This window comes from Haliotis rufescens, unplaced genomic scaffold, assembly GCF_023055435.1.
Source record: "Haliotis rufescens isolate VD_foot unplaced genomic scaffold, xgHalRufe1.0.p SCAF_15, whole genome shotgun sequence".
In the NCBI taxonomy this organism is placed as follows: Eukaryota; Metazoa; Mollusca; class Gastropoda; order Lepetellida; family Haliotidae; genus Haliotis; species Haliotis rufescens.
The window spans coordinates 20,814,605-20,933,831 of record NW_025963835.1 but is presented as its reverse complement, the minus strand read 5'-3'; the positions used below and the strand labels follow the sequence as shown (position 1 = coordinate 20,933,831).

The 119,227-nt window shown below is 42.1% G+C and overlaps 5 protein-coding genes and 1 long non-coding RNA gene across 9 annotated transcripts in view; 2 read left to right on the top strand and 4 right to left on the bottom strand.

The window, feature by feature from the left end:
• The window catches only part of LOC124135263 (procathepsin L-like), a 4,409-nt gene extending 1,541 nt beyond the window's left edge, over positions 1-2,868 (bottom strand). The window contains exons 1-3 of the mRNA XM_046500531.2: positions 2,570-2,868; positions 2,024-2,216; positions 1,008-1,204 (exon numbers count right to left, since the gene is read on the bottom strand). Of these exons, the coding sequence (XP_046356487.1) occupies positions 1,008-1,204; positions 2,024-2,216; positions 2,570-2,806 (627 nt within the window). The 5' untranslated portion in view covers positions 2,807-2,868. The remainder of the gene's footprint in view (positions 1-1,007; positions 1,205-2,023; positions 2,217-2,569) is intronic.
• Positions 2,869-4,424: 1,556 nt separating this feature from the next.
• LOC124135182 (procathepsin L-like) lies at positions 4,425-11,519 on the bottom strand. Its single transcript, XM_046500417.2, has 5 exons — positions 11,156-11,519; positions 9,286-9,454; positions 8,410-8,606; positions 7,051-7,282; positions 4,425-4,711 (listed from the first exon to the last, which is right to left on the bottom strand). Exons 1-5 carry the CDS (start codon positions 11,393-11,395, stop codon positions 4,623-4,625), a joined length of 927 nt encoding a protein of 308 aa, XP_046356373.2. The 5' UTR covers positions 11,396-11,519; the 3' UTR covers positions 4,425-4,622.
• A 7,169-nt stretch (positions 11,520-18,688) lies between these two features.
• On the bottom strand, positions 18,689-23,648 carry LOC125379984 (procathepsin L-like). Its single transcript, XM_048395919.1, has 5 exons — positions 23,341-23,648; positions 22,918-23,101; positions 20,458-20,654; positions 19,643-19,874; positions 18,689-18,812 (listed from the first exon to the last, which is right to left on the bottom strand). Exons 1-5 carry the CDS (start codon positions 23,581-23,583, stop codon positions 18,724-18,726), a joined length of 945 nt encoding a protein of 314 aa, XP_048251876.1. The 5' UTR covers positions 23,584-23,648; the 3' UTR covers positions 18,689-18,723.
• Positions 23,649-46,008: 22,360 nt separating this feature from the next.
• Positions 46,009-46,319, top strand: LOC124135262. The gene is made up of 2 exons (XR_006861211.1): positions 46,009-46,106; positions 46,288-46,319. It is a non-coding gene; the product is annotated as an uncharacterized LOC124135262 (long non-coding RNA).
• A 537-nt stretch (positions 46,320-46,856) lies between these two features.
• LOC124135181 (A-kinase anchor protein 10, mitochondrial-like) lies at positions 46,857-67,747 on the bottom strand. 2 transcript variants are annotated; one of them, XM_048396288.1, is made up of 14 exons: positions 67,583-67,747; positions 63,968-64,102; positions 62,264-62,359; positions 59,828-60,526; positions 58,858-58,956; positions 57,766-57,850; positions 54,553-54,676; positions 53,724-53,860; positions 52,631-52,775; positions 50,396-50,510; positions 49,658-49,841; positions 49,133-49,227; positions 48,659-48,696; positions 46,857-47,924 (listed from the first exon to the last, which is right to left on the bottom strand). In XM_048396288.1, exons 1-14 carry the CDS (start codon positions 67,605-67,607, stop codon positions 47,757-47,759), a joined length of 2,145 nt encoding a protein of 714 aa, XP_048252245.1. In that variant the 5' UTR covers positions 67,608-67,747; the 3' UTR covers positions 46,857-47,756. The 2 variants fall into 2 exon arrangements, with proteins under 2 accessions (XP_048252245.1, XP_048252246.1); XM_048396289.1 differs by having other exon boundaries at positions 49,133-49,215.
• Positions 67,748-74,707: 6,960 nt separating this feature from the next.
• LOC124135261 (sulfotransferase 1B1-like) lies at positions 74,708-116,904 on the top strand. 3 transcript variants are annotated; one of them, XM_048396286.1, is made up of 7 exons: positions 95,343-95,372; positions 102,526-102,718; positions 107,944-108,120; positions 112,016-112,336; positions 112,657-112,760; positions 114,244-114,406; positions 116,475-116,904. In XM_048396286.1, the coding sequence occupies exons 3-7, from the start codon at positions 107,958-107,960 to the stop codon at positions 116,588-116,590; spliced, it is 867 nt and encodes a 288-aa protein (XP_048252243.1). In that variant the 5' UTR covers positions 95,343-95,372; positions 102,526-102,718; positions 107,944-107,957; the 3' UTR covers positions 116,591-116,904. The 3 variants fall into 3 exon arrangements, with proteins under 3 accessions (XP_046356485.2, XP_048252243.1, XP_048252244.1); XM_046500529.2 differs by lacking the exons at positions 95,343-95,372; positions 102,526-102,718 and adding an exon at positions 74,708-74,873; XM_048396287.1 differs by lacking the exon at positions 102,526-102,718.
• The last annotated feature ends 2,323 nt before the right edge of the window (positions 116,905-119,227 follow it).

Sequence of the window (119,227 nt, the reverse complement as noted above, 5' to 3'; positions counted from 1 at the left end):
GGTTTTGACTCTATCCATGGTATGACCCAGAATATGTAGAGGGCGTCATGGAAAATGATATAAATATATTATAATTATAATTCTTTGGAATAGGCCCTCAAGGGCCCTGAGCTGATTATGAGCTAGGATCACCCAAACCCGCTTTGCTGCATTTATTTCTTCTTCTTAAAAATAAAAAATAAAAAATAAATAAATAATAATAATAATAATAATAATAATAATAATAATAATAATAATAATAATATCAGGACCCAGAAGCATACTAAAGACACATGGCATATTTTGTCCTCGAAAATAGGCCTATGTGAATTAATATTGCATAGTGCATTAAATATCATCTAATCCTAACGTATATTAAGTCAGTACTGAGTCAGTGAAAAAAGAGACCATAATTGTTTCAAAATATGTTGGTCGTAGCAGGAGTCCGGATAAAACTTATCAAACCACATCAAACTAACCAAGAAGCATCATACTACTTCGTTAAACTACCCGTGAAGATCCTGGGTAGAACTGATCTTCAGCAACCTAAGCTTGTCGTGCGAGGCCTCTAACGGGATCGGGAATCGTTGACCTGGTTGACGCATGTCATCGTATCCCAATTGCGTAGACCGATGCTCATGATATCAATCACTGGATTCTCTGGTCCAGACTTGATTATTTACAGACCGCCATCATATGGCTGGGGTATTGAGCGGCGTTAAACAACAAACAAACAAACAAACTTTGCTAAACCGTACCTTTGGGCTTTCTTGTAAGGAGCACCACATGCTACCACGTAGTTAATGACCTTCAAAAGTGTTTTAATTAGATACGGATTAGTCGAACTTGAATTGAAGAAGCTTATGACTATGTCCATTAGGTTTGTCACCTGGTTTGTCGTGGCTGATCTAGCACCAGGGATATAATCGTCTCACATTCCTAGTGGAAGTCGAATAGGAATGTTTGATGTCGAGAATCGGACAAAAAGTAATGGCGGTAAGATTTGTCGTATTTGACCTTGACCTTACCATCCCTACCGCTTGACATGTGTTGTTTCTGCACTGCCCTGTATAAAGTGGGTAATCATTCGCACTGCACAGGCCACCGAGGTTGTGTATGCAGTCAAAGAAGTCATCTTCCGCTAACGGACAACAGTCCACAATCTCCCACGTGCTCAACCCGACCAGATTACCAGTCTTTATGGCCTGGAAGCTCTCGACACACCCTGCTCGGATAGAAACATTTTTATTAAGCTGCCAGTAACACAAGACAGTTATATAAACGGTGCTTATAGATAATCCAATTGTTTCTCTGTCAGTAATGGACGCCCTGATATAATTGGAATACTGAGGTCGCTTATTAGAGCGGGGCGCTTATTACGTCGAATACGGCTCATGTATGGGTCAGTCCAAAGTGCTGTCTTGGATTTTGAGTCCAAATTTAGAAAAAACAAATTTATATGAACTGTGAACTTACATATATTTTAATGTTTTTCTCTTTGAAATTCATCTGTTCTTTTTTCACTTCAACCTTCGAATGGGGGTTGTCTTACAGCGTCATGTGTTGTTACAGATAGTGCTTTCAGCTTTTATATAAAAAAAATTTTACGAATGTATTCTTGCCCAATAGCGTTAGATGTTTTCGAATGTGTTTAAAAAAAACAATTTTTTGTCTTGTCTTACGAATATATCTACAGCAATATATTAAAAGATGTCCCAGAGTTGGACGCAGTTAAAAACTTATGGTCGGGGGTTTGAAACCCGTTTCGCCCTGATTATGTTTCTAGGTTTGTCAGCACCATACCCGTGTCCATGGGTTTCACTGAAGTGGTAAACGTCTGAGACCTGCATCACTTCAGGCTTTCCTCCCACATTAAGCTGACACGCCGTGATATAACTGGAATACTGTTCAAAGCTGCGTTGAACCCAACTCACTTACCACTACTTAACGGTACAGGCTTTACCTGATTCCTGTTTAAATGTTGTCTATCATTTCAGTGTACGTAATTCAAGTCTTTAAATGGTCAAATACCAAATACAGGTACCTCTATCAACGACGGCGAAATTATTGCCAAATTGATCTTCGTTGTTGATAGGGGAGATAACTCCCTTGCTTCTCCAGTCAAACGACTTTGGACGAGTTGGTGATACGTCGTTGTCTGGTGACATGTTGTTGTGGATGATGTCTACTGTGGGGGAATGAGCACTAGGGTGGAGGAGCTGACGTCCAGGCTGCGTCTGACAAGAGTGAGTGAGTAAGTGAGTGAGTGAGTGAATGAGTGAGTGCCGTGCGTGAGGGAAGGAGCGAGCAATATCAGGGCGAAATATGCTTCACACATTGTACCCATGTTGGGAATCGAACCCGGGTCCTCCGCTTGAAGCGGACGCTTTAACCACTGGACTACCCTGCCGCCCCTGAAACTTTGACGACGGCAGGGCAACATCAATTAACATATGCATGTACTGACATCACATGAACTTATTCGTTGAAAAATGGATGGAAATAAATATGATTCAAAAATGTGTTCGGATCCTTTTCAGGATTGGACGTCTAGAATAGTGCTGAAACATGTTAACATGGAAATCCCTACCCCGTCAGCGAACTGGTTCATCTCCATTGACAAGTCGGCGTCTCCCCTGTTCTTGTGACCCTTCACCCAGTCTTGATTGACCTGCCACGCCCTCCTTCGCCCCTCCTCCTCCCCCTGACTGCTGTACCTCCTCCCGTGCTTCACTTGCCACTCCCCCCATCTCTGCTGCAAGTCTTGAGGCGCTCCGATGGAGGACGACGTAAGGGCAAGTATAAAAACGGCGCATGCTGCTTTCATGTTTGTTTGTTTGTTTGTTGAAGTGGTTGTGTTCTTGTGGTTAGTGTAACTCTGTTTATAGGCTGCGATCTGTACACAGGCCTATTTACAGGCAGATAAAGGGGTTATATCACATGACAGAGCGCGTGTCACGTGGCTAGTGTAACGGTATTCAGTCAATACAGAATCAGGTGTCACGTGGTGTGGTTTAGAACTGCACGTTCACAAGATGATAACACCATCGGTAGGTAATTTGTGTTTGTTTGTCTGTCGGATCTCCCACGAATCGGATTGTTTACTATCACACTGGACACCGATAACTTTGAATGCCCATGTAAATGAGGATTTCACACCTTTTCTTTCTGATATGATTTAAACTACTGCTAAACAAATTAACATCACGCTTAGGACAGACCTGGGAATGAATATAAACGTCAACGCCAAGAGGTAATCAGTCTGGATTATCCGATGAAACAGATTCGATTGGGGGTAAAAGGCCAACTAGAGGTGAAAATTACAGGAATGAGTGTGTGAGTGAGTTGGGATTAACGCCGTTTTTAACATTATTCCAGTTATATCACGGCGTGTCAGCTTAATGTGGGAGGAAAGCCCGAAGTGATGCAGGTCTCAGACGTTTACCACTTCGGTGCAACCCACGAGCACGGGTATGGTGCTGACAAACCTAGCAACATAATCAGGGCGAACCGGGATTCGAACCCGCAATCATAGGTTTCTGGCGTGCCCGAGGGACGCAACTCTGCACAGCGAATCGCGGCGCCTCAGACGACTGGGCCACCCGTGCCCCCATTTCATGAATGAATCACTGCAACAAAGTGATGACCCCAGGTGTTTGCGAATCAATTAATTAGTAAAAAAGTGCCCAAATTATACCATGTCTCATTGATATCACACAATATCACTTCATTGTCTTTCGCTCATGCTTGTCGTAAGAGGCGACTAACAGGATCGGGTGGTCAGGCTCGCTGACTTGGTTGATGCATGTCATCGTATCCCAATTTGCTTAGATCGATGCTCATGATGGCAATCACTGGATTGTCTGGTCTAGACTCGATTATTTACAGACCGCCGTCATATAACTGGAATATTTCTGAGTTCGGCGTTAAACAACAAACAAACAAAATTTCATTGTCTCAGCACACACAACAATAAAAAAAAACATTACCATCTGAAAACAACAACACACGAATATCATCCCATGTTGTACGTTCCTATATGTTCGAAATAAATTAACATATTATAATCTTTTGGCTGAACCTGATTACGCATCCTTATTAATTTTGTACAGATCCCTATGCGGTTAGTTTCATTCGTAAAAAATTCTGCATCGTAAAAACAGTGTGACACACACACGTGTGCAATAATTTCTTTATTACCTATTATTTTTTAATCATTTTAAGGATAATGTTAATAATATTCAGCTATGACGTCATTTCTAGTGTGACGTCATTCCGATGTTACATCACAATAAGACCAGTGACGTCAGCAATGCTGTCAGGATGACGTGAACAATAAACTGGTGCACGTGAAGTGACATGTCCACTTGTGCACATACGATTTTGAGTTACTGTCACTCGGTAATTTCTAACCAAATGGGTAAAAAAACCAATCAAACAAATCATCAGGGTTAACTTTTATATACAAATATATACATTTTCGTAATGAATGAATGGTATATAACGACAGGGACATCAAGAATTGGATATATTTGGAGAAGAAATAGACACAGTGATTTGTTGATCCTTAACCCCTTGAAGGTTAGCGGTAAATCAATGTAAATATTTCAGTCCACGTAATACTAGGATTAAAACAACACACGTTAGTAGGGGTAACTAGCATGGGATTCAATGCCGCAAGTGTCTGATCCCTTCTTGATACGAATGTAGCCATCCTCTCCCCACGACGCTCCTGCAACATTACATTATTCTATATACAGTAGGGTTGGGCATTGGATGTTTAGTGTGTATCACAATATTTTACAATGCACAAGGCCGTATTGCGTTACGCATCATAATATATTGTATAATTCAATATTTTTAATTCAGAAGCAATAAAAAAACATCAATGCATGAATTTAAGTTCATAAATGAAACAAAACAAGATGCTGGAACAGAATAATGTTTACTCATTCAAGAAATACGCAAGAATGCACGCTTAGGGACTGTGATGACTTGGTGTTACACCACTGCCACAGAAGAACATTTCGAAGGTATTTGGCAAGTGTAACACATGATAAAAATCGCTATTTAAAACCACCCGATATATCGAGTATTAAAACATGATACTGTTATACGTGACATGGAAAGAACGAACCTGAATTGACCAATATACCGGTAACACCGCGCATCATGAATATACAGTGGTGGATTAGGAACATCGTCTCATAATAATTCCAACTAAATTTCCCCACAAACGTCATTTTATCTCCAGCCGCGTTACCTCAACATACCTAACGGAAACTCAATAAAGCTTATGTCGTGAAACGTTTTCCGTCGGTGATAATTACACTTTTCTCCTCTGAAAGCACAAGACCTATGAAGCTTTGCGTGGATGACCCCAGGTATAGTGCATCTAAAATTTGCTAGAAGTCCGATCCTATTTTAAACATGGCCTCCACGTTAGCCATATTGAAGTGTCATTTTTGCTCATCATAAGCTAAACCGCCTCCGTGGTCTAATGGTAGAGCGTCCGCACGGAGAGCGGGAGGTCCGGGGTTCGATCCCCGGCCGCGTCATACCGAAAGACGTTAAAAGATTGTACTTGTTGTTACCCTGTCTGGCGCTCGGCATTAAGGGGCTAAAACAAGGACTGATCGGCTCGGAGTCAGTATACTGTGTCTGAGTGGGGTATTCATGTTAAACTGCGGCATGGTATCTCAGTGTGCTAGCACTATAATTTGGCATCACTCCAGACTAGTACAAGCAGCGACACAAACACACACACGTACATGCACGTCGCTATATAAGTGCAATAATCTTGGACGCGACGTTAAACCCCATTTCACCTCACCTCATTATAAGCTATGTGTGAATGTATCGTTATGAATTTGACCCCCCGTATTTTTTTTAGTTTTACTGCATTTTTGTCAACTGCTCGGATTTATGAAGCTGAAAGTAATCCAAGCAATGGTGTCTCTGAATCTAAATCTGTCCACGGAATTTCGATCTGATTTAAAACATGGCCGCCATAGCAGCCATTTTGGAAACGTCAGTTTTGCCCTTTGCGTTTATTAATCTGAATTAACATAGGCAGTACTTTATTTATCATCCCCTCTAACACATTGTATATTTTGTTTTGTATTGACATACCTATCACAGCTTCGGCTTTTAACCTTTATGTAACGCTTTGTCTGCCAATAATCACGATTAATATATGCAAGTTTAGCTAGTTATGCATGCATGTATATATATATATATATGGACTTCTTTTGCCTTGTGGGGCGGTCGGGTAGCCTAGTGGTTAAAGCGTTCGCTCGTCACGCCGAGGACCCGGGTTCGATTCCCGACATGGGTACAATGTGTGAAGCCCATTTCTGGTGTCCCCCGCCGTGATATTGCTGGAATATTGCTAAAAGCGGCGTAAAACCATACTCACTCACTCACTCACTCTTTTGCTTTGTATGACCTTGTTTGATCTTGGTCTAATACAATATTCCAGGAAATTTCAGGTGAGCTACATATCTCTGTGGTCTTAAATTGGGCCTGTAAATGATTGAATGCAAGGCCCTGTAATGGTAACATTTCAGTTGTGGTCTAGCTTCAAATATGGAGGTGTCCCTTCCGTTTTAACCATCAGTCCAACTTACATATAGTTTTAAGTGATATGAAATAGATCCGTGGGCTTTGTAGCTCACCTGGTTCTTAATGCTAGAATGCATCTGCATAGGGAACGACCATTTCATTTCCCCCAAAGTAAGGAAAAGAGGGAAGCAACGTCTTAGTGTACACTAAATGTTTGCGTTAATCAGAATACGTGAAACATGAACTGATGGCCCAAAACAGATTTATCATCTCTGTCATGGTGAGGACGTCAGACATTGTGAGAGGAACATCAGTGGGATCATTGTTAATACAAGAGTTCAACTTAGTTATAGGTGTTTCATTGTTGCTTCACGGGTGATGCTGTAAAGCCGTAAAGGTAAATCACCATGGTGATCCCGATGCAACGAATGTGCCTGGGTATTCGTCAAAAGCCAAACACGATCGCGGTAGGAAGTGTCACATTTACACAAAATACTCTGAACGTACCCCAGCTGTTCTTGCAAATCCAAAACTCCTGTCCACCTTCCTCCCCGTATCCCACCACTTGCACGCCGTGGTCTACCACAGTCTTGCTGCAGTCGGCGTCGCTGTAGATGCCAGATGTGTACATCTCGAATGAGGCTTTGCTGGCATCGATAAATGCCGCCAGGGGGCGCTCGAGCAGGGCGTCCACCATTTGGTCCACTTGGCCTGCTGGCACGGCTTTCCCTCCCTGGATCTGTAGAAAGAATCATCGGTTACCATGACGTCAAAATAAAATGACATCAGTAATCTCCTTCCAGTGAAACTGTTGTTTTTTTCCCTTTTACACACAGGACACTTATTACTTTTTAAAAACTGGATACGTTGGAAGTATGAATGATAAATAGAATCTCACCCAAGAGAACTTCTATCGACATATGTTGATATCTTTCATATCAAAAGACACGAGAAAATCTCTATATTCCCCCCAGAACCTATATCATATTCATATTCAAAATGGTCTATTATCAGAATCAAGAATGAGGTTATAGGCGAGTGGCATATTATGTTAGGAGAAAAAAGGCGTACAAACTAACTTCAAATCCTACCGGGTACCCAATCAGTGCTGAGTCAGCAAGGGTTAGTGAGCTGGGTTTAACGCCGCTTTTAACAATATTTCAGTTATATCACGGCCTGAGTCAGCATAAAGAGATAAATGCATTTAGGTCAGAAACCCGGGAAGTCTCCAGCAGTCAAACTTATCAGAGCATCCACCTACTCTCCTTTCGCTAAACTGTACCTTTTTTGTAACCTGTGCTGTGGGGAGGACACTATACAACCACACGTCCTATGTTATTCCGATATGACCAACTAGGATTTAGCAATTATATTCATTTGTGAATAGTGTTTGTTTATTTGTTTGTTTAACGCCGCACTCAGCAAAATTCCAGCTATATGACGGCGGTCTGTGAAAAATCGGGTCTGGACCAGACAATCCATTGAATAACATCATGAACATCGATCTACGATGACATGCATCAACCAAGTCAGCGAGCCTGACGACCCGATCCCGTTAGTCGCCTCTTACGACAAGAATTGTCGCCATTTACGGCAAGCATGGGTGGCTGAAGACCTATTCTACCCCGGATGTTCACGGGTCCATTTATGAATATTTCCCTGTAACCTTGTACAAAGATAGTCTTTATGGAAAGAGAAATATAATCTCCTAATTACCTTTAGTAAATCGAAAAGGGGAATTCCCCAGGTGATAATTAGGAAATTGATTTGGAACAGACGATTTCTGAACACTGAAAAAAGTACTGTTAGTATTGCTTGTAGTGCATCTGACCTTGACATTACATGCGCTTCCGACTGCGACCTTACCTGTACTTCCGGTTGACATGAGTTGTTTCTGCAATGCCCTGTAAGTACAGGGTAGGTAGACTCACTGCAGAGGCCCCCGAAGTTATGTATGCAGTCAAAGACCTCGCCTACAGGCATCGGACAACAGTCCTGAATCTCTGGCGAGCTCAACTTGGGCACCTCACCTTTCTTAATGGCCTGGAAGCTCGCGACACATTCTGTTCAGATAGAAACATTTGCTATATGCTACCTGTTAAAAAAAAGAAAGTTATGTAAACGGAGCGAAAACTTCTAATCCAATAGCCCGAATTGCTGTCCGCGAGATGCCTGGCGACACAGAACACGCTGCCGGGCAAGAGACATTGCAGCCCGTCTGGGCACTGCTTGACTCCATTCTCTGTCAGCAATTAGTTCGTATTCGGGGAGATGTAGACTCATATATTTATCGAAATGTCACTTGGATAAAGGATTTGGTACACACACGCATCTACGTCACCCGAGTATGTGTCTGGCAGCAATCATTTTGTCCTTTGTCATCGAACTGAGCGGAAAGTCCAGTATTTCAGTAAAGACGATCAGAGAATCTTCAGAAGTAAAGTAAATGATTCCTTTGGTAATCATCAAACCTCCAGACAACCGACTAATCTGATTGTGTTTTTGTGTAATTCATATCTTTAGAACCATGGAGTTATCTATTCTTCAATGAGAACACTGGGGAAATATATGCACGCGCCTTTCGGAAATATTAATAAACAGGGACAATGGTCCTAACAGCAGGGATAACGGTAGAGATAGCTCTCTTACTTAACATTTTGCTCTACGGGCTGTAGTCTATTTAAGTCTGTCTGTCATTTTAGTGCATGGAACTCAAGTCTATCAATAGTCAAATACAGGTACCTTCCGCAACAATGGCGACAGGGTCGCCCAATTCCCCTTGGTTGCTGACAGGGGAGATAACTCCCTTGGTTCTCCAGTCAAACGACGCGGGGGGAGCTGATGGTAGGTCGTTGTCATGGGAAATGTCCACTACGGGGGAATGTTTGAGGTGCTGACGTCCCGAAAGCATCTGAAAAATGGAATATTTAGAAATGTTTTACGATGTCTGATGGACAGGGTATACATAATGCAGGGGGTGTGTGAGTGCAGGGTTTGCGGTTCTTTTGGCAATATTCCAGCTACATCAGGACTGCGGACATAAGAATGAGCTTAACACATTGTACCCATTTGAGGAATAGAACCCGGGTTTCCGGCGAAATGACCAGACCCTTTATCCACTAACCCTTCGCTCGTTATATTTCTCATATAGGACGTAAACATCGTGTTTTTTCGCATTTAATCTTTCAACTGTTAATATTCCAATGCAGTCATGTGTCCAAACTGGTTCGAGACAAAATTCATGTCATTCTTGAGAACTATGACGTCATGTTGCAGTAGATGATGATATAGTTTTTTTTCCAGAACTATTAAAACAATTAACGAAAGCCAAGATATCCTGAAACCCGTCACATAGTAAGACACCCGACTTTAAATCCTTAACAACGTAATTCAATCAGATTGCACCACGCAGCCATTTGAATTAGAATGATTCATATTATGGCCCTTGGATTATTAATGATCCCACATGCATTTGTTTTTAATTTATTTTCTCTTGTCATGAGTATGCTTTATTGTTTAAAAATTGTTCAAAACTTTTGGAAGCTTAGGAAGAAAACCACTAAGAGTTACTTTACGTATAATATAACCTGCTGGATAAAGAAAGAATGACCTTGAAAATTGGATTTGACCAAACGATTTCAAACGTTATCACAACGTTATAAGGCTGAAAACAGTCGCCGAAACACTGCAAAACTCAAGGTCTAAAACACAACCCGTTGTGAGATGAGCATTGCCATAATGCATTAATATCGCCTATGGTACCTTATTTAATACATCACCAACAAACGTGGGTGCATAGTTTCTTTTGCCCATCAGTATATAGACGTTTTATCTCGATCCGACATGGTCAGTATGACTTGTCGTGTAGTGTTGGATATCCACGGTGCGATGTACCGACTGACCTTGACTGTAAGCTGATAGCATTCTTATCAATAGTATAGACCTTGAACCAAATATCAGGTGTATGTGATGGAAGTCAACATCTTAGATATTTGCATAAGGGATCATACGAAAATTCTTAGTGATATTTACATTGTATTTCAATGCATGGAATTTACCATGACTTTCTCGTGACTGTGTGAACGTTCAGTCGTCAAGAAAAGACACATATTTTGATCAAAATATGAATACACCGATATGTAAAAGGAGAAAAATCAAATTTATTAATATATCATATACTGAACATTTGACAAAATGATGTGAAGTATTAATTTGATTAATATATGCAAGTACTCATAATTTGACAAAATGATGTGAAGTATTAATTTGATTAATATATGCAAGTACTCATAATTTGACAAAATGATGTGAAGTATTAATTTGATTAATATATGCAAATACTCATAATTTGACACAATGATGTGAAGTATCAATTTGATTAATACATGCAAGTACTCATAATTTGACACAATGATGTGAAGTATCAATTTGATTAATATATGCAAGTACTCATAATTTGACACAATGATGTGAAGTATCAATTTGATTAATATAGGCATGTACTCATAATTTGACACAATGATGTGAAGTATCAATTTGATTAATATAGGCATGTACTTATAATTTGACAAAATAAACTGTAAAGGGGTGGTCTTGTATAACTGATACCTACCCCGTCAGCGAACTGGTTCATCTCCAGAGAGAAGCCAACATCCACCCTGTTGTTGTGAGCCTTCACCAGATCCTGGTTGACCTGCCACGCCCTCCTCCGCCCCTCCTCCTCCCCCTGACTGATGTACCTCCTCCCGTGCTTCATTTGCCACTCCTCCCATCTCTGCTGCAGGTTGCCCCGAGGCGCTCCGAGGGAGGAGGAAGTAAGGGCCAGCAGAAGAACAGCGCACGCTACCTTCATGTTTGTTGGTTAAAGTGGTTGTGTTCCTGTGGTCAGCTCTGTTATATATTCTGCGATCAATCCTATCCATTGACTGTAAGAGGCAGGTAATGAATTCTATCACAAGACCGAACGCGTGTCACGTGGTCATGTGACTACCGTAAAGGAAGTCATTCAATACTCGAGAGAGCGTCACGTGTTGTGCAATAGACCGTCACGTACGCAAGATAACACTCCACCCGGTCGATAATTTGTGATCATCTGTCTATCAGAGTATATGTATACTGACGGGGAAAAGAAAGTATACACGTATGTATGATGGTGGCTAAAAACAAACAAATAAACAAGAAATAGTTATTCGATTGTGGCGTATTTCATTCGGGTATGTAGATTTTTTTGTTTTGTTTGTTGTTTAACGCCGTACTCAGCAATATTCCAGCTATATGACGGTGGTCTGTAAATAATCGAGTCTGGACCAGATACTCCAGTGATTGACATCATGAGCATCGATCCACGTAATTGGGATCGATGACATGCATCAACCAAGTCAGCTTACGGCACAGTCGTCTCTTACGGCAAGGATGGGTTGCTGAAGACCTATTCTACCCCGGATCCCCACGGGTCGGGTATGTATATGCATAGGCGATATTACATTATCGTATCAATGAGTATCACTCTTCAGGTAAGCCTGGCAACGTTTTGATAACGTTTGTATTTTTTTTTCAATCCAAGTTTCAAGCAAATACATTCTTTTGCCTGGCGGTTAATGTAAAAGGAGCCATGTTTCGAAACTTTTGTTTTCTCATGTGATTTAGAGACCTTTTTATATAATATTTCTTTTAATAATGACTTTTTATAGCGATTTTGTATGCAAGAAAACGGTTGGGTATTTGGTGGTTATTTTAATAATATTTTATGAAGCTATCAATATAATGACCGCCTCCGTGGTCTAGTGGAAGAAAGGTTGCCCGGAGAGCGGAAGGTCGGGATTCGATCCCCGACCGCTTCATACCAAAATTCCAAAAGACGTCCCAGACGTCCCATTTTGATAGGAAACCACCGTCAAGGATGGTACTTGTTGTTACCCTGCCTGGGGTCTAGGCATTAAGGGGCTAAAACAAGGACTGGTCGGCTCGGAGTCAGTATACTGTGTCTGAGTGGGGTATTTATGTTAAACTGCGGCATGGTATCTCTGTGGGCTAGCACTATAAAATCGGTGTTTATGGCAACATTAGCAACAGACGAATGCAGTCAGAGACCATCCTCGGAGTGGCAGGCCACGCGTAACCAATAATCGACAAGACAACTGGATTCGAACAACACACCTACGATATCGATTCCAGCGAGCAACAGTGACTGCAAGAAGCATCCCTGGCCTTCGACGAATATCTTCACAAACCGTACGTCGCCGACTCAGATGTGCAGGGATTGTCACCAGAAGACCCGCCAGACTTCCCATTTTGACAGGAAACCACCGTCAAGGATGGTACTTGTTGTTACCCTGTGAGCGGAAGGTCCGGAGTTCGATCCCCGGCCGCGTCATACCAAAATACGTTAAAAGATGGTACTTGTTGTTACCCTGTCTGGCGCTTGGCATTAAGGGGCTAAAACAAGGACTGGTCGGCTCGGAGTCAGTATACTGTTTCGACGAATATTTTCACAAACCGTACGTCGCCGACTCAGATGTGCAGGGATTGTCACCAGAAGACCCACCAGACAGCCCATTTTGACAGGAAACCACCGTCAAGCACGTCTACAGTGGTGCAGACAGCGCCTACGCTGGACGGCCATGCAGTGGGGACAAGTTCTATTCACTGACGAGTCTCGTTTTCACCTCAGCCACAGCGATGGACGGATTCGAGTGTACCGACGTCGAGGTGAACGTTACGTCAGTAATTATGTCATGGAAGAAGATCGGTTCGGGCGCGGCAGCGTTATGGTATGGGGTGGGATTACAGCAAGACAGAGGACCCGTTTGATAGTGGTAGAGGGAAATTTCAATGGACAGCGCTACCGCGACGAGATCATCGACCCTGTTGTTCTACAGTTTTTGCGACGTCATGGCCCAGGCATTACCTTTCAACATGAGAACGCCCGGCCTCATATTGCTCGACTTGTTCAGGATTCTCTTCAACAAAACAACGTGAAAGTCTTCCCCTGGCCGGCTCGCTCCCTTGATCTCTCACCAATCGGGCACATGTGGGGTGAGATGGATCGGCGCCGTCGACGTCAACCACGTGTTCCACAGACACTCCAGGAACTTCGAAACATGCTCCAGCAGATATGGACAGATATCCCACAGGACTTTGTGCGACGACTGGTCAATTCCATGAGACGACGATGTGTTGCTTGCATCGCAACCAGAGGTGGACACACACGCTATTGATTTGTAAATTGACATTTTGGCATGTTCACGTTTTTAATGAAATCAGGCATTTTCTGAAGTCAGTATGGCAAATTAAACCATGTAAACATTTACAGGAGTCTTTTATGTGTTGCAAACTGAAATTGTTCCAGATTTGGTAAAAAACATAACTTTGTATTAAATCTTATTCAATGTCACAGGAACTTTTGTTGTTCAGTATAGATATGGATAATTTTAGAAAAGTAAATTACCGGTTTCTCTTCACCAGTGTGACATTATAGATAGGGCCCTGACAAATCTGATCATGTCTAGTTGTATTTGCTTATGTACAATTTTATACAATACATACATGTAGGCTACGCCTCAGTTGGTTATCGGTATCTTATTTTTTTGTAAACGATAACTATTATCCCAGTAATGTGTCCATCGAAAAGAAATTGTACCCGAAAAGTCTTGAAAACACAATTGATGCTTCAGGCTGTTGAATATGATAATAAATTGCTTGCCACAAAAAAAAATGTCATTGTTGCAAGGAGTTTTCCTTTTTTTTAAATCAGGCTCACAATTTTGAATAAATACATATCTGGTTTTGTAACGGTATCTGAAAAAGTATCCCGATACAAAATCCCATCCTGCTCCCCCAGAATATCACATGGTGGGCCCCTAAACACCGATAGTCGTACCTGACCTTGTTATTTGCATATTTGTCCGTAAATGACCCCAAATGGATACACGTGTTTATCTGTTCGTGTTATCATGCCGAGAAACCAACCTTGTATACATGCATGATATAATATCATACCTCACAGGGTTATCACGCCCACGAGATAATAGATATATCCGCATGCAAACAGCATGTGACTTTTCCCAGTTACTGACCGAGACAAAACTTTGTGCTTTGGTCTACTTTCCTGTCCGTTTCATTTATTTCATGGTCTCTGTTTTCATACTAAAGGAAGCCACTTGTATTCATGATAATGGAACCTCACGTTTTTTTCATGATAAAGGCATCCATGTGTTTCATAGTAAACGAACTTCACATGTTTTCATGATAAAGGTATGTCCATGTTTTCTTGACGAAAGTATTCCACGTTTTCACAATAATCCACATGTTACAAGGATAAGTAATAATCACGTTTTCATGATAAAGGAATCCCACGTGGTTTCTTGATAAAGGAAGGCGACGTGGTTTCATGATAAAAGAATCCCACGTGGTGTCATGATAAAGGAACCCGTCGTGGTTTCATGACAAAGGAATCCCACGTTGTTTCATGATTAAGGAATCCCACGTGGTTTCATGATAAAGGAATCCCACGTTGTTTCATGATAAAGGAACACGACGTGGTTTCGTGACAAAGGAATGCGACGTGGTCTCATGATAAAGGAATGCGACGTGGTTTCATGATAAAGGAATGCGACGTGGTTTCATGACAAAGGAATCCGACGTAGTTTCATGATTAAGGAATCCCACGTAGTTTCATGATTAAGGAACACGACGTGGTTTCATCATTAAGGAATCCCACATGTTTTATGACACAGGAGTTCAACATATATGTTATCATGATAAAGGAGCTCCGTGTGTTTTCGGGAAAAAGGAACCCCGCGTATTAAATAGTAAAGGAGTTCCATATGTTTTCATAATAAAGGATCTCAAAACTCAATTTTTCATGATAACGGGGCTGAGCGTGTTTTGATATTAGAAAATCCACTTCAATCTGGTTTCATGATTTCATGATAAAGGATCCTCACGTGTTTTCATAAAAAGGAAGCCAGTTTTTTTTTCAGGAATCTCACCACGTGTTTACATTATCAAGGAAGCCTCCGGAACTGGAATCGTCGCATGTTTTCATAAGTAAGGAAACCCACGACAGGCTAGCTGTTTGAAAAACAATCTTCAGAAAACCTTTACCCTGACATTTATAATTTATATGATGACATGCAGCCTTTAAGAGAATCGAGGTTCGACTAATTCATAGTCAACCAGCTGACGGACACGTGACGATCCTGGTTAGAATTGATCTACAGCAACCCATGCTTGCCGTAAAAGGCGACTAACGGGAGCGGGTGGTCAGGCTCGCTGACTTGGTTGATGCATGTCATCGTATCCCAATTGCGTTGATCGATGCTCATGGTGTCAATCACTGGATAGTCTGGTCCAGACTCGATTATTTACAGAACGCTGTCATATAGCTGGAATATTGCTGAGTGCGGCGTTAAACAACAAACAAAGAAACAAACCAGCTAACGACCATTAAATAATCGAGTCTGGACCAGACAACCCCATGATCGATATTATGAGTTACTATTCACGTCGGAATACGATGACAAGTAATCAATCTAGTCCACCCAATTCATTAAGTTATATCTTAATATCAGCATTGGTTGCTCAGGATCAATTCTAACCCTAAATTGGGGGCACGGGTGGTCCAGGCATCTAAGGCGCCGCAATTCGCTGTGCAGAGTTTCGTCCCTTGGGCACGCCAGAAATCTATGATTGTGGGTTCGAATCCATGTTCGCCCCGATTATGATTCTAGGTTTGTCAGCACCATACCCGTGCTCGTGGGTTTCACCGAAGTGGTAAACGTCTGAGACCTGCATCACTTCAGGCTTCCCTCCCACATTAAGCTGACACGCCGCGATATAACTGGAATACTGTTATAAGCAAAGCTAATCCCAACTCACTCATTCACCCACTGAATGAGCGCGTTTGTTTTCAAACAAGAGAAACATCCTGTCAATTCCATATAAATGGAATACTGTTAAAAGCGGCGTTAAGCTCGCTCACTCACTCTAACCCTGAATTCTCACGGGGTTGGTAGCGGCCATTTAAAACATTTGCCTTCTTCGACTTCTTGTCAGGAACCTCTGGATAAGCTAATGTGTATCACGAACATGTAGGTGGTACAGAGTTATTCATGCGTCTAACTTGAAACATTTGTCTTTATTTGTGAATTGAATTATTATTTCAAAATGTTTTTCATCTTCCTTTACGGTGTCAGACGGACAACAAAGCTGAAACGTTGTTTGCATGATAATAGCTACACTTACCAATCCGAATCCATATAAAATAACGCCCTAAGAAACCTGAGTGAGTGAGTGAGTTTGGTTTTACGCCGCTTTAGCAATTTTCCAGCAATATCACGGCGGGGGACACCAGAAATGGGCTTCACACATTGTACCCATGTCGGGAATCGAACCCGGATCTTCGGCGTGATGAGCGAACGCTTTAACCACTAGGCTACCCGACCGCCCCCTAAGAAACCTGAGAAAATTGCTATCTATCAGTATGTCTACATGCTCATGATATCCTGTGTTAGATAAGATATACTACTGATAATTATATATGAATACGAGGGCTGGTAAAAAAATTCTAAGCTTAACAAACAAACAAATTGTGAAAGTGTTTATAATTTAATTTTTCAACTTAATCTCCCTGCTTTTCAATGCACTTCTCTTATCGATGGTGAAGCTTCTCAATTCCAGCCAGTAAGAGGTTTTCTGAAGCCACCCTAAAAAAACCATTCACGGCAGCTTTCAGGTCATCGTTGTCGTCATGGCGCTTTCCACGAAGGTGTTCTTCGGAAGGAAGCAGGTGGTAATCGCTTGGTGCCAGGTCTAGCGCGTATGGTGGGTGAGGAAGCTCTTCGAACCCGCCTATGCAAGTCGTGAGGTGGGAGAAGAGGCATTATCATGAAGTAGTAGAACTCCAGCAGTCAGCATTCCTCGCTGCTTTGTTTTGGATAGAATCTCTAAGGCCATGAAGCAACTCATCATACTAGGCACCGGTAATAGTCTTTTGAATTTCTAAGTAATCAACAAGGATCACACCCTTTGCATCACAGTGACCATAACTTTCTTCACTGATCTTGAAGACTTGAATTTCTTTGATGCCGGAGAAGTGCAATGGTGCCATTCCATGGACTGGCGTTTTGACTCGGGATAATAGTGGTAGACCCATGTTTCACCAACCGTTACGAATCTCTTAATGAATTTGACGAAATCCTCCTCAGTTAGCTCTTTTATCTGGTAATGTAAGTTCATTTTCCCTTAATATCAGAATTTAGAAACGTTGGTACCCAACGAGCAGATGCCTTAGTCATCTGTAAATGTTCTTGAATAATAGATTCAATGAATCCATGGCTTAGATTTGTGTCTTCCTCAAGTTCAGCAGTGGTTTTACGTCTATCTGACAGTGTAAGTTTTCCTATCCCCTTGATTGAATCTTCATTGATGGAAGTTGAGGGATGTCTGGACCTTGGGTCATCATCCCGCCTTGTTCTCCCAGCCTTAAACATTGCTATCAAACGTTTAACCCTGGAATAGCTAGGGCATATATGATATACAAACGGCCTCACCAGACCAAATACACTTGCAATGAACCACTCAAACAATGTACTACATTGACTAGTTCACTTTGTTATGGCTCATAGTTGAAAGTCAGTCAGGTTTAGAACGTTTTTACCAGCCCTCGTAAACTTTTGATGGATTGATTGATGTTGGGGACTCCCTTAACATATTGAAGTTTATTTATTTAATATATTGATGTCAAAAAACTTCACAGACTGCTTATTTAATCGTTAACACAAGAAACGATTAAAGTGGCATCGTTCAGCGCGGGTGAACGGATGAGAGAAGATGGTACAAACCGCTGTAGACATTCATTTGCATCATGCTGTAGATTCTCTCACCCCAACGCCATCAATCCTCTGTATATAATTGACGAGTCCTTATAAGTTAACTTTGGTAGGCATTAAGAAGTTGGAGTACTAAGTCAGGATAAGCATTTATGGTTGAAGAGCGACGTTTCGGTGTAGGTTCTAACAGAACTTGGTTGATAACGGTGTTAGAACCTACACCGAAACGTCGCTCTTAATTGTAATAAAGAAGTTGTTCATCCATATATTCTTGTCCTGACTTATATGTTTAGTTGGAACACAGCAATGTGACGCAAGTGTCTCGAGTGTTTATTTACAGTGGTACAGGTCAGTAGGGATAGGAAACATACGACTCTATGGCACATTCGTCAGATCCTCTCCGTATCCAGATATAGCCGTCCATTCCCCATCTAGAACCTGCAACATGTAGAATACAAGGTTGTCACAGGGTTGTGTTTGTGTCTGTGTTAATGTGTGTGTTTATGTGTGTGTGTGTGTGTGTGTGTGTGTGTGTGTGTGTGTCTCTGTGCGTATGTGTACTTGTGTGTGTCTCCGTCTATGTGTGTCTGTGTGTCTCTCTGTGCGTATGTGTGTCTGTGTGTTTTCGTCTGTGTGTGTCTGTGTGCGTGTCTGTGTGTAGGTGGATGTGTGTATGTCTCTCATTTTGCGTGTGTGTGTGTGTCGACACTTTCATGTCATTACCAGACAAGTGTCCCCGAGAAGATTCCGGGGTGGAATGGTCTTCAGCAACCTATGTTTGTCGTACGTACGGATTCGGGAAGTCAGGCTCGCTGACTTAGCTGATGCATGTCATCGTATCCCAATTGCGTTGATCGATACTCATGATTTCAGTGCCTGGATTGTCTGGTCCAGACTCGAGTATTTACAGACCGCCGTCATATAGCTGGAATAATGCTGAGTGCGGCGTCAAACAACAAACAAACCAGACAAGTACAACCTTTCTGATTGTGTAAGTTTAACGGCGCTTCCAACACTATTTACTCAACATAGCAGGTTTATTTTGGAGGAAACCCCGAAGTGATGCAGGTCTGTACGATTACCATTTAAGTGAAACCGACGAGCACGGGAATTGTGATTGAACATACCCAGGGAGAACCTGGGACACGCACCCACTACCATACGTTTCTCGAACGTCCAAGGGAAGCAACTCTGCACCGCTAAGTGAGGCGCCTTGGACAACTGGACCAATCGCGCGCCTATAAATGAGAAAGCGTGGCAATACTCACTCCAGCTGTTTTTACAGATCCAGTACTTCTGTCCCTCCTTCTGTCCGTACCCCACGAGCTGCAAGGCGTGGTCCACTCTCTCCGTACTGCAGTTGGGGTCACTGTAGACACCGCCTTCGTACAGCTGGAAGGTCACGTGACTCGCGTCTACGTACACCAGTAGGGGGCGCTGAAGTAGGGCTGTGATCATTAGATCCGGGCGTCTTGGCGGAAGTTTTATACCGCCCTGTATCTGAAGATAAAATAGCAAATTTACATGCAAAATATTTTGGATGTTGTATTGAAGATCATTCTAAGTAATCCTTTACAATGTAAGTCCCTTTTCCATACTGTTTCGTTGAACCGTTTAAAATACAGCAGTTACTAATAATATTTTCGAATATTCATGAGTGAGTTGGGTTTTAAGCCGCTTTTAGCAATATTCCAGCAATACCACGGCGGGGAGACACAAGAAATGGGCTTCACACATTGTACCCGTATGGGGAATCGAACCCGGGTCTTCGGCGTGAAGAGCGAACACTTTAATCACAAGGCTACCCCACCGCCCCTTCATGACTGAGAAAACAACATAGCACTCACTCTTGGTACAAATGGGTTCTATGATCGCGTTGCCAGGCAACATGCTTGTCTGACTAAAACGCGGATCCGATGGATACAATGAAGCGTGTGTTGCGTAAAATAAACCATTGATTTGTCTGATGTGAGACCACGGCAAAAGTATATTATTTTTGACTGCCAGGTCACTAATAATTGATAAGCTTTCAGCATGGATGGATGAACAAAAAGCGACCATTATACTTTGACCTTGATCTTACCTGTAGGTCAGGGTGACACGTATTATTCTGACACTGCCCCGTAGTAACCGGATAGTCTCCCTCGCCACAGACGCCGCCAATATTGTGTATGCAGTCAAAAACGGTGTCGTTTTGGGCTCGACAACAATCGGCGATCTCCTGGTAGCTGATGTTCACCATTTTCCCGGTATTTATCGTGTTCCAACTTTCCATGCATTCTGGAACCAAAATAAGAAATTGCCTCTGCTCTGACTAAGAACATAGAGTGTGTGAGGTGATGAATCACTTGACTGGCGACCGCCTCCGTGGTCTAGTGGTAGAGCGTCCGCCCGGAGAGCGGAAGGTCCGGGGTTCGATCCCGGGCCGCGTCATACCAAAAGACGTTAAAAGATGGTACTTGTTGTTACCCTGTCTGGCGCTCGGCATTAAGGGATTAAAACAAGGACTGGTCGGCTCGGAGTCAGTATACTGTGTCTGAGTGGGGTATTCATGTTAAACTGCTGCATGGTATCTCAGTGAGCTAGCACTATAAATCATCATCAGTCCGGACTAGTACAAGCAGCCACACACACACATACACATACATGCACGTCGCTATATGAGTGCAATAATCTTGGACGCGACGTTAAACCCCATTTCACCTCACCTCATTTGACTGGCATCAAAACCTACAGTTGAGACGCTATTTATGGCTTAGATATAGCGTTATTCAAACATCGTGTTTCGGAACGCACATTGCTGCAAACATTACACACATGAAGGGTTATTCGTTCAGTCAAAACCTTCTTTACTCCACGGGAAGCAGAGCATCATCATCAATCTTTTTATCAACAGCGTCAGCAATGATCATCAACAACCACTCGCTCATAAATTCAACTGCTCCTCTCATACATATTCAGATTGGACTCTTCCTCTCATACATATTCAGATTGGTCTGTTCCTCTCATACATATTCAGATTGGGCTGTTCCGCTCATACATATTCAGATTGGATTGTTGCCCTCATACATATTCAGATTGGACTGCTCCTCTCATACATATTCAGATTGGACTCTTCCTCTCATACATATCCAGATTGGACTGTTCCGCTCATACATATTCAGATTGGACTGTTCCGCTCATACATATTCAGATTGGACTGCTCCTCTCATACATATTCAGATTGGACTCTTCCTCTCATACATATCCAGATTGGACTGTTCCGCTCATACATATTCAGATTGGACTGTTCCGCTCATACATATTCAGATTGGACTGCTCCTCTCATACATATTCAGATTGGACTCTTCCTCTCATACATATCCAGATTGGACTGTTCCGCTCATACATATTCAGATTGGACTGTTTCGCTCATACATATTCAGATTGGACTGCTCCTCTCATACATATTCAGATTGGACTCTTCCTCTCATACATATTCAGATTGGATTGTTGCCCTCATACATATTCAGATTGGACTGCTCCTCTCATACATATTCAGATTGGACTCTTCCTCTCATACATATCCAGATTGGACTGTTCCGCTCACACATATTCAGATTGGACTGTTCCGCTCATACATATTCAGATTGGACTGCTCCTCTCATACATATTCAGATTGGACTCTTCCTCTCATACATATCCAGATTGGACTGTTCCGCTCATACATATTCAGATTGGACTGTTCCGCTCATACATATTCAGATTGGTCTGTTCCTCTCATACATATTCAGATTGGACTGCTCCTCTCATACATATTCAGATTGGACTCTTCCTCTCATACATATTCAGATTGGATTGTTGCCCTCATACATATTCAGATTGGACTGCTCCTCTCATACATATTCAGAATGGGCTGTTCCTCTCATACATATCCAGATTGGACTCTTCCTCTCATAGATATCCAGATTGGACTGTTCCGCTCATACATATTCAGATTGGATTGTTCCTCTCATACATATTCAGATTTAAATGTTTCTCTCATACATATTCAGATTGGACTGTTCCTCTCATATATATTCAGATTGGACTCTTCCTCTCATGCAGATTGGATTGTTCCTCTCATACATATTGGGGCACGGGTGGCCCAGTCGTCTAAGAAGCGGCAATTCGCTGTGCAGAGTTGCGTCCCTTTGGCACGCCAGAAACCTATGATTGTGGGTTCGAATCCCGGTTCGCCCCAATTATGTTTCTAGGTTTGTCAGCACCATACCCGTGCTCGTGGGTTTCACCGAAGTGGTAAACGTCTGAGACCTGCATCACTTCGGGCTTTCCTCCCACATTAAGCTGACACGCCGTGATATAACTGGAATAATGTTAAAAGCAGCATTAGACCCACTCACTCACTCACTCACTCTCATACATATTCAGAATGGACTGTTCCGCTCATACATATTCAGAGGAGTATTCTCGTCTGTGTCTTCCAGTAGGTTATGTTTGGAATGGTAGGTATATCCCTATCAAAAGTTGAGTAAAATAGCATCACATGTGGGATGAAGCCAACCTTCTGATGCGACGGCGTCTGCACTGCCGATAGTTCCTTGGTTTTTGACTGCGGAGATGACCCCTTTACTTCGCCAATCAAAAGAAGGGGGTGGGGTTAATGATACCTTGACGTCGTCTACTCTGGCAACTGTCCAGGAATGAGGCTGAACCGCGGGAAGAACAGGATGTCGTTCTTGAAGGATCTGAGCCAAAACAAAATGGTCGAACTGATAGAGCTGTGCAACGGTGGGGTTTACAGACTCTCTCTCTCTCTCTTTCTCTCTCTATCTCTCGCCTTATCTTAAACTACAGCTAACTTATCAGTTGTATTCTCATCTAAGGTATGTTTCATTTATATATATTAATACTTATTTCCCTGTATTTCCTCTTAAGCTTGGCTAAGAAATAAAATGGATGCCCTTGTTCTATAACTGACACGTACCCCGTCAGCGAACTGGTTCATCTCCAGAGAGAAGCCCACATCCATCCTCTTGTTGTGGGCCTCCACCAGATCCTGGTTGACCTGCCACGCCCTCCTCCGCCCCTCCTCCTCCCCCTGGCTGCTGTACCTCCTCCCGTGCGTCACTTGCCACTCCTCCCATCTCTGCTGCAAGTAGTCCTGAGGCGCTCCGAGGGAGGAGGAAGTAATGGCCAGTAGAAGAAGTGTTTGCCATAAGGCCGTCATTTCTGTTGGTTGTAGGAATATGCTGAATGTTCAATGAAGGTCATTACATACGTACTACTTGAACTGATAACCCATGTCACATGATACGTGTAAACATGACCTTATGCCTTTATCTATCAACAGATAGGTCAACTGTACAACACACGGGGAGCAGTTCAGAAGTTGTCGGATGTCGATGTGTGTGTTTGTGGTTTGTGGTGTGTGTGTGTGTACGTGTGCTTGTGTGTGGTATGTGTGTGTGTGTGTGTGTGTGTGTGTGTGTGTGTGTGTGTGTGTGTGTGTGTGTGTGTGTGTGTGTGTGTGTGTGTGTGTGTGTGTGTGTGTGTGTGTGTGTGTGTGTGTGTGTGTGTGATTTTATGTGACATGCCTCCAGACCCCATTAATCATGAAAATTGTTAACGTCATGAAAGAGTGAGTGAGTGAGTTCGGTTTTACAGTATTCCAGTTACATCACGGCATGTCAGCTTAATGTGGGAGGAAAGCCCGAACTGATGAAGGCCTCAGACGTTTACCACTTCGGTGAAACCCACGAGCACGGGTATGGTGCTGACAAACATAAAAACATGATTGGGACAAACCGGGATTCGAACCTCCGATCATAGGTTTCTGGCGTGCCCAAGGAACACAACTCTGCACAGCGCATCGCGGCGCCTTAGACGATTAGGCCACCTTGCCCCCGATTCTTAAATCAGAGCCTAATGCAACCTTTTCATGGCTCTTTACATATTGTTTTATAAAATAGATATGATACTACCTCTGCAACAGTGAGTACTAAAACATATTTCTTGCTTGTCATGTCCAGCCTAAGATTGTCTCACCGCTGATATTTGTTTATTCAAGTCAAATTTCGTATTTCGACTTGCAAAAGCCATGTTATTCGTTGCGCCAATAGTAAAACGGTAATTATAGAATCAAAGTCAAGAGATACTACAAATTCAGATTCAGATATGTTAGAATCATTCATTGTCAGGCATACATATTTTGATATTTTAATGTAAGGTGTGATATGGCAGTGCAATTTATTGTTAAACAATGTTGTAATTGTATTAAATTGTTTCTGTTGAGATTCAGTAGAAGTTCATAGCATTGTGTTAGTTGTCAGGAATGTAGTACTATCTATTGTAAGCAGTGGTGTGGAAGTTACTATATTTAGATGCTTTTGGAGTCAAGAGTAATCTGGAATCTCCTAGAACAGCCAGGCTATGCCAGCACAGTATATAGCCTTCTAGAACGTATCTAGACTATATAAGAATGCAAGGGCGTGCCTCCCTCATCTAACATTACAAGGCCTGTGGTTGTGTGAAGATCACTTTTCACCCTGAAGATCCAGCTTAGGCCTATTTCAAAAGGTTGACCACTGTTGCTGCTAGGTAAATATTACGCGCGATTACCACTGATATTGTATTTCATACTACCATTGTAATTGTACTGCCCTTAAATTCTGTTCTGCCCTTAAATTTTGTACTCCCCTTAAATGTTGTACTGTTACTCTGTTGTTAACTGCCATTTTAATTTACTTTGATTGAAGAAATTAGAATTTGAAAGAGAAATCCGGCTTAAAGAATTCGAAGCTGAGAAAGAAGGGGAAAAAATGGTGACTCAAATCTTAAAAAGAAAATAAGCTGAAACAACTTGAATTACGGAACCTACCTCTCTCTCTCACTCTCTCTCTCTCTCTCTCTCTCACTCTCTCTCTCTCTCTCTCTCTCTCTCTCTTCCCTCTCCGTGGCTAACGGTTTAATATGGCATGGTGATCAGTCGACCATGTTTTGAAGTAAAGCGCAGAACGTTTATTCTGCTTTACCTATTGGTAGGAGCTCAGACCGCAGTTTTTAAGGCTTGTGAATTGGTTCCTGAAACATATGATCAAAGGGTTAGGTCGGCTAAGAAAAAGGATGGTTCTAACTCAAGGGTTAGTTTTTAGCAGTCAGGGTTTACAGGCAGGAATTCGCAGGGTCATAAATAAGGAAAGGCTATTTCATCCCCTCCCAGTTCTCGTTCTAACACTTCTAAGTCAAGCTCTACTCCAGTTGGATTTGAAGATTCTTCCGGATTTTCGACGGAGCCTACTTGTAGATATTGCCGTAAGCCAGGGCATATCATTTCTGAGTGTAAAAAGTGTCCTCTTTCTTCTCTCAATGTTTTTTTGTCACAGCCTTTTTGTGGTTTGGCTAATGAAATAACCCAGAAGTAAAAATTCTTGCCAAAATGGTGCTCTCGTTAGAAGAAGCTGACATGGATCCAGTTTGCTATTTTTTCAACGTAAGCATTTTGATGAGGAAATGAAGGCAGCCAGATGTTCCTGCTGATAATGAATGGAAGGTTTTTCATCAAATTGTACTTCCAACATCATATAGGACCTTTAGCAGGTCATTTGGTTGTGAACAAAACTTGTGACAAAATACTATCCCATTTCCTTTGGCCTAACTTGCAGTATGATGTGGCTGAATTTTGCAAATCTTGCCGTGTATGTCAAATGGTTGATAAACCTTTCAGAGAATCCCAGTCGCACCTCGAACCTATAGCTATTACAGCCTTGGAAGAATATTTCAGCTGGGTCAGCATTGATTGTGTTTGCCCTTTGCCTAAAACTAGGGAAGGTAATCAGGACATGCTGATTATATATCATGTGTATTTCCACAAGGTTTCCAGAGGCTATTCCTCTATGGAAAATTATGGCCCTTGTTATTATCAAGGCTTTGGTAAAGTTCTTAACTATGGTTGGTTTACCTGGGACTATGTAGTCAGATCAGGCTCTAATTTAATGTCCGGTGTTTTCCAACAGGCTATGCAACAGTAGGGCTTAATGCTGGTTACGTCCAGTGCATATCATCCTGAATTTCAGTGTGCTTTAGAAAGGTTTCACCAGACTCTTAAGGACTGTCTTGAGACTTTTGGTTAGACTGATTGGGCTGAAGGTATTCATGTGTTGTAACGTGGGGTTATATACAGTAGTCAATGCCTCATGTGTCTGTCCATCTGTCCGTACATTCGTCCATAATCATTTTGTTTCCAGGCTTAACTCGAAAACCGTTTAATATGTCAATCAAAATTGGCAGATTTTTCAAACAGATCCTGAAGTGCTGCCTTTTGTTATTTGCAGATTCTTGGTATTTTTATATTTTTCGATTTCCATGGAAACAATTTGGACAGGCTCAAAAAGGAGGGGTAGGTGTCGTTTTCACCAGAGCCTTTTCATCCAAACCTGGTACATGCGTTAACCAAGAACTAAATTTGATTTTTCCATGTTTTTATGGAAACAAGTTGATCTTAGCTGAAACGGAGGTAGGTGTCGTTTACGGAGCAGAACTATAAAACTATTCATCCAAACATTTTTCATCCAAACTTGGTACATGTATTAACCAAGGCCTGAAGTGGTGCCTTTTGCTGTTTAGGAACTTTAAAAATAATAGTTTTGTTCCTGTTCCCATGGCAACAAGATTGTCTTTGACCCATAGTGGTGCGTTTGTCTGGACCACATCCAAATGTGGACCTTTATAGCACTTGAAGGAGCATTGGCTTTATGGTAGAACTGAATTGAGTTTGTTGGAGCATGTTTCATCATTTCGGAGTTTCTGGGGATAATTTAAAAGAATCCCAGGACAAAATTAAAGTGCATTTTGACATAAAGTCTCCAAAGAGGAATTTCAGTCCTTGCGATATAGTGTTTTTGTCAATCCCTGGTCAACCATTACATGCTTGGTTCTATTGTCTATATATTATTAATAGGAAAGCAAGTGATGCTATGTTGTACAAACACCAGGCCATTGAAAGAACACACAGCTTTGTCATGTCAATATTATTGGAAAGTGTCATTAAAGAAATGGCAATGTACCGTGGCAGCTGTTTCTCCTGTAGATATTGTATCAGATTGTGATACTGATGAGAATTATGACTTTTGAAGTTTGATGGCGTTGCTGACAATGCTAGCCCTAAACGAAACAATTCTAAAGTTATAGCTAACATAGATGTTAAATTAGGTCATTTGTCATCAGCGCAAAGGACTTTAGTGTCAGAGTTAATTCAAGTGTTTGCTTTCTTGTTTATTTATGTACCTGGCCATACAGATTTAGTGTGTCGTGATGGAGATGTAGGTGACGCTGTGCCAGTGAAACAACATCCCTACCGGATGAATCCAATCAAGTTTGAAGCCTAGAATAAGGAAGTTCAATACATGCTGGACAAAATAATTATTGAACCAAGGCATAGTGACTGGAGTTAACCTTGCATTCTTGTGCCGAAACCTGATTATAGCTACAGATGCTGTACCGACATGACACGGATGAATACCGACTCTTCTCCAATTCAAAGAATTAATAACTATTTCGACAGAATCAGTCAAGCCAAATACGTCAGCAAGTTTGACCTATTGAAGGGGTAGTGGCAGATTCCACTGACGGGGCTTGGCAATCGGATCAAAGTTACAAAGTTTTGCCATTTGACCTCAAAATCGCTCAAGTAAAGGTGGAAGCTAATTCAAAATTCCAATTTCCCCAAAACAAAAAGGAACTTGTTGGTATGGCTGGTTACTACCTTAAATGTTGTCATTTAAAAGTGGTAGCCCCTCTCACAAATTTGTTGGACAAAGGGGTGAAATTTGTTTGGGACATTGTCAGGCTGCTTTTAAGAAAGTTAAAGCCATTTTCGTGAATTCCCCTGTTCTTCAAGCACCAAATTTGGGAAAACCTGTAAGATTTGCAGTAGATGATACTTACATTGATGCTGGAGCTGTCCTGTTGCAAGAAGATGCTTCATGCTTTGATCATCCTGTCTGTTACTATTCACGAACATTTGACAAACAAAACAAATTATTCCATCATAGAAAAAGAAAGTGTTGCTCTATGGTTAGCTTTTCAACAATTTGAAGTGTATTTGGGTATTAGTTTGTTTCCTATTCAAGTGCATACTGGTCACAATCAACTGACTTTTCATCATAAAATAAAGAACAAAAACCAATGCCTGATTTAGACATCAAGCCTATCAAGCAAAGACAACATTATTGCTAATGCATTATCACGAGTTGGTGGAATGTGATCAGTTTTGACAGCAAAGATATCCCTTCTATATAATTATTAAAGCCTACCAACGTTGCATTTCATACTGATGTAAGATCTTAAATGTGGTTGATTCACGTTACCGGAAGAAAAGTTATAGTATGTTGTATCTTGACTGACTGACTGAGTATGGTTTTACGCCGCTTTTAGCAATATTCCAGCAATATCACGGCGGGGGACACCAGAAATGGGCTTCACACATTGTACCCATGTCGGGAATCGAACCCGGGTCTTCGGCGTGACGAGCGAACGCTTTAACCACTAGGCTACCCGACCGCCCCTTGTTGTATCTTGAAGCTTCTAATGGCAAATCTAATTGGGTGTCTAAAATTAAGCGCCTCTTATGTAACATTGGATTTGGCTATGTTTGGGAAAGACAGATTGTCGATTTTCAAAACTTGTATATTGATGAATTTGTATCAAGTTTAGAATGGATTTATGAACAGGATTGGCATTCGGTGATTACTAATAGCTCAAAGATCAATTATTATTACCTATCTAAAAGATCATTCTGTGCTGAACCATATTTATTTGCTTTAACTTTTGGTAAATTTCGGTCGGCTATAAGTCGTTTCTGACTCACAAGCTGACATTCTTTAGACATTGAAGCAGGAGGGTGTAAAGAGAGTTGAGGATCTACAAAATATGTAATAATGGTTGTGTGGAAAATGAATATCACTTTTTGTTAATTTTTAAAGAATATGTTAATATAAGGCAACAATATATCCATGAAAAGTATTATGTCCATCCTACACTCGATAAATTTAATACTTTAATGTGTGACTATGACCAAACTAAAGTTAGAAATATTGCAATGTATTTGTATTACATGCTAAATCTGTATTATATGGTGTGGACCATTAAATTACCATGGCCTACACATGTACGAATAAATAAAGACTAAAGACTAAAGACAGCAAACATTTCTTAGAATTACCATGTGTAATGTTTCCTGTTATTTACTGTACTCAACAGTCTTTGTACTTTAACTAACAAAGAAGGTTCTATGTTCCAACATTATTTCTCAAAAAGGGGAGAGTGTTATAAGGCAGTGTAATTATTCTTAAACAATGTTGTAATTGTATGACATTGTTTCTGGAGGTTTGAGCGTATTCTTCGCGAGGTGTCGACTTCAAAATTAAAACAATAAGTTAACCTAGAAATCCATATATCATATCTTCACTTGGTACTCCAACTTCTAAATGCCTCTCAAAGAAGTTAGAAATCTATACATGAAATAATTCAGTGTGTAACCAAAAAACAACGAAGCAATGTTATACAGGTAATTGGGTTATAAAATTAACAAGACCATATGAGAGAGCAAGAGCTTGTCTCTCTCATCTCCCATTACATCATGATTAGCGGTTGTGTCACTTTTCACCCTAGATTTCCAGCCAAGGCTTATTTTGAAGGTTTGACCACTGTTGCTGCAAGGTGAATATTAATATCATTGACTTTTCGCTATCACCACTGCTATTGTATTTTATACTGCCATCGTAATTGTACTGCTATTACATTTTGTACTTTTGTTAACTGCCATTGTACAGGCTTACAATTCAGTGGATGATTCATTGGTCGGGGCTAGCAGTGAGTTGTATCGCCAGCACTTTAGAAATCTTAACATTTGAGATTCTGACCTACTGTGAGTTTGTATTTCAGAAGGAAATTGAGGGAGAGGGTTTTTCCTGAAGAGGTGAAACGTTATATGCCTACTAGTCTTCGGGTACATTTAGGGGACTAAAAGATTGTCACATTACAAGAGCATCGGTTACTGATGACAATTATATCCTCGTTCACAAATCTTATTTTAGTCAGTCAAATGTTGGCAAAACGAGCGGGTAAGATGCCAGGAAAGTCAGGTTACTTTCAATATTCTTACAAATCAGGATTTACTGGAAGTTAATCTGTTGTGGCTGATTCGAGTTCAAACAAGCATGGTCTGTCTTCCTTGTGTGAATCGGTGAGACCGTTCAAACCAAAATGTGGTTATTGTGTATAACAATCACACAACTGCCGACTGTTTGGGCCTAAAAGTGTGATAATCAGGAATTTATAGGGTTTGTGGTTCATGCCTCTTCTATTGAGTGCAGCGTTTCATTGGATAGTAAGACTCTATATTATTGCGGGCTCTATGTTATCGCGGCATCGTAAAATCTCGTAATCCACACTCACTGTCGACTGTTATTCTTATGCACATTTAAGCACGATTTTTCATAGCATGATCGAATACAGGACTCGTTACGATATGTCACGGCTCCTCATAAGTATACACGATAACTTTTTTATGATAGTTTCTGGATTGTATTGAAGTGGAATTACCTCCATTCAAAATTGGTTAGAAAAGAACCCATTTGTTTGGTAGATGGCCCTTGACCCAACCTAGATCGTACGTATACTGATTATGCCTAATCCAAAACAGGAAGTGGTGTTAAGCACATAATCCACAGGTATCACATCACAAAATAGCGATGCCCTGATGATACAGAGTTTCCCGCCCTTGAGTCGCTAAATACAGGTGCTTTGTTTACAGAACTCGGAAAAGAAAATCAGCATCGATCAATCAATTGGTGTGTCATAAAAGTTTAACAGAAAACCAAAAAACATTTTGCGTATGACATATTTAATATATTAGTAATCGTTCGCCATTACGATCCATTATAAATTAACTGCTGCGATAATATAGCGTCCCATGCGATATGCCAAGGCAGTATCAGGGAAAACGTTTCTCGGGGCACTGTTTGTAAGGTTAAGGTAAATTGTTATCCTCGGGTAGTTTCAGTAGACATTGGAGTCAGGCAGAGTTCGTGGCCAACTCGTGTTATTCCGGGACAAGCCGAACAGCGACTCGTGCCCCTCTCGTGGCCATTTTTGCGACTGGGTTCCGTCTAAGCGCAAACGAGCATTGTTAAAAGAATTGTCAACTCGTTCACATATATTTTCCCCATGTCGTGTATGTTCCAGATGCTGTTAAAACACATCGGGACTTACGGTATTTATACAGCATGACTGAACACATTTAACTGTATCTTAGGTACATTTTTAGATGCAAGAGAGATGTAAAATCAAAAATTATTCCTGAGGGATTCTTTGACCGAGGTACTTAAAGTCATACGCCAATTCTGATTGGTTTGTCGTATTTTCGCACATAACATTCATCGATAATCGGACGAGTCTTCTTGCAGGTTACGGAAAGGGGCGAGTTGTGACTAATGGTCACGGTATAGGTCACAGGATGGTTGGCGGTGTTTACCGAACTGTTCCGCTGCATAGGTTCAATATCCAGCCTGAGTTTGTTTGTGGAGAGGTAGTCATGGGTCTAACTGATGTGCCATTGTTCTGACCGTTGTCAGCATGGGTCTTGTCTCTGAGTAAACAGAGACTTGTGTGTCTAGGGTGATCATACATCAGAGGATGGCGGTCGGAGATAGAGTTAGCTCATAATCTAAAGATGATAAGTTAGACAGTAAGGTTAGCAAGACTTCGGTAGAATGGGTACGTCTGTCGTTAGGGGAAGATGGTGTATCCGAGGCTGATGACGCAATATGTCCTCAAGTAAGATTGGATAAGAAGATTTGTCAGGAACAGAAAAGTGATAGCACTTTGAAGAAAGCTTGAGCGAATGTGATGAATGACAAAGAGGCTGATAGCAACAGTGGATGTGTCTCCATTCGTAAAGCCCCCGTTACACTATCAAAAACTTGGTCAAAGAAAACTTTGACAAAAATTTCTTGGTCCAAGTTGGGCTGTCCACACTAATCAAAGTTTTGACAGGCCGTCAAAGTTTGGGCGGGAATTTTCTTGCCAAGATCGATACTGCTGACGAACAATGTATTGCTGTTGTCATAGGTATTTTGTGTATTGCTATGTTTAGAAGGCGGCGTCGGGGTAGGCAGCGGCATATTTGGTCCCGAGAATGGCTGCTCGTTGTTGAACCGAATCAGTTAGTTCTTCCAACGTCTCGTCAGTCCAAAATAGTGTGCTCATTTTGACTTGACTCTATGCACTTCTGCTTGACAAGGGGTAAATGTTCCATGCATTCTGATTGGCTAAATAAAATCAACGTCATCAAACTTTGATCAAAGTTTGACGAGAAATAGGATCGGTTTTTATTCCATCAAAGTCTGTCAAAAACGTTGTCAAAGATTTTGACGGCATGTTACACTATCAAAAAATTGTCAAAATGGACTTTGACCAAGTTTTTTATCAAAGTTTTTGATAATGTAACGGGGGCTTTAGGGAATGTTAATGAGAGATCTACTCAGAAAAACTTAGATGAGTGGGATGTAGGTATCAGATTTCAAGCAGTACTTCCTGAAATCAACAGGCACGAAATCCTCCCCCATGGAAGCTTTTTCGCAGGTCATTTTGGTCGTACTAAAACCTACAATCGTGCCTGACAGAAATAATTTCTTCCCATGCCTGATTGATAAACTTGATGTAGATGTATACGTGAAAATAGATATGCTTGACGATGATGATATGCTTTCATTCTTTCTCGGTGCAGATGTCCATGACTTGACTAACGAACTTGATTACGATACTTGGCAAAGCATCATAATGTCTTTCTGCCACTTCATATGGAATGTAAAGAAACACCTTATGTATATCTACTAGATACCTTACTGCTCTCAAAATGTACATTGTAAATTATTTATTCATAGCAGTGTATAACATGATTTCATTGCAGATAGTCAAGTAATTTCATTGATGTATTGTAAATAATGTATTTGCCCATGTAAAAACTTCGGATTCAACTCTGGAGGAAATAAAGAAATTCATTCATTCATCCATTCCCTGCGGGTCCCCTCAAACTAGCCAAAGATGGCTGGTTGCAGAAAACTCTTCTGACGATTGAACTGTGTGTCCAGAATCAAAGAAGATAGGCTGTGGCAGGCTACAGAGCTGGCTAGAAACACCTAATCAAGTGCAGGGTCGCATTAAGGAGCCACTTGACGAATAGGGTAAGGTTATGGAATTTAAATCAGGAATGAAAGTCCTTATATATTTACCCCTCCATACCTCAGCTATTAAAGTTCTTTGGTCCTTGTACTATAGACCGTAGGGTTGGTGAGACAGTGTATGTTGTTCACATAACAGATCAAGGTACAGTAAACTACGGTTATAACGAACTCAAAGGGACCACTTATTTTAGTTCGTAATAACCGTAGTTCGTTATATGCATATATACAGCATATATTCATTAAATGGCCAGGACTAAAAAATAAGTTCGTTATATCGGTCAGTTCGTTATAAGCATGTTCGTTATAAACGTAGTTTACTGTACAAAGATTAGGTTTGGCCACGTCATATCAGAAGAGACAAACAGAAAGCCCTGGGATGACCCTCATCGGAGATCACATGAAGCTATTCGCTGGCGGGGTCTTGGCTAACTTGAAAATCAACCTGCAAAAGTCAGTTGATACTGAGCGACTGAAAAACTGAGACACTGAAAAACCTAAAGAAGTTGATAAAGAAATAAGCCTTATACCAGTTCACATGCACAACATTTACTAACGTAAGTAATTTTACACGTGTAACTATACATACAGGGTTAGAACTAAACTAAAAAGCTTTACTAGCCCGGGTAAAGATAAATGCCCTCGTAATGTTAAAACACAGGGGAAATGTGGACATTTTTACTCACCCGCAGAAGTTTATACTAGCCCCGGGCTAGCGGGCTAGTGTTAAGTTCTAACCCTGAAATACGTGCGTATATGTAAATTTATTACGCGTTCACATGAAAAGCATCTTAGGTGCGTAAATAAAGTACGTAAAATGTGGACGGCTCATATATTCGTCAGTCTGTTCACGACTTTCAACACAAAACAGGTTGTTTTCCATTCAAAGTTGAATGAGAAGAGTTACTTCACCGAACATTTTCGCGTGATGCAACATGTGTTTGATTTAATTAGTATACAAAGTTTTGACTCCTTGAAACAAAAAGAAAACACCCTCCACTCAACTCTGTATATACGCATAAAAAGTTGGCAACTGTTGACAATTGCTTTGGTGTTGGCAAAAGAACATATTAATTAGATCATCCCCTTACTTTGACATAAACGTTCACATGTGCAAATTTACATTTACATTTGCGTTCACATGACAAGTATACTCACGTATGTATTTCTACACACGTATGAGTGGGTGAGTGAGTGAGTGAGTTGGGTTTTAACAGTATTCCAGTTATATCACGGCGTGTCAGCTTAATGTGGGAGGAAAGCCCGAAGTGATGCAGGCCCAAGACGTTAACCACTTCGGTGAAACCCACGAGCACGGGTATGGTGCTGACAAACCTAGAAACATAATCGGGGCGAACCGGGATTCGAACCCACGATCATAGGTTTCTGGCGTGCCCAAGGGACGCAACTCTGCACAGCGAATCGCGGCGCCTTAGACGACTGGGCCACCCGTATACATACTACACATATGTATAGAGGCACATGTGAAAGGGGTATTACCCCTCATTAAGTCTTGTGCCAACTGAACAGTACATCCAATTAGCTCGGAATGAAATGTGTGTGTATAATGCCTCGATGTGTAGTGTGTGAAACACTCTGGTTGAACCATGTTATATTTCTGTTATTTATTGTAATTTTACTATCGGTGGAGCTAACTTATGTATATTCGCCTGTTAGACGTACTCATGCTGTGTATGTCCAACTGTCAATTGCTTACTTAAATCCTTGATGCTTTAGTTTGGTTGTTATAGCTTTGTGTTAATAAATCCTTAAACTATTACTTGGTTTATCTTTGTCAATGTATATAATGCAATCGGTCTGTCTATTTATTTATGTTTCGACTTCACATGTGTGTATTCATGCCCACTTCAAAATATATTTTGACAGTTTCCAGTAGGATCCTCTGTAGGCGAGGCATTACTCAAAAGTAGATGACATAATCGTTAGTTAAGCACAGTAACGCCAATAAACTGTACAAACCTCCCCACCTTTTTCAAAAAAGCTGTATCATGCTTGTTCATAGCTTCAATCATCCTGCCTTTGAGTCGGTGAACACAGTCTCTGAACAGTTTTAAGGCGTGTCAGGGTAATGTTGTTTGTTTGTTGTTTAACACCACACTCAGCAATATTCCAGCTATATGACAGCGATCTGTAAATAATCGAGTCTGGACCAGACAATCCAGTGATTGACATCATGAGCCTCGATCCACACATTAAGGATCGATGTCATGCATCAAACAAGTCAGCGAGCCTGGACATCCGATCCCGTTAGTTGCCTCTTACGACAAGTATGGGTTGCTGAAGACCTATTCTATCCCCCATCTTCATGGGTCTTCAGTCACATCAAGGCGTGTCAGCCTAATGTGGGACGACAGTCCGAAATGAAGCATTTCCACTATTGATTAAGAGAAGACAGGCAACATGTCATCATATAAATAAAGGTTTTTATTTTGATTCATAACTATAATACATAACAGTTTGTTTGTACAATACATGGTACTATAACAACATGTCTACCTGGCTATCTATACAGTTTCTGCTCTGACAATGTATATACACTATACATCATATCTCTACATATGTAACAGTAACTTGCATCATCATCTTCACACTGACAGATATATTCTTATTTGTAATCACTGAACCAATACACCTGTAAATTTCAATATGTCACCTCTGCAGATGTATCAACTACAGTGAAACCTTGTAAGTCCAGAAACCCTGCATACTGGACAAGAATGTCTTGATATATACAAAGGACATAACTGTGTTCACGATTTGGTAATCCATAAATTTGTTCATCTAGAAATTTGTTAATCCTGCACTTTGTAAATGTGGAAAATTGTTAATCTGGACATTTGATAATCCTGCAATTTGTTAATCTGGAAAATTGTTAATCTGGAAATTTGTTAATCCTGCACTTTGTAAATGTGGAAAATTGTTAATCTGGAAATTTGATAATCCTGCAATTTGTTAATCTGGAAAATTGTTAATCTGGAAAGTTTATAATCCTGTATCTTGTTAATCTGGACGATTTCAGTAGGGATGGTTCTGTGTTACTAACAAGGTTCTGCTGTAGAAGTGTTGTAAATAGACCACCGGTTTTCTCTCTATATGTGTTGCACATATATTTGAAGAGATTCCACAGAAAGGACATGTTCTTCATACCACTGACACTCCCTTACATCAACACACACAAACATATACACACACACACACACTATGAAAACAGGCCTACTTCACCATGTCTACATCTGGTGACTTAAGTTTACTGCCACTTGGAACAATACTTCAGTCATATCACGGTATGTCAGCTTCAAGGAGGAAAATCCAAAATGCTGCCAGCCATAGGCGTTTACCTCTTCGGTGAAACCCATGTGCAAGGATACAGTGCTGAATTAGCTAATATTCAAGGCTGACACAAAAATACTAAGGGACATAACTCTGGAAACATTACGCTGAGTGCCTTAAGCCAGTGGTGCCACTAGTAAGGACTCTTTGGTAATCACTTGGCTTATACATTTGTTCGTAAACCCATAAACAGGGTCTGGGGTCAGGGGTCAGGGTCAAGGTCAGGTCAGGTCAAAAGAAAATGAAAAAAGACGTCTTTCTTTCAGTGAAAGCCTAAAAGTAACGTTAGTTGGATGAATTTAAAGAAAAAATAAATTGAAACAATTTTGAAGCTTATTTAAAAACAACATACCTATTGACAGCAAAATAGAAAGCTTTATATCCAAGACTCTTATAATAACCTGAACACCTACTACAAACAATCAGCATTTACTTGAGCATCTGTTTTAAGTCCAGTGACTTTCAATGACCCCAAGACCTGACAATGAGTGCGACAAAGAACCAATGATACAACCAGTTGGTCCTTGTTGTACAGGATTTTCCTACAGAGCATAATAAAAACTACTGGCATGGAAACCTGTTCAAACTAAAGTAGAATAAGAAAAGTATAGATTGCACACAAAAGCAATGGCATTCAACTTATCTCACAGTAACTTTTATGAAGATCAAATCATCAAAAACTTCCGTAAATTATTCCTGCATATGGACATTGAGCCTCTGGACATGACTACATGTGATATAAACAAGTGAGTGAGTGGGTGAGTTGGGTTTAATGCGGCTTTTAACAGTATTCCAGTTATATCGCGGGTGTGTCAGCTTAATGTGGGAGGAAAGTGAGTGAGTTTGGTTTAACGCCGCTTTTAACAGTATTCCAGTTATATCACGGTGTGTCAGCTTAATGTGGGAGGAAAGCCCGAAGTGATGCAGGTCTCGGACGTTTACCACTTCGGTGAAACCTATGAGCACAGGTATGGTGCTGACAAACCAAGAAACACAATCAGGGTGAACCGGGATTCAAACCCACAATCATAGGTTTCTTGCGTGCCCAAGGGACGCAACTCTGCACAGGAAATCGAGGCGCCTTAGACAACTGGGCAACCCGTGACCCCCTGTTATAAACAATGGACAATGGACAATAAATTTCCCTTGAGATAATGAGTGAGTGAGTATGGTTTTACGCCGCTTTTAGCAATATTCCAGCAATATCACGGCAGGGGACACCAGAAATGGCTTCACTCATTGAACCCATGTCGGGAATAAAGCCTGCGTCTTCAGCGTGACTAGTGGAGGCTTTAACCACTAGGCTACCCGACCGCCCTCCTTTGAGATAAAAAAGTATCACCTCTCTTATTGCTTTGACCTCCTCATTGGTCAAGTGGCCAGAGTGACTGCCCGGAGAACGGAAGGTTGGTGTTTCGATCCCCGTCCATGTCATACAATAAGACGATAACAAATGTGACATGATGTTACCTTGCCTGGCACTAAGGGGCTGAAACAAGGACTGGTCAGACTGGAGTCAGTGGGTGTCTAAGTGAGGTATCCATGTTATACTGAGGCATGGTATCTCAGTGGGCTAGCACTATAAAACCGGCTTTAGTCCGACTAGTACATGCAGACACACACACACACACGTGAATGCACATCACTATGTAACTGCAATAATCTTGGCTGTGACGTTACACCCCTTTCACCTCACCTCCCATCTAACCTGTGTTGACACAGCCCCTCTAACTGTAGCTTTCTCTCTTATTGCACAATGTATCCTAAGTGTGACTAGCTCGTCCTTCGTCTCAGACATCCTGACTTTTCTGCATGTAACCATGGTAGGGCCTTATTTCTCTTTAGATGGTTTACAAGACTGGCCAACCAAAAATTGAAATCAGAAAAAAAATATAATGACTTTTGATAATGTCCTGTTTTCCTGAAACAGTTATCACCGTTGTTTGTAAGAAATGGTGAACAATATGTATAAAAATCATCATTCTAACAAAAAACCTGATCAATAATATTGTAATTTCACAAATATACTTCCTTGATGATGTACAAATCTGGAAGTTGAAAATTATTTTAAAATTAAAATTATTTTTTTTGACCATCTACATTGAATTTTTGGCATAAATCTTTGTAAACCGACTTATAAAACATACAAGGCCTAAACCATAGGTTTTTCATTTCGTTTGTTTGTTTGTGTGTTTGTTTATTTCTTTCACATCACACTCAGCAATATTGCAGCTATATGATGGTGGTCTGTAAATAATCAAGTCTGGATCAGACAATCCAGTGATTGACATCATGAGAATTTATCTATGCAGTTGGGATACGATGACATGCACAAACTAACCCAATTCCGTTAGTCGCTGCTTACAACAAGCATGGGTTGATGAGACTAATTATTACCCTGATGTTCAAAGGTGTTTTGTTTGGTAAGCCACACTAAGTGTCAGTACAGTCATATCACCAGCATATATACAAACACAAATAAAACACCCTAAAACCAGATTAACATATATCAGTATATACAAATGTCCAAAAATAAAATATTAACTAGACCATTATGAATTTCATCAATAAACATGACAAACAGGTAAGCATGACCTTTTCCTGTCCACATGTCAAAATCATAAACAAAATAAACAAATATGTGAAAATAATATAACAATTGACAATCGGCTGATGAATGGACAGGTATGAGCTATTGAATCTGCAACTCTCGAATAACTGTAAATATTCAACATGAGATGAGATCTGGTGTAACTGCAGTAGAGCTTTAGCTCCACTTCTACATGATGAAACAGTGGAAACAGGACATGTCCCAGTCTGTAACAAAACTCAGATGGTTTATCCTGAAATTGTTAGTGAGTAGGTGTGTGTTTGTTAGTTATTTGTTAAATGCCACACTCAGCAATATTCCAGCTCTATGATGGCGGTCTGTAAATAATCGAGTCTAGACCAGACAATCCAGTGACTGACATGATTAGCATTGCTCCACGCAATTGGGATGCGATGACATGCATCAACCATGTCAGCGAGCCTGACCACCCGATCCCGTTATTTGCCTCCAACAACAAGCATAGCTGTCATTTACGGCAAGCATGGGATGCAGAAGACCTATTCTACCCCGGATCTTCACGGGTCGGTAGTGTGTGTGAGTGTTAGTATAGTTTTGAACAACACTTCAGATACACTTTCACATCATGAGTGAGTGTGTGTCTGAGTGAGTGAGTATGATTTTACGTCGCTTTTAGCAATATTCCAACAACATCGCGGCGGGGGACACCAGAAATGGGCTTCACACATTGTACCCATGTCGGGAATAAACCCCCACATCAAGCTGACATGAGTTAACAGAAATACTAACTCACAGTCAGTTACATGTTGAGATTTGTCCTGTTTCTACAGTTTTTTCTAGACAAAATGGGACTTCACATAAAATATATCAGTACATATCTCAAACAACATTCACGCATTTCTGGATGGACACAAAATACACTTTTAAACATCTCTTTCCCATCTGTGAAACATGACCAAATACCCCCCCCCCCCACACACATAAAGGTATCCCTCGACCAACAAATCCACTTTTACATACGAGTGAGTGGCTTAACCCAGCTTTTAGCAATATTCCAGCAACATCACCACAGAGGGACACCAGAAATGGGCTTCACATACTGTACCCATGTGGGGAATCGAACCCAGGTCTTTGACGTGACAAGCAAATTATTTAACCACTAGGCTACCCCACTGCCCCATTTCAACATAAACATACATGTTGGACAGCAATGGAAGAATTCCACATGAAGACAAAAACAAACTTAAGATGCTACCTTTGGGGGCTCACCATTTAATATTCTGTGGTGAAGGTGGGAGGGTTTGGCTGGGATGTTTGTTAGAAACAGACCATTTTTCGGCCACTCCATTCTGCGATAGAAGAAGCCAAACAAATGAATTCTTATTCACAGCATATAGACATCCAGCAGGCCCAATGAACTACTGAAGCATTTTTTGCAAAACACACGGACAAATTATTTATTTTTCAGTTTTGTCAAAAAACATCCAGCTCCTCCAAATATTGACTGGTCAGCGCCTTGTGAATGTCCAGTTAACACAAATCAAATGAGTATTATGTTAATTATTACAACAAAATCAAGGATTCCTGCACACAGATATGAAAGTAAATCACTGGTACAAGCAGTACTTTGTATTGTTTGTCAGACTGCCTCTGTCTTAATTAAGTGGTATGTATTTCTCCCCAGTAAGTGTCACAGTTAGACGGGAATGGAGGATATCTCACAGATCAGTTATTCATCGAGAAGTCCAGCGATAGAAACTAACAGTTTTAGTCCACTGGTCCTTATAATGATAACATATATCAAAACCTGAAAAGGGGCAAATTTCTACTAGTCCTTATGATACCTTAACCATTGGGCAGTTTGGCAAGGACTACAGGACCAGTGCCAATTTCTAACGCTGAAGTCTAGGGAAGGACATGTGTTTTTTGCTAATTGATTTAGTAAGTGAGGTGGGTTTGATGCTTCTTTTAACAGTATTCCAGTTATATCGCAGCGTGTCAGCTTTATATGGGAGGAAAGCCCGAAGTGATGCAGGTCTCAGACGTTTACAACTTCGGTGAAACGCACATGCTGACAAACCTAGAAACATAATCCAAGTGAACCGGGATTCAAATCCACGATCATAGGTTTCTAGCATGCCAAAATTGTGGTGCCTTAGACGACTGGCCCCCGTGCCCCCAATAATTAATTCAAGATACTTGTTAATCAGGACAATTTCCAGGATCAATAACATCCAAATTAACAAGGTTTCAGTGTATAGGTAGAAACTTGCATAAAGGAATTGTGAAGTTAACAAACGTACCTGATACACCTGATACTGATAAAATACTATGAATCCAAACAAAAATAAATGCAATTATAATTGTTTCATTTCTACAATCCCTGTATACATATATATATGTATATAATATACAGTGCAGAATATCTGCACATGTATCTAATTCTGAGCATGTTATGAGACACTGAATATTTATCTATCACAATTTGGCACAAAGTAGATATTAAGTACAACTTCTGTCCATAGCAACACAGGTACTACGCCTTTTGTTGATGGTCATGTACGGCTTAGGTTAATTAAAATATTTTTCTTGCCACTCAAGACCTGTCCAACACTAAAATTGCCCCTACCAATAATATTTTGTTCATTTTGAAACAGTGGAAAGAAAAGATTTTTTAAAATCAAATTTCGTTTTTGCCTTAGAATCCAACATTTTGTACATACCTGCATAGTGTCAGATTTGCATGGCACCATAGGTATGGTCACCATGACGATCTTATCACGCTTGGAGCAGGGGTCATGGCCATAAGATGTCATCACGATCTTGTGCAACATTTGAATCAGGCTTAGATTAATGGATTTGTAACATGTGGCCTCAAAGTTTTGTTTTCTTGGTTTACGGATCCGCCGACGTAAAAAATTAGAAAATTAGAAAACATAAAATGACAATGACAAGGTTTTTTATACCGCTGACAATAAAGATTGCTTTGGCAATAAAAATGACAATGAAATGCCACTGTCAGATTTATAATATTTATATGGAACCAAACCAGGCCAAGAATATTTTTCTTTTCCCATCACCTACTCATGTAAATAAAAGATGATAAAAAAATCCTGTACAATACATCAGATACCTTTTTCTTTTTTTTATATTCCGACCACTTTTTCACTTTCAAAATCTGCACAAACCACAAATACAAAATGTCTGGTTTACAGAAATATAAATGGAAAAGAAATCCTACCTCAGATAGTTTAGAAAAGAGTCATAAGAAACAAGAATACTTTTAAACTGGCTCTAATACTGCTCTGAACAGTCTCTGTCACATCAGCGTGATGTGACCTTTGTTGCCCTATACACAGAGATGTATAGATGATATGAGTCAACTCTGATTAACTGTCATCCTTCATGCAACATCAACTGGTAACAAATTAGTGGTGCGACGATACACCGATGCGTCGGTGGATCACTTTTTTTTAACACTGATCACAGTCGCACAGAAGTAAGAAATATCAATTCTTACCTTAAATGTTTGCTTTAATAACTGTTACGCTAAACACTAATTAGTAATGAAACTTCATAGTGAAAAACTTAAATATTTTCATCCGTTGTGTGCCATACTTGACACTGCCAACTGTAAATCATCAGTGTGCCAGGTGTTTGGCCATCCTCTCTATGAAAAAGATGGCTTACGGACCACTGATAAGAGCACACGCAAGTATCGTGATACGTTCGGATCGTGAGTAAGGTATCATCACACGTATCGGATCGCACAGTTGGTGTGTCATCCAAACCCTATTACACATGGTCATCTATAAACAAATTAACTCTCTTTCCCTTTCTCTATTGACATCATCAGCCATCTTTTTGTTTAGTTATTTGGTTAACAGGTTTTTTTCGTTAAACAACTTCGTTGACATAACAATATACAAAAACACTCAAAACATACTTCTATAAACATGTTAACCAAATTAACCCTTGAATGTATTATTGGACATGTTAAATAAAGAAACATTTATAAAAGGAACATACCTTTTTAAAAACATGTCAAGGGTTACCATGGTTACAAACATAACATCATGAATATTGGCCTATTTTTTTCATGGCCATGACGACTGAAACTAATAAACAGACTCAGTGGGAAAAATAATCAAGAGTTCTCAATATTGTCTTTTTCAATATATGTGACATTTTAAGTGGATCTGTGAACCAATTATTTAAGATGAAAACAAATTCCTTACTTTGGCAGCCATACGGGGGAACACCAGTAACATGATATGTGAAACATGAACATGACCATGACCATGACAATGACCATGACCATGACGGATCCTGTTGCAGCCAATCGTAACTGTGCATCAACACGAGTATAAATCATTTGGTAACTGCTTTAGTCAAATGAACATTGGAAGATATTTCCTATAAAAAATATTGTCAACATTTGATTTGACATTTCAGATAAAACTGGCTATGAGGCATATATGGACTTGTATAAGACTAATAAAAATAATAGTCTTGGTTCTCAGGCAGATTTTATGCGTGTATTATGCACGGACTAATAGTCCACGGTAGTCAAATACTGTATTCCAGTATTTTACTCATCAAGGAATACATTTAAGTAGGGAGGCCCTTTCCCAGGTTGATAGTACACAACTGTTTATTTGGTTACATACTAGTTTGAACACCCCCCCCCCCCCCCCCCCCCCCCCCCCCCCACACACACACACACACACAACCTTCTGCTACAAAAACACTGTCCACCCACACTATGTTTTCAAAACCATTGCCTGAGAACCAATTCTTTTATTTGTTTTAGCCTAAGCTTGCTGCAATACTAATCATTCAGTTAGTGTTGGCATGGAAGGTAGCCTAAAGTGTTCACTCATCCTGCAGAAGACCTGGGCTGGATTACCCAATGTGTGCACCCTAATGTTGTGTTGTACAATCTGTAGATTCAAACCGATCAGCAGATCCTGGCAAGGCTATGGGAAGTAACTCTGCCTGAGCCTCAAGAGTTAGTTTTCATGCCCCTCGTTCTTGTCCCATCAAGGTGTCAGCCCTGAATTATTATTTATAACTTTAGGACAGTGAGTGAGTGAGTGGTTTTCCGCCGCTTTAGCAATATTCCAGCAATGTCATAGCTGGGGACACCACAAATTGGCTTCACACATTGCACCCATGTGGGGAATCAAACCCGGGTCTTCAGTGTGACAAGCGAACACTTTAACCACAAGGCTACCCCCCACCCCACCCCACCCCTACTTTAAGACAGTGTTTGCTGCAAGGTGTTAGCTGCTAAAACATAACTTCCATGAAAAGAAGTCAGGATTAAACCATAAACATTGCAAGTTCAACCATTTACTGATTAAACTTAATTTCAAAACCTTTACGAACACAATTTTTTTCTGCCTACACACTGAAGGTCCGAGATCTTTAATCTCTGCCCACTGACCACTGTGATGAGAATCCCCCTCAAAGAGGGTAACAAACAGCACACAGTATGATAACAATACAAAACAGAAGGAACAAACATTACTGAAGACTACCTGACACTAAACCCTGCCTTCAGCGCAGTGACAATGGGCTTGCCTGCTCACAATGGTGATGGGACTTTGTGATTCAGGAATGTTTGAATATCTTTTCTACATATCATAGCCACAAAGATTTGGAAATAAAATTTACAATGTTGTAAAATATTGCTTTGTAACATTATATGTAGAAGATATTGATTCTCATCCTCAATACATGAGTCCAAAACAGGACAGTTTACTAATTACTAAGCTGTAAAAGTTTTTAAGATACTTGTTTACCAATGATCAATCTTAAAACCAGTCACATGTACTAAAAGGGCAGCACTTCTTGGAACTATCTACTAAGGCTAAAAAATAATAGTCTTGGTTCTCAGGCACCGCCCACATCATCATAAAGTTACTACACGTTTTGTTTTTATTTCCATTTTAAAAACAAAAGAAAAAATCCTTAAATATTCCAAGTTCAATGGTATTTTACTCATCAGGGAATACATTTATGTCAGGAGGCCTTTTCACAGGTTGATTGTACACAACTGTTCATGTGGTTACACGGCTGTTTATTTGGTTACACAGCTGTTAATTTGGTTACATACTTGTTTGAAAAACACACACACACACACACACACACACAAAAAGACAACCGCCCGCCTGCACTATATTTTCAAAAGCCATTGCCTGAGAACCAATTCTTTTATTTTTGTAAGCCTAATCCTTGTTTATGTGATAGTGAACTCAATGGAAGCGCACTATGATATGTTTACAAAAGTATAAATAGGATGAGTGAGTGAACCTAGAAACATAATTGGGGTGGAATGGGATTCGAACCCATAATCAAAGGGGCGTAACTCTGCACAGCAAATTGCAAGCACCTTAGGTGACTGGGCCACTGGGTCAAACAGAAGACAGTAATGAGATGAAGTTGACGTGACAATCAACATCATCAACTGCTAGACTAATGTGTTTCTTCTTCCTGTTTCTGGATGACTGACAAATGTCACGGATCAGGGATACCTTTCTAAGCAAGAGCAAAATAGTGCAAAGGCACTGTAGCTCACCTTGATAGGTGAGTGAGTGAGTGAGTTTGGTTTTACGCCGCTTTTAGCAATATTCCAGCAATATCACGGCGGGGGACACCAGAAATGGGCATCACACATTGTACCCATGTCGGGAATCGAACCCGGGTCTTTGGCGTGAAGAGCGAACGCTTTAACCACTAGGCTACCCGACCGCCCCTACCTTGATAGGTAGGTTCACTTTGAAATGTCAAGAAAGACAACCCCTTAAAAAAAGTTGCTGTCAGTATTGATATTCAAACATATTCTGCAGAAATAAGGAGGACTGAAAACTAACATTAACATCAAATGATTTAAACAAAATATGGTGTCAATTTACGGAGAAATATACATGCTACAGTTCAGTTCCCTCTGTCTGCCCATTTCAAGGGAGAAGTCTACAGAGCTATAGCTAAACAAAGATCTGAGGACATCCCACTACGGGTCACGTCAGAACGACCTTTCATCCAACCGATCAGAGCATCGCTTACCAGATCATGAAAGTGACAGTCGGAATGTGTTTTCTAATCATGCAACAACGAAATATTTAACACGGGGTATTCCGAACGACAGTTATGGGTTTTATGATTATATCCATACAATCTAGGCCATCAATAAGCCATTCCAGAATGTCCATCTTATCACTTTTAATTTTTTTTATCAAGAATACGTCAAAATATGTTTCAAAGCGTAGTCGCCAGTTTGAAACTAGTGTCGTAAAGCTCGAGAAAGCTGCCTTCTGATTGGCTAATGTTGCTTTCTTGTCAGTCATTTCAATGGTCGGTCAAAATTCGCGAAAGGTCGTTCTGACGTGACCCATAATGTCCTCAGATCTTTGTTTAGTGGTAGCGAAAACTAAGATCTGATTTTAATGAGATTGTATATGCAATTACACAGAATAAAAGAATGTTCAAAACAAAGACAAAATTTTAAATTTTGCCAAAAAAACTGGAACATGTATTTTGAGCCCCACAAAAAACTACACATGTACCAAATTATATTACATTTTGAAATGAAAATGACTGAGTAATGGAACAGCAGCCATATTGAAAATCGGATTCAAACAACTTGAACAATTTCAGGTGTGTGAAATTTGAACTTCATTGGTCCAGAGCTTGCTGAGGAGATGATGGTTGCAGAGCCAAGAGTGCATATTCAGAGAATAAAAGGCATAATTGAATTGTAATATCAATGCCACTGGATACCAGACAAGCAGGCCATGACTTTAACTCACTTGTCTTTCAGTCAGGTGAGGTAAGAATGCTTTCCTTTCAACTCATTTCACATTTGGAAACATTTAGCAAGAACTGATCAAACCAATTAGCAGGTTAGCCAAGAACCAACCTCCCGAAGTGTGCTGGACCATGGAATGATAATGATATACACAACAAAACAATATTATAGCCAAGAGCAAACAAATATCACATTTTAACAAAAATATCATTCATCTCACATGTTTAATGTGCTGCATGGAAGATTTAGGTATTGTTTCTATTATCTGTATCAGTAATCAATCTGTCAATGCCTCTATCAGTAACCCATCTGTCAATCCATCTATCAGTAATCAATGTCAATCACTCTATCAGTAATCCATCTGTCAATCACTTAATCAATGCATACTTGAGTAACCAGACACATCATTGCAACATTGGTTAATACTGCTAGGAGTTACCTCCCTTGCTGGTGTCTATTGCACTGTCTGGCACCTTACGAGGAGCCAGTCTTGGCGACGATGACACGATACCAGCGTATATATCGCCTGTTTGAGTCATCGTAGTCACGTCGTTGATAATCATCTGGGCAACTCTCAAGGCCATGTCTTCCTGCTCCTGTGAAAGATGAACAAGGTTTACTGAGGAGTCGTGCGAGATTTGGAGGTGACATATCCCCCGGTCTAGTGCAATTCGGAAATGGTGTTTGGCTACTTATACCCCACTTTTGGTTCATTGCCATTGGATACCTTCAGTCCAGTGAAGAAAAAAATAATGCTGTTCAGTATTTTTCAAAATCCCAAATCATCAAAAGACACCAGCTCACCACTAGACTGATCTGTATAGCAAGTTTAAACAAGAAATATTCAACCGTTTTGGAGTTCTTCTCCGGAAAGGAGCACTACCCTCATTTTCAGTCCAACTTGTCGTCATGGAAAAAAATAAAGAATACAAACAAAAATCCAAAACCATCAAAAGTCACCAGTTCAGTGAGTGAGTGAGTGAGTTTTGGCTTTACGACGCTTTTAGCAATATTCCAGCAATATCACGACAGGGGACACCAGAAATGGGCTTCACACATTGTACCCATGTCGGGAAATCGAACCCGGGTCTTCGGCGTGACGAGCGAACGCTTTAACCACTTGGCTACCTGACCCCCCCTCACCAGTTCAACACTAGACTGATCTAAATCGAGAGTTCCAACAAGAAATACTTAACGGTTTTGGTGTTCTGCCCCGGAAACGGAAAACGGACAGACGGACATGGAGATCGCTATATCCCCCGTTTTTCAAACCAGGGGGATAAAAATGTTAAAAAACTTGACATATTCAGTCACCACCCCTCACACTTACCTTTTCCTTATCTTTCTTCTTCTTGAAAAATCTTGACCCTGAAAACAAAATTATGCTTGTATATAGCATATTGTTATCATTATTATCAATGCCTAATATATATTGTCATTGTCTGTAACAAAATATAACCACCATAACTTCAGCTGGTATCTTAGTCACTAGTGTAAGCTCAGTTGCCTCTTGTACTATAGGTGGGGCATTGGTGGCGCAGTGTATGGAGCCATAATTCCATGTGCAGAATTAAACCACTTAGGTGTTTTTCAGAGATCAAACCTTAAAGGCTTATCTTTTAAGTGACTTGACCTGTAACATGCAATTTCAATCCTGGGGTAATTTATGTCCTTTGTAGGCGTAAATGCATAAAATGAATATTGCCAGTATTCAACTGATCAATGACAGCTGAATTCCAATTGAGCTCAGACACCATCATCAATCATGCAGTCATCAGTAAAATCAATCATTTAGCCATCTCACCTTTCTTCTTCTCATGATCTGGCTCAGGAGCAAACATGGACTTGAACTGACCAAGGTCATCCACAGCTCCCAAGGTCATGGCACTAGAACCAAAACTGATAATAAAAATGATATAAAAAAACTTGTCTTGTAATTCTGGACTGGGCAAAGATGAAAATCACAGCAAAACAAAGATGGCCACGATCAGCAACTGACACCAGCACAAAATGGATTCGCGTACCCATGTCTCAAGACCTACCCTGATTCACGTACCCAATTTCAGCAGTTAAATGCACACTATCATCATTATGTCTGTTTTCCTTGCATCATCAAAGTTAAATTGCAGCCTGACACTTTACCATGTCTTTTCCACGTCTCCAACACAAGTGTTAGAGAAGTGACAATGCGTATCTCCTAGTCAAGTACTCAAGTGTTGACGTAGGACTCAAAGCACAACCCGACCCGTGCTCGATTACCCATCACAGTCCTACATGGTTACCCTAGAGGTTAGAACGAGCCTGGCTGTAGAAAACAAAGTAATCTTACCCTGCTTCTGGCCGCTTCCACAATTCATCTGGATTGAGAAGCATGGAGTCAATCCGCATGTCATCCTCGATGCGAGTGAGTGCCTTCTTCACGTGGCTGGTGTCCATGGCTAGCAGCGTGTTCTTGATGCTGTCAGGCCCCACGCTCTGACTCCCTACACTGTGCTCCGACGACGCGTCACTCTCTGTTGGCAAAAAAACCATGTCATAATCCAGCATCAGGCAAAAAACACTTACTTTTTATGCAAATTTTGTGAGTGGCAGGTGGCACTAGGACAGGACAGACTTACCCTTTCGCAAACACCTGGCATCATCACTGATTTTCAGTCATCCATTCATAAAATTTTCACCTCTATTTAAATTTTCCTTAAATACAATGGAACCTGTTATATCCTTGTTCACTACTTTATAATTCCAGTCATCATGTTCTCAACATGTGTCAGTGATTGAGCCAATACTCATTTAGGGCTCCACGAAGTTGTAAAGAGCCTTGTACCATGCATTGTAAGAATCAACTTGCGATAGAGCTGGGCGCATGTGCATCATCTGTCTGTCACATCTTGCAAAGGCGACTCAATATTTTCACAAAATGTTTTGCCAAATTTTGAAAGTAGGCATGTGTTACAAGGCAGAGTATCTGTCCATTCCCTAAAAGTTACGGAGATGCCCTTCAGTCTCATACTTTTCAGGAATGGATAAAGACAAAGACTTCCTCTTGTGTTTCGTCCCTGTAGCTCACCTGTTCTCCTGTGTTTTGGTCTGACCGGGATGTCTTGAGCTGTCTGGACTGTGCTGACTAGGTCGGACAGGTACTTGTAATACATGTCACTCTGGAGGTAGCCCGGGAAGTAGAACTGAAACAACCAGTGTCATCCAGAGTTTAACATCTCAATTATGTTAGAAATACTGGGGATTCATTGTCACTTAACAAAAGTCGCCATTACAATTGATATTCAAATATTTTCTGCATAAACACCGAAGAGTGAAAACTCACACAAAAAATGCAAAAATCTCAACTTTTGAACAAAATATGATGTCATGAAAAGAAGAAACATACATGCAATCCAAAGTTAAGCTTTATCAGTCCGTCATTTTCAGAGAAGTTTACAGAGACAAATATACATTCTGAGAGACTTAAGAGCATGGTCAAAACAGAAAGGTGGACTTGTTTGTTTGTTGTTTAATGCCCCACTCAGCAATATTCCAGAGTTCAAAATCTAAATATTGCAAAGAAATGGAACAAATGTGTTGAATGCAATTACAAGTACTAACTAAGCATATTCAAAATTTCATTACATTTTGAACAAACTAGTGCCAAAACACATTGGAGAAACACCTGTGTCTCATGAGGCCATCACTGACTGCTATGTGACATCAATGACATTGTCTTGGTCAGTTTTGGTTTCTTTTGCAATTCAGGTGAAAACGTGTTGATATAGGGCAAGGTTGTGAGCCATGAACAACATCATGGCCAAGGTCAATCAAGACCTCTGGCGGCTGAAGAATGAGCTTGGTTGGTTGGTTTGCTGTTTAACGCTGCACTCAGCAATATTCCAGCTATATGACGGCAGTCTGTAAATAATTGAGTCTGGACCAGACAATCCAGTGATTGATATCATGAGCATCAATCCAAACAATTTGGATCGATGACATGTTTCAACCAAGTCAGGGAGCCTGACCACCCAATCCTGTTAGTCGCCTTTTACGACAAGCATAGTCACCTTTTACGGCAAGTATGGGTTGCTGAAGACCTATTCTACCCCGGAATCTTCACGGGGATGAAGCGTGAGGGAATGAGTTTGATTTAACATGCTTTGGACAGTATTCCAGGTATCCTGGTTATCTTAATGTGCCAGCTTAATGTGGAGGAAAGCCCAAAGTGACGTAGGTGTCAGACGTGTACCACTTGGTGAAACCCACAAGCACAATCTGTTGCTGGCAGACCTAGAAACATAATCGGGGTGAACCGGGATTCATACCCACAATCATAGGTTTCTGGTGTGCCCAAGGGATGCAACTCTGCACAGAAAACTGTGGCACCTTAGAATGTGGTGGCCACATTGAAAAAAAGATAAAAATTTCCCAAACAACTTTTTGTGTCATCTTTGAAGGGAACATGCCAAGATTCAGCTTCCTAGGTGCAGATGTTTGGGAGACAAAGATGTTAACAGATGAGGCACACCACACTGTGGACGATGGACAAAAATTCCATGACATAACCTCACTTGCTTTTGGAACAGGTGAGGTAATACCCCGGTACTACAGTGTGATTTCTTTCAAATATGCTGAAATCAATTTGTTAGAAACTGTACGAAAAGGTTCAAACAAGTATAAAAATACAATGGAATCTGTCCATTTCAGACTCAGTTGGGACCAAAATAAAAATCTGGTTTAAGACATGTTCTGGTTTACAAAGTGTCCGTTCGAGACTCATGTGGTTTTGATAGCAGCTTACAATACCATGCTTTGAACACTCTAATAATTCTAATAATAGTTGCTTTAGCTGACTATGACTGAACCTACTTCAGTGTGAGTGAGTGAGTGAGTATGGTTTTACGCCGCTTTTAGCAATATTCCAGCAATATCACGGCGGGGGACACCAGAAATGGGCATCACACATTGCACCCATGTCGGGAATCGAACCCGGGTCTTCGGCGTGACGAGGGAACGCTTTAACCACTGGGCGCTACCCAACCGCCCCTACTTCAGTGTGAGAGAACATCTGGTCCAATCGATTGAGACAGCATCTTTTCAATAGTAAAATGGTTGTCAGGACCGTAATTTTTGTCCGAAGAGTAAAAAGTCTGAATTACAGAGTTGTATAGGTCAGTTTCAGTAATGATGATTTATTCAAACTGAGGGGACTGGAGAAAAAGTCTGGTTTTCACCGAACACAAATTTTACAGAGTCCGATTTGGACAGATTCCACTGTACTATAGAGATCACACCAACTATCAATGAGACCTGTACATACCTGCTCTAATGTATTCAGTACTACATCTCTAGGTTTGGCAAAGCAGTCAGGGAGAGGGCCTCCTTCTCGGCATATATTTCCTTCCACCATGAAGCGAATCTTATCATCAAAACCTAATGGCTGTGTGGCTTGTAGGGAGAAATACCTGCCGACATAATAGAGTTCAATTTGACACCAGAACATGACAATTCATTTAGAAGAATCCATTCTCTGTTACATCAGTACTTGTACTCCTGTATGTGGTAAGGTGAGGTGAGGTGAAATGGGGTTTCAACGTCGCGTCCAAGATTATTGCACTTATATAGCGATGTGCATGCACGTGTGTGTGTTTGTGCGGCTGCTTGTACTAGTCTGCACTGATGCCAAATTATAGTGCTAGCCCACTGAGATACCATGCCGCAGTTTAACATGAATACCCAACCCAGACACAGTATACTGACTCTGGGCTGACCTGTCCTTGTTTTATCCTCTTAATGCCGAGCGCCACACAGGGAAACAACAAGTACCATCTTTTAACATCTTTTGGTATGACTCGGTCAGGGATTAAACGCTGGACCTTCTGCTCTACGGGCGAACGCTCTACCATAAGACCATTGAGAATGCAAAAAAATATTCTTTTTCGCATTACGAGCAAGTGATGATTGAGTTTGGCCCTTTTTAACATTATTCTGTTTTTTCATGACATGGCAGCGCAATGTGGAAGCAAAACCTAAAGAGAATATGCACAGGTAAGTACTACATTGAGCATAGGATTGATGATCATAATCAGGGCAGTTTTGATTTCAACAGTGATAGAGGATCCTGTCACAACAAAGGGAGGCAACTAATGGGAGGCAGAAAACATTAATCATCTCAAACCTAACATCATAATCACAAAGAGAAAAGGCGATTTTAGCACTACAAACATCATAAGTCTGTGTTTAAGTACTGCACTTGCTATTGTCTTAGCGCTGGGATTGTTTTCCTCAATAAGACCCGGAATCAGTAGATCGTAAATCCCAAATTTTACCATAGTCTTATAATACTAGTAGCGAAGATCCCATTGTTGAACAAGGCCTTGGAGTCTTTACGACCCTTAGTGTCGTCAACTCACTTGTCGTAGAGCACCATGGCGTCGTCCTGTGCCTGCAGACCGTTATACTCGGCGCCCTGGCTGGCCAGGTGTTGCTGGAAGTTGTCTGCCGCCAGCCAGAACTGCAGCAGGTGACACGCATCTTCATTGTCCAGGAACTGGGTCAGACAAGGAAAAAACTAGGTCACGGTCACAAGGAACCTGATTAAGGGTGAACAACCTTAAAACCACTTTGTACAGTTTTTCAGGCTTAGAAAAAGTTTGCCACAAGTTTCATTTTTATTTCCATTTTAAACATTTAAAAAAAAAATCCCAATACTTAAAAACAATGTGATCCAATATAGCATGCAGTTATATCCCTTTACTGCGCATCTCGTGTTATAGTCATGGCGGCAATAGGAGTTTGTATGCTTGTTTAGGTAGCGAGGCCCTTTCCCAGGTTAATGGTACATAACTGTTTATTTGGTGACATACTAGTTTCAACAAGCAAAAAGAACAAAAACACCACCCGCCCGCATTATATTTCAAAAGGCATTGCCTGAGAACCAATTCTTTTATTTTTTTTAAGCCTCGTGTATATCATTGTATGTCAGCTTAATGTGTTTAGGAAAACCAAAAGTGATGCATTTCACAGATGTCGACAAAACTCTGATGAAACATTTCACAACTCTGATGTAACATAACATTACTTAGTGTGTGACATTTTCGTTGAATTGCATTTATTGAAGATATTCTTATTTCATTCAAACATAAATTTAGTTCTTATGACATATCATTCATACGTTAACATGTCACCGCAAACAAAAGATGAAATGGGTGACATTACAAGAAGCAGGAATTTACCACCCACCTCCATGAAATAGGACAGGGCCAGCTCATTGTAGAGGACATCGGCAAGGTACACCTTGCCACTAGTCAGGACATCCACCTGGTGCTTGCAGTGATACTCGCTGTCTAGAAACCCAGAGTAGTTCCTGGAACAGAAGACAACTTATGTGGCTGGTTGGAGTAGTGGACAGTCATGTGACAACTTATGTGGCTGCTTGGAGTAGTGGACAGTCATGTGACAACGTATGTGGCTGGTTGGAGTAGTGGACAGTCATGTGACAAGGTATGTGGCTGGTTGGAGTAGTGGACGGTCATGTGTCAACGTATGTGGCTGGTTGTAGTGGACAGTCATGTGACAACTTATGTGTCTCGTTTGAACAGAGGACAGTCATGTGACAACTTATGTGGCTGGTTGGAGTAGTGGACAGTTATGTGTCAACTTATGTGGCTGGTTGGAGTAGTGGACAGTCATGTGTCAACGTATGTGGCTGGTTGGAGTAGTGGACAGTTATGTGTCAACTTATGTGGCTGGTTGGAGTAGTGGACAGTCATGTGTCAACGTATGTGGCTGGTTGGAGTAGTGGACGGTCATGTGTCAACGTATGTGGCTGGTTGTAGTGGACAGTCATGTGACAACTTATGTGTCTCGTTTGAACAGTGGACAGTCATGTGACAACTTATGTGGCTGGTTGGAGTAGTGGACGGTCATGTGTCAACGTATGTGGCTGGTTGGAGTAGTGGACGGTCATGTGACAACGTATGTGGCTGGTTGGAGTAGTGGACGGTCATGTGACAACTTATGTGTCTCGTTTGAACAGAGGACAGTCATGTGACAACTTATGTGGCTGGTTGCAGTGGTGGACAGTCATGTGTCAACTTATGTGTCTCGTTTGAACAGAGGACAGTCATGTGACAACTTATGTGGCTGGTTGGAGTAGTGGACGGTCATGTGTCAACGTATGTGGCTGGTTGGAGTAGTGGACGGTCATGTGTCAACGTATGTGGCTGGTTGGAGTAGTGGACAGTCATGTGACAACGTATGTGGCTGGTTGGAGTAGTGGACAGTCATGTGACAACGTATGTGGCTGGTTGCAGTAGTGGACAGTCATGTGTCAACTTATGTGGCTGGTTGGAGTAGTGGACAGTCATGTGTCAACTTATGTGGCTGGTTGGAGTAGTGGACAGTCATGTGACAACGTATGTGGCTGGTTGGAGTAGTGGACAGTCATGTGTCAACTTATGTGGCTGGTTGGAGTAGTGGACAGTCATGTGTCAACTTATGTGGCTGGTTGGAGTAGTGGACAGTCATGTGACAACGTATGTGGCTGGTTGGAGTAGTGGACAGTCATGTGACAACGTATGTGGCTGGTTGGAGTAGTGGACAGTCATGTGACAATGTATGTGGCTGGTTGCAGTAGTGGACAGTCATGTGTCAACTTATGTGGCTGGTTGGAGTAGTGGACAGTCATGTGTCAACTTATGTGGCTGGTTGGAGTAGTGGACGGTCATGTGTCAACGTATGTGCCTGGTCAGAACAGTGGACAGTCATGTGACAACTTATGTGGCTGGTTGGAGTAGTGGACAGTCATGTGTCAACTTATGTGGCTGGTTGGAGTAGTGGACGGTCATGTGTCAACGTATGTGCCTGGTCGGAACAGTGGACAGTCATGTGACAACTTATGTGGCTGGTTGGAGTAGTGGACAGTCATGTGTCAACTTATGTGGCTGGTTGGAGTAGTGGACGGTCATGTGTCAACGTATGTGCCTGGTCGGAACAGTGGACAGTCATGTGACAACTTATGTGGCTGGTTGGAGTAGTGGACAGTCATGTGTCAAGGTATGTGGCTGGTTGGAGTAGTGGACAGTCATGTGACAACGTATGTGGCTGGTTGCAGTAGTGGACGGTCATGTGACAACTTATGTGGCTGGTTGTAGTGACCAGTCATGTGACAACTTATGTGGCTGGTTGGAGTAGTGGATGGTCATGTGACAACGTATGTGGCTGGTTGGAGTAGTGGACAGTCATGTGACAACGTATGTGGCTGGTTGCAGTAGTGGACGGTCATGTGACAACTTATGTGGCTGGTTGTAGTGGACAGTCATGTGACAACTTATGTGGCTGGTTGGAGTAGTGGACAGTCATGTGTCAAGGTATGTGGCTGGTTGGAACAGTGGACAGTCATGTGACAACTTATGTGGCTGGTTGGAGTAGTGGACAGTCATGTGTCAACGTATGTGGCTGGTTGGAGTAGTGGACGGTCATGTGTCAAAGTATGTGGCTGGTTGGAGTAGTGGACAGTCATGTGACAACGTATGTGGCTGGTTGCAGTAGTGGACAGTCATGTGTCAACGTATGTGGCTGGTTGGAGTAGTGGACAGTCATGTGACAACGTATGTGGCTGGTTGGAGTAGTGGACAGTCATGTGTCAACGTATGTGGCTGGTTGGAGTAGTGGACAGTCATGTGACAAGTTATGTGGCTGGTTGCAGTGGTGGACAGTCATGTGACAACGTATGTGGCTGGTTGGAGTAGTGCACAGTCATGTGACAACGTATGTGGCTGGTTGCAGTAGTGGACAGTCATGTGTCAACGTATGTGGCTGGTTGGAGTAGTGGACAGTCATGTGACAACGTATGTGGCTGGTTGGAGTAGTGGACAGTCATGTGTCAACGTATGTGGCTGGTTGGAGTAGTGGACAGTCATGTGACAAGTTATGTGGCTGGTTGCAGTGGTGGACAGTCATGTGACAACGTATGTGGCTGGTTGGAGTAGTGCACAGTCATGTGTCAACGTATGTGGCTGGTTGGAGTAGTGGACGGTCATGTGTCAAAGTATGTGGCTGGTTGGAGTAGTGGACGGTCATGTGTCAACGTATGTGCCTGGTCGGAACAGTGGACAGTCATGTGACAACTTATGTGGCTGGTTGGAGTAGTGCACAGTCATGTGTCAACGTATGTGGCTGGTTGGAGTAGTGGACAGTCATGTGACAACGTATGTGGCTGGTTGGAGTAGTGGACGGTCATGTGACAACTTATGTGGCTGGTTGGAGTAGTGCACAGTCATGTGTCAACTTATGTGCCTGGTCGGAACAGAGGACAGTCATGTGACAACTTATGTGGCTGATTGGAACATTGGACAGTATAGTTTTGATGGAAAAAGGCTCTTCAGTGACTGTGTTCACACAGCCCAGAGAGTCAAGAACCAGATGTTTCGATAAGTCCAATATCTCACTCACTCCTTTCCCATCTTGTGAAAGACAAACTCCTGGCAGTCTACGAAGCAGTCAGGATCCACGTGACCATCTTCCTTACATATACGGCCTGGAAACAAAAGACAGGTAACCTTGGTAACTGTAGACAAGAACTTATCTTGGAGCCCAAACTAAGGACGTTAAGTGCCCATGTCAGACAAAGTTGGAAAAAAAGCATTATCATGTTTACTAATGTTAATGTTCATATTGTATTTAATTCATAGGTACTACTTTCAATGCATCACTCAGCAACATTCCAGGTATATGACAATCTAATTAAAATCAGACCTTAGTACTCGCTACCGCTAAACAAAGATCTGAAAAAATCCCATTAGGGGTCACGTCAGTACGACCTTTTATCCGACTAATCAGAGCATTGCTTACCAGATTATGAAAGTGACAGTCGAAATGTGATTTCTTATCATGCAATCTCGAAAACTTTAACACGGGGTATTCTGAACGATAATTACGGGTTAAACGACAGAATCCATTCAGTCTAGACCATCTATTAGCCATTCCAGAATGTTCTTTTGTTCAGGTTTCAAATTTGTAATCGAGAGTTTGTCAAAATATGTTTCGTAGCGTAGTCGCCAATTTGAAATAAGTGCCATAAAGCACGAGAAAGCTCCCTTCTGATTGGTCAATTCATTGGCCGGTCAAAGTTCGTGCAAGGTCAGTCAGTGAGAACTAAGATTTGATTTTAATGAGATTGGCTATATCATGGCAGCCAGTAAATAATCGAGTCTTCACCAAACAATCCAGTGATTGATATTATGAGCCACTACCCACGTTGTCGGGGTACAAAAACACAGAATCAACCAAGTCATCGAGCCGGACCACCCGATCCATTTGGTTGCCTCAAACAACCTGTATACCTTGCTTGGGACCAGTTCAAATCTGGAATTACCATGGATAAACTAGGCATTAAATGCAAAAACATTGAAAACTACTGAACATACTAAAGACTTCTTTCTCGCTATTGGTCCAGGATTGATTTGACATGCTAGTCTTGTACATGTTATATGCCTTGTAAGACATATGATATTTTTAAAAATTAGAAACAGTGGCATTACTTACGTATCGTTTCATTGCGGATCTGTTCAGTGACACCAATAGGGTGTGTTGCATCTTGGGATATGTACTTGGTGAATATTGTGACGGCATCATGTTGTATACCTGAGGAATCATTATCATCATCATGATAATATTAAACAATAACGTCTAATTAAAATAACCAAAGCGAATCTGTGTGCTGCATTTAAGATAAAGGCCCCTTTCTCAGGTGCAATACCTAGATATCATAAGGATATTTTATTAATGCTATATATTAGGGGTGTTCGTTATAACCGTAGGTTACTGTATATTGCAATACGGCTGTCAACAATACATGTATCGCAATACAACCCTTGTGTATCAGTATTATCCGATACAATCACAGGAGAATTAATATAATTATATAAGTTATATCTATAATCTTGAGGCATTTGAATGGACTGTGTTCCTATCTAAATCATGTAAACAGCACACGCTTCACGCTGTTTACATTAAGATTCCATATTCATGACGAAATAGGTAGTCTCGTTTAACCATTCTACCATCTTGTAATCAGAAGTCTGGATTATTGAAAGAAGAAGTATCTTTAGAACAGTACAAATATATATAATTTAGGCACCAATAGGTATTACAAAATATGTATCGCAATATAGCTCTCCATATTGCAAAACGATTTATGTGCCAATATGCCAACCCTACTATATATGTTGTGAAAACATAACAAATATATCATTCAATTCGGTTGTAAAAAATCATTTGTTCTACACGTCCTAGTTCTGAATAAATTAAAAAAATAAATTAAACTAAAACATCAATATTATTCAACATGCTCAAGAGAAATCCAGGACCATCCAATGAATGAACTGGGTGGTCCTTAACTTCTTCTGTTTAGTATATTATTACAGGTTTTCAAAAAAATCTGACAGCATTATGATATATATTCTTCAAAAAAAGGTGTTTCAAAAACATTAGATCAATACAAAAATTGACTTACTCTTTTTTAACTTCTCCTTCAAGTCTTCTTTTGAAAGTCCTGTACTAGCCCTGCTTGTTTCCACTTGATCTGGAGATCTGGCCCCTCCTGCCACGGCCGCCTCCTTACCCCCACCCCCTGTGTCCTCCGTCTTGGCTGTCCCAGCACCCCCAGGGATGACCGTTGGGTCACCGAGTCTCTGAGAGGGGTCACTAGCACTAAATACACTGTCTTCCTGACTGAGTCCATCTCGGCCAGACCCAGGGGTCACTCCTCTACAATCACTGGATCCTCCCACTCGGTCATCACATCCTGCTACACTACTGACACTACTTTCCACAGCACTATTTAAACTACTTTCCACAGCACTATTTACACTACCTTCCACACCACTATTTACACTCGGGTCTGATATACTCCCCACATCTTGCACTCGTTGAGAGTCACTTTGAGGGCCAGTCTGAATATTTTTGGTAGAGACATGTGAGTTGCCATGGTTACAAGCGACGGAATTCAAAGAATGTGTCCTCACGCGCATCACAGTCGATGCATGGAAGCTTTCGGCGTCTAGCCAGAACTGGATGATGTTTCCGGCTTTCTGAGCCTTCATGTAATAGAGGAAGCAGGCCACGCCATTTTGATCGTGCAGCATCTCCCTCAGGGTCTTTGACAGTCGTGACGAGGTCCGCATGGGTGATGCAGGACCTTGTACACTGCCACCTAGGTACAATAAAAGACACTACATACTCCTGTGACATACACACGATCAGGCAGCCAAGAGGTCCTTGTCAGTGAGTTCTGTCATGTAAATGTATTTTGAAAAAGATTGCAATACATGATTATTTACAATCTTAATTGTAACAAATGTTATATTTGGGATAACACTTTCTTAGTAAATTACAGATTCTCGTACTTTTTGGGCTGACCAGTTGTCGGACTTTCATTTCTGTGGAAGCCTCGGTGGCTGACTTTGTGTGCTGGTGACTAGGTGCCTCACTCTGGCAATCTCATTAAAATCAGACCTTAGTTCTCGCTACCGCTAAACAAAGATCTGAAGACATCCCATTAGGGGTCACGTCAGAACGACCTTTCATCCGACCAATCAGTGCGTCGCTTACCAGATTATGAAAGTGACAGTCGGAATGTGATTTCTAATCATGCAATCTCGAAAACTTTAACATGGGGTATTCCGAACGATAGTTACGGGTTCAACGACTGAATCCTTACAATCTAGACCATCTATTAGTCATTCCAGAATGTTTTTTTGTTCAGGTTTCAAATTTGTAATCGAGAATTTGTCAAAATATGCTTTGAAGCGTAGTCGCCAATTTGCAATTTGTGCTGTAAAGCACGAGAAAGCTGCCTTCTGATTGGTCATTCCGTTGGTCGGTCAAAGTTCACGCAAGGTCTGTCTGACGTGACCCGTAATGGGATGTCCTCAGATCTTTGTTTATTGGTAGCGAGAACTAAGATATGATTTTAATGAGATTGCTCACTCTGGTAGTGTTGGTTTGAATCCTGGATGGGACTCAACCCCAAAAAGTACTTTACTAAGAAAGTGTTATCCCAAATATAACTTGTGCTACATTTGACCACTTTCTAAATGACATTGTGTATTCTTAATCTTAATTATATTTCCCATCATGCTAGGTCTCGTTTATACTGTCATGTTATAATATTATGGTAATTAATTTTGTGTTCACAATCCTCTACATAGTTGTAACATTTTGGGAAAAAGTTGATATTGTACACAAGAAAATATTGGACTGTTTCTACATGAATTTTCAAAAGTACAAATTAAAAACTGCATCTCAAAGAGCTGATGAATGAAGTATTCTGTCTCCATAAGTATCAGTGAATAGATATCTCATTACTTAGTACTGCTTCCTGACAATTTCAAAACTAGCGCCAGACAAAAATCAAATGAAAAGTTCACATCTCACCTGTGAGAGATCCATGCAATTAACTCCATATCTCACCTGTCTGATATCCATGCAATTACCGTATTCGATGTAATAAGCGCCCCGCTCTAATAAGCACCCACGGTGATATTTGCTAATATATTGGTCAGTGAACAATCCCAATTAGCACCTCTTCCTATTGATCAATGTACACAAGACTTATTTATTCATGTATAATACGCACTCGTGTGTTATATGCACCCTTAATTTAGGCAATTAAATTCTGGAAAATATATATCTGTCGTGTATAATACACACAGACTTTTCTTTTGTTTCATTTCAGGTACATAAACCTAGAAATTTACGATCTTTCAACTCTGTTTTTTCTCTCACCAAAATTATATTCTAATAAGAGCCCCCTATTTCTAATTTTGAGAGCACCCTTGGCGCTTATTACGTCGAATACAGTATCTCCATATCTCACCTGAGAGAGATCCATGCAACTATCTCCATATCTCACCTGTCTGAAATCCATGCAACTATCTCCATATCTCACCTGACTGAGAGTCTTGCTGTGATGCTGACTGCAACAGTAGACTCTTGGGTCTCTTCTTCCCCAGGACACCTCCATCAAGCATCGTTTCTGGCACACCTACAGCAACACAACACACCAAGTCAACCTTCATCATACTCACACTGTCTGACAGGAATGTCAGGAACTTAACCATGCTTTTAACTACTGGTGGGACGATACACATGCATCGGTGGATCGCGATTTTTTCTTCATGTAAAAAGTATCGGTTCTTACCATAAGTGTTTTCTTGAATAAATGTTACACCAAACACTAATTACTAGTGAAAATGAGCAGTGAAAACGTAAACATTTTCATCCATTGCGCCATACTTGACACTACCAGCTATTATTCATTAGTGTGCCAGGTATTTGGCCATCCTGTCTATGAAAAAGATGGCTGACACACCACAGATAAGAGCACGTGCAAGTATCATGATACGTATCGGATCGTGAGCAAGGTATCGTTATACGTATCGGATCACACAGTTGGTGTATCATCCCAGCCCTACTTTTAACAGTATTCCAGTGATATCTCTGTGTGTCAGCTTAATGTGGGAGGAAAGCCCTAAGTGATGCAGGTCTTAGACGTTTACCACTTTGGTGAAACCCACTAGCACGGGTATGGTGCTGACAAACCTAGAAACATAATTGGGGCGAACCGAGATTCGAACCCACAATCATAGGTTTCGGGAGTACCCAAGGGACACAACTCTGCACAACGATTTATGGCAGCGTAGACTACAGGGCCACCCATGACTCCATGACAGGAAAGCATAAACTGAACGAATGAACAGGATGAAACACAATTCAGGGTTTTACATGATGCAAAAATATGCATCCAGTACGCAAAAATGTATCGAATGGATGCAGACAAAAAAAGATTGCATCCAAAGGGACACACAATAATATTTGTTGTACCAAATTAAAAAAAATAAAAGATCATGTAATTGAAATAATTATAACATCTTACAGTACACTATTTAGTAACTACAGGACCCTCATATTTTCTGTAAGAGCCCGTGAAATTAATTATCAGGGGTCGGCTGGTCCCTCAGTTTTGTTAGTCAAGGTAAAACCATGAACAATTGCACAGGGAAATCAGCACACTGCATTTTGCATTCACATTCTTCCCAATCCAGCCCCAGGGCCGAATGGCCAGATGGCTGATATGGCGGTTGAGGGTTGATATGGTGTATGATATAAAAACTGCCATAATATAATTATACTTTTTTATCACATACTCTCACATCAAATTGAAAAATTTATCTATTTGCAAGTGAAATCGATACAGTTTCACCTTGTTTAGAAGACATTGTCATGGGAAAGCTAGCCGAACAGACGACGCCCAAAAGTCCAATTTCTTACCACCTGGGCCGATATCAATCCCCTATTCAAAATGCATTGACAAGCCATATCAGCCCGGAAAGCGGTGTAATATGGGTCTAGTGTATCAGTACCGTCCTTGTGATACAATGTACCCTATTGGCCTTATTAAGAACCTCACTCCAACAAGTGCTCACTAACCAACTTCTTGACCAAACTCGTAATCTCGTCATCAGTAAATTCTAACGCTGATATAAGTACAATTATCTTAAACATGACCTGAAACCCCACTGCATCTCACCTCACAATAAACCATGGTTAATCATAAACCCCAAAAACAAACATAGCACCAAGGAGGAATTACCGATATCTCCATTTAGAGAGTTGGGTGTGAGGGGACTGTGGTCACTGCGGTTTGACGGGGTTCGTTTCACAGTTGCGCCCCCTGGCGTTGCCGTGGGGACTGTCAATGGTGCAGGTGGCTCAGGTTTAGCCTTATCTGTGAAAACAAGGAAATGAATGTAGACATGAATCATGATGACTAAAGAACCACACATTCCTTTAATCCCATAAAGAAAAATTTACTTCTCGCTACCACTCAACAACTTTGCTGACCGGTGGTGGTAGCGAGAACTAAGATCGGATTTGAATGAGATTGAGAAAATGCACGCCTGATGGTCGTGTTGATTTTTAAACCGTATATGTAAATACAAATTTGTTTAAAACTCATATTAGCTGACAGGATGGTCTACGAATACAGCTAAGTGACTCATTTGCAACTTCATGAAATCTTACAGTTACCAATGCTAGCGTTAAGATAAATGCATGAAGCTTTGACGTGTACTCCCAACACTGCATCACTGTGTAGTAAGCGTGTGGCATAACAAAGCGAGGCCGCCAAATGGTGTGTTGATATCAAACCATTTAAATGACTGTCATTTTATTATCATTTGCAAAGAGATAGTCCGTCCAGTTTACAAAATCTGGACTGGCTATTTTTTAACTGGCCAGGTAACTTTTGTGGGTTGCCAGTCCCGGCTGCCTGCTAGTTGTTTTGTGAATATTCAACACTGAATACGAAGGTAAATGCTTTTGTCACGCCATTAGGGGTAGCCTAGTGGTTTCTTAAAGTTTAATAAAAACTGACCACCTGAAGCCTAATGATGAATATATGTGAGTATGAGGCTGCGACTCGCTGTCAGTTCAAATGTTATGATACCAACTTTTCATTAATTGCATTAGAGACATTTTCTCTGTCACTTTTGGTTGTGAAAACAATCAAATTAATACAAAACACATGACATTTGTCCAAATGTTGTCAATTTACATAAATTGGACTCATGAAGAAATGGTCTTCAGCAACCCATGCTTTTTATATGAGGTGACTAGTGGGGATTGGGTGGTCAGTTTAACAGCACATTACTCATGTCATGATATAGATCATCCAGCAAGAGACGTTTACCCTTTTTATGTCATATATTAACAAAAACAAATGTCCCAGTTGATTTTTTAACAAAATTTAAATGAAATTATATTTACATCTATCTAGACTCAGAATATTACACTTCATAGGAAACATCAGTGTCATCTTTTGTTCATGGATATATCTAAACAAATGCATCAAGCAATACACACCTACATCATGTTACACGATCAAAAAAAATTTATGATTGTAATCAAACTTAGATATATGTAGTTGTATATGTATGACGATTTAACCCCACCAGATTGATTAAATTTGATTGGTTGGTTGGCTTGTTGTTTAACGCCGCACTCAGCAATATTCCAGCTATATGACAGCAGTCTGTAAATAATCAAGTCTGGACCAGACAATCCAGTGATTAATATCATGAGCATCGATCCACGCAATTGGGATACGATGACATGCATCAACCAAGTCAGCGAGCCTGACCACACGATCCCGTTAGTCGCCTTTTACGACAAGCATAGTCGCCTTTTACGGCAAGCATGGGTTGCTGAAGATCTATTCTACCCCGGATCTTCACGGGTCAGATTGATTAGAAAGTGAACATGCAGTAACCACAATTATGTATATACTAACCCACAAATGTACTTGGGCTGGGACGAGTCTAAATTTACTACCTGGGTACCGACTCCCCTTTTTCCCTACCCGGGTACCCGCTGTAGGTCTCAAGATATAGGTACAAACTGTCTGATTGGGAAAAGTTTGACTGAACCCCTGCAAAATGGTTTCAGATACATGTATAAAACAATCTGGTCATGCATACACTGAAGTTTTATCTTAATTCAAACATATAAAAGACAGGAGTGGGACCATAGGCAAATCGAAACATGAACATTAGTGACATGTACTGTAATCATAGAGCTTTAGATAATTTTTGTCATTAAATAATATATTATGTGACTAACCACAGGTCCATGTAGTTCTGTTGGGTACCTGGGTCCTACTCAGGTCCCACCTGACTCGAGTACCTGAGTACACGAGTTACCCGTCCCAGCCCTAAACTGTACACATATTTATTTCAAAATGTGTACTGACAATGATTGAAAATGCATTGATTTTCTATAAATATAAGCTTCTGCTGTGATGTGGCTGTGATAGTGATATTGTGAACACCAATTATTGTGATTTGAAACCTTTGATTAAATAATCTGATATGGGTATTTTCCAACTTCATTATTTTCATAGTAGAAAGGAGATATTATATTTGCTAAAAATATAAGCTTCTGCTGTGATGTGGCTGTGATTGTGAGATTGTGAACACCACTTATTGTGATTTGAAACCTTTGATTAAACAATCTGATATAGGTATTTTCCAACTTCATTATTTTCATAGTATAAAGGAGATTTATATGAGCTATAGATACTATAAACAATGATAAACAATGATAAATAATTAAGGTTTAATCATATTAACCCAACAAGAACATGCTGATTGATCATGTTGATTTTGGCTGCCATTTCTTAGCCTAAGACACGGATAACTATTTCATTTTTTTCATGTGCAAATGTGTCAGAAGTTTCAAACAAATATGGCAGACAGGGATCCATGTGTGTCATGGTGTGATTAGTAAGAGTCTGCAGGTGTCTGCTGAGATGTAACAATAGGACATTAGCGGTCCCTATCTTTTGCAATGTAACAAAGAGTCTATGCCTTTGTAGCTTATAAATCATATCTGTGTTTCATCACTGCTCACATGCTGATGTAAATATATGATATATGAGCAGAGATTTATCTTGGGTCTTAAAGTGCCCTTGGCAAACAAACTGTGAAATAATTTTTGTTCAAAATTTGGAATTCTTGTACAGTTCATTTGTTTCCTTAGAGGTATTCTAACACTGTAAATGCAAGAATATCAAACTAAGTCATATACGCAAAGTTATAACATATCAGGTTAAAAATTATGGCATCTGGAAACAAGGATATCTTTAACTGCAATTAATTGCAGAATTGGGGCTGAATATTAGACCCTGAGAATGCCTAGACAAATGTCTGAAAGGGGTTAGTCTAAGAGGTTTTACCTACTTTTCCATTTAAACATTTCTTACAACATGTACAAATGATAATTATCAATATGATCAAGCCTGGGCTTGGCAAAGCAGGATATGTTGACACACTGTATTGAGCATGTTGAGTTCTCATACAAATTATTAGTTACTGTTGAAATGTTCATTCAATTTTTTCATTGACATCAAGATGGAAAGAAAGTCTCAGGATTATCTCAAGAAAAAAATGTTTGTCTTTCAAACTTTAGGCCCAAATTTTTGGCATGCCTTGTTAACATGCCTGAGACAACAAATACTCTCAATTAGAAATAGCTCTCATCAAAGTAATATCTGTCTGCGTTGATGATCTCACACATGTATGTAAACACGGGTGTCTAATTCAGAAACCGACATATTAGATTTGGACGCTGGTCAACAAATGACCTGTGACACAGGTGACATATAGTACGAGAAACGCCTACCGATCGAATTCGAGAGGGCAGTGTTTACCTGTTTTCCGTCTAAAGAATGGCATGGTGCATACCCATGCACACGGACGTACACCTCATTTAATGACTGCTATCGTCACGAATTTGGATTTACGCCGACTTTTTCCATTTCGTAAGATATTTCATGTGAATAAACACTCGCAAAATCTTAACACGGAAGCAGCCATAATAGATGACACTTTATAAAAACGTCGCTCACGACAAAAACGAAACAGGTCACACAGATGTATTTCGATAGACAATTTGAAACAGATGTTATTGATATCTAAGAATATTATATCGATTTGTGGTGACGGAGTTGTCAAGTCTTATGGTCAGTGCCATTGAATGGAACAAACTACATTTATTGTTTCGGCAAATATTTCGCACTAGCGATGCCAGTTTTAAAGTGCTCGAGATGCTAAACTGGTTTTACAAGGTTGTTGCATTTGCGCGTTTCTGTAGCATGTACCAAGTTTGGACGAAGTAAATTTTGTATCTTTCTCTTTGAGATAAGAGTCAAACTCATTTAAGAACTAGTAATAAACGTTAAAAGTCAAAAGTTGAGTAATACATATATACGAAAAATGTAAAGGAGAAATAAGTGAAAACAATCCAGAGAAGAAGATAATATCATTATGTACATACAATAATGAATATATGAACTATGAGTGAGTGAGTGAGTATGGTTTTACGCCGCTTTTAGCAATATTCCAACAATATCACGGAAATGGGCTTCACACATTGTACCCATGTCGGGAATCGAACCCGGGTCTTCGGCGTGACGAGCAAAGGTTTTAACCACTAGGCTACCCGACCGCTCCTATATGAACTATGAAATATACTGAGTAGGGGAAAAAAGCATACCGAGTTTGTCTCTTAATCTTATTTCAGAAAAAAATCAACAGTGGTTAAAACTTAAATTTTATTTAAGATCTATTTAACCATCGATCATCCCTTTTCAACACTTTGTAAAATGCAATCAATGGCTGGGTAATGTTGTGTAAATATTAATTGGTTCAGTGAAGACTGGGATAAGAAATGAAATTATCAGCACATGACCCCAATACTATGTTTGACTTGTTGTAAATTTGTTAAACGCTTAAACCACTGGAATCGCGTGAGTGAGTGAGTTGGGTTTAACGCCGCTTTTAACAATATTCCAGTTATATCACGGCGTGTCAGCTTAATGTGGGAGGAAAGCCCGAAGTGATGCAGGTCTTATAGACGTTTACCACTTCGGTGAAACCCACGAGCACGGGTATGGTGCTGACAAACCTAGAAACATAATCGGGGCGAACCGGGATTCGAACCCACAATCATAGGTTTCTGGCGTGCCCAAGGGACGCAACTCTGCACAGCGAATCGCGGGGCCTTAGACGACTTAGACGGAATTTATTTATTTTATTACGTCAATCGTTACTATGATCAATAGCGGTATTGATGTTAACTGATGATAGTTTATTCTCCCGTCGATGTTCTGCAATTGACCAGTTACTAATTAGTATGTCCCGACAGTTGGATCAGCCATAACGCTCCATCAGATGCTCGCTCCATGCATGTACAACCACGGCAGCACAGAACTTTCATGTTTGTTCACGTTTGTTCACGTATCTTATCCTTGTTCATGTTTCGCATTAAAAATATATACATGCAGTACATAGTAAAATGGAACTGATCACAAAGCAAACATCCAATGTTGATTATGTATTAATAAATCGTTTGAAGCAAATAAAACCTTTTATTGAGCGAGGCGCTCGTAAAAGATTTATTTTAACGCCCTTCAGTGTCGCGTGCATACACCCACAAAATAAAAAAAGCCTGAGGGGAAGCATTTTTTAAAACATTTTTTCTATGGTTTTTTTAAACACACTATTAACTGCGTCTTTGTGCATTAACTGTCAAAGAAGGTGTTTCACATATAGGATGCATCCTTGGTAGGACTAAATATATGGTGTGTTGCAGGTGTTTGTTTGTTTGTTGTTTAACGCCGCTCTTAGCAATATTCAAGCTCTGTGAAGGCGGTCTGTAAATAATCGAGTAATGACCAGACAATCCAGTGATTGACGTCATGTACATCGATCTACGCGATTGGGATACGATGACATGCATCAACCAAGTCAGCGAGCCTGACCACCCGATCCCGTTAGTCGCCTTTTACGGCAAGCATGGTCATTGGTTTTAAAATTACCCTATATCTTATGGGAGTAAATATTATTGATTATCATATATTATACCTGTCAATGGTATGAGACATTTTGCATGTGCGATAGAGCCATCACGGAGATGGTCATATCACAGGGGGTGTAATAATCAGACCCGTATTACATCCCCTGCTGGGCTGATATGGCTTGTCAACGTATTATTAATAAGCGGTCGATATCACTATCAGCCCGGGTTTTAAGAAATTGGAGTTACGTCCCTTAGTGTGTCGTCTGCTCGTCTGCTCCTCTGCTCGGCGAGCTTTCCAGTGACTTCCAAACAAGGTGAAAATGTATTGCATTCAGTTGCAAATAGATAATTTTACAATTTGATGCTATGGTTCTTGATAAAAAAAATTATTATATGGCAGTTTTCATATCCCAACCCGACATCAACCCTCGCCCCCCATCAGCCCCCCAGGTCTTCGGGCTGAGATGGGGATCTCGAGTTGATACGGTGTATGATATGAAAACGGCCATATAATAACCTCTAAATATCCAAAGAAATATATCAATATCCAATGTGAATGATAACTTTAGAGTAAATATTCAATGGTTTAAATATACCTGGAGCCCCGGGTTAGAAAACAGATGTTCAACTGCTGAAATGGATACGACCAGGGTGGCGTTTTATGAAACTACGACCACCTCACCATGACACAGTTTAGACTCTCCCAAGGATCGCCTTACGACCGTTTGAGTCTAGTAACAACTTCGGTAAGTCCCCTGTGTTACGTCATGGTAATGTACTAGGGTCGTTCTCGCTCTACTTATACAGCTTCAGTGAATGTCCTGTGTGCATGGGTAGATTATGTCGTATTAGTTTAAACATGTTTTATAAACGTGAGTGAAATTGATTGGGGACACGTTTTAGGGGACCGACGGACAATTTGAAGGGGGATGGGATTTTATAAAAAGAAATAGATTGTTCCTGAAAATTATTCTAAAAAACAATTATGATCAGACCTTTAAAAAAAAGGAATTGCCTGCCACAAAAATGATATTGTTGCAAGGCGTTTCAGAAAATTCAGGTTCATAGTAATAAATGACAATATCTGTGCAATTACATGTTAAAGGGGCAATGATCTAAAGCAATTCCCCGGGACTGGTTGTTGCCTTTCTTATTGTTTTTCCCCGTGAGTATCCGGATGATACGCAACGCAACTGAGCGTGACAAGAGACTGGGCTACCGATTGCAAGAGCAGCTGAATAAACCTAGGGGCAATATTTGTTTTACGCATTTTTGAACACTGACTGTGACTGTAAACCGTGATCTATAAAGATTTCGATAAAGAGCGCATGATAAGTAATTTCTTCAGCCTAAACAAACAAAGAGAACGGCGGAGCTCTTCGGATGTCGTCATTTGGAAATACCCCTGCATGATGGTTATAGTTTAATAATAAAAAAAATATCCATGCAGTGAAAGCATTTTCGGATTTCGGATTGCGCCGATAATACGATTACTACTCCCTTGTTGTCATCCACGTTTTCTGGTATAACCCTACACTTGTGAATTTGTCGTCATTCACTTGATGATCAGTTAATGAATTTATTACAGGTATAATTAGTGGTAGCACCACTCAGATTACCTGACAAAGGTTCCCATTTGGCATTTATTGTGTCTGGTGTAATTATTCAATCTAAATCCAGGTTTGAAGTGAGGTGAAATGTGTTCTATGTAATATGCACGTGGCAGCCCAGCAAGAGATGAATGATCAGTTGATTTACTTTTTTTTGTAAATCAACGGATGGTTCCTAGTCATCAAAGGATTAACAGAAAATACGTTGATTGATTAATCACTGTTATCTTGCACAGTGGATATGTCAAAAGTGAGTGTTTACATGTCTAGGTTTTATAAAACAAAGGGAATATACTCATATCATGGCGTGAAGTGCCGACGTAAAAACAACATACTATGTTCAAAGGGTTAACTGATAATACGTTGATTGATTGCTCATTGTTATCTATCACTCAATGGATTTTTTTAGGAACCGTGGACGTTATGAAAATAGTTGTCACGTGAGCTTTCTCAGCCGACCTTTGAGACTTGACACCTAAGTGTAACACCTGTAACAATCTAACTGATCAGTTAATAAACTAACACGGGTCATAATATCCCGAAACCAAATATATAGTTTAAATATTTGATTGTTACAGAGACATGTGACTTCGAATAAGTTTCTTTGTACAGCTGCAGACGTGTGGGATATTGTTCCTTTGTGTGGCTATTCACGGATACATTCCTCGAACAAGGAAGCTGCCTAAAATTATACACATAAATCTGGTAGGTTGTAATTATGATATTTGCATTTTGTTTTCCTTCATTTGCTGTAGCATTGAACAGATTCATTTTAGTTCCTCTACGTCTTGGTTGGGAAATTCTTCGATGCGCGATAGACGTTGTTTTCACAAGTCTGTTCCTTTGTAAGCGAGTATATGTTACCGTCAATTTATAAAATGTGATTCTCTCAGGCAATTTATAAAATTAATATGTAAATATTTCAGTCATTTTGACTTAAAAATCTGTCCATTTATTTAACAGATTGACTAAAAATGATTAAGACGTTAAAAAGGGCCTAAAAACACCACAGTAGATTATTATGTAGGATTAGAAGCCAAACAATATAGAAATGTACTTTTCATCGTAACATTTTCAGTTTCTTGATGATGAGAACAAACATAAAAATGTTTGGAATTCGTTGTCACAATAATACAGATGGACATATTTTTCAGTCAATTTATAAAATAACTGAATATTTAGGCGTTTAATTAATGTCCTAAGTGAAAATTTTGCACATTTTGACTGTAAAAATATAAACGCGATAAAATAAGCAATGCTCAGGTGAAATATTTACTTTGTGTTGCAAGTCAAAATAATGTAAACGAAAATCGCACAATTACCAAGCACGTGACTTATCAAAACTTCGTCACCATTACCGATGCTACCCACAAAAATACCTACATTTCCTTATTATTTCCAAAACTGTATTTCAGTTTGTTGATCAATGTGACCATACGCTTTTATACTATCAACAAAAGTGACAAATGCGCTTACGAATTGCTCAGCACCGGTCGTAAACTAGTCTAGATTTCTGCTATATCATCCAAGTACTCACGGGAAAAAACAATAACAAAGGCAACAACCAGTCCCGGGGAATTGCTTTTGATCAGTGCCCCTTTAACACGAAACGTCACCTATATAAGAACAGTCTCTATCATCTGTTGAAACAGATTCCTTTGGCGCCACTGGAGGATAACAGTTTAATAACAATCTTTTTTTAATAAAAATGTGCCTATGTTGAGAATACAACTGTTAAGTTTTTTGCAATACATGTATGTGCAAACTTGGTTCACAATGTGGTCGTTATTGAGCTATGATCGAAGTTTCATGGTTGCTCATCAAGCGGTGAGAACTCTACAGTAGAAAAACAGAAAAACACACCAAAGCAATAAACTGGTCAACTTTCCTCCTTCGGGTGTCCTTACGATACAGCGAAGGATATTCCAATTAAAGGTTTGACTAACAACATTACGGCTATCCCAGTCGTCGAAGGCGCCGCAATTTGGTGTGCAGAAACCTATGATCGTGGGTTCGAGTCCCGGTTCCCCCGATTATGTTTCTAAGTTTGTCAGCATCATACCCGTGCTCGTTGTTTTCACCCAAGTGGTACACGTCTGACCGAAGATACCTACATCACTTCGGACCTTTCTCCCACATTAAGCAGACACGCCGTGATATAACTGAAATACTGTTCAAAGCGGCATTAAACCCATGGAGAATCTTGTATCTTCAGCCAGCTGCACTTCCACGTGTATGCATGTATTATCTAATCTCGTGGTGATTATGTAAAATGTGTATCGTATCGCCCGAATGACTGCACACACAACCATTTTAATGATCATGTCGTTACAGAACCGTGAAAGAGGCAAAAAAAATATTTCAATATGCCCATTCATGTTACATATAAAGCCTTTTTGGGATATGTACTTACACCTGGTGTCTTCATTCATTCATTCATTCATTCATTCATTCATTCATTCATCCATTCATTCATTCATTCATTCATTCATTTCAGTGATCCATTCATTTGTTTCACCACGATGTTGACTTTACGCACAAAGGAATCTGTTTCGGCTGATAACTGAGACTGATTATTCTCGGGCGATGACGTTTTATGTGTACAATCTACAATTGCTTCTTGTCAAGTCTTCACGTCCCCCGAGAACAATTCTTGCAATTCTAAACACAGAGACATAATGAAAATGACAGTCACAATGAACTCGACGGTTGGCACCAACGGATGGGTTAGATGTCAGTACACCTACCTATGGCCGGGTAGTTTCGTATAAAGAAACCTACCCCAGGTGTCTTCCAGTAATTCCCAGCACCACCCGTGGGGATTCCGGGTTAGAATTGTTACCCAGCCAGCTATGCTGGTCTTACGAGGTCGCCGGATGGTCAGGCTAGGTTTCCTGGTTGATAACGTATCATCGTATTCCGACGGCGTGGATCGTTGTTTATAATATCGATCACAGGTTTGTGTAATCAAGACTGGCTTAGTCAAGACAGGCTGCCATCATATAGCAGAAATATTGCTGAGTACCACGTTAAATAACAAAGAAACATAGTCATTGCATGATGAACTGTCTTGAAGAACCAGCTTTACTCCGGACTGGTACACGCGGACGCACGCAGGCACGCGCACACGCACACGCACGCACGCACGCACGCACACACACATTGACTGCAATAATCCTGAACGCGACGTTAAACTCCATTGTACCTCATCCACTGGAGCAGAGAAATTCAAGGACAAGGTCACCATGACATAATGGGCACATAATCTTGCTTATGTCTTTGTGTTGCAACCTAGAAATGGTTACGTACTATATATATACACGCAGTTAATCATAGGTCAGCTGTTCATGTGTCGCATTGGCAGGCTCAGTATTGTCACTACTGTTAATAAAGAGTTGTAGTTGGAAATTTTTCTGGTTTTGTGGGCGAGTGATCTGTCACAGGGTAAAGCAAACTTCTAGTCCATCACAGGGACACTCTACTTTAAACTGATTCACAGTGGAGACGTGGATTGAAGATACAACGACGGATGTAAGTCTCAATTTACGCAAGTTATTCTGAACTTGCTTCACTTTGTTGTGACATTAAGTATATACGGTCAAACACTGCATTGCAAGGCTTTCTGTCAGGTCCCCCTCTCCCCTCACCTGCACAAACATCCTGTGTGTGTCATGTATGTCTGAGCGGGAGCTCCGCCAACCTCATGTATGTCTGAGTTGGATCTCCGCTCACCTCATGTATGTCTGAGCTGCATCTCCGCTCACCTCATGTATGTCTGAGCGGGAGCTCCGCCAACCTCATGTATGTCTGAGTTGGATCTCCGCTCACCTCATGTATGTCTGAGCTGCATCTCCGCTCACCTCATGTATGTCAGCTGGATCTCCGCTCACCTCATGTATGTCTGAGCTGGATCTCCGCCCACCTCATGTATGTCTGAGCTGGATCTCCGCTCACCTCATGTATGTCTGAGCTGGAGCTCCGCTCACCTCATGTATGTCTGAGCTGGAGCTCCGCTCACCTCATGTATGTCTGAGCTGTATCTCCGCTCACCTCATGTATGTCTGAGTTGGATCTCCGCTCACCTCATGTATGTCTGAGCTGGAGCTCCGCCCACCTCATGTATGTCTGAGTTGGATCTCCGCTCACCTCATGTATGTCTGAGCTGTATCTCCGCTCACCTCATGTATGTCAGCTGGATCTCCGCTCACCTCATGTATGTCTGAGTTGGATCTCAACTCACCCTTTGTATGTCTGAGCTGGAGCTCCGCCCACCTCATGTTTGTCTGAGCTGGATCTCAACTCACCTCATGTATGTCTGAGTTGGATCTACGCTCACCTCATGTATGTCTGAGTTGGATCTCCGCTCACCTCATGTATGTCTGAGTTGGATCTCCGCTCACCTCATGTATGTCTGAGCTGTATCTCCGCTCACCTCATGTATGTCTAAACTGGATCTCCTCTCACCTCATGTATGTCAGCTGGATCTCCGCTCACCTCATGTATGTCTGAGCTGGATCTCCGCTCACCTCATGTATGTCAGCTGGATCTCCGCTCACCTCATGTATGTCTGAGCTGGATCTCCGCTCACCTCATGTATGTCTGAGCTGGATCTCCGCTCACCTCATGTATGTCAGCTGGATCTCCGCTCACCTCATGTATGTCTGAGTTGGATCTCAACTCACCCTTTGTATGTCTGAGCTGGATCTCCGCTCACCTCATGTATGTCTGAGCTGGAGCTCCGCCCACCTCATGTTTGTCTGAGCTGGATCTCAACTCACCTCATGTATGTCTGAGTTTGATCTACGCTCACCTCATGTACGTCTGAGTTGGATCTCTGCTCACCTCATGTATGTTTAAGTTGGAGCTCCGCTCACCTCACGTATGTCTGAGTTGGATCTCCGCTCACCTCATGTATGTCTGAGCTGTATCTCCGCTCACCTCATGTATGTCTAAACTGGATCTCCGCTCACCTCATGTATGTCAGCTGGATCTCCGCTCACCTCATGTATGTCTGAGCTGGATCTCCGCTCACCTCATGTATGTCTGAGTTGGATCTCAACTCACCCTTTGTATGTCTGAGCTGGATCTCCGCTCACCTCATGTATGTCTGAGCTGGGTCTCCGCTCACCTCATGTATGTCTGAGCTGGATCTCCGCTCACCTCATGTATGTCTGAGTTGGATCTCAACTCACCCTTTGTATGTCTGAGCTGGATCTCCGCTCACCTCATGTATGTCTGAGCTGGGTCTCCGCTCACCTCATGTATGTCTGAGCTGGATCTCCGCTCACCTCATGTTTGTCTGAGCTGGATCTCAACTCACCTCATGTATGTCTGAGTTGGATCTACGCTCACCTCATGTACGTCTGAGCTGGATCTCCGCTCACCTCATGTATGTCTGAGTTGGATCTCCGCTCACCTCATGTATGTCTGAGCTGTATCTCCGCTCACCTCATGTATGTCTGAGCTGGATCTCCGCTCACCTCATGTATGTCAGCTGGATCTCCGCCCACCTCATGTATGTCTGAGCTGTATCTCCGCTCACCTCATGTATGTCTGAGTTGGATCTCCGCTCACCTCATGTATGTCAGCTGGATCTCCGCTCACCTCATGTATGTCTGAGCTGGATCTCCGCCCACCTCATGTATGTCTGAGCTGGATCTCCGCTCACCTCATGTATGTCAGCTGGATCTCCGCCCACCTCATGTATGTCTGAGCTGTATCTCCGCTCACCTCATGTATGTCTGAGTTGGATCTCCGCTCACCTCATGTATGTCAGCTGGATCTCCGCTCACCTCATGTATGTCTGAGCTGGATCTCCGCTCACCTCATGTATGTCAGCTGGATCTCTGCTCACCTCATGTATGTCTGAGTTGGATCTCAACTCACCCTTTGTATGTCTGAGCTGGATCTCCGCTCACCTCATGTATGTCTGAGCTGTATGTCCGCTCACCTCATGTATGTCTGAGCTGTATCTCCGCTCACCCTTTGTATGTCTGAGCTGGATCTCCGCTCACCTCATGTATGTCAGCTGGATCTCTGCTCACCTCATGTATGTCTGAGTTGGATCTCAACTCACCCTTTGTATGTCTGAGCTGGATCTCCGCTCACCTCATGTATGTCTGAGCTGGATCTCCGCTCACCTCATGTATGTCTGAGCTGTATCTCCGCTCACCTCATGTATGTCTGAGTTGGATCTCCGCTCACCTCATGTATGTCAGCTGGATCTCCGCTCACCTCATGTATGTCTGAGCTGGATCTCCGCTCACCTCATGTATGTCAGCTGGATCTCTGCTCACCTCATGTATGTCTGAGTTGGATCTCAACTCACCCTTTGTATGTCTGAGCTGGATCTCCGCTCACCTCATGTATGTCTGAGCTGTATGTCCGCTCACCTCATGTATGTCTGAGCTGTATCTCCGCTCACCTCATGTATGTCTAAGTTGGATCTCTGCTCACCTCATGTATGTCTGAGCTGGATCTCCGCTCACCTCATGTATGTCAGCTGGATCTCTGCTCACCTCATGTATGTCTGAGTTGGATCTCAACTCACCCTTTGTATGTCTGAGCTGGATCTCCGCTCACCTCATGTATGTCTGAGCTGGATCTCCGCTCACCTCATGTATGTCAGCTGGATCTCCGCTCACCTCATGTATGTCTGAGTTGGATCTCAACTCACCCTTTGTATGTCTGAGCTGGATCTCCGCTCACCTCATGTATGTCTGAGTTGGATCTCCGCTCACCTCATGTATGTCTGAGCTGGAGCTCCGCCCACCTCGTGTTTGTCTGAGCTGGATCTCAACTCACCTCATGTATGTCTGAGTTGGATCTACGCTCACCTCATGTATGTCTGAGTTGGATCTCCGCTCACCTCATGTATGTCTGAGTTGGATCTCCGCTCACCTCATGTATGTCTGAGCTGTATCTCCGCTCACCTCATGTATGTCTAAACTGGATCTCCTCTCACCTCATGTATGTCAGCTGGATCTCCGCTCACCTCATGTATGTCTGAGCTGGATCTCCGCTCACCTCATGTATGTCAGCTGGATCTCCGCTCACCTCATGTATGTCTGAGTTGGATCTCAACTCACCCTTTGTATGTCTGAGCTGGAGCTCCGCCCACCTCATGTTTGTCTGAGCTGGATCTCAACTCACCTCATGTATGTCTGAGTTTGATCTACGCTCACCTCATGTACGTCTGAGCTGGATCTCCGCTCACCTCATGTATGTCTGAGCTGTATCTCCGCTCACCTCATGTATGTCTAAACTGGATCTCCTCTCACCTCATGTATGTCAGCTGGATCTCCGCTCACCTCATGTATGTCTGAGCTGGATCTCCGCTCACCTCATGTATGTCAGCTGGATCTCCGCTCACCTCATGTATGTCTGAGTTGGATCTCAACTCAACCTTTGTATGTCTGAGCTGGATCTCCGCTCACCTCATGTATGTCTGAGCTGTATGTCCGCTCACCTCATGTATGTCTGAGCTGTATCTCCGCTCACCTCATGTATGTCTAAGTTGGATCTCTGCTCACCTCATGTATGTCTGAGCTGGATCTCCGCTCACCTCATTTATGTCAGCTGGATCTCCGCTCACCTCATCTATGTCTGAGTTGGATCTCAACTCACCCTTTGTATGTCTGAGCTGGATCTCCGCTCACCTCATGTATGTCTGAGTTGGATCTCCGCTCACCTCATGTGTGTCTAAACTGGGTCTCCGCTCACCTCATGTATGTCTGAGTTGGATCTCCGCTCACCTCATGTATGTCTGCGCTGGATCTACGCTCACCTCTTGTATGTCTGAGCTGGATCTCCGCTCACCTCATGTATGTCTAAGTTGGATCTACGCTCACCTCATGTATGTCTAAGTTGGATCTCTGCTCACCTCTTGTATTTCTGAGCCCACTCCGCTCACCTCATGTGTGTCAGAGCTGTATCTCCGCTCACCACCTGTATGTCTGAGATAGATCTACGCTCACCTCATGTATGTCTAAGTTGGATCTCTGCTCACCTCTTGTATGTCTGAGCTGGATCTCTGCTCACCTCATGTGTGTCTGAGCTGGATCTCCGCTCACCTCATGTGTGTTTGAGCTGGGTCTCTGTTTACTTCATGTATGTCTGAGCTTGATCTCCTTTGACATCATGCTTGTCGGAGCTGGAGCTGCACTCATCTCACGTGTGAACTGAAGCTCCGTTTATCTAATGTCTCTCTGAGCTGAAGCTCCATTTATCTAATGTCTATCTCAGCTAATGCTCCGTTCATCTAATGTCTGTCTGAACTGAAGGTCCGTTTATCTTATGTCTGTCTGAGCTTAAACTCCGTTTATCTAAGGTCTGTCTGAGCTGAAGCTCCGTTTATCTAATGTCTGTCTGAGCTGGAGCTCCGTTTAATTAATGTCTGTCTGAGCCGAAGCTCCGTTTATCTAATGTATGTCTGAGCTGGAGCTACGTTTATCTAATGTCTGTCTGAGATGACGCTCCGTTTATCTAATGTCTGTCTGAGATGACGCTCCGTTTATCTAATGTATGTCTGAGCTGGAACTTCGTTTATCTAATGTATGTCCGAGCTGGAACCCCGCCCACCTCGTGTATGTCTGAGATGACGCTCCGCTTACCTAATGTATCTCTGAAGCTACGATCACCTACATACACATTGGTGTATGTTTGTCTGAGCTTGAACTCCGCTCATATTGTGCGTTTGTCTGAGCTGGAACTCCGCTCATATTGTGCGTGTGTCTGAGCTTGAAACTCCGCTCATATTATGCGTTTGTCTGAGCTGGAACTCCGCTCATATTGTGCGTGTGTCTGTGCTGGAAACTCCGCTCATATTGTGCGTTTGTCTGAGCTGGAACTCCGCTCATATTGTGCCTTTGACTGATCTGGAAACTCTGCTCATATTGTGCGTTTGTCTGAGCTGGAATTCCGCTCAAATTGTGCGTGTGTCTGAGCTGGAAATCCCGCTCATATAATGCGTTTGTCTGAGCTGGAACTCCACTCATATTGTGCGTTTGACTGAGATGGAAACTCTGCTCATATTGTGCGTTTGTCTGAGCTTGAACTCCGCTCATATTGTGCGTGTGTCTGAGCTGGAAATTCCGCTCACATAATGCGTTTGTCTGAGCTGGAACTCCGCTCATATTGTGCGTTTGACTGAGCTGGAAACTCCACTCATATTCTGCGTTTGTCTGAGCTTAAACTCCGCTCATATTGTTCGTTTGTCTGAGCTGGAAATTCCGCTCATATTGTGCGTTTGTCTGAGCTTGAACTCTGCTCACATTGTGCGTTTGTCTGAGCTGGAACTCCGCTCATATTGTGCGTTTGTCTGAGCTGGAAACTCCGCTCATATTGTGCGTTTGTCTGAGCTTAAACTCCGCTCATATTGTTCGTTTGTCTGAGCTGGAAATTCCGCTCATATTGTGCGTTTGTCTGAGCTGGAACTCCGCTCATATTGTGCGTTTGTCTGAGCTGGAAACTCCGCTCATATTGTTCGTTTGTCTGAGCTGGAACTCTGCTCATATTGTGCGTTTGTCTGAGCTGGAACTCCGCTCATATTGTGCGTTTGTCTGAGCTGGAAACTCCGCTCATATTGTGCGTTTGTCAGAGCTGGAAACTCCACTCATATTGTGTGATTGTCTGAGCTTGGAGTCATTTCATATTGTTCGTTTATCTGAGCTGGAAACTTTGCTCATTGTTGTGCGTGTGAGTACATGTACGTATATACGCCGATCGCGCGCGCGTGCGTGCGTGCGTGCGTGCGTGCGTGCGTGCGTGCGTGCGTGTGTGTTTATGTACAGTTTATATGCTGCGTTTCAAACGTCCCGGAACGGAGATGCCCGTGTAATCCTTCATTCCCCATTAAGAGCTATTTCCCGGGAGACGGCAGTTTGTCCTCTGTACGACGTTACTGTACAGTGTTCTATTGACATACCTGGGCGTCTCAGTTTTCTATACAAAGAGAGCGTCACATTATAGTCGGCGGTTTGTGTTCTAAAATTCGTGGATAAAAACAACAACGCTCATAGGACCTCTTCACCTCAACGGTTAAACATCCGTATGACGTCACGTGTCTCTTCATCACGTGTGTAATAATCTGATAAGGGTGATATAAAAGATCAACTTTTGTGACAGTCGCCGCCTTAATTTGTTTGTTTGTTGTTAAACACCGCACTGAACAGTATTCCAGCTGTATGACAGCGGTCTGTAAATAATCGAGTCTGGACCAGACAATCTAGTGGTTAACATCATGAGCATCGATCTACGCATTGGGATACGATGACATGCATCAACCAAGTCAGCGAGCCTGATTACCTGATCCCGTTTGTCGCCTTTTACGACAAGCACGATCGCCTTTTACGGCAAGACCGATTCTACCCCGGATCTTCATTGGTTCGCCGCCTTTGTATGTAAACAAGGACTTAGAGATAGAAAACGTAATGTAAAATCAAATACCCTTGACACGTTGATGTAAGCCATTTGAACCTCTGGTGAAATATTGACACTCATAACATGTACACAAAGGTAAGTTACTAAACACTTATTCACCACTATGTATATGGCTGGAATATTGCCCATACACTTACTCAGTCACCATATAGCTGGGGAATAGCGCGTTAAACAACAAACAAACAAACCCCACTCTTATTTATTTAGGTTCTTCAGAAGCACATTATTCTAAAGTCTCTTTTTAAAGTGTTCTGTATTAAATTCAAGTCACGGATGTTTCTGGCACACAGTCGATAAGTACAGGCAGTTGTGAAATGTGCTAACCGGGGCGCTAAACATTTACTCACTCACTTATCATCGATCAATTTTAATAACCACAGTTACTTTAGACTTTGGGGGTATACAAAGGCGTTGAAGGTCATAGCGATATATTAGACATTGCCATTCTGCTGTAACAGCAACATTAAGGTGGACCTACTCATCGCCCTTACAGCTGCATTTGTTACATGTAAATCACTCACTCACTCTAAAAGCAACATTCAGGTCGACCAACTCATCGACCTTACGTCTGCATCTGTTACATGTAACTCACGCACTCACTCACTCACTCACTCACTCACTCACTCTAAAAGCAACATTCAGGTCGACCAACTCATCGTCCTTACGTCTGCATCTGTTACATGTAAATCACTCACTCACTTTAAAAGCAACATTCAGGTCGACCAACTCATCGTCCTTACGTCTGCATCTGTTACATGTAACTCTCTAACTCACTCACTCTAAAAGCAACATTCAGGTCGACCAACTCATCGTCCTTACGTCTGCATCTGTTACATGTAAATCACTCACTCACTCTAAAAGCAACATTCAGGTCGACCAACTCATCGACCTTACGTCTGCATCTGTTACATGTAAATCACTCACCCACTCTAAAAGCAACATTCAGGTCGACCAACTCATCGTCCTTACGTATGCATCTGTTACATGTAAATCACTCACTCACTCTAAAAGCAACATTCAGGTCGACCAACTCATCGTCCTTACGTCTGCATCTGTTACATGTAAATCACTCACCCACTCTAAAAGCAACATTCAGGTCGACCAACTCATCGTCCTTATGCTAAACTGGTTTTACAAGGTTGTTGCATTTGCGCGTTTCTGTAGCATGTACCAAGTTTGGACGAAGTAAATTTTGTATCTTTCTCTTTGAGATAAGAGTCAAACTCATTTAAGAACTAGTGATAAACGTTAGAAGTCAAAAATTGAGTAATTCATATATACGAAAAATGTAAAGGAGAAATAAGAGAAAACAATCCAGAGAAGAAGATAATATCATTATGTACATACAATAATGAATATATGAACTATGAGTGAGTGAGTATGGTTTTACGCCGCTTTTAGCAATATTCCAGCAATATCACGGCGGGGTACACCGGAAATGGGCTTCACACATTGTACCCATGTCGGGAATCGAACCCTGGTCTTCGGCGTGACGAGCAAAGGCTTTAACCACTAGGCTACCCGACCGCTCCTATATGAACTATGAAATAGACTGAGTAGGGGAAAAAAGCATACCGAGTTTCTCTTTTCATCTTATTGCAGAAAAAAAACAGTGGTTAAAACTTAAATGTGATTTAAGTTCTATTTAACCATCGATCATCCCATTTCAACACTTTGTAAAATGCAATCAGTGGCTGTGTAATGTTGTGTAAATATTAATTGGTTCAGTGAAGACTGGGATAAGAAATGAATTTACCAGCACATGACCCCAATATCTACCATGTTTGACTTCTTGTAAATTTGTATAACGCTTTAACCCCTGGAATCGCGTGAGTGAGTGAGTGAGTTGGGTTTAACGCCGCTTTTAACAGTATTCCAGTTATATCACGGCGTGTCAGCTTAATGTGGGAGGAAAGCCCGAAGTGATGCAGGTCTTAGACGTTTACCACTTCGGTGAAACCCACGAGCACGGGTATGGTGCTGACAAACCTAGAACCATAATCGGGGCGGACCGGGATTCGAACCCACAATCATAGGTTTTCTGGCGTGCCCAAGGGACGGAACACTGCACAGCGAATCGCGGGGCCTTATATACGACTTAGACGGAATTTATTTATTTTATTACGTCAATCGTTACTATGATCAATAGCGGTATTGATGTTAACTGATCATAGTTTGTTCTCCCGTCGATGTACTACAATTGACCAGTTACTAATTAGTATGTCCCGACAGTTGGATCAGCCATAACGCTCCATTAGATGCTCGCTTCATGCATGTACCACCACGGCAGCACAGAACTTTCATGTTTGTTCACGTTTGTTCACGTTTGTTCACGTATCTTATCCTTGTTTCGCATTAAAAATATATACATGCAGTACATAGTAAAATGGAACTGATCACAAAGCAAACATCCAATGTTGATTATGTATTAATAAATCGTTTGAAGCAAATAAAACCTTTTATTGAGCGAGGCGCTCGTAAAAGATTTATTTTAACGCCCTTCAGTGTCGCGTGCATACACCCACAAAATAAAAAAAGCCTGTGGGTGAAGCATTTTTTAAAACATTTTTTCTATGGTTTTTTTAAACAAACTATAAACTGCGTCTTTGTGCATTAACTGTCAAAGAAGGTGTTTCACATATAGGATGCATCCTTGTTAGGACTAAATATATGGTGTGTTGCAGGTGTTTGTTTGTTTGTTGTTTAACGCCGCACTTAGCAATATTCCACCTCTGTGAAGGCGGTCTGTTAATATATTTGAGTAATGACCAGACAATCCAGTGATTGACATCAAGTACATCGATCTACGCGATTGGGATACGATGACATGCATCAACCAAGTCAGCGAGCCTGACCACCCAATCCCGTTAGTCGCCTTTTACGGCAAGCATGGTCATTGGTTTTAAAATTACCCTATATCTTATGGGAGTAAATATTATTGATTATCATATATTATACCTGTCAATGGTATGAGACATTTTGCATGTGCGATAGAGCCATCACGGAGAAGGTCATATCACAGGGGGTGTAATAATCAGACCCGTATTACATCCCCTGCTGGGCTGATATGGCTTCTCAACGTATTATTAATAAGCGGTCGATATCACTATCAGCCCGGGTTTTAAGAAATTGGAGTTACGTCCCTTAGTGTGTCGTCTGCTCGTCTGCTCCTCTGCTCGGCGAGCTTTCCAGTGACTTCCAAACAAGGTGAAAATGTATTGCATTCACTTGCAAATAGATAATTTTACAATTTGATGCTATGGTTCTTGATAAAAAAATTATTATATGGCAGTTTTCATATCCCCACCCGACATCAACCCTCGACCCCCATCAGCCCCCAGGCCTTCGGCCTGAGATGGGGCCGGATCTCGAGTTGATACGGTGTATGATATGAAAACGGCCATATAATAACCTCTAAATATCCAAAGAAATATATCAATATCCAATGTGAATGATAACTTTAGAGTAAATATTCAATGGTTTAAATATACCTGGAGCCCCGGGTTAGAAAACAGATGTTCAACTGCTGAAATGGATACGACCAGGGTGGCGTTTTATGAAACTACGACCACCTCAGCACAACGACACAGTTTAGACTATCCCAAGGATCGCCTTACGACCGTTTGAGTCTAGTAACAACTTCGGTAAGTCCCCCGTGTTACTTCATGGTAATGTACTAGGGTCGTTCTCGCTCTACTTACTTCGTTATACAGCTTCAGTGAATGTCCTGTGTGCATGGGTATATTATGTCGTATTAGTTTAAACATGTTTTATAAACGTGAGTGAAATTAATTGGAGACACGTTTTAGGGACCGACGGACAATTTGAAGGGGGATGGGATTTTATAAAAAGAAATAGATTGTTCCTGAAAATTATTCTAAAAAACAATTATGATCAGACCTTTAAAAAAAAGGAATTGCCTGCCACAAAAATGACATTGTTGCAAGGCGTTTCAGAAAATTCAGGTTCATATTAATAAATGACAATATCTGTGCAATTACATGTTAAAGGGGCACTGATCTAAAGCAATTCCCCGGGACTGGTCGTTGCCTTTGTTATTATTGTCCCCCCCCCCCCCGTGAGTATACGGATGATACGCAACGCAACTGAGCGTGACAAGAGACTGGGCTACCGATTGCAAGGGCAGCTGAATAAACTTAGAGGCAATATTTGTTTTACGCATTTTTGAACACTGACTGGTAAGCCGTGATCTATAAAGATTTCGATAAAGGGCGCATGTTCAGTAATTTCTTCAGCCTAAACAAACAAAGAGAACGGCGGAGCTCATCGGATGTCGTCATTTGGTGGTGATGGTTATAATTTAATAATAAAAAAGTATCCATGCAGTGAAAGCATTTTCGGATTTCGGATTGCGTCGATAATACGATTACTACTCCCTTGTTGTCATCCACGTTTTCTGGTATAACCCTACACTTGTGATTTTGTCGTCATTCACTTGATGATCAGTTAATGAATTTATTACAGGTATAATTAGTGGTAGCACCACTCAGATTACCTGACAAAGGTTCCCATTTGGCATTTATTGTGTCTGGTGTAATTATTCAATCTAAATCCAGGTTTGAAGTGAGGTGAAATGTGTTCTATGTAATATGCACGTGGCAGCCCATAAAGAGATGAATGATTAGTTGATTTACTTTTTTTGTAAATCAACGGATGGTTCCTAGTCATCAAAGGATTAACAGAAAATACCTTGATTGATTAATCACTGTTATCTTGCACAGTGGATATGTCAAAAGTGAGTGTTCACATGTCTAGGTTTTATAAAACAAAGGGAATATACTCATATCATTGCGTGAAGTGCCGATGTAAAAACAACATAATTTGTTCAAAGGGTTAACCGATAATACGTTGATTGATTGCTCTTTGTTATCTAACTCAATGGATTTTTTTAGGAACCGTGGACGTTATGAAAATAGTTGTCACGTGAGCTTTCTCAGCCGACCTTTGAGACTTGACACCTAAGTGTAACACCTGTAACAATCTAACTGATCAGTTAATAAACGAACACGGGTCATAATATCCCGAAACCAAATATATATTTTAAAATATTTGATTGTTACAGAGACATGTGACTTCGAACAAGTTTCTTTGTACAGCTGCAGACGTGTGGGATATTGTTCCTTTGTGTGGCTATTCACGGATACATTCCTCGAACAAGGAAGCTGCCTAAAATTATACACATAAATCTGGTAGGTTGTAATTATGATATTTGCATTTTGTTTTCCTTCATTTGCTGTAGCATTGAACAGATTCATTTTTGTTCCTCTACGTCTTGGTTGGGAAATTCTTCGATGCGCGATAGACGTTGTTTTCACAAGTCTTTACCTTTGTAAGCGTGTATATATTACAGACAATTTATAAAATGTGATTCTCTAAGGCAATTTATAAAATATGTAAATATTTGAGGCATTTTGACTGAAAAATCTGTCCATTTATTTAACAGATTGACTAAAAATGGTTAAGACGATCAAAAGGGCCTAAAAACACCACAGTAGATTATTATGTAGGATTAGAAGCCAAACAATATAGAAATGTACTCTTCATCGTAACATTTTCAGTTTCTTGGTGATGAGAAAAACATAAAAATGTTTGGAATTCGTTGTCACAATAATACAGATGGACATATTTTTCAGTCAGTTTATAAAATAACTGAATATTTAGGCGTTAAATAAATGTCCTAAGTGAAAATTTTGCACATTTTGACTGTAAAAATATAAACACGATTAAATAAGCAATGCTCAGGTGAAATATTTACTTTGTGTTGCAAGTCAAAATATTGTAAACGAAAATCGCACAATTTCCAAGCAAGTGACTTATCAAAACTTCGTCACCATTGGCATTACCGATGCTACCCACAAAAATACCTACATTTCCTTATTATTTCCAAAACTGTATTTCATTTTGTTGATCAATGTGACCGTACGCTTTTATACTATCAATAAAAGTGACAAATGCGCTTACGAATTGCTCAGCACAGGTCGCAAACTAGTCTAGATTTCTGCTATATCATCCAAGTACTCACGGGAAAAAACAATAACAAAGGCAACAACCAGTCCCGTCGAATTGCTTTTGATCAGTGCCCCTTTAACACGAAACGTCACCTATATAAGAACAGTCTCTATCATCTGTTGTGTCACAGGTCCCGTACTGTACACAACCCTCCGCGCCTACCAAGCTCGGTTCGCTCACCAGCTTAAACTGCACGGCTGTCAATCACCCAGGCCCCTGGGACTGACAAATATGAACTTGGAAATGGAGATGGCGGACTTATGTCCAGAAATTACAATTGTTGAGAGTTCGCCCAACTCTCAAGAGAACCAGCCCAGTTCTCGAAAGGGTCAGCCCAACCCAAATGAAGGGAATCCCTTCACTCTGGTCACGAGAAAAACTGCCAAAAAAACAGCCAACTTGACTTATAGTCAAGCCGCGCTAAATGTCCCTGACCGTTTTCAGGATAGATTCACGTTCTCAGGAACTAAAAACAAAGAAAATATTGATTATAGTGCCCTATGGGCTCAAGGCATGCTTAAACGCAAACAGCCTCAATCTAGCCCACCTAAGGCTAAAATGGTACAGAAACGACAAAAAATGGTCTCATCAGAATCAAAGACACAACAAAATAGAAGACCACAAACCAAATGGGAAAAAGTAGTCTTTAGCGCAGACTTCTCCCAAGATCTTAATAAGATCCTAACAGCTCAAGATATTGCCAAAGAGCTGAAGCACAAAAATATTATTCGAATAAATAAGTGTGGAAGAGGGTATGTTGTTGTCGGGGACAACCTCACAGAGTCAATTGATATGCCCAAAAGCATAAACGGGATCAAACTAAAATGGGATACCCCAAAGTGGCTTAGCAATGTCAGATGTGCGGTACATCTAGACAAAAAAATTAATGACGACGAGCTTTATCAAATTGTCTGTCAAGCCCAAAAGAAAGTCACTCAACCTACAATCCTGTCGGCATTCAGGATCAAATCAATGGGCACAAACAACACACGAGTAGTAATACTCACATTACTTGGACAGTCAGTCCCCGGCCACCTTAATCTAGGTGGCAAGGACATAAAAACCATGCCATACAGGAAAAGGCCAACCCAGTGCACAAACTGTATGCTCTATGGACATACAAAAACATCATGTAACCAGCCACCCAAGTGCAAAAACTGTTCCCGAGTTTCTTGCAAAGAAAACTGCAACACATGGTGCACAAACTGCAGGAAAGAGGGTCACTCATCCTTGGCGCCGAAATGTCCTAAACGCTTGCTCATCAGCAAACGTATAAATAAAATACCTACTCAGCAATCTGAATCCAAATCTATTCAACCCACTGAGGTCGAAAAAACCCAAGCGACTACTGATCACTCTACTGAGCAAACAATGGAATCTGTGAGCACTGAGCAAACAATCGAAACTGTGAGCACTGATCCGCCTACTCACAGGCACAAAGCCACTGCAAAACGCAAGGGAAAAAAGACCCAAGCTTCCCAATCAAACCCCATGCCTTCTAATCCTCAAACTGAGGAACACAGCAAACGAATCAGTCAGGCAAAGAAAACACCAGCTCATGGTACACAAAAGGCTCAGAACACAAACAAAGTTGTAGAGTTCATTGCCACGGCATTGATCCAAATTACAAGCAGAAAAATGAGTGTCAAAGCCAAAGCCACCTGCATCCTCAAACTGGCTTCCAAAATAATGAAATACAAAGGAACAAAGAAACAGTTCCTAAATAGGGTATGCCCTAAAACTCAATAAGCGCTCATCTATAAATTATCATGGACTTGCTTTTACTACAGTGGAACGCAAATGGCCTTAAGAGCCACGGCAATGAACTGACTGCACTCGTCAAAAAAAAGGTGATCAAGCCTCATGTCATTCTAATACAGGAGACTAAACTCAGTGAAAAAGCCAAATTCACACTACCTGGGTATACCCAATATAGAAAAGACAGAAAAAGACTTATGCCAGGCAATAAGGGAGGAGGACTAATCACCCTTGTCCACGACAGCTGTACCTCCAAAAAAATTGAAGCAAATGTAGGGAACCTTGAAACCCAAGTAATCTCCCTAAAACTGGCAAATGGCAACGAATTACGCATAGCTAACATATATCACAGGGTTACCCATGAAACGAACATGGAAGAGCTAACAAGACTAGCTCAAATAGTAGGCAAAAATGGGATAATCCTTGGTGACTTTAATGCCCACAGCCCTCTTTGGGAAGACAGGAATGATTCATGCAAATATGGCAAAATGGTAGAGAAATGGGTTGAGGACGACAATCTCATAACTCTGAACAACGGCAGTCACACGCGTTATGACCAAGTCCACAACACGTGGAGTTCAATTGATCTCACAATTGCCACCAAAAACCTCGCCTCACATTGCCAATGGCAAGTCCATGACGACACTTGGGGAAGCGATCACCTTCCTATACTCACCTACATAGGTAGCCCACCACAATTAGAGGAACAGCCCAATCCTCAGCCCACATGGGACTATGCAAAGGCTGACTGGCCTAAATTCAGGAAGGAATGTGTATCATTCAAGTCCTCAGAAATTGCCTCGGATGATCCTGATCTTTTTTGCCAAAATCTCACCTCAGCAATTATTGCCGCAGCTGAAAAATCAATTCCAAAAAAAGACCACAAAACTGGCAAAACGCCGGTACCATGGTGGAACAGGGAAATAGCAAAAGCTAGGAGAGTGAGAAAGAAAGCCCTAAATAGGTCAAAAAGGGATAAATCAGCCTTTGCCCAAGTCCGAGCAGCCAGGACGAAAGTAAGACAACTCATAGACGATTCTAAAAAAGAGTCATGGCAGACCTTCTGCAAATCCCTTAATGAGAAAACAAATGCTAAAACAGTCTGGAGCAAAATACACGCAATCAGGGGTAAGCGTAAACCCACAAAAATTCCCAAGTTAGCCAACGCCCATACAGTCAAAGAAAAGGCCAACATTCTAGCTGAGCACTTCTCATCTGTCAGCAGCAACACAAATTGCAGCGAAGAATTCAAACAGGCAAAAATGCTTATGCCTAAGATCTCAAAACGGCCGCAAAGCAAGCATCTGGTATACAATATACCATTTACTGTGACAGAGTTTGATGATGCGATACAACATAGAAAAGGCACAGCACCTGGTCTTGACACAACCAGCTACGAGATATTGAAAAACCTACCTGATCAAACCAAAGGCTTACTCACTGAGTTGTATAACACGATATGGTCCAAAGGAGAAGTCCCAAAAGCATGGAAACATGCTGCGGTTATCCCGCTGCTAAAGCAAGGGAAAGACGAAGCCCTACCAAACTCTTATCGACCGATCTCACTCACCTCAAACATGTGCAAAGCCATGGAAGCCATGGTTACAAAAAGGCTCATGCATCATCTTGAAACTGGCAACCACATAAAACCTGACCAAAGTGGCTTCAGGAAGGGACACTCGTGTCTAGATCATATTCTAAGACTGGAAAATGAAATAAAAAAAGCCCAATTAAACAGACAATACCTAGCCGCAGTATTTCTGGACTTCAGCAAAGCCTTCGACATGGTATGGCATGACGGACTCCTCTCAAAACTATCACAAAATGGAGTAGAAGGGAACATGGCAAACTTCATAGACAGCTTCCTGCAAGACAGGTCGCTTTCAGTTAAAATAGGGAACAATCGATCGGATCCTATGGCACTGGACAATGGCACGCCACAAGGCAGCATTATAAGCCCAACCCTGTTTAATATCATGATCAATGATCTTTTTGACCATGTCAACTCTCCTACCCAAACTTCTAAGTTCGCTGATGACGGAGCAATATGGGTAAAGCACAGAGATATCTCACAAATCAGAAAAAAACTCCAGTCAGCCCTGGACGGAGTAGATCAATGGTGCAATAAATGGGGATTCACCCTTTCAAGTGAAAAAACTGTTGGAGTTCTATTCAAACGCCGGGGGAAAGATGCTATGATACCCCGTGTCTCCATAAAAGGCAAACCTATCAAATTCGAAAAATCTGCAATATTTCTTGGAGTTATCCTTGATCAACACCTCACTTGGCGCAAGCATATCGAATATGTGGAAAACAGATGTCAAAAAGACCTGAACGTATTACGGGCAATTTCAGGCACATCTTGGGGCACATCGAGGGACACTCAGCTGGACCTCTACAAAGCTCTTATCAGATCAAAAATTGACTATGGTTGTGAGGCTTTTCACTCAGCATCAAATACTGTCTTGAGGCGACTAGACAGAATACAATACAAAGCCCTAATACTGGCCACAGGCGCAGCGACAGGCACCTCACTAGAAGCACTACAAGTAGAAACGGGAGAACTCCCATTGAAACTAAGACGAGAGCAGGCAATATTATCGTTCTGGGGACGAACATCAAACCCTTTGGTTAAAAAGATATGGCAAGACAAAAACGCTCGAGATGAGGCCCTAGCTCGAAAAAATCCCTCACTAAAGCCATCTGGGATATTAGTACGTGAACTCATTCGAAGTCACAATTGCGATGACATTCAGCCTCCAGAAAGTCACTACAAAGGGTTACACCCTCCCTGGACTTTACAAACTCCCAAAGTTGACACTGCTTTAACATCAGAAGTCACTAAAAGAGAAAACCCAACCCTACTACGTTCAGTAGCTATCACTAAAATTCAAACTACCTGGGACAGCTGGGCCCATATATACACTGATGGATCCAAGAATCCTATCAACAACAGTGCTGGTTACGGGATCCATATCCACAGCTCCAAACCCCAAGCACATTCAGTTCGCTTGCCCGATGGTCAGTCAGTATTCACGGCTGAATTGGAGGCAATTCATCATGCACTCAAACTCATACCGGAACTCCCGGAAGCAAAGGCAGTCGTCCTATCAGACTCGCTAAGTGCACTTCAGGCCATCAGTGGAAGAAACTCAAACTCCAGGCCAAACACAGTCAACAATATTCTATACGAATATACAAAACTATCGGACCAAGGGCAACAGGTGGAGCTGTGTTGGATCCCCTCTCACATAGATATTCATGGAAATGAAAAAGCAGACTCACTGGCGAAGCTAGCTCTAGACAAAGCGGATATACAGCCTATTCCCTTTAGTAAACTAGAGATAAAAAGCAAAATCAAAGCCTCCATAGCAAAAAGATGGCAAACCCAATGGGACGCAAGTAAGATCGGCAGATGGCTATACAAAATTCAACCCAAGGTCCAACAAAAGCCAAACTCATACTCAAATGAAAGGAAAATTGAAACTGCTATCTCACGCCTCAGACTTGGTCACAAAAAGCACTATGACAAGGTTTGTTCATCTTGCAATCAGGCTGAAACCATTGACCACCTGTTACTAGAATGTCAAGACCATGCCCCGGCCCGGGCTAGGTTAAAACAAGACTTGCAGTTAGATCCGCTATCTATCATAGATCTCCTAAAGCCAAGAGATGCAATAGCGAAGGCCAAACTAACTCTATTTCTGAGAGATGGACAGCTGCTCGAACGTATATAAACAGAGCAGCCAAGGATAAAAATGAAATCATATCAATATAAGAAAATAGAAATCATATCAATGCAAAAACAGAAATTATGTGAACACCGAACTCACAATAGATATGTGAACCCTTCTCACACACAGGAGTCCCAAAGAGGGACAGGTCAGCCGAAATTGCCTAGGCAGAAGGCGACCTCTTAAACACCTAATGCAACAACAACATCTGTTGAAACAGATTCCTTTGGCGCCACTGGAGGATAACAGTTTAATAACACTCTTTTTTAATAAAAATGTGCCTATGTTGAGAATACAACTGTTAAGTTTTTTGCAATACATGTATGTGCAAACTTGGTTCACAATGTGGTCGTTATTGAGCTATGATCGAAGTTTCATGGTTGCTCATCAAGCGGTGAGAACTCTACAGTAGAAAAAACAGAAAAACACACCAAAGCAGTAAACTGGTCAACTTTCCTCCTTCGGGTGTCCTTACGATACAGCGAAGGATATTCCAATTAAAGGTTTGACTAACAACATTACGGCTGTCCCAGTCGTCGAAGGCGCCGCAATTTGGTGTGCAGAAACCTATGATCGTGGGTTCGAGTCCCGGTTCCCCCGATTATGTTTCTAAGTTTGTCAGCATCATACCCGTGCTCGTTGTATTCACCCAAGTGGTACACGTCTGACCGAAGATACCTACATCACTTCGGACCTTTCTCCCACATTAAGCAGACACGCCGTGATATAACTGAAATACTGTTCAAAGCGGCATTAAACCCATGGAGAATCTTGTATCTTCAGCCAGCTGCACTTCCACGTGTATGCATGTATTATCTAATCTCGTGGTGATTATGTAAAATGTGTATCGTATCGCCCGAATGACTGCACACACAACCATTTTAATGATCATGTCGTTACAGAACCGTGAAAGAGGCAAAAAAATTATTTCAATATGCCCATTCATGTTACATATTAAGCCTTTTTGGGATATGTACTTCCACCTGGTGTCTTCATTCATTCATTCATTCATTCATTCATTCATCCATTCATTCATTCATTCATTTCAGTGATCCATTCATTTGTTTCACCACGATGTTGACTTTACGCACAAAGGAATCTGTTTCGGCTGATAACTGAGACTGATTATTCTCGGGCGATGACGTTTTATGTGTACAATCTACAATTGCTTCTTGTCAAGTCTTCACGTCCCCCGAGAACAATTCTTGCAATTCTAAACACAGAGACATAATGAAAATGACAGTCACAATGAACTCGACGGTTGGCACCAACGGATGGGTTAGATGTCAGTACACCTACCTATGGCCGGGTAGTTTCGTATAAAGAAACCTACCCCAGGTATCTTCCAGTAATTCCCAGCACCACCCGTGGGGATTCCGGGTTAGAATTGTTACCCAGCCAGCTATGCTGGTCTTACGAGGTCGCCGGATGGTCAGGCTAGGTTTCCTGGTTTATAACGTATCATCGTATTCCGACGGCGTGGATCGTTGTTTATAATATCGACCACGGGTTTGTGTAATCAAGACTCGCTTAGTCAAGACAGGCTGCCATCATATAGCAGAAATATTGCTGAGTACCACGTTAAATAACAAAGAAACATAGTCATTGCATGATGAACTGTCTTGAAGAACCAGCTTTACTCCGGACTGGTACAAGCGGACGCACGCAGGCACGCGCACACGCACACGCACGCACGCACGCACACACACATTGACTGCAATAATCCTGAACGCGACGTTAAACTCTATTGTACCTCATCCACTGGAGCAGAGAAATTCAAGGACAAGGTCACCATGACATAATGGGCACATAATCTTGCTGATGTCTTTGTGTTGCAACCTAGAAATGGTTACGTACTATATATATACACGCAGTTAATCATAGGTCAGCTGTTCATGTGTCGCATTGGCAGGCTCAGTATTGTCACTACTGTTAATAAAGAGGTGTAGTTGGAAATTTTTCTGGTTTTGTGGGCGAGTGATCTGTCACAGGGTAAAGCAAACTTCTAGTCCATCACAGGGACACTCTACTTTAAACTGAGACGTGGATTGAAGATACAACGACGGAGGTAAGTCTCAATTTACGCAAGTTATTCTGAACTTGCTTCACTTTGTTGTGACATTAAGTATATACGGTCAAACACTGCATTGCAAGGCTTTCTGTTTAGTCAGGCCCCCCTCTCCCCTCACCTGCACAAACATCCTGTGTGTGTCATGTATGTCTGAGCGGGAGCTCCGCCAACCTCATGTATGTCTGAGTTGGATCTCCGCTCACCTCATGTATGTCTTAGCTGTATCTCCGCTCACCTCATGTATGTCTGAGCGGGAGCTCCGCCAACCTCATGTATGTCTGAGTTGGATCTCCGCTCACCTCATGTATGTCTAAGTTGGATCTCCGCTCACCTCATGTATGTCTGAGCTGTATCTCCGCTCACCTCATGTATGTCTGAGCTGGAGCTCCGCCAACCTCATGTATGTCTGAGTTGGATCTCCGCTCACCTCATGTATGCCTGAGCTGTATCTCCGCTCACCTCATGTATGTCTGAGCGGGAGCTCCGCCAACCTCATGTATGTCTGAGTTGGATCTCCGCTCACCTCATGTATGTCTAAGTTGGATCTCCGCTCACCTCATGTATGTCTGAGCTGTATCTCCGCTCACCTCATGTATGTCAGCTGGATCTCCGCTCACCTCATGTATGTCTGAGTTGGATCTCTGCTCACCTCATGTATGTCTGAGTTGGATCTCTGCTCACCTCATGTATGTCTGAGTTGGATCTCTGCTCACCTCATGTATGTCTGAGTTGGATCTCCGCTCACCTCATGTATGTCTGAGCTGTATCTCCGTTCACCTCATGTATGTCTGAGTTGGATCTCTGCTCACCTCATGTATGTCTGAGTTGGATCTCTGCTCACCTCATGTATGTCTGAGTTGGATCTCTGCTCACCTCATGTATGTCTGAGCTGTATCTCCGCTCACCTCATGTATGTCTGAGCGGGAGCTCCGCCAACCTCATGGATGTCTGAGTTGGATCTCCGCTCACCTCATGTATGTCTGAGTTGGATCTCCGCTCACCTCATGTATGTCTGAGCTGGATCTACGCTCACCTCTTGTATGTCTGAGCTGGATCTCCGCTCACCTCTTGTATGTCTGAGCTGGATCTCCGCTCACCTCATGAATGTCTAAGTTGGATCTACGCTCACCTCATGTATGTCTAAACTGGATCTCCGCTCACCTCACGTATGTCAGCTGGATCTCCGCTCACCTCATGTATGTCAGCTGGATCTCCGCTCACCTCATGTATGTCTGAGTTGGATCTCAACTCACCCTTTGTATGTCTGAGCTGGATCTCCGCTCACCTCATGTGTGTCTAAACTGGGTCTCCGCTCACCTCATGTATGTCTGAGTTGGATCTCCGCTCACCTCATGTATGTCTGAGCTGGATCTACGCTCACCTCTTGTATGTCTGAGCTGGATCTCCGCTCACCTCATGAATGTCTAAGTTGGATCTACGCTCACCTCATGTATGTCTAAGTTGGATCTCTGCTCACCTCTTGTATGTCTGAGCTGGATCTCCGCTCACCTCATGTGTGTCAGAGCTGTATCTCCGCTCACCACCTGTATGTCTGAGATAGATCTACGCTCACCTCATGTATGTCTAAGTTGGATCTCTGCTCACCTCTTGTATGTCTGAGCTGGATCTCTGCTCACCTCATGTGTGTCTGAGCTGGATCTCCGCTCACCTCATGTGTGTTTGAGCTGGGTCTCTGTTTACTTCATGTATGTCTGAGCTTGATCTCCTTTGACCTCATGCTTGTCGGAGCTGGAGCTGCACTCATCTCACGTGTGAACTGAAGCTCCGTTTATCTAATGTCTCTCTGAGCTGAAGCTCCATTTATCTAATGTCTATCTCAGCTAAAGCTCCGTTCATCTAATGTCTGTCTGAACTGAAGGTCCGTTTATCTTATGTCTGTCTGAGCTTAAACTCCGTTTATCTAAGGTCTGTCTGAGCTGAAGCTCCGTTTATCTAATGTCTGTCTGAGCTGAAGCTCCGTTTATCTAATGTCTGTCTGAGCTGGAGCTCCGTTTATCTAATGTCTGTCTGAGCTGGAGCTCCGTTTAATTAATGTCTGTCTGAGCCGAAGCTCCGTTTATCTAATGTATGTCTGAGCTGGAGCTACGTTTATCTAATGTCTGTCTGAGATGACGCTCCGTTTATCTAATGTCTGTCTGAGATGACGCTCCGTTTATCTAATGTATGTCCGAGCTGGAACCCCGCCCACCTCGTGTATGTCTGAGATGACGCTCCGCTTACCTAATGTATCTCTGAAGCTACGATCACCTACATACACATTGGTGTATGTTTGTCTGAGCTTGAACTCCGCTCATATTGTGCGTTTGTCTGAGCTGGAACTCCGCTCATATTGTGCGTGTGTCTGAGCTGGAAACTCCGCTCATATTATGCGTTTGTCTCAGCTGGAACTCCGCTCATATTGTGCGTGTGTCTGAGCTGGAAACTCCGCTCATATTATGCGTTTGTCTGAGCTGGAACTCCGCTCATATTGTGCCTTTGACTGATCTGGAAACTCTGCTCATATTGTGCGTTTGTCTGAGCTGGAATTCCGCTCAAATTGTGCGTGTGTCTGAGCTGGAAATTCCGCTCATATAATGCGTTTGTCTGAGCTGGAACTCCACTCATATTGTGCGTTTGACTGAGATGGAAACTCTGCTCATATTGTGCGTTTGTCTGAGCTTGAACTCCGCTCATATTGTGCGTGTGTCTGAGCTGGAAATTCCGCTCACATAATGCGTTTGTCTGAGCTGGAACTCCGCTCATATTGTGCGTTTGACTGAGCTGGAAACTCCACTCATATTCTGCGTTTGTCTGAGCTTAAACTCCGCTCATATTGTTCGTTTGTCTGAGCTGGAAATTCCGCTCATATTGTGCGTTTGTCTGAGCTTGAACTCTGCTCACATTGTGCGTTTGTCTGAGCTGGAACTCCGCTCATATTGTGCGTTTGTCTGAGCTGGAAACTCCGCTCATATTGTGCGTTTGTCTGAGCTTAAACTCCGCTCATATTGTTCGTTTGTCTGAGCTGGAAACTCCGCTCATATTGTTCGTTTGTCTGAGCTGGAACTCCGCTCATATTGTGCGTGTGTCTGAGCTGGAAATTCCGCTCACATAATGCGTTTGTCTGAGCTGGAACTCCGCTCATATTGTGCGTTTGACTGAGCTGGAAACTCCACTCATATTCTGCGTTTGTCTGAGCTTAAACTCCGCTCATATTGTTCGTTTGTCTGAGCTGGAAATTCCGCTCATATTGTGCGTTTGTCTGAGCTGGAACTCCGCTCATATTGTGCGTTTGTCTGAGCTGGAAACTCCGCTCATATTGTGCGTTTGTCTGAGCTGGAACTCTGCTCATATTGTGCGTTTGTCTGAGCTGGAACTCCGCTCATATTGTGCGTTTGTCTGAGCTGAAACTCCGCTCATATTGTGCGTTTGTCAGAGCTGGAAACTCCACTCATATTGTGTGATTGTCTGAGCTTGGAGTCATTTCATATTGTTCGTTTATCTGAGCTGGAAACTTTGCTCATTGTTGTGCGTGTGAGTACATGTACGTATATATGCCGATCGCGCGCGCGTGCGTGCGTGCGTGCGTGCGTGCGTGTGTGTGTGTTTATGTACAGTTTATATGCTGCGTTTCAAACGTCCCGGAACGGAGATGCCCGTGTAATCCTTCATTCCCCATTAAGAGCTATTTCCCGGGAGACGGCAGTTTGTCCTCTGTACGACGTTACTGTACAGTGTTCTATTGACATACCTGGGCGTCTCAGTTTTCTATACAAAGAGAGCGTCACATTATAGTCGGCGGTTTGTGTTCTAAAATTCGTGGATAAAAACAACAACGCTCATAGGACCTCTTCACCTCAACGGTTAAACATCCGTATGACGTCACGTGTCTCTTCATCACGTGTGTAATAATCTGATAAGGGTGATATAAAAGATCAACTTTTGTGACAGTCGCCGCCTTAATTTGTTTGTTTGTTGTTAAACACCGCACTGAACAGTATTCCAGCTATATGACAGCGGTCTGTAAATAATCGAGTCTGGACCAGACAATCTAGTGGTTAACATCATGAGCATCGACCTACGCATTGGGATACGATGACATGCATCAACCAAGTCAGCGAGCCTGATTACCTGATCCCGTTTGTCGCCTTTTACGACAAGCACGATCGCCTTTTACGGCAAGACCGATTCTACCCCGGATCTTCATTGGTTCGCCGCCTTTGTATGTAAACAAGGACTGAGAGATAGAAAACGTAATGTAAAATCAAATACCCTTGACACGTTGATGTAAGCCATTTGAACCTCTGGTGAAATATTGACACTCATAACATGTACACAAAGGTAAGTTACTAAACACTTATTCACCACTATGTATATGGCTGGAATATTGCCCATACACTTACTCAGTCACCATATAGCTGGGGAATAGCGCGTTAAACAACAAACAAACAAACCCCACTCTTATTTATTTAGGTTCTTCAGAAGCACATTATTCTAAAGTCTCTTTTTAAAGTGTTCTGTATTAAATTCAAGTCACGGATGTTTCTGGCACACAGTCGATACGTACAGGCAGTTGTTAAATGTGCTAACCGGGGCGCTAAACATTTACTCACTCACCTATCATCGATCAATTTTAATAACCACAGTTACTTTAGACTTTGGGGGTATACAAAGGCGTTGAAGGTCATAGCGATATATTAGACATTGCCATTCTGCTGTAACAGCAACATTAAGGTGGACCTACTCATCGCCCTTACAGCTGCATCTGTTACATGTAAATCACTCACTCACTCTAAAAGCAACATTCAGGTCGACCAACTCATCGTCCTTACGTATGCATCTGTTACATGTAACTCACGCACTCACTCACTCACTCACTCACTCACTCACTCTAAAAGCAACATTCAGGTCGACCAACTCATCGTCCTTACGTCTGCATCTGTTACATGTAAATCACTCACTCTCTCTAAAAGCAACATTCAGGTCGACCAACTCATCGACCTTACGTCTGCATCTGTTACATGTAAATCACTCACTCACTCTAAAAGCAACATTCAGGTCGACCAACTCATCGTCCTTACGTCTGCATCTGTTACATGTAAATCACTCACTCTCTCTAAAAGCAACATTCAGGTCGACCAACTCATCGACCTTACGTCTGCATCTGTTACATGTAACTCACGCACTCACTCACTCACTCACTCACTCACTCACTCTAAAAGCAACATTCAGGTCGACCAACTCATCGACCTTACGTCTGCATCTGTTACATGTAAATCACTCACTCACTCTAAAAGCAACATTCAGGTCGACGAACTCATCGTCCTTACGTCTGCATCTGTTACATGTAAATCACTCACTCACTCTAAAAGCAACATTCAGGTCGACCAACTCATCGTCCTTACGTCTGCATCTGTTACATGTAAATCACTCACTCTCTCTAAAAGCAACATTCAGGTCGACCAACTCATCGTCCTTACGTCTGCATCTGTTACATGTAAATCACTCACTCACTCTAAAAGCAACATTCAGGTCGACCAACTCATCGTCCTTACGTCTGCATCTGTTACATGTAAATCACTCACTCTCTTTAAAAGCAACATTCAGGTCGACCAACTCATCGACCTTACGTCTGCATCTGTTACATGTAACTCACGCACTCACTCACTCACTCACTCACTCACTCACTCTAAAAGCAACATTCAGGTCGACCAACTCATCGTCCTTACGTCTGCATCTGTTACATGTAAATCACTCACTCACTCTAAAAGCAACATTCAGGTCGACCAACTCATCGTCCTTACGTATGCATCTGTTACATGTAAATCACTCACTCACTCTAAAAGCAACATTCAGGTCGACCAACTCATCGTCCTTACGTCTGCATCTGTTACATGTAAATCACTCACTCACTCTAAAAGCAACATTCAGGTCGACCAACTCATCGACCTTACGTATGCATCTGTTACATGTAAATCACTCACTCACTCTAAAAGCAACATTCAGGTCGACCAACTCATCGTCCTTACGTCTGCATCTGTTACATGTAAATCACTCACTCACTCTAAAAGCAACATTCAGGTCGACCAACTCATCGACCTTACGTCTGCATCTGTTACATGTAAATCACTCACCCACTCTAAAAGCAACATTCAGGTCGACCAACTCATCGTCCTTACGTCTGCATCTGTTACATGTAAATCACTCACCCACTCTAAAAGCAACATTCAGGTCGACCAACTCATCGTCCTTACGTCTGCATCTGTTACATGTAAATCACTCACCCACTCTAAAAGCAACATTCAGGTCGACGAACTCATCGTCCTTACGTCTGCATCTGTTACATGTAAATCACTCACTCACTCTAAAAGCTACATTCAGGTCGACCAACTCATCGTCCTAATATCTGCATCTGTTACATGTAAATCACTCACTCACTCTAAAAGCATCATTAGCGTGGACTAAATTATCGTCCCTACAGATGCATATCTAACATGTGGGGATCCCATTAAGACGGTAGTACTGAGACACTGATTGAAACCAGAGAAAACTAGCGTGTTCTTGTAACTCCCAACACAATCAGCACAACGTAACAAGACATCATCAAGTGGACTGAGTAGGTCTACCATGTCATATGCGGGTCAGCTGGCTGTCATTTACGTAAGAGAATATCAGGTGAGCACTGATGTTTGGCGTTGTGGGTGAAGTGCGGGGAATTGCAGACTTACTATACAGGTATCTTAACACAGTGTGTGGCAGTCTGATCGTGATTCACTATAGGGTCAAATACAGTTACCGTATTCGACGTAATAAGCGCCCAGGGTGCTCTCAAAATTAGAAATAGGGGGCTCTTATTAGAATATTATTTTGGTGAGTTAAAGGATAAATTTCGTGGTTTATGCTGACAGCCTGAAATGTTTATATACGACAGATATATTTTTCCAGAATTTAATTGCCCATAATTAAGGGTGCATATAACACACGAGTGCCTATTATACGCGAATAAATAAGTTTTGTGTACATTGATCAATCGGAAGGGGTGCTAATTGGGATTGTTCACGAGCCAATATTTTAGCAAATATCGCCGTGGGCGCTTATTAGAGATGGGCGCTAATTACGTCGAATACGGTATATACTAGTTCTAATACTATAGGTATACACTTGACCTTGGGGCAGCGGCTCGGCAGGTTGGGTAACTTACGACTCCAAGAAGCCGTCTATCCATCACTGTCCTGTTACAACTATGTATTTAGTCTAAATCTTCAAGAAAAGTCTTGTGGACCCCAAGATGGACTCGTGTGTGTGAAGACCAACAGGTAACCCGGGATACTTCCGAAATACAGAAGGTAATCTATCTATATTTCTTGCTGGAGACATCATTGTCAGAGGAATACCCGATTAATTTCATGCTGGAAACTCCGCTCACCTCATGTATGTCTGAGCTGGAGCTTCGCTTACCTCATGTATGTCTGAGCTGGAGCTTCGCTAACCTCATGTATGTCTGAGCTGGAGCTTCGCTCACCTCATGTATGTCTGAGCTGGAGCTTCGCTAACGTCATGTATGTCTGAGCTGGAGCTTCGCTTACCTTATGTATGTCTGAGCTGGAGCTTCGCTAACCTCATGTATGTCTGAGCTGGAGCTTCGCTTACCTCATGTATGTCTGAGCTGGAGCTTCGCTTACCTCATGTATGTCTGAGCTGGAGCTTCGCTCACCTCATGTATGTCTGAGCTGGAGCTTCGCTAACCTCATGTATGTCTGAGCTGGAGCTTCGCTAACCTCATGTATGTCTGAGCTGGAGCTTCGCTAACCTCATGTATGTCTGAGCTGGAGCTTCGCTAACCTCATGTATGTCTGAGCTGGAGCTTCGCTTACCTCATGTATGTCTGAGCTGGAGCTTCGCTCACCTCATGTATGTCTGAGCTGGAGCTTCGCTAACCTCATGTATGTCTGAGCTGGAGCTTCGCTTACCTCATGTATGTCTGAGCTGGAGCTTCGCTTACCTCATGTATGTCTGAGCTGGAGCTTCGCTCACCTCATGTATGTCTGAGCTGGAGCTTCGCTAACCTCATGTATGTCTGAGCTGGAGCTTCGCTAACCTCATGTATGTCTGAGCTGGAGCTTCGCTCACCTCATGTATGTCTGAGCTGGAGCTTCGCTCACCTCATGTATGTCTAAGCTGGATCTCCACTCACCTCATGTATGTCTGAGCTGGAGCTTCGCTAACCTCATGTATGTCTGAGCTGGAGCTTCGCTCACCTCATGTATGTCTGAGCTGGAGCTTCGCTCACCTCATGTATGTCTGAGCTGGAGCTTCGCTTACCTCATGTATGTCTGAGCTGGAGCTTCGCTAACCTCACGTATGTCTGAGCTGGAGCTTCGCTAACCTCATGTATGTCTGAGCTGGAGCTTCGCTAACCTCATGTATGTCTGAGCTGGAGCTTCGCTTACCTCATGTATGTCTGAGCTGGAGCTTCGCTTACCTCATGTATGTCTGAGCTGGAGCTTCGCTACCCTCATGTATGTCTGAGCTGGGACTCCGCTCACATTGTTGTGCGTTTATCTGAGCACGGACTTCGCTCACATTGTTGTGCGTTTGTCGGACCTGGGACTTCGCTCACATTGTTGTGCGTTTGTCGGAGCTTGGACTTTGCTAACATTTTTGCGCGTTTGTCTGAGCTGGGACTCCGCTCACATTGTTGTGTGTTTGTCTGAGCTGGGACTTCGCTCACATTGTTGTGCGTTTGTCGGAGCTGGGACTTCGCTCACATTTTTGTTCGTTTGTCGGACCTGGGACTTCGCTCACATTGTTGTGCGTTTGTCTGAGCTGGGACTCCGCTCACATTGCTGTGCGTTTTTCTGAGGTGGAACCCAACTCATATTATTGTGTGTTTGTCTGAGCTGGGACTCCGCTCACATTGTTGTGTGTTTGTCTGAGGTGGAACCCAACTCATATTATTGTGTGTTTGTCTGAGCTGGGACTCCGCTCACATTGTTGTGTGTTTGTCTGAGGTGAAACCCAACTCATATTATTGTGCGTTTGTCTGAGCTGGGACTCCGCTCACATTGTTGTGTGTTTGTCTGAGGTGGAACCCAACTCATATTATTGTGTGTTTGTCTGAGCTGGGACTCCGCTCACATTGTTGTGTGTTTGTCTGAGGTGAAACCCAACTCATATTATTGTGCGTTTGTCTGAGCTGGGACTCCGCTCACCTCATGTATGTCTAAGCTGGATCTCCACTCACCTCATGTATGTCTGAGCTGGAGCTTCGCTAACCTCATGTATGTCTGAGCTGGAGCTTCGCTCACCTCATGTATGTCTGAGCTGGAGCTTCGCTCACCTCATGTATGTCTGAGCTGGAGCTTCGCTTACCTCATGTATGTCTGAGCTGGAGCTTCGCTAACCTCACGTATGTCTGAGCTGGAGCTTCGCTAACCTCATGTATGTCTGAGCTGGAGCTTCGCTAACCTCATGTATGTCTGAGCTGGAGCTTCGCTTACCTCATGTATGTCTGAGCTGGAGCTTCGCTTACCTCATGTATGTCTGAGCTGGAGCTTCGCTACCCTCATGTATGTCTGAGCTGGGACTCCGCTCACATTGTTGTGCGTTTATCTGAGCACGGACTTCGCTCACATTGTTGTGCGTTTGTCGGACCTGGGACTTCGCTCACATTGTTGTGCGTTTGTCGGAGCTTGGACTTTGCTAACATTTTTGCGCGTTTGTCTGAGCTGGGACTCCGCTCACATTGTTGTGTGTTTGTCTGAGCTGGGACTTCGCTCACATTGTTGTGCGTTTGTCGGAGCTGGGACTTCGCTCACATTTTTGTTCGTTTGTCGGACCTGGGACTTCGCTCACATTGTTGTGCGTTTGTCTGAGCTGGGACTCCGCTCACATTGCTGTGCGTTTTTCTGAGGTGGAACCCAACTCATATTATTGTGTGTTTGTCTGAGCTGGGACTCCGCTCACATTGTTGTGTGTTTGTCTGAGGTGGAACCCAACTCATATTATTGTGTGTTTGTCTGAGCTGGGACTCCGCTCACATTGTTGTGTGTTTGTCTGAGGTGAAACCCAACTCATATTATTGTGCGTTTGTCTGAGCTGGGACTCCGCTCACATTGTTGTGTGTTTGTCTGAGGTGGAACCCAACTCATATTATTGTGTGTTTGTCTGAGCTGGGACTCCGCTCACATTGTTGTGTGTTTGTCTGAGGTGAAACCCAACTCATATTATTGTGCGTTTGTCTGAGCTGGGACTCCGCTCACATTGTTGTGCGTTTTTCTGAGGTGGAACCCAACTCATATTATTGTGTGTTTGTCTGAGCTGGGACTCCGCTCACATTGTTGTGTGTTTGTCTGAGGTGAAACCCAACTCATATTATTGTGTGTTTGTCTGAGCTGGGACTCCGCTCACATTGTTGTGCGTTTGTCTGAGGTGGAACCCAACTCATATTATTGTGCGTTTGTCTGAGCTGGGACTCCGCTCACATTGTTGTGCGTTTGTCTGAGGTGGAACCCAACTCATATTATTGTGTGTTTGTCTGAGCTGGGACTCCGCTCACATTGTTGTGCGTTTGTCTCAGCTGGAAACTCAACTCATATTGTTTTGAGTGTGATGAATACGGCTGATACTTTGTTCTTTTGTGCACTGCATTAATGCTGAATATGGAAACATGGAAATACAATGCATTAAAGCTGAATATGGAAAAGGCCTTTGACGCTTATATTTCATGATCAATCGTTCCAGAACAATGCCTTACAGTAAGGGCTGAGCAAAAGGGAAAAAAATATGGTTCATGACCGAGAGACAGACTATCGTCGATATAGAAATGCTGAAACAGCTGTCAAAGTGACATACTCGAATGTCCCAATGCATCACTAGTTTTATAAATAATTGATGAAAGTGTTCTTTCGGGAAAGTTGGTGGCCCTGAAAAGGGCCGTTTGGAGAAGAAAAAACCCCAACACTGGAACGGGAACTGGAACGGAAACAGGAACGGAAACTTCATCCTAGGAAGGTGGGGGAAGCTTCCTCATTCGCGTTGCTCTGATTCGCATTCTCCTCGCACAGATAAGGCAAGGAAGTAGTAGATGCCACGTTCTTCTTCTTGTGTCTCACCAGCCCGGTCAGCTTGAGGTAGGCGCAGTGAGAGGACCACTTGAGGTGTTCCAGCCAAGGATCGTCGTGGGGCGCCCATCTTCTCAGCCGCACGCCGCAATGAAATCAGTAAACGCCATCGGCACTTTTCGTGTACACGACGCCCGCATGGGCCATCTCTTCAGCGGTCTGGTTCATCTGCATCGGCCACCCCTCAAACGAGGCTAGTCTTCTTTCAAAGTGTAGATGGGGAGACGGTGGCTGTTCCTGTTTCCGTTCCCGTTCCCGTTCCAGTTCCAGTGTTGGTGTTTTATTTCTTCTTGTCAGGGCCACCCAACTCTCCCGCACGCCTCCTGGAACCGGAAGTGCCACCATCTTGAAGGCCATCTTGGATGCACACGCATTACCCAGGATGCCCTCTTCGCGCATGCGCAGAACCACTTCCGGGTACTAGGGTTCTTTACTATACAACTGGCAGGGTTCGCTTAAAATAATGTTTTAGAAGATGTCAACAATTCACAAGTATATGACCGACGTCATATACCTGCAATATTGCCGAGTGCGGCGTTAAACAACAAACAAACAAAAACAAAAGACAAGTATATGAAGGATGGTGAGGGAGGAGGATGCGGGTTTCAAGACTTAAGTAATCATTGTAATTTTCTTGCATCGGATCATTCAACTGTAAGAAGTGTAAGTGTATCGGGTCGTCAGATTATACCTATATTAAGTGACATACTTTATGTGCCATCATCAACACAGGTCTCTTGGAAAACCAAACTTTAAAGCAGGATTTCGCGTACAGTAGTACATTCAAAATGTGACCCGTGAAGATCGCGGGTAGAATAGGACTTCAGCAACACATGCTTGCCGTAAAACGCGACTATGCTTGCCGTAAAAGGCGACTATGCTTGTCGTAAGAGGCGACTAACGGGATCAGGTGGACAGGCTCGCATGGTGTATGTCATCGTATCCAACTGCGAGGATCGATGCTCATGATACCAATCACTAAATTGTCTGTTCCAGATTGGATTATTTACAGAACCAACAAACCTTAAAAATGTATTTTGTATACATGTTGTACGTACATGTACGTCTTTGTTTGAATATGTTTGTATATGAATATTTTATTTTGTATTTCCAATCACGATATGGCTGAAATATTGCCGATGTGACGTGAAATGTTAACTCACCCGTCCAAATGTATCTGTGTAAAAAGACTAAGTTCTGTTCTGACACTTTTGTGAAGATATTCCATTCGTCTTGTTTATTTGTTTGTTGCACTCAGCAATATTCCAGCCAGTCTTGTATACTAATTTCAGGCTGCTGTCCAAAGCGAGCTGTCACGCGTGTTTCATTATAATGCAAATGCACGTCCACATTGTGTCACACGCTCATTCACGATTAACGTTTAAACATACACATGCTGCTGTAATCAGGTGTATAAATAACAGCGTGTTTCTGTCATCTTGTTTCAGTCCCATCCCGCCAGATGTCGCGTGTGAAGGTTCTAGACGCGGGAGGTGATGCGCTCCCAATGTTTCAGCACCAGGGCCAGAACTATCCCAACTACGCCCAGACAGACTCCATTGTCAACATACACAAGGTTCCTATCAGGGATGACGATATCTTCATCTGCGGTTTCCCTAAGTCAGGTAAAGAATCAGAGTCCCGTTCCTCAAAGCCAATGCTTTAACATAGACTGACGATAGTCGTAGCGCTAAGATCGCTTTGAGGCACGGGACCCAGGACATGCTTGTTATTGTGTCAGGTGTTTTGAAAGGAGGTGAGGTGAAATGGGGTTTAACGTCGCGTCCAAGATTATTGCACTTATATAGCGACGTGCATGTACGTGTGTGTGTGTGTGTGTTTTTGTGTCAGCTTGTACTAGTCCTGACTGATGTCGATTTATAGTGCTAGCTCACTGAGATACCATGCCGCAGTTTTACATGAATACCCCACTCAGACACAGTATACTGACTCCGAGCCGACCAGTCCTTGTTTTAGCCCCTTAATGCCGAGCGCCAGACAGGGTAACAACAAGTACCATCTTTTAACGTCTTTTGGTATGAAGCGGCCGGGGATCGAACCCCGGACCTTCCGTTCTCCGGGCGGACGCTCTACCACTAGACAACGGAGGCGTTCCGTTTGAAAGACGGAATGAACGTTAGCTCACACTCTCCATTATGAAAGGGGTGGTGGGGTAGTCTAGTGGTTCAAGCGTTCGCTCGTCACGCCGAACCCCGGTTCAATTCCCCGACGCGTGAAGCCCGTTTCTCCTTCCACCGCCGTGATATTGACTGTTACGAACAGCTGTGTACCTATAACAATGGTGGGGAGTGCGACAATGCTTATGGTGGAAGGCCACTAAAGTGGATTGGGTGCATACAATGTCTGGCTAATTGTGCGTCATCGGGCACCAACGACGTTGACCATTGTCCGTACAGTCAACCACTTGACTAGGCCCAGACTCGTATATTTACATTCGCAGTGCTGTAATGTTGCTGAGTGCAGTGAAAAACATTCACTTGCTAACAACTCCAGATGTTGTTTAATGATTTCTTGATAAGATGTGTTTTATTGCACACTGATAATGTTTCTGGCTCATGAAGGATGTGTATTGACATATAATTGGTATATGTACATCTGATGTTGAAACAGAAATTGCGCAGCTGTGCTTAATTACAATATTATCGTTGTACATTTTTATTTTTTATTTTTTTAAATGCACTTTGTTAAATTACAAATGCTCATTCTGCCTCTTAAAATAACGTTCTGTATACAACTATTTTCACCCCGTGGAGTTCCGGGTTAGAGCTGGTCTTGAGTAACTAATGATGACTCGGGTGGATCGGATGGTCAGGCTCGATGATGTCAGCGTATCCAACTTGCGTAAATTAATGCTCATGATGTCAATCACTGGCTTTTCTTTAAACCGCCGTCATTCAGCTAGAATATTACTGTGTGTGGCCTCAAACAACAAACAAACGAACACATTTATTTTCATGGCAACAACGTTAAAGAAATACCTTAATTTGACGCAAAAAGAACAATTCGGCAAATGTGTTTGTTGACATATTGGTAACCATTATTTATCGAGGACGAACTCGTTGGATTCGTGACCACACGTGTCATTTTGGGACAGTACGAACTTTTGATACGGAAAGGAGTCGTAACTGTTTTGTTCAGGATCAAGGTGAGGTGAGGTGAGGTGAAATTTGGATTAACGTCGCGTCCAAGATTATTGCACTTATATAGCGACGTGTATGCACGTGTGTGTGTGGCTGCTTGTACTAGTCCGGACTGGTGCCGATGCATAGTGCTAGCCCACTGAGATACCATGCCGCAGTTTAACATGAATACCCCACTCAGACACAGTATACTGACTCCGAGCCGACCAGGCCTTGTTTTAGCCCCTTAACGCCGAGCGCCAGACAGGCTAACAATAAGTACCATCTTTTAACGTCTTTTGGTATGACGCGGCCGGGGATCGAACCCCGGACCCTCCGCTCTCCGGGCGGACGCTCTACCACTAGACCACCGAGGCGGTCTGTTCAGGATCAAACAATCATGAGTTAGAATCTTAGATAGTCATTTGCTTGATCAAACAGGACAAGATCAGGTTTATTAACAGGAATTTGCCCATATATGAGCTCATACCATAAACATTTTAACTACATAATTTGGACTCCCTGGGCTTATTCATGGCCATACAATGGATGGACCTCGTGGTGAAAGCCACAACCATGGCAGAGACGAAATTATAAAGACTGAGCCATGCCATCAAGGTGTTTCAATATTAACATTTTCCTGGGGAGTAACATCTCAGCGATTAGGAGTAGAAAGTGAAAGGGTATCAAAATGAAAGCCCCCTGTCAAGTTGTTGAGGCCAGTCGACTTCACCCAGACAAGAAATCAGTAAGATTGCTATTCTGTTCCACAACACAGCATATAAACACGATGCAGTGGGTTGCACCAGAACTCTAAACAGTTTTGGACACCCATCGCATCAACAAAATTGAGATTCTGTCCAACGACCATGGCGGGGCAGTCGGGTAGCCTAGTGGTTAAAGCGTTCGCTCGTCAAGCCGAAGACCCGGGTTCGATTCCCGACATGGGTATAATGTGTGAAGCCCGTTTGTGGTGTCCCCCGCCGTGATATTGCTGGAATATTGCTAAAAGCGGCGTAAAACTAGACTCAGTCAGTCAGCCAACGACCATGGCACGCTTTAGATAGCCGCTTAGTTCCTTGCTTTCATCGTGAGTCTTGACATGCTTCACTGGAGGATCTTCCGATTAATACATGTGTGCACAAGTACGCAATGACATTTTGTCATGAAGAGCGTCCTAAAGGGTGATGAGGTCTCTTACCAGACATGGTGCTTCTTGAGTCACGACTCTGGATATCTTGTTTTGCCCATCAACCACTCCACAGTAATATGAAAGGATAGACACATTAAAGTTAACTGTGACTTTGATCTCAAGCACTAAGCTGTGAATTCTAGGTTTTCTTACAACGATGACTATACTCTGAACGAAGCTTTCCTTGAATGCAGGCATTCTGAAGCTCTTCTCGAAGTTGCATTCCCAAATAGGTGTAGTTCTGATCTTGTAACTCTACTCATCTACCATATACTGCCTTGCCATTTTATAGGTGAGGAACTTTGGTAAGGAACTGCTCCATGTAACGGAGATCAGTAAGGGGTGTTGTGGATATGTGCTGTGGAGGCCCAGGATGATATTCTTCTTCCCTATTAAGCAACAAACTCAAAGGATTTAACGACAAATACAATTGCAGGGGCCTGACTGAAACCCCCTGAAACATTCCTCCTCTGATTGAAATAGATATCGAAATCTGCACCTTCTCATGCGTAAACATCGCAAGACCAGCAAGTAGACGCTCTGGTTGTTCAGTACCTGACAGAGACTTCATTGAATTCATTCATGAGGGTCACGGGCTTCCCAGCACTTCGAGAGGTTACGGTGGTACGTTTTAGCTTCTTTAAGCACCATCTTCTGGACCATATCTGCATCCCCAGCATCCCTTTCTCCTCCCTTTAGAAGAATAGTACGATGACCAAGAAAAAAGTTTTTCAACACCCTGTAAATATTCCGTATTGTGTGCATTTAAACAAGTGATAGGACGGAATGTTTTTGGTGGCTCATATTTGCGATCTGTCTAACCAAGAGGGGAACACCCCTTGAATTCATCATTATTATCCTTAACATATACAGATTAAAGTAACAAAAATGCAAAAGAACAGGGTTTGTGTGATCCTGGCAGAGTCTCCCCAACACTGCAGCCTTCTGCATTACCCGGATTGTCAGAAGGGTTGTATTCCTGGTAGCAAACCCGTGTACTCTCCCAATGCCAGTCAACAGATTGGGAGGTACCAAACCTATGGCACCAAGAACAATGGGGATTCGGACAACTTGGTACTTGGGATGCAAGCGTGACATTTCGAACGCGAGGTCTGCATATTTGCCATGTTTTTCCAGCATGTTGTCAATCACTATTATTATTATCATTTATTATTATTGTCGCTGCAGGGACTCACTGGGTTTGGGAGGTGTCGCGAATGCTTCTGGCAGGCCATCAGTTGGACGATGCGGTGGAGAAGGGAGTCGGGATGATGGAATATGCTCCCCATGACGCCATCCAGGCAATGTCATCCCCGCGCCTCCTCAACACCCACTTCAAGTTGAGTCTACTCCCACCGGACATTGTAAAGAAGAGATGCAAGATCGTGTACCTGTTGCGGAACCCTAAGGACGTCGCCGTCAGCTACTACAACTTCATGCTCAAACTCCCCTACTACACCTACAGGGGCAAGTGGGAGAACTTCATGAAATATCATGTGCTTGGAAAGTGTGAGTAAAAGGGAAGTTTGAGGATATTTTCAGGCCATTGTTGTTTTTGGTTTACGGGGTTTATTGTTGGAAAAAATAGGTCGGTAGGTTGAAGTAAATGAACGACGAATGTAATATGCATATGTCATTACGTCTTGAATTTCATTATTAAAGCATGGGAAATATATAAAGATGTATAATTATTCACCACATATTCTATTACAACTCGTGAGATACGTTTGAAATACATTCGTTGTATTACATTCGTTGTATTACCTTAAATCTTACCCAGTACCAATCTGTATCAAAAGATGTGTGTATTTGTAATTTCTGCTTTGAAGTTTCATACGGGTCGTGGTTTGACTTCGTCTTGGACTGGGAAGAAGAAAAACTAAAGCATCCGGAGTTACCTGTCCTTACTCTTCACTACGAGGACATGAAGGAGGTACGATTGGTGTATTTGTTCAGTTTCATGTTCACCCATGTCTTTATTAAAACTATTCAAGTACTTGAAAATGACCTTCACAATCAGTTTATAACAGTGCAGGGGTGGCCGGGTCGTCTAAGCTACCGCTATTCACTGTACAGAGGTGTCCCTCCCCTCCCTAAGGTGGGGACCCGTGAAGGTCCGGGGTGGAATAGTGAGTGAGTGAGTGAGTGAGTATGGTTTGACGCCGCTTTTAGCAATATTCCAGCAATATCACGGCGGGCAGGGGTAGAATGGGTCTTAAGCAACCCATGCTTGCCGTAAAAGGTGACTATGCTTGTCGTAAAAGGCGACTTACGGGATCGGGTGGTCAGGCTCGCTGACTTGCTTGATGCATGTCATCGATCCCAAATGCGTGGATTGATGCTCATGATATCAATCACTGGATTGTCTGGCCCAGACTCGATTATTTACAGACCGCCGTCATATAGCTGGAATATTGCTGAGTGCGGCGTTAAACAACAAACCAACCAACCCTTAGGTGGGCCAGAAACCAAAGGGATTTATATTTTTCACAAACGAAAATAGCTGACGTTTCTTCTTGCAGATTAAATTCACCTTTGCTCAAATGCTAATGTATCCTTAATTTGCACCTAGAGTTTATCAAATGTTTTGATTGCAGCTGCACAATAGTAGTTAACAAATTGTAATTATGACTGAAAGAGAACATAGCCTTATGTATATGTTAGCAAGATACCATGATATGATCACTTAGCTGACGATCTGTTATTCATGAGATTATGAGATATTTGGCAATGAAGGGTTCAATATATTATGCTCCTAAAGAGATTTACATTTGCGCATAGGATTCTCAAATGTTGCTTTACAATATAGTTCTCAGGTTGTAATGATGTGAGAATATGAGTTTAAAAGCCTTCATATATTATATTTCTGACATAATTTTCAAAGTGTCTTTAAGTCAACATATTTTGAGTTCTGGAGCCGTTTTAGAGAAACTGGTAATGCTGGAGCTATGTATGAAGTATGTGGTCCCGTGTACAACGTGCAGACCATACATTACGCGAGGTTACGGAATGCTGGAGTAGACTGGTAGGTGTCTAGCAAACGTGAGGCATGAGAGCACACTACGGAACAGTGGTGACTGGCCGCATGGAACTCTGGGTAGGAGAGTGGCCTGAGCGTTTCTGGGGCTTCGGTCGTGACCCACAATGAAACATGTGTTACATGTGGTGTCTCCATAGGCAGGGGAAATATGCTTCTGTACACCTAGCAGGTAAAGGGTACCCGGTAGGACGGGATGTGTGACTGGTAACCTTCATGGCACCTTGGGTTGTACATTCCCCAGGGAGCTGAAAATGAGACTCGAGTGGACACTCCTCTAATGACCGGGATAACAATATAGGACTTGGAATTGGAGCTTTATCAATATACACATGTGAAAAATACCTTGAGATAATTATCGTTTTTGTTTTATCATCAGAACAATCTACGTGAATTAAGGAAACTCGACAGGTTTCTTGGGACCGACCGGGGTGAGGGCTTCCTGTCTGCTTTGTGTGAACACACAAGCTTCACAGGGATGAACCAGAGAAAGGCACGGACATCTTCCGACCATGGCGCGTTTCCTGGACTGTACCGCAAAGGTAGAATATTTACATGTCTCTATGACAACCAGAGTACGGATGTCGATAACAATTTCATACGATGACAGAATGATTTCCGTTAGCAACCAACTAACCATCCATTCATTTGTGGTAAATGGACACATCTACACGAAATAACGACACATATTCAAGGGACTTGAGGTTATACACACTACCTACTGTGTCATGTCTGGGCAAGGGTGAGTGAGTGAGTTGGGTTTAACGCCGCTTTTAACAGTATTCCAGTTATATCGCGGGGTGTCAGCTTAATGTGGGAGGAAAGCCCGAAGTGATGCATGTCTCAGACGTTTACCACTTTGATGAAAGCCACGAGCACGGGTATGGTGCTGACAAACCTAGAAACATAATCGGGGCGAACTGGGATTCGAACCCACAATCATAGGTCTCTGCACAGCGAATCGCGGCACCTTAGACGACTGGGCCACCCGTTCCCCCTGGGCGTAGGGAAGTATAGGGGTTCCATCTTGACGCTGAAGACTGGTGTCCTCCTTCGAGCAGTTGCTAGAATATTTCTAAAAGTGGTGTAAAACCCAACTCACCCAATCGAGGCTTTGTCTTACCAGTTTATAAATAGACAATTGTGACAATTTATTTAGGTCTATTTAATTAATTTACGAATTTTCTTCAACATACTACTATACGTGAAAACCGGTGTGCACACACCCAATAAATAATTTATAAATAAAAAAATCAACAGACACGTGAAGATCCGGGGTAGAATTAAATAGGTCTTCAGCAACCCATGCCTGCCATAAAAGGCGACTATGCTTGTCGTTAGAGGCGACTAACGGGATCAGGTGGTCAGGCTCGCTGACTTGTTGGATGCATGTCATCGTATCCCAATTGCGTGGATCGATGCTCATGATGTCAAGCCAAGCCCTGTCAACCCTATTATCAGCCAATCAGGAGTCCGCTAATAGGCGTGGTCTAAGTATTTTCGCTTTTATGGACACACAAACAAATTTGCATTGTTAGCCAATCAACTGGCATGGAATCACTTGCATGTGAGGTATTACGAGTAACCAGATATCTGAGCTAGGTGGGTGGGCCATGTAGAGACTAACACGCTGCTGGAAACCCAGTATCCTGGTTTAAATTATCTCCGGTCTACTGGCTTAAGGTCGCTGTCAGAATGGAATACAAGAGTTTTGTATTGGTTTACAAAGCCAAAGAAAGCCTAGCTCCGGTCTAGCTTCGGAACTCATCCATTGGAGAGCCAATGGTCAATCAAGAGATCAAGTGGTCAACACCTACTGTGTGTTCCTGCATTTTAGGTCACAAATCTTAGTGGTCGCTGTTTTGCACGAACAGCAATACTATTAAGGTAGACAAAACATATATTTTTGAACCTATTGCAATATGATTATGTGCAACAATTGCCATAGTATTGCACTGTTTTATAAATACTTGATAATTTTCCCGCAGCGTAAATTTGTTTGCATTATTCGGCAGGGTGACAAATCCTGACACGCGCGCTAATTCCTAGATTCAGGTCATTGCTGAGGAAGTAGTCAGGGGGTGAAGGGAGGTATCTCTGATTCTTGTCGCATATTAAAATGTCAACATTTTCTGAATGTATATCTATACATTTCTTAAAACAAGGGGAGTGAGTAAGTGAGTTGGGTTTAACGCCGCTTTTAACAGTACTCCTGTTATATCACGGCGTGTCAGCTTAATGTGGGAGGAAAGCCCGAAGTGATGCAGGTCTTAGACGTTTACCACTTCGGTGAACCCCACGAGCACGGGTATGGTGCTGACAAACCTAGAAGAACAATCGGGGCGAACCGGGATTCGAACCCACGATCAAAGTTTCTGGCGTTCCCAAGGGACGCAACTCTGCACAGCGAATCGCGGCCCCTTAGACGACTTGGCCATCCGTGCCCCCTCAAACAGGGTGATTTTTGATCAAAGTAAAAGTAAATGGTAAAAAATATTGTTTTTACATTTGATTACCATTTCCTGTGATATAGGTAGCGTTTGGCGTATGGTATGGTATGGTATGGTATGGTATGGTATGGTATGGTTTATCTCATGTCGTGTGTTTCAGGTATTGTTGGGGACTGGAAGTATTGGTTCAGCCCGGAACAAAACGAATGGTTCGACACATATTACAGAGAGAGAATGGAGGGGAGCGACCTGAATATAAGATTTTCATTGTCCTGACGTGCGACCATGGACGCCTCGACCTGAGAAAACATCACACATACGCCAGGAATCGCTCAACTGAAGACAGTTATCAAATTGACTTAACATGGGACGGTTAACATATATATACGGACCTCAATTGTGAACTCTTGACCAAAAGTCAACTGGAACTATGTCATTGCCTGGTTGTCCATCCTCCCTGTGTTTGGGTCAAGGGGGCAAGGGTGGCCCAGTCGTCTATGGCGCCGCGATTCGCTGTGCAGAGTTGCGTCCCTTGGGCACGCCAGAAACATATGATTGTGGGTTCGAATCCCGGTTCGCCCCGATTATGTTTCTAGGTTTGTCAGCACCATACCCGTGCTCGTGGGTTTCACCGAAGTGGTAAACGTCTGAGACCTGCATCACTTCCGGCTTTCTTCCCACATTAAGCTGGAATACTGTTAAAAGCGGCGTTAAACCGAACTCACTCACTCACTCACTCACACTCATATTTGGGTCATAGCGGTGTGGTTGTGTCAGCCAAGTTAATATTAGCAACCGCCGTGAAGACCCGGGTTAGAAATGTGATTGTCATAAGAGGCGACTAACGGGATCAGGAAGTCCTGCTTATATTCGTCATATTTTTTAAGGTGACCAATTTTTGTCTTTGTATGTGTTGGTGATGGGTGAAACCTGTGGAGCAGGATACGCTCACCTTTTCGCTAACACCTGGCATCATCACAGTTTGATGCAGTTGAAATCATACGATGGGCTGTTTTCGGGAGAGATCTCCTATATGAGTATGGACATGGTTTTGTCCATTTTAATTTACTGATTAATGACACTTCGTGTACGATATACAGTAAACTACGGTTATAACGAACTCAAAGGGACCACTATTTTTAGTTCGTTATAACCGTAGTTCGTTATAAGCATATAAACAGCATAACTACAGCAAATCTTAGGGACAAAAAAGTAAGTTCGTTATATCCGTCAGTTCGTTATAGGCGTGTTCGTTATAACCGTAGTTTACCGTGGTTAGCAATGGGAAAACTATTCGTTATCCTCAAGGCGTGCCGTCATCATCTGATCAAGGGTTCGAACCCAGATTTCACTCTGATTATGATTAACGGTTTGTCAGCACCTGGCATCACTAAAGGCTTCCGATTAATCTGCGACACTGTTACATGACTGAAATACTGTACATACGCGGCGTAAAACAAGTCACTGACGTCACATGACGTTTCCAGTCATAAATACTTGCACGTGTTTATCCTGATATTTCGAGGTCATATCAAGTGATGTTATCCTTCCTAAAACGAACATCCTTCTGACACTGTGGTCGAAACAATTACAACTTCAAACTCATTGCAAGGGTGTGGACTGAAGGTGAGGTGAAATGGGGTTAACACGGTCCAAGATTATTGCACTTATATAACGACGTGTATGTACGTGTATGTACGTGTGTGTGTGTGTGTGTGTGTGTGTGCGCGCGCGCGCGCTTGTACTAGTCCGGACTGATGCCGATATATAGTGCTAGCCCACTGAGATACCATGCCGCAGTTTAACATGATTACCCCACTCAGACACAGTATACTGACTCCGATCCGACCAGTCCTTGTTTTAGCTCCTTAATGCCGAGCGCCAGACAGGGTAACAACAAGTACCATCTTTTAACGTCTTTTTGTATGACCCCCGGATCTTCCGCTCCCCGGGCGGACGCTGTACCACTAGACCACGGAGGCAGTTGGGCGTGGTCTGAACGATACGAATGTATTATGACGCATTTTTGGTATAGTTCATGGCCATTTGTGTGATAAAGGAAAACGTCCATGGTATTTATTTTTTTAAACGGTGAATATTTATTGTCTCTGTGCCTAGTACGAATAAAGTATACAAACTGCCGGACAAAAGAAAGTAAACATCCATGTTTGGTTGTGGCTAAAAATGAAGCAAGCAGGAAATTAGTTATTCGATCGTGATGTATTTGAAACAGGTTCACGGTTGTGTTTTGAACCTTAACTTTGCAGTGTTAACGTTCCGATATTGTTTAGGTCAAATCCATTTTTTAACTGTATTGCTTCTTTTGACAGGCTTCGAATCCCGGCTCGCCCAAATTGTTTCTAGGTTTGTCAGCACCGTACCCGTGCTCGTGGGTTTCACCGAAGTGGTAAACGTCTGAGGCCTGCATCACTTCGGGCTTTCCTCCCACATTAAGCTGACACGCCGCGATATAACTGGAATACTGTTAAAAGCGGCGTTAAACCCAACTCACTCACTCACTCACTTTGACAGGCAGTTTATGAGAATAAAATGTACATACCGATGTGTTTTAATTTGAATCTGTTAAATTCCTCTTGCAGTGTATCTTTGCAACAATTGTCAATATTTATTAATCAAACCATGATGTCTTTTATAGACTCTACTAATCTGAAATAATAATATTTATCTACTTTGGGTCTTCAGTGGGGAAATAAAGACTGATTGTCGTACTAGCTGATTGAATTGGGATCGTGTGACGCCTTGTGTCACTTGATGGTCTGCGTGACTGACGCCCTTGGGCCAACTGGAAATAGCAAATGGCAAAGTATTAAACGTATCTTATGAACTTCACTGGACATGTTCTTGTGACCGAGGACTGACTCCTATATGCAACATGATCAACGATCTGGTATA

Coding starts and splice junctions, on each gene's coding strand:
- LOC124135182 (XM_046500417.2), bottom strand. CDS start 11,395: ATGAAGGTAGCGTGCGCTGTTCTTCTGCTGGCCCTTACTTCCTCCTCC. Junction 9,455..11,155: donor TGAACCAGTTCGCTGACGGG/GTAGGTATCAGT, acceptor TCCATTTTTCAG/ATGCTTTCGGGACGTCAGCA. Junction 8,607..9,285: donor TGTCGCCATTGTTGCGGAAG/GTACCTGTATTT, acceptor CTATCTGAACAG/AATGTGTCGCGAGCTTCCAG.
- LOC125379984 (XM_048395919.1), bottom strand. CDS start 23,583: ATGACGGCCTTATGGCAAACACTTCTTCTACTGGCCATTACTTCCTCC. Junction 19,875..20,457: donor CGTGTCACCCTGACCTACAG/GTAAGATCAAGG, acceptor TTTTATCTTCAG/ATACAGGGCGGTATAAAACT. Junction 18,813..19,642: donor GATCTGTAAAAACAGCTGGA/GTGAGTATTGCC, acceptor TACATGTTGCAG/GTTCTAGATGGGGAATGGAC.
- LOC124135181 (XM_048396288.1), bottom strand. CDS start 67,607: ATGCCATTCTTTAGACGGAAAACAG. Junction 62,360..63,967: donor CTCTCTAAATGGAGATATCG/GTAATTCCTCCT, acceptor GTGTTGCTGTAG/GTGTGCCAGAAACGATGCTT. Junction 52,776..53,723: donor GCCATGGTGCTCTACGACAA/GTGAGTTGACGA, acceptor TTATGTCGGCAG/GTATTTCTCCCTACAAGCCA.
- LOC124135261 (XM_046500529.2), top strand. CDS start 107,958: ATGTCGCGTGTGAAGGTTCTAGACGCGGGAGGTGATGCGCTCCCAATG. Junction 108,121..112,015: donor CTGCGGTTTCCCTAAGTCAG/GTAAAGAATCAG, acceptor TTGTCGCTGCAG/GGACTCACTGGGTTTGGGAG. Junction 112,337..112,656: donor ATATCATGTGCTTGGAAAGT/GTGAGTAAAAGG, acceptor TCTGCTTTGAAG/TTTCATACGGGTCGTGGTTT.